This window comes from Xiphophorus couchianus, chromosome 5, assembly GCF_001444195.1.
Source record: "Xiphophorus couchianus chromosome 5, X_couchianus-1.0, whole genome shotgun sequence".
NCBI lineage: Eukaryota > Metazoa > Chordata > Actinopteri > Cyprinodontiformes > Poeciliidae > Xiphophorus > Xiphophorus couchianus.
This window is the reverse complement of record NC_040232.1, coordinates 29,917,664-30,020,177: the sequence shown is the minus strand read 5'-3', so window position 1 is coordinate 30,020,177 and position 102,514 is coordinate 29,917,664. Positions and strand designations below refer to the sequence as shown.

At 39.8% G+C, this 102,514-nt stretch overlaps 12 protein-coding genes across 24 annotated transcripts; 2 read left to right on the top strand and 10 right to left on the bottom strand.

Moving 5' to 3' along the window:
- Positions 1-1,374: 1,374 nt before the first annotated feature.
- On the bottom strand, positions 1,375-9,187 carry dcaf15 (DDB1 and CUL4 associated factor 15). Of its 2 annotated transcripts, none has more exons than XM_028017648.1 (13): positions 9,046-9,187; positions 7,936-8,033; positions 6,397-6,535; positions 6,205-6,311; positions 5,981-6,126; positions 5,740-5,901; positions 4,370-4,969; positions 4,210-4,301; positions 3,835-3,957; positions 2,649-2,731; positions 2,457-2,561; positions 2,244-2,359; positions 1,375-1,872 (listed from the first exon to the last, which is right to left on the bottom strand). In XM_028017648.1, exons 1-13 carry the CDS (start codon positions 9,139-9,141, stop codon positions 1,817-1,819), a joined length of 1,923 nt encoding a protein of 640 aa, XP_027873449.1. In that variant the 5' UTR covers positions 9,142-9,187; the 3' UTR covers positions 1,375-1,816. The 2 variants fall into 2 exon arrangements, with proteins under 2 accessions (XP_027873449.1, XP_027873450.1); XM_028017649.1 differs by having other exon boundaries at positions 9,058-9,175.
- A 201-nt stretch (positions 9,188-9,388) lies between these two features.
- On the bottom strand, positions 9,389-20,111 carry khsrp (KH-type splicing regulatory protein). Its single transcript, XM_028017646.1, has 18 exons — positions 19,862-20,111; positions 16,497-16,599; positions 16,364-16,417; positions 16,236-16,272; positions 16,084-16,142; positions 15,906-15,977; positions 15,764-15,821; positions 14,841-14,988; positions 14,622-14,720; positions 14,422-14,523; positions 14,221-14,323; positions 12,930-13,054; positions 12,536-12,826; positions 12,359-12,468; positions 12,190-12,275; positions 11,894-12,094; positions 10,360-10,556; positions 9,389-10,203 (listed from the first exon to the last, which is right to left on the bottom strand). Exons 1-18 carry the CDS (start codon positions 19,949-19,951, stop codon positions 10,195-10,197), a joined length of 1,944 nt encoding a protein of 647 aa, XP_027873447.1. The 5' UTR covers positions 19,952-20,111; the 3' UTR covers positions 9,389-10,194.
- Positions 20,112-22,306: 2,195 nt separating this feature from the next.
- Positions 22,307-36,515, bottom strand: LOC114144627 (calcium-binding mitochondrial carrier protein SCaMC-3-like). Of its 6 annotated transcripts, XM_028017675.1 has the most exons (12): positions 31,862-33,034; positions 29,923-30,143; positions 28,427-28,550; positions 28,217-28,304; positions 26,899-27,010; positions 26,549-26,707; positions 26,321-26,473; positions 25,758-25,871; positions 25,491-25,658; positions 25,266-25,413; positions 24,151-24,333; positions 22,307-22,862 (listed from the first exon to the last, which is right to left on the bottom strand). In XM_028017675.1, the coding sequence occupies exons 2-12, from the start codon at positions 30,118-30,120 to the stop codon at positions 22,852-22,854; spliced, it is 1,458 nt and encodes a 485-aa protein (XP_027873476.1). In that variant the 5' UTR covers positions 30,121-30,143; positions 31,862-33,034; the 3' UTR covers positions 22,307-22,851. The 6 variants fall into 6 exon arrangements, with proteins under 6 accessions (XP_027873476.1, XP_027873472.1, XP_027873477.1 ...); XM_028017674.1 differs by lacking the exons at positions 22,307-22,862; positions 31,862-33,034 and adding an exon at positions 36,388-36,515 and having other exon boundaries at positions 24,122-24,333; XM_028017673.1 differs by lacking the exons at positions 22,307-22,862; positions 31,862-33,034 and adding an exon at positions 34,763-34,944 and having other exon boundaries at positions 24,122-24,333.
- On the top strand, positions 34,906-37,882 carry LOC114144678 (regulator of G-protein signaling 5). Its single transcript, XM_028017756.1, has 5 exons — positions 34,906-35,018; positions 35,098-35,154; positions 35,236-35,288; positions 37,132-37,295; positions 37,373-37,882. Exons 1-5 carry the CDS (start codon positions 34,975-34,977, stop codon positions 37,538-37,540), a joined length of 486 nt encoding a protein of 161 aa, XP_027873557.1. The 5' UTR covers positions 34,906-34,974; the 3' UTR covers positions 37,541-37,882.
- Positions 37,883-38,311: 429 nt separating this feature from the next.
- Positions 38,312-39,317, bottom strand: c5h19orf53 (chromosome 5 C19orf53 homolog). The gene is made up of 3 exons (XM_028017762.1): positions 39,156-39,317; positions 38,831-38,886; positions 38,312-38,749 (listed from the first exon to the last, which is right to left on the bottom strand). The coding sequence occupies exons 1-3, from the start codon at positions 39,244-39,246 to the stop codon at positions 38,603-38,605; spliced, it is 294 nt and encodes a 97-aa protein (XP_027873563.1). The 5' UTR covers positions 39,247-39,317; the 3' UTR covers positions 38,312-38,602.
- Positions 39,318-40,203: 886 nt separating this feature from the next.
- Positions 40,204-51,256, bottom strand: mri1 (methylthioribose-1-phosphate isomerase 1). The gene is made up of 6 exons (XM_028017708.1): positions 50,650-51,256; positions 49,376-49,599; positions 47,907-48,076; positions 47,654-47,830; positions 47,346-47,570; positions 40,204-45,200 (listed from the first exon to the last, which is right to left on the bottom strand). The coding sequence occupies exons 1-6, from the start codon at positions 50,779-50,781 to the stop codon at positions 45,067-45,069; spliced, it is 1,062 nt and encodes a 353-aa protein (XP_027873509.1). The 5' UTR covers positions 50,782-51,256; the 3' UTR covers positions 40,204-45,066.
- A 1,431-nt stretch (positions 51,257-52,687) lies between these two features.
- cc2d1a (coiled-coil and C2 domain containing 1A) lies at positions 52,688-73,333 on the bottom strand. 3 transcript variants are annotated; one of them, XR_003595515.1, is made up of 29 exons: positions 73,166-73,333; positions 72,933-73,002; positions 71,627-71,765; positions 71,214-71,317; positions 70,808-71,041; positions 70,386-70,695; positions 69,052-69,161; positions 68,899-68,971; positions 68,258-68,359; positions 67,582-67,709; positions 66,359-66,431; positions 66,123-66,262; positions 65,672-65,759; positions 64,437-64,513; positions 64,211-64,306; positions 63,099-63,212; positions 62,830-62,888; positions 62,510-62,626; positions 61,939-62,012; positions 61,795-61,853; positions 61,558-61,709; positions 60,671-60,761; positions 60,437-60,592; positions 59,808-59,939; positions 59,605-59,731; positions 58,447-58,523; positions 58,307-58,354; positions 55,409-58,226; positions 52,688-55,237 (listed from the first exon to the last, which is right to left on the bottom strand). XR_003595515.1 is itself a non-coding variant. In XM_028017625.1 (28 exons), exons 2-28 carry the CDS (start codon positions 72,987-72,989, stop codon positions 58,194-58,196), a joined length of 2,970 nt encoding a protein of 989 aa, XP_027873426.1. In that variant the 5' UTR covers positions 72,990-73,002; positions 73,102-73,333; the 3' UTR covers positions 52,688-58,193. The 3 variants fall into 3 exon arrangements, 2 of the variants coding, with proteins under 2 accessions (XP_027873426.1, XP_027873425.1); XM_028017625.1 differs by having other exon boundaries at positions 52,688-58,226; positions 73,102-73,333; XM_028017624.1 differs by having other exon boundaries at positions 52,688-58,226.
- On the top strand, positions 73,307-78,831 carry LOC114144621 (uncharacterized). Of its 2 annotated transcripts, none has more exons than XM_028017661.1 (7): positions 73,307-73,414; positions 74,025-74,113; positions 74,212-74,930; positions 75,366-75,861; positions 76,578-76,720; positions 77,290-77,382; positions 78,255-78,831. In XM_028017661.1, exons 2-7 carry the CDS (start codon positions 74,030-74,032, stop codon positions 78,325-78,327), a joined length of 1,608 nt encoding a protein of 535 aa, XP_027873462.1. In that variant the 5' UTR covers positions 73,307-73,414; positions 74,025-74,029; the 3' UTR covers positions 78,328-78,831. The 2 variants fall into 2 exon arrangements, with proteins under 2 accessions (XP_027873462.1, XP_027873463.1); XM_028017662.1 differs by lacking the exon at positions 73,307-73,414 and adding an exon at positions 73,737-73,796.
- A 3,580-nt stretch (positions 78,832-82,411) lies between these two features.
- Positions 82,412-84,009, bottom strand: nanos3 (nanos homolog 3). Its single transcript, XM_028017745.1, has one exon. The coding sequence runs from the start codon at positions 83,778-83,780 to the stop codon at positions 83,049-83,051; it is 732 nt and encodes a 243-aa protein (XP_027873546.1). The 5' UTR covers positions 83,781-84,009; the 3' UTR covers positions 82,412-83,048.
- A 953-nt stretch (positions 84,010-84,962) lies between these two features.
- LOC114144635 (afadin- and alpha-actinin-binding protein) lies at positions 84,963-89,055 on the bottom strand. Of its 3 annotated transcripts, none has more exons than XM_028017687.1 (13): positions 88,939-89,055; positions 88,801-88,852; positions 88,607-88,686; positions 87,810-87,878; positions 87,619-87,736; positions 87,463-87,541; positions 87,218-87,371; positions 86,833-86,965; positions 86,644-86,747; positions 86,403-86,564; positions 85,781-85,889; positions 85,476-85,595; positions 84,963-85,143 (listed from the first exon to the last, which is right to left on the bottom strand). In XM_028017687.1, the coding sequence occupies exons 2-13, from the start codon at positions 88,850-88,852 to the stop codon at positions 85,061-85,063; spliced, it is 1,263 nt and encodes a 420-aa protein (XP_027873488.1). In that variant the 5' UTR covers positions 88,939-89,055; the 3' UTR covers positions 84,963-85,060. The 3 variants fall into 3 exon arrangements, with proteins under 3 accessions (XP_027873488.1, XP_027873487.1, XP_027873486.1); XM_028017686.1 differs by having other exon boundaries at positions 85,476-85,644; positions 87,251-87,371; positions 88,939-89,052; XM_028017685.1 differs by having other exon boundaries at positions 85,476-85,644; positions 88,939-89,051.
- A 363-nt stretch (positions 89,056-89,418) lies between these two features.
- On the bottom strand, positions 89,419-93,915 carry LOC114144684 (guanine nucleotide-binding protein G(I)/G(S)/G(O) subunit gamma-10). 2 transcript variants are annotated; one of them, XM_028017764.1, is made up of 3 exons: positions 93,661-93,915; positions 93,083-93,209; positions 89,419-90,709 (listed from the first exon to the last, which is right to left on the bottom strand). In XM_028017764.1, exons 1-2 carry the CDS (start codon positions 93,748-93,750, stop codon positions 93,084-93,086), a joined length of 216 nt encoding a protein of 71 aa, XP_027873565.1. In that variant the 5' UTR covers positions 93,751-93,915; the 3' UTR covers positions 89,419-90,709; position 93,083. The 2 variants fall into 2 exon arrangements, with proteins under 2 accessions (XP_027873565.1, XP_027873564.1); XM_028017763.1 differs by having other exon boundaries at positions 89,419-90,712; positions 93,661-93,913.
- Positions 93,916-97,410: 3,495 nt separating this feature from the next.
- LOC114144624 (uromodulin-like) lies at positions 97,411-102,017 on the bottom strand. Its single transcript, XM_028017664.1, has 8 exons — positions 101,712-102,017; positions 100,850-101,491; positions 100,455-100,648; positions 99,127-99,278; positions 98,576-98,818; positions 98,327-98,486; positions 97,964-98,039; positions 97,411-97,879 (listed from the first exon to the last, which is right to left on the bottom strand). The coding sequence occupies exons 1-8, from the start codon at positions 101,773-101,775 to the stop codon at positions 97,869-97,871; spliced, it is 1,542 nt and encodes a 513-aa protein (XP_027873465.1). The 5' UTR covers positions 101,776-102,017; the 3' UTR covers positions 97,411-97,868.
- Between the last annotated feature and the right edge of the window lie 497 nt (positions 102,018-102,514).

The following is a 102,514-nucleotide window of genomic DNA, read 5'->3' as shown; positions in this document are numbered from 1 at the left end:
ACCCTTCCATCTATCAGATACTTTGGCAAACGTAATTTAATCTCCAGCTAAACCAAGCCGCTTCCAGATGCTTAAAGATGCCACAGCAAGAATTATAAAGGTCCTACACAAATGTAGCAGCTACACTATAGTATCTACACTTTGATGAGACGATATGCAGGGGCTCTGTCTGCAATGATAAAGATTCTGTCACTTTAGCATGTTGAATACTTAGGCTAACCTTCGAAGCAAAAGTTTAAACTATTTTTAAAGAAGCGCAGCACGAAAGTCTACAAGCCACACTAGACTTATGTATCATTTCTGATTTACAACGCCCTCTAGGGGCAGTCACGCGAAAACAGAAAATGAAAGTCCAAAGTATTTGTCATAATAGTAACTATTAGACACAGCGAAGAAAAAAACCCAAACATTTAATGTGTATATTAAATGTGAAAACAAACTGACTCAGAAATAGACAACATCTAAGCATGTTGTCTACTTGCACAACATACTGTGGCCACGTAGGCCACAGACTTTTCAGATCAACTTAGCTGATAACTATTTGACCACTTATTCAGCAAGTGTGTAAAGAGCATTAAACTTTCAGCCACAGTTGATCATTAAGTGTACAACTGGGCCCATTAAAAACAGCAAAAAATAACAAACAGGAAAAAAAACACTAATATTACAAAAAGAAAGTAGTCAGACTGAATTTTGCATCCTCCATTCTGTAGCTTCTCTACAAACTGTGGCGTCAACTAACGAAGGCAAATGTGGATGTAAAAAAACGGCAGAAACATTAACTTTATTTTAGGTAAATCAGATCAACTATAATTGGTGGCTGGTATGAATTTAAGACAGAGTGTTGAAACCAAAGCTGATCAGTGGGTAAACAAAGTATTAAGGGTGAGCTATGTTGTGCCACCTTTTATCTTTACCTCCACAAACAAATGTATGGAATTAATGTCAATATCTGTGGAAGAAGTTTTAATGGGGTTGCATTATGTAAAATCAACTCTTTGAACTTCATATCATGTTATTTTCTCATCAAAAACATGAATGGTTGCCATGATTCTTTCATGCATATCTGTCAATATGTCGTCATGGTAACCATTCTGTTGTGATGATGTATTGAGGGCGGACCGTCAGAAAGAACAGGTGTTTCTTAAAGAGACAGAGGCCAATTTCAAGGAGCTAAATTGCAAAGTCAAATTTTTTTCTTGATATTTATGGCATTTTTATAATAAATCAACATAACAAGTTACTTAATTGTGCTAGAAAATGACAGCATGTGCCTGGAAAATACATAACACTGCTCTTTTAAAATACAATCTTGTAACATGAAGCCACTGTTGAAATCTGTCAGGTTGTGAACACAAAAGACTCAAAATAACATTTAAATTCAGATATTTTAATTTAACAAAAATATTTCCAGTGAGTCAGTCATTTCTAATCCAGTTGGGAGATGATAATGACAGGAATATGAAAACAGTACAGAGCTGGTTCTGGTTTAAAACAGCATACCTTCCTGTGTAAAAAAAAAAAAAAAAAAAAAACCCAAACAAAGTACAAAAGACATCTTTGTTCTGTTCAGCTCCTGGTTTCTGTGGCTGCAATATTACAGTAAAGATTTACAAAACAACTACAAATCTATAAACAAAACAAATCTGCAGCAGACAAGCCTTTGTTTGGTTAGTTTTAATTAGACTTTTAAACTTAAAACCTCTACAGTGGAGAGTGCTGCTGTGACGTGAGCTCTTCGCTGAAGAGAGAACCCGTCTTCATGGGTGAATGTGTGATTTGGTTTCTGTAACTCTTGTTTCTTCCAAATTTCCCTTCATAATACAATCCAGGTGCATCGGTCACTGTCTGCCAACACTTGCAGAGATGAGCCTGAGCGAAACAAGTTGATCAAGACGTTAGAACATTTTGTAGGAACAATATATATATATATTTTTTTTTCCACAGCTGCTATTTAAAATTAGGGCGGGGATTCGCACACAAAATTTAATAGATTTTTACTCAAATTTAAAACACGGTTGTCAAGCAAGATGGCGGCTCAGACATCACTCAGAACTATGGAAACCCCAAAGACAGGATTGGTGAAAAAAAAAAATCCACATCTTCCAAAAGGCAAAATTTAGATTAATCGATAAAATCGCCCAACATTATTTTTGTGTTCATCCCAGTTCATTTGATAAGACTGATGACATGACACAGATGTGTGCGTGTGTGTGTGTGTGTGTGTGTGTCACTACGTTCACCTTTGTGCAGAGCTTCGTTGGTCATGCGGTTGATGTAGCGGGAGCTGTTCTCAGGAACCAACCACTTCATCACGGTGTTCACACACGACTTTCTGTAGGAACTCCACACACTCCCACTACCAGGGACAGAGAGGAATGACCCTTACACTCAGCTTTTCAAGAAACAGCCAGATCTGTGTGTGTGTGTGTGTGTGTGTGTGTGTGTGCGCTCACCTAGTCTGCCCCCTAACCTCCGTTAAGTCACCCACACCCACAGTGCGACACACACCTGTGTTAAGGTCCCAACTGACCTGTAGGTTGGAATGGTATGTGTTTGGCCTGAAAAACACAAAATAAGAAGAGAGAGAAACGCTGAGCTAAAAAGCTAAAGAGTAGAATTAGGAGGAAGAGGAAGAGAAGGAGTACCTGCAGTGCTCCTCGTCTGAGACAGGGAAGGCCAACAGCAGCAGACCAATGTTGATCATCACAATGTTGGTCTCTGGGCAAACCTGGGGAGCATCAAGCCCTCTTTATGTATTTATCTGACATTTTTCATTTATCATCACGTTAAATAAATTAGACTCTAGAGGATTCCTGCTGTACAGCCTACCAACAAGAGGTACTTTAGAATAGAATAGAAACAGACTTCATTGTCCAGCAAAGGACCGATTTGGGTATAACAGCAGCATCAAGGTATAGAGGTTCACACAAAAACAAAGTTTTCTAAAAGTGTTAGAAACAATATATAAAATCCAGATTAACTATAGTAGCATCTATCCTTTCTTTTATCTGTGCCAAAACTTTATAATGACTGGAAGAGTAAAGAAAACCGAAATAGGGCTAATCGTTCATGTTTTACGTTTTGAGGAAATCATCTAACTTCACAATTTGTCCAAATTTAAGTATCCAGATTTCATATTCAAAATATCAGTTTTGAAAAATTGGTACAGATACGCAATGCCTCTCAAAAGTTGAAATAGTTGTGCTGAAATGACAGATCCAACAGCTTTCGGTTTCAGCACTCCGTAATCGTCCCACGTCTTGTAATATTTTTGGCTTCATGTTGACAAAAGCAGCCCTGTGGGAAATTCCTGCCACTTCTTTGGTGTTGCTGCTTGGCTCTTGTTGCCTCCCTGACTGGTTTCTTTACTGTCTTTTTAATATATATATTTTTTAATAATGTGCAGTTTTTGTACTGTTCCTGCTATTAACATCTTTCTTGTCCTATGTTGCATAAACCAGGATCGTAGAATAGAAAGCATACAATTTGCAAAAATGGTGATTCTGCATAAACAGTATGCTTTGTGATAAGTGAACAAATATATTTCTCTGCAATTGGTTTGTAGCAAAAACAGATTCTATTTCCGTATCTACAGTTTAGTTGGAAAAAAATGCTGATATTTTAACAGCGGTCTGAAGATTTCTGGGAGCCACTGAATGAAAAGTTTTTGCTTTTTTTCCCCTTCCTCTATGGAAGCTTCGACCTACTATTTTCTTGATAATAAAAAAACAAACTCTTGTTTTACCTGCATATTTCCAAATTCTGTAGATATTCCTTACAGGTTTTAACTTTGTGACTCGTGAGTGGGTGGGTGAGTGGGTGTGTATTTACCTCTAGTATCACGACATCATAATCGCTGAAGGAGCAGAACAGAGGAGCCCAGGCAGCGTCGTTCCTGATCACCTCATTGATGAGATACTCGAAATCCAGAGTCAGCTGTTCTACACAAACACTCTGCCACAGAAACACAAAGGCAGCTCGAAACTGGCTAAATGGGAAATTGAATGGTTTGTTCCGTTACTACGACCATATATTCAATTAATGGAGGACAACACACAATGAAAACCCCACAACATTATGACTAACATAGAAGCAGGTCAGTATGAGATTGTTGAGATTGCAAAAGTCATGTCAAGCAATTATTTTACCACCAGTTAAGGTCGGGTCTGACGGACGTATTCTCTAACATAACAATGTTACACACACCTGTCCATTATGCGGCCCAGTGACCAGCTGCAGGTTTCTTCCTTTTAGATCGGTAACAGTGAAGGGCAGCTGGACTTTATCGTCCTCATAGCCTGGAAAAACAAACTATTAGTTTACTAAGGAAAGTGTGGACGGAACTCTGAGACACTGAAACTCTCACCCCCAGCTTCTCCTGAACTCTGCTCTGCTGCCCCCTGCTGTTGGAGGCGGTAATGGAGACGAGAGTAGTTGACGTATCCGGGTTCGTTGGGGCTCGGCTCCTGGCTTGAGGACGGCGCTGAGGTTGATGGAAGTGACGATGGAGGAGAGGCGGAAGACGCGGCGAGACGAGGGCTTCCGCATGACGTAGATGCTTGCTGTGAGCTAGTCCGTCTGTCCTCTGCTCTCCTGTCTTTATAATCCTCCTCCGCTCTTGAGGGGTCTGCGTTAATCCCTTTATCCGCCGCTTTTTGCGGTGCCTCCTTGTCGTCACCGTCAGCTGTTCTCCTCTCCCCGGGGCGCTCAGTCTCTCTGGCTGCTCCAAACCCTCCCTGGGCTCGCCGGAAAAGGTCGGCTGCAAACTCCCGGGCTCTCATGGCTGCTTGTGATTGGCTGGGCGACGAGGGAACCGGAGGGGTCCTGCAGGGAAAAACTCGGCTTTCTGGAGATCCCTGGGGTAACGATGAAGAATCGGGTGATGTTGAGGAAAGAGAGGATGAGGTTTGAGTTGACTGGGCAGCTCCCTTCGTGTAAAGGATCTGGGATGATTGGTCTTGTTTTTCTGAAAAGAAAGTGAACACAGATTAGGGAAAAAAAAACCTGACCTGTGATGTATGTGGACTGAAACACTTAGACTAAAAACCCACCTGTTTGGAGCTGCTTTCGAAACATAATCGATTAAGAATTTAATGATGGCACTGGACTAAATGTAATGTTTCAATTGTTGATTCTACGCTGCATGATTTTGTGTTTTTATTATGTAAAGCACTTTGAAATGCCTTGTTGCTGAAATGTGCTACACAAATAAAATTTTATTGATCGACTTCAGGAAAACAACATGTAAGGCAAATGATGACAATATCTAATCATGATAAAGATTAGGGCTGAAACTAATGATTATTTTAGTAACTGATGATTCTGACGATTAACTGGATTACAAAATGGTCACATTCTGCAGATCTTTCATTTTACCACTTCAGTGTCTCTTACACAATACTGAATACACATCAAAATATGCAAGAAAACAAATAATTCATTTTGCCAATAAGAAAACATTTTATACAAAAATGCAATAACATATCAAATAATAAATCTGCAGCTAAAAACATTTCTAACAACATGTGAGAAGTTCAGCCCTTTCTGCTTAACCTAATAAAGATAGAGCACCTCAGTGGTTTTTAGGGGAAATTATATACCTGTACAACGCAAACATAGTTTTAAAGTGGATGTGAAGTTAAACACTGCTTTAATTCTTTTTTGCATTGCAATCTGAAAGTGTCGCATGCATCCGTGCTAACTTTTTAGATCGTTGTCGTTGTGTTTTGGCCTCACCAGGGCAGAGCGAGATGCCGCAGGCCACCAGAGAGTAGCTAGTGTTCAACAAGACGACCTGGTCCTTCTTCAGCTGGAAAGCTGGCTGAAACGTGGGAAACGGGTACACCACCTGGTACCTGCTGTTCAGCACATACCCGTGTTCAAGGCACTCACCACTTCCTGCGGGAGACAAACGGATTAATGCGGCTGGGAGAAGGAGGCAAGAGCAGGAGCAAGCTGTGTGTGCGTGGAGGTTCACCTGTTCGTATGGTTGTGGCTGAAGGAAGCGGACAGCACTTTGAGCACGGCTGGGACGGAGGCATGGAGGCAATGGTGATGTAGATATCCCGGTTATTCTCATCACTCATCATCAGGTTCATCAACACAGAACTTGAGCTGCGTGTACTGAGCAGGAAAAACCTCTTAGCTAAACATCGGCACTGACAGAATTTTAGATCAAGTGTGCCAGCAGTATTTTCCTACTTGAAACCAAAGATGACAATTTTGGTGTGGTCGTTTGGCCATTCACACACGGTGAGGTACAGGTCGCTGTAGATTTCCTCCCCTGCAAACAGTCGCACATGATGGACCTAAGGAGAACAACAGGGAAGATGCTCGTACAGAGGCCTGCCAATCAAAACACCTGCAAGGACGATTTGGTTTCCTTCCACTTACCTGTTTGAGTCGACTGTGCAGGTTGAACTCCCACCAGTAGAGGTGGTAGGAGTAAAAAGAGAAATCGTCGTCCTCTCCGCAGTCGCTGGTGTAAGACAGAACGTAGCGGCCGCATCTGGTGAAGCCAAGGAAGATGTGCCTGGAACCAAATGGTAATACTTAACGCCGTTTGAACTGCAACACTTTAGCGACAACGGCTAACAGAAAATTATTTACATCATTCTCAATAATCAATGGAAACATCTTCATTGGCATTTTTGCATGCATCTACTGATTTTTTTGTGTGGCAACTTCTTTCTTATAACGACGCTATAATGCACATTTTTAGAGAACATTTATGGTTTTTCTACAATTATTAGTGTTTATTTGTATACAGGACAGCATGTAGAAATCCAATTTCACGCTTTAGAAAAAGAAAACATTGGTATTAAGGCTAAAAATCCTGCAAGCGCAGTGTTACATTTAATATTGTGATAATCATATCAGTTGTACTAAATCTACTTGTTCAGCACTACTCTCTTTCACAGCTTTCGCTACAATTGTTCCCACACAGTGTGACCTTTAGCCTGGTGAGCGTAGTGATGTGAGTGAGGTACGGCTGTCTGCTGCAGAGAGACTCAGTTCAAAACATTTGGAATACATGTGCAGTATAGAAGCTGCACACTGACACAGTGATGATGAACTATTTTTAAAACGTAGTGCAGTTTCTGTCATTCCAATTGGTTTTGAAACTCGTTTTATCTGACGGTGTGAAAATATGAAGCATTAGTTACATTTTCATCCAATTATTTGCCAATTAAGGTTGAATGAAAAGAAGATTGTACTGATTAAAAATCTAAAGATTCAAACTATTTTACTTGTCCTTAGTTATATTATATTGTGTCTCTAAGGCCTGAATGTCCCCCAATAAAAGCAGGTTATTATAATCTGAAATAGGCATTTTTCCAAATGAGATTCTAACAGTATGATAACCTTCTGGAAATATATCGCAGCAACACTATACTTACAATAAAAATATATGAAAATGTATAAGAATGTCAAACTGCTTTTATTTAAAACAGAAAAACAAACAAATATTAAATAAAGCAGCAATAACAGAAGTTATATCAGTAACATTTGTTCATTATGTTGATTTGAAACTTAAACTTGATTAGGATTCGTTTGAAACAGTTTAGTGATCAGAATAATATCCTTTTCTGTTTTTTTTAGTTTTTGTAGAGTTTAACATGACAAGATGATATTATTCTGGCTGCTCAGTCAGAGTGATGGATAGCACATCCTCAGTTTCAACACAATGGCTGGCAATGTTTTTCAAACTGGAAACATTTCCCAACCAATTTTTCTACCTTCTACTGGAAAAAATGTTTTTTCTGCTCCCTGCAGCTGGAGAAATCTCCAATGACTCCTGCATTTATTCTGTTACAGAAATATCTCAACACTTGTTATCTGTTGTTTAGCTGGGAGTCCACTGGGTAATGTGGCTAAGTGATTATTTGCGAGTAGAGGAGATTTTTTTTTTAAATATGAAGCAACACAGACCCCGCTCTGAGAAACTCCTCGCTGACAATGTTCTTCAATGGGACACAAACTCTAGGCGGCAGCTTCCTAAACAGGCGCTGAGAAAACTGTCCTGACAGCTGTGGAACAAAAAAAAAAATGGTAGCAACAAAACAGTGACAGGCCGGTTTTCTACAGTTGAATCCTAATAAATTTAATTATTCATTTCAACAATTATTTCAAAAAGTTAAATATAAATATTATAACCTCCGTTTGCACAATTATAAGGCAACTTAGGAATTTTCCCACTCAATTTTAAGAGTATTTTCTAACTTCAAGCTGCATAAACTTGAATACTTGTTGAATTTGAGCGTATTAGGAGTAGGTTTGCAGAGTTCAGAGAAAGCGAGGCTTCAGGAGATCAACATTATCAAGTTGTGATTATTAGTCAGCCTATATCTCAGTGGTAAAAAGGGCCAGAAAAGAATTAACAGATAAAAAGTACAAAAGAAAAATGTCTTTATGCAGAACTCTTGAAATTAGCCAGATTTTGGGGTGTGATCAGAGAACCCATTTAATTAGGAAGGTGAAGCTACTCATTCTCCTTCAATGTTTTTCATATTTTATGAAAGTCATGGACGAACTCTTAAATATTCAGGTCTGAAGTTTATTAGCATTTTGGATTGACGGAGTACTGTAGTTACACAACAATAAAATAAATCGTTAAAAACAACTGGCCTGATAATTGAGTTCAATTTATTTAAAAGGTTTAATGAGATGACATAAGTAGACAAGTAGTATCAGACATTGACGAATTATAGCAAGAAAAAGATAATAATTCGTTTATCTTGTTACTGACCTATTGTCATCGGTCAACTTCATTCTAAAAAAAAGTCTGCGCTCATTAGGAAGTGCAACCGAACACAAAATGTTGGGAAAACGTTAAAATACCAGAAAACGGCAACGGTTTACTGTTTGTAGCATTAGCTTAATTAGCCACCTGACACTAGCCAGTTGTTTCTTGGTTAGCTGCTGAGCTAGTTAGCAACTGGCTAATAGCCTCGTCGGTTGCAAAAACGGGGAGGTCTCAACTAGTTTGTCTACGTCTCTTGACAAGATTACTATTTTTAGGTCAGTATTATATATACTCGCCTTGCCACGTACTAGAAGCTTTACGACATGGTCTTTATGTTTTCTTTGTGGTTTCTGTTTGCTATCGTCCTTTTCAGATTTCGAGCTGGGCGCCATATCCTACTGAGCCGTTGTTGCCAGTTGAAGCAGGGCGTATCCTGATTGGTTCTTACAATACAATACTGAACTCCTATTGGTTGGTGGACATTTCAATCAAAGCCTCAAAGGGTTAAGCGAAACCAGGTTACGCCCCTGCAGTGGTCTACACACTGGGATATTTAAATGTGCCTTGGTTAATATTTCTCCATGAGAAATAATATGAAATCACCAAGTGGATAAGAATTGAGCCACACCAACACAGCGGTATCATATTAATGTTTTATTGAAGTCTTTAAAAACAAACCGTAAAAAAAAAGAAGTAAAAATAGGACAGAACCTAATGGAAGAAATGTTTCAAAAGTAAAGCTGACAATGAAAAGGAGGGCAGTCAAGCACACAAATATACATGCACACACAACCAGCCTACAGTTAATAGGACAATTAGTGACCAATTGCTGCCAAACCGCATTCAGTTTCTGTAGCATTCAGTAGCATTACAGGTATTACAAACACTCAATACCCTCTTGGAAAAAAGAAAGAATACAATTAAAAAATCATCACAGCAGGAAGATTAACACCTGCAAATTACACACTAGGAATGTTGGGGGAAAAAGTACCTAGGTCAAAACAACTTTGCAATTATCTTTCATACAAAGATAATTAGTGAATATATTCAAAATACTGCTAGACAGCTTTTTGTACCCTCTGAAAACTGAAGGGAAATACTAAATGTGAATCAGTATTGAGATGCTGTTGTGATAGCTTGCAAGCAAAATTGCTCATTCACATTTTCATAAAAAAAAAAAAGAAAAAAAAAAAAGAAACCTTTACTTGAATAATGAGGTGAGGCAGTCATGTAAAGGGGAAAACCGAACAGGAAAGGTATTTAGTGCTTTGTTCAATTTATGGGCGCAATGTGTTCCCCTTTATAAATCCATAAAAAAAACTATGTCACATGGATAACATTATGAGGGATAAGCAGACCTTGGCCTTGTCTTATTAAAGCCAAATAAAGGAAAAGTAAACGCATCCTGAGATCCAATACAGCCGTCCAACAGATCAACCATGGGTTTACTGGGGCTGAATAGAGAAAACAGACACAAGATGATTATTTTTGTGTGCTAAGGTCCTCTCATAGAGTAAATAAATTGGCAGCCTCAACAGAGAGTACGAGATGTTAGGTTGTGAACATGTTCCAAAAAAAAATGTCTCATCAGAAGCAACAAGGTGCATTACCTGCTGTCCCGGCTCTGGACCACCTGCCTGTCCGGGAGCTTGTCCTGCCTGTCCATAGTAGGCAGCCTGCTGTCTGTAGTACTCAGCCCAGGCTGCACTGTAGTCCTGCTGTCCACCAGCGTCAGCGCCACCTGGTGCTGCAGCTGCAGCGGCTGGTGCTGAGCCTGGAGTGGCTGCTGCTCCTCCACCTGGTTGAGCTGGAAAAATATATATAATCCATCAGTAAGTCATAAAATCAATTAGAGATGCACCAGTTATTTTATTAAAAGCAACCAGATTGAAGACTGTCATTCTATAGACAGTTTACTGTGTGATGCTAATCAGATGAGGCTGTTTTGTTTAATATTTGAGTTTTTGAACTTAAATAACATTTAGATTGCGTAACAAGTTTTTGCGACGTCCATGCAGCACATGCTGTTGTCGTGCCTTCAACCTTTTGTCTGCCCGTTTAGACCTTTTGATTCTAGCCGTTCTAACTAGATCGTCATTTTCTGTGCTTTGTCTGCAATTGTATGTTTTAATGAAAGTTAGAAAGCGTTAAAAAAAAAAGTAATTTGTTATAGGACTTGAGTGTCTAGACTAGACACTAGACAAAAGTGTCCAGAGTAGACAAAACTAGAGATGCACGGTCTTCCTGGTTAATATTGATCTCGTTTTCTTTGAGGTCTCGTCAGCATATTCTGACAAGGCAATAATGGATAAGAAAAAAATATGCACTGCAAGTAGTTTGATAGAGATAAAGAGATAATTCCCTACTAAGGATGTAAGTTATTGATTAATTAGTTAATTTTAAGTAGATTGATCTAATGGATCGACTAAGCGGCCATTTTTTAAAAATCCTCAGTTTTCTCTGGTATCAAGAGTTATGACCGTCTTTCCATAACATCAAGGAATATTTTTTTTGTGATATGCTGAATTTAAAAAAAGTTTTAGTAAAACTTTGCATTATTTTGAGTCAGCGCAACTGTATCCAATACTGACTAATTAATTGCCGTTTTTTCACATTATTAAACGTATATATATAAAACATAGCAAAATAAGAACCTCTTAAGTTGGTCTTTAGAAAAATAAAACACTGTTGTAAAACAGTGGTTGTGGTTTTGGATTTTGTATCCAAATCCAGACTCTGTATGGCCCTGCCACCTTTATTCCTAATCAATTGACTCTGCTTATGGAGGTCCGGCGGTGCCCTCTGCTGGATGGCGACAAAACTACAACACTGAAATAAAGTCTAAGTGGACTATTATTAGATTGTTACTACTTTAAATCTAAAAAAACATTAGTTGACAATTAATCATCAGTTGATTATTTGTTTCTATTCCTAATCACCATTGTGATTTTTTTATTAACACACCAATCCCCTGAAAAAAAATTATCAACATAAATTCAGTATTTGCTCCCGCTGCTCACCAATACGAACCATTCAGGAGAAATTTAGGGGATTAAAATCTCTAGCAGATCGACTGGTGCAGCCTGAGTTACTAAACTGCATTTCAGAGTTTAGTCAGATTTTGTTTCATCACATCCAACTTACTCATGCCCATCTTCTTATAATATTCCTCCCAGGCTTTCGTATAGTCAGGCTGGCCCCCACAAGCCTGAGCTCCTTGGCCCTGGTCCCCTGCTCCTGCAGGGGCACCTGGTGCCTGGGGGGCCATGGCGGCCCCTGGCTGCTGCCCATAATATTGAGCATAGTATGCTGCCCATGCTGCGTTTGGATCTGCAGCTGCTTTGTCTAAAGAGAATAAAATAAAATAAAAAAACACCAATAAAATAAATCATGCTTCAAAACCACAGAAAAAGAGAATTTGGCCAATTGGAGACACTTACTGGGGTCATGTGAATTTGGAGCTTGCCACTGTTGGTAAGGATTTCCCCAACCTTGAGAACAATACTGGGGACCCCCAGGAGCTCCACTACAAAGTTATACACAACACCTTAAACACTTCAATACAGTCTAAATGTAAATAAACCAACAACTGCAGCGTGTTGCACTTACTGCGGCGCTCCACCAGGAGGCCCTGCATTATAGGGATTTGGGTTATAGGGGCCCATTGGCCCACCTGGACCTCCAGAACCGGGACCACCCCCTACTGGACACAAAGGACCCTGGAAAAACCATTCAAGGATTGGTCAAGAAGTTACACGACCAATAAGTAGCCAACCTAAAATTTACCTCAATCTTTTCTTCTATGAGCTGCTTGGCGTGGTCAATCTCCTGAGGGGAGCCTCTGATGATAAACAGTTTGTAGTTTGGGTCGCCATTTGGCGGCATTTGACGGGAAATCTCCACAAACGCCCCGGTTTGCTGGTTGATGGACTTGATGTTCTCTCCTCCTCTGCCAATGACGAGCCCACATTTGTGCGCGGGAATAGAGAAGGTCACCTCTCCTCCTGAAGGACCCCAGTTGCCCTGACCTCCACCACGACTTCGGCCTCCTGACGACATAGCGGGACCTGGAGGGCCCTATCGCAGAAACACCATACTCCAGTCAGCAACATGCCATTTGTTCCCTCCCTCAGAAGCGTGGGAACAAACATCTGAAATCCAGAGCTTTCCTCTCACTCACCCCCTGCCCGCCTTCATCTCGGGCACGGATGCTCTGCAGCAGCTCAGTGATAATGGAAGCAGCGTGCTGACACTGGTCCGGAGGGCCCATGATGTGTGCAATCTTATCAGGGCCTGTACCGTCATCTGTAATTTATACGGTATTAATAAACAACTCTAAAGACCAGAGTTGGAGCAGGGATAACGTCAGTGTTTCAGTCCAAATGCTGGATCTATACAATAATAGTAGTATCTTCGTCATCGCATGCAAGATTTGACCCTGGATGTAAAGACCTGGTTGTCATGACAACCTGCTGCTCAACCTATACAGTTTTGTAGAATTTAAACCATCATGTTTTATCTCACTCAAAGCACCACAATACTTTAGGCCCTTTATGAAAGCACTTGGTTTTATTAATGTGTTCTAGTATTTCAGACAGAGACCAATGTAGAGATGACTGGAGATTATGGCTTATTTTTGTAAGTTCATAAAATTATACAACAATTAAACTACTTAAAAACAGCCAAAGTTGTTGTTTAGAGAGTTTTTTAGTAAGACTGTGCTGACATTTGATAGTAAATAAAGGAACAAACATTTTAAGTTTCTTTGGATTTGTTTTAATATGGACAATTAAGTGTACAAGTTGTACTTGTAAGAAGCCGTGCCTGGGAGGGAAAGCCCTCCTGATAATGGTATCCTTAAGATCAACAATGTAAGGCAATTCACTTTTAAAAACAACAACAAAAACCCTCATTGTTGTACAGTCATACCGAGCTGTAACCTTAGATGGTCAAAATGAGAATCTAATGACTTATTTCAGTATTTTTTCCCCCAAATAAACCAGGATAAAATAAAAAGGTATGCAACACTCTACATGTTAAAATAATTTTTTTATGTTAAAATATCGTAAATCGACAGAAGCTATTTTTGCCAATTTTTCATGTTTGGAATAACCATCAGTGATGATGTAATCCATTATATCTAGTTAAACTTGACATTACCATTAAAAAATATGCTAAAGAATATTGTCTTATTTTACGACCAAATGTTTCCTTCAGAGTAAATTATGTTTAAGTTGTAACTAGAGGTTTACCCGCTGCTATTAAACCTAACTAAATCAAGCATTTTAAGAACCTTTCCAATCCTAATTTTGTGAATTATAGTTTACAAAATAGACCAAAACTAGGAAAAACCAAACTAGGATCAAGTCCTAAGAAAGCAAAATAAATCTATGATTCAGTTTTGTGTACTGAAAAAAAATCAGTTCTCATCACCAAAAACACTAACAGCATCTGGCCTGTGTGTGGTTTACCTGGTTTAAACTGGATCTTCACACCAGCATCGCTCTGGATTTTTTTTATCATCTCCCCACTGCGACCGATCACAACTCCTACAGACTGTCGCGGTACAGCTATCTGTAGGATTACAAGACATCAGATCACAACTCTGAAATTCTGAAAAATACTCATCTACAAGTGACTGTGTGGTAATAATTTTACTAGGAATCACTTACATCAATGCCGCCCCCTCCCATCCTTGAGCCGTATTCATTCCTTTCTCCAAACCCAGCGTGATCCCGTTCTCGTAGAATCTCATTCACCATCTCCTTTGCTTGCTGCAGCAGGAACACGTAGAGAAAGAGAGAAGAGGCGGTAAGAAACGAAAGCAGACATGTCTTAAAACAAACCCGTGTTGTCTGCGTCCAGTCGGTACCTGCACTTTGTAAGGGTCTCCGATGATGCGCAAGGGTTTGTCTATGTTTGGTGGCTGTGATCCGTCCTGAACAAGAATCATTTTAACTCCAGCTCGCTCCTAGAAATTCATGACAGGAACATGATGCACCGATTATTTAAAAAAAAAAAAAAAAAACCCGGCACTTTGGAGCATTTGATTCTATAAATATTTCTCCAAAGCAGAGCACCGACGTCTCACCTGGAGCTGTTTGATCGTCTCTCCTCCTTTACCAATAATTAGGCCGGCCTTTCCTGCAGGAATGATGATCTCTTGCATGGAGCCGGACTGACCGTTACTTGAATCATGACCTCTGGACACAATGTCCTCTAGAAAAGCCCTGGCCCTCCTGGGAGAAAATGTAAATTGTGGAAAAACACATTTTTGGGGGTTGCAAAAGCCCGAGCGATAAAATCTTAAAATCAAATTTCATCCTATGGTCGTATTTTTGCATTTTGTATTTTTGATCCGAGACTAAAATTGAAAATGTGGAAAAACAAGATCTTTTTCTTTTTTGGATCCAATTCAAAAACAATTAAAAATACAATAACTTAGACATTGCTCAGTTGACTTCAGAGGTCACACAGCATTATGCTGTTCATTAGAAGTTGAGTTTATCATCGGAAAGTGTTGAATACATACAGCTTCTGTAAAATCACCAACTACAATTTTCCAAAAACGCTGCATACATTTGGGATCTTATTGATCTACATGGGAGTGTATATGAATAAGATCCCAACGTCTCCTACAGTGCCATGCCTGAAATATCTATCTTGTGTTTATATCCGTCGCCTCCATGATTGTTAATGGCTTACCCTGTGAACAGACTTATTCACAAGTAATTTGAATTGCATTTCTTATTTAACTGAAATACCGCAATTTCCGAAATGGTGTTTTTTCAACATTACCAGAATATCGACAAAAGTTTTGCATACATTCGTAATGGAAATGCAGCTACAGTCATCAAAGCTGTCAGAAAGTAAACAAGTTTCTAATGGTAACAGGAAGGCTATTTTGTAGTGGGTTTACCAACCCTAAAATGAATAAGTTTAAATTTTTTTTAAAAAGCTAACCGAATTCTTTAAAAAACAAAACAAAAAAAACAATTAGGTTACCCAACTTACTGTACTGCCTCTGGTGATCCAGTCAGGGAAATGCTTCTTTCTGGAAGACCGACGCTGTCTGCAAATAAACAAGACAAAATGCCTGTTACATTTAAAACGTATCATATCGGTGGTGCAAAATAAAGAGATTCACACAACTCACCATGCGCAATCTGGACCTTGCAGCCAGAGTCGTGCTGTATTTTGTTGATCTGTTCCCCTCCCCGTCCAATGACTGATGGGAACGAAAGAAAAAAAAGCGTTTTGAATTTAATTTGAACAAATGCAACATGAAGCCCTATTCCGCGTTGTTGAAGTGAAATATATGGGCTTGTACTCACTGAGGCCAACCATGCTGTCAGGCACCTTGTACTCTTCTGTAATAGTGGAGGACCTGACACTGGAGATACAGGAGAGGGAAACAATCAGTTTAACACAACCACTAAGGCTGAAGTGTTCATGTAAAAAACAAAGGCAGAGGGAAAAAACCCACCTTTGTTGGGACAGAGCAGCTAACTGAGCTCCAATAGCTGTGAGGGAGGGAAAAGTGAAGAACGCAATTAATTGGAGAATAAGTAAAGCAAAAGCTTTTCAGAAATCCACAGAGTGTTTTTAACATACACATTGCTGAATCTCTTTCACTCTGTGATGCTAACTTCTTAGCATCGGGCTCATCTGAAATAAATAAATAAATAGTTGGGCATTTCTACTAAGCGAATGTTGATCAAGTGCCTATTTGATTTTGATTTCCCACCTCCTTCTTCAAGGGATCGTTTCTGTGCAGAGAACGGATAACTTTCAGCTCCTCCGTTGTTTGTCACTTGGGGCACAGTCTCTCCACCGATTTTAGCTGCGATCTACAGAGCAGAGGGTGAAGAAAAGGACAAACTGATTGCTAAGTCAGAAAGACCAGTTAATATTTAGGACTGGTAGTGGGTCAGTTACTGGTACTATCACTAGACGCAAGATTAGTCAAATTTTCCATCATCCTGTACCTCCTGCTTAAAGTACTTTCACCGAAATGCCAGAGATGAGTTTTCTGCGGCTCTATAAGGGCTATATATACCCTATATACTTATAGTAGGGATTTATCAATTATTGAAATAACCCTCAACTAATTTAGTATTCAATTAATTAACTGGAGTATTCAGATTCAAAAGGCCTTTTTACTGAGAAAATACATATGTTCAGAACAGTAACAGAGCCAAAACTGTACAAAAAAATAAATACATTTTGTACTTAAGATAAAAACAGAAATGTTTGTAGATATGGTTTAGTCAAGGCCTTTATAGTTTTATCTTCACCTGGTTCTATAAGAAGAACCAGGTTAACCACCATAGCATTTCCTAAAGGAATGCTATAGTGTTGTATTTTAGGCAATAAAATGTTTTCTTAATTTAAAAAGGAATTGAATTAATTGTACCTTATAATACATTTCTAATATTCCATAAAATTGCTTAAATTGTTGAATGAAAAATCTGTAGAATGTGCCATTTTCTTTATCTGACTGGTTGTCAGAATAGTCTATAGAATAACTGATTGCCAAAAGAGTCATTAGTTGCAGCCCTGATAGAGAGAAAATCTAATCCTCTCACAAATGCTGCTGAGCACAGCCACTCAGCTGGCTGAAAAGTCTTCAGCTGCCACCATCATGTTTTTGTTCCAAACACAGTTTTTACAACTAAGGTCCTGTTTAGTTTTAACCAAAATCGTAATTTCTAAAAGGTTCCATGAAATTTTAGTGAGGCTGAGACGTTTTCACTGGACTTATTCTGTTCAGCAACCTAACTTCTCAGTAGGGTGGAAGCATACAGAACACAAACGGTATGTAAAAAAGACAACAGCTGCAGCTCATTTAATATTTTTTGTTTCTTTGCAGTCTCCATCTCTCTGCGCTTGAGAGAAAATTATTTGCATGTTGCAGACTTCAATATTAACTTATTAAACTGCTTGTGTTCTTTAAAGACCCGGTCCGACCAAAAGTAGACGAAATTTTCAGAAACCATGGAAACATGCCTCTGGTTGATCATCAAAGAACATACAAACAAGCAATGTGCAATATTAAATAAATCATCAGAAACACAAAACTAAAGCTGTACAATATAATGCGAATACATCGTCAGCGTAGTAGTGTGTGAAATATTCATATTTCATTTAAGCTGTTTCTTGGTATTGGTGCCAAGCGTCAAACTTTAAAACATGTTTAGAAATTTTAGCTGTGGATTTTTTGTAAGTGTCCTCTGACTAAAACCTCAAACTATTGCTTTCACTAAAGGGAGAAGATGAGCAAATACAAGAAAAAAAATATCTAACTAGAATAGCTATCCTTTATTTCATTCCCCCCAGATTCACTGCCACTAATTACATGTGTGACATTAAAACTGAAAAGATTTATTTCTTAAGATATTTATTGTTATTGTCCCTTCAATTATATACTAAATAACAGAGATTCAGGAGTTTTTTGAGGAGGAGGAAAAGGATGTCCCAGGGCTCTCAGATGGTTGAATTCCGTGAAAGAGGAGTACGGAGCCCCGTGCAGGAAGAAAAACGGCGAGTGACTGAGGGTCATTGCGCGTAACGGAAAGCCTGTAAATTCTAGACACTAACAGGTACCATAGAATTGCACAAAAATCCGTGAGGGACGGCGGAGTCCCAGCTCGAAATTTCGTGAAAGAGGTGTTTGGAGCCGTGTGCCAGAAGCCCATTAAAATGCTGTCTACATCGTTTTAAACTGTGTGATTGTGAGCATGAGTGGGAATAAAAATACCAATAGGTATTTTGTTTCATATAACACAGTAGGAGTGCAACAAGTAAATCTTTTATGGATGCAAACTTGACTAAAAACCCACCTGTTTAGGATTGTATTTGAAACGTAATCAATTACAAATTTATTGATGGAACCTGACATAATGTCCTATTTTGATTGTTGATTCTATGTTGCATTGTGTTTGATATGATGTAAAGCACTTTGAAACGCCTTGCTGCTGAAATGTGCTATACAAATAAAATTTGATTGATTGAATTTGATTGCCGTGACTTCACTAATGAATGAACCAAGTCGACTATACCTTTCACTGAGATCTGAGGCAAACAAAACAAAAACGGGTGCAGATTTTTTTTTAATACGTAAAGCTCCATTTTATAAAATGCTTTAAGAAAATGCAAATTTTATTAACTGTTTTATAAATGTTAAACAGTTCAGTCATTTTGTGCTCTGCACTTGCTTGACGTACTGTTTGGTTGACCGTTTGCCTTCCTGTTGGTCATCAACGTGAATCAGTGATTCCGTTTTACATAAACTTGATTATACACTGCTGGGGTTTCTGAATGCTCATTTATTACGGCCAGAACCTCAGGTGTGGAAAGCGGGTGACTTCACCGCGGACGTGTCCGTTTCTGAGGACCGCTGGAAAATCGGGGACCTTTATTCAAGCCACACGCTTCTTTTGTTTGCATTCAAATAATTTTTCTGTTTGTAAAATATGTAAAAAAGAAAAAATACACTACAGATGTTCAGCAGCGTCTTTAAAGTATAAATACAAAATGAGTGAAAGATCGGATAAATTATATTTTTTCTAACCCAAGTTAAGAAATACCTTGGGTTAGATGGGTGCTTACTTATAATAATTAACAGACAAATCAACCGTGAAATAACGTTTTCCAGGTCTGTTTCAGGTTCTTGTACTCAGACACGTTTTCCACATGTGTCTCCTCATCGATTGACAAATAAAATGTAAACAAGACGTTTTCGGTCATTACACGGATTATTTCAAATGATCTGTAGCAAAACTGCGAGATAGAGCTTAAATATAACAGCCGATAGTTAAGTAACATTTTAGATTAGGTTTCATGTGGGATGCTAACAGACCTCTATGATCAGCTTAAACATCAACTAGGTAACCGAGCTAACTTAGCTTGTTTTTACTTTAATTCATCAGTAAAAACAGATACTAAAATATTCGTATGTGTCAATTAAATGTTTACATTTTCATTCTATAGTCACATTTTTTTTAAAACGACGAATTAAATAGAATTAAAGACAGAAAAGCAATGAATGGCAGTGAGACGCTAACGTCAGCTATGCTAGCAGCTAGCTAGCTTCCTCCGTTTCAGACTGACCTGTCTGGCTCGTTGAACGGCGTCTGCAAAGGCGTCTTTTTTCACCCCAGCGCCAACACCGTTAGAGGAGACTCCGCCGTAATCCGACATGCTGCCCTGAAGGAGCAAACAGCTGCAGAACAGGCGAGGCTTTGTCCCGGGTCGAAGCTGCTGAGGAGCGGGAAGGCTACCAGGAGCGGACTCGGGGGCAGAAACGCGAGCCGCGCAGCACGCCGGTAGAAACTTCTCAAGATTACCAATCACAGTGCTTCCTGCTGCACAGGGTTTTCTTCCGAAGTCTTTCAACTGGTTTACCAATTCAGCTACAACTATCGCCACCTTCTGGCTGGACAATTAACCCTTTTTAGGCATTAATTACTGTATGGCATCCTCTCTGAGAACGAAGCCCCGCCGCGCAGACCTTCATCATAACCTACCAGGTCGGCCTTTTCTTTTTTGTTCCGTCTCCCAAAGACGGAAAAATGTTGCCTGATTCTATAAATCATTTGCAACATCCTACATGCAGATGGTAGAGTAAGTATTGTGATGTATAATGAGAGCATGAATCCATCCTGGCTTGTATCAGTGTTTCAGACCTGAACATTCAGAGACGCATAAAGACAGTTACAAAGTCGGTCTTCTATCACCTGAAGAACGTTTGTAGGATTAAAGGACTAATGTCCCAAAAGGATCTGGAGAAACTCATCCATGCATTTATCTTTCATGGCATTGATTACGGCAACACTGCCAAATGTTTGGCCATGATTAACAATATATGGGATATTTCATTTGCCTTCAAAGTACTTAATGAATAAACTGAATATAACTTGTTAATATTCAGGCATGTTTCTTTATTAAACAAATATAAATAACCCAAGACACTCGGGTGAAGAGAGGTGCGGAGCTGTCCACAGCTGGTGGTGAGTTGGCTCCGGTGGTGGGGGAGGATGCCGGTCAGACCTGGCAGGCCCAAATGTGTTGTGAGGGTCTGCTGGGAACTTATGGCAGAATCCCCTGAGACGGAGCTTTAACTCCCATTTCCGGCAGAACTTTGAACATGTTCCGGTGGAGGAGGGGGACATTGAGTCTGAGTGGACCATGTTCCATGCCTCCATTGTCGAGGCGGCTTATCGGAGCTGTGGCTTGGTCCTCCCTTGTTCAAGGTTGTCGGTGCCTGTCGCAGCGGCAACCCTCGTACCCGTTGGTGGACACCTTTGGTGAGGGATGCTGTCAGGCTGAAGAAGGAGTCCTATCAGGCCTTTTTGGTCTGTGGGACTCCAAAAGCAGCTGATGGGTACAGGCGAAGCAGCATGCGGCTCGGGTGGTTGCTGAGGCAAAAACTCGGGCGTCTTAGGACGCCGGATGGTGGGGATGGTGTGCTGCTGACCTCGACTCGGGACGTTGTGGGCCGGTGGGCAGAGTACTATCCCTGTATGACCGGTGTCAGAGTCTGGTCCGCATTTCCGGCAGTAAGTCGGGCTTGTTTCCGGTGAGAGTTGGACTATGCCAGGGCTGTCCTTTGTCACAGATTCTGTTCATTTCTTTCATGGACAGAATTTCTAGACGCAGCCAAGGTGTTGAGGGGATCCGTTTTGGTGGCCTTTTTTTGCGGATAATGTGGTCCTTTTGACCTCATCAGGTCATGATCTGCAGCTCTCGCTGGAGCGGTTCGCAGCCAAGTGTGAAGCGGGCGGCCGGGATGAGGATCAGTGCCTCCAAATCCGAGGCCATGGTCTTGAGCCGGAAAAGGGTAGAGTGCCTTCTCTGGGTCGGGGGGGGGGATGTCCTGCCCCAAGTGGAGGAGTTCAAGTATCTCGGGATCTTGTTCACAAATGAGGGAAGAAGGAACGAGAGGTCAACAGGCGAATTGGCTCAGCGTCTGCCGTCAAGCGGGCGCTGTACCGGTCCGTCGTGGTGAAGAAAGAGCTGAGTAAAAAAGCGAAGCTCTCGATTTACCGGTCGATCTGCGTTCCCACCCTCATCTATGGTCATGAGCTATGGGTCATGACCGAAAGAACGACATCGCGGATACAAGCGGCCGAAATGGGTTTTCTCCGTAGGGTGGCTGGGCTCTCCCTTAGAGATAGGGTGAGAAGCTCAGTCATCCGGGAGGGACTCAGAGTAGAGCCGCTGCTCCTTCAAGTAGAGAGGAGCCAGTTGAGGTGGCTCGGGCATCTAGTCAGGACGCCTCCCTGGTGAGGTTTTCCGGGCACGTCCCACCGGGAGGAGGCCCTGGGGAAAACCCAGGACACGCTGGAGGGACTATGTTTCTCGGCTGGCCTGGGAACGCCTTGGGATTCCCCCAGAGGAGCTGGAACAAGTGGCCGAGGAGAGGGAAGTCTGGGCCTCCCTTCTTAAGCTGCTACCCCCGCAACCCGCCCCCGGATAAAGCGGAAGAAAATGGATGGATAGATAAATACTGTAACCCAAATTTCCACACACAATAATACAACAGACCTGAGCCTGTAGAGGAACAGATCCAATATTAATTCTGTCTTTTTATTCAGTTGACATTTTGTCAAAAATGTACAAAGGTTTAATATAATTCTTTTAATTTTACATTAAAACAATTTGTGGAATTTGTCCACAAAAGCAGCGCAGTGCATGCAGTTTGTTTGCATGCATGTTTTTTTAAAACATTAAATATAACTTCTTGTTTTACAAACAGATACAATGAACCTTTTAGGAAACACGCTGTGCCAGTGGACCATGTCAAGTCTTTGAAAGGTATCACCCAATCCACACTTTTCTGCATAGACTGTTGTAATGTTATGACAGGTGAGGTCACTTTAACCCTTTGTGCGTCTTTGTCCAGTTTCAGTCCATAAAGGCAGTTCTGTGTGCGTCTTTTCTTCTTCTCACCACTGTCCTTTCACTCAAAGATGTGATAACGATACCGACCGCCTGCTTTCCGTCAGGCTGTCATTGTGCTTTGGTATAGGTAATACTAGTTTAAGACTCATCAGTAACTGTCCTGAGTCTGTGCAGGTTCCTCCCACAGCCAATCTTCTCTATTCCCCACCTGGTAGAGAAAACAATGCTGAAGGAATGTACCGTGAGCTGCCTTCCAGAGGTCACTGTGTGTCTGGCAAGTTCATGCAAGCCTGCACCCATGCAGATTCCTGTAGCAGCAGCAACAGATGCAGCGAGATGCTTGTTGGTTAACTTCCCACACAGCTGTTAGCTTTCAAACGCAACACATCACTCCAGAAATTAACAGCAGCCTGTGCAGATGGAGGCTGATTATTCATTACATTATACAGCATTTAGATGTTTCCCCATCTTTCCACCCTGATTTTGAAAACAAACTGCTTGCGTTTCCCAAACTAATGTGGTTTGGTTATTGTCATCAAGGGTTCATTTCTATCAGCATCCACCAGTGGTTTAGAAGCCCAGTGGTGAGTTTCAGGCCTTTTGTTTATTTGACCACAGTGAAGCCATAATTCTGCATAGGCTATATTATGCCAGTCAGCTCTGTCTTCCAGGTCTATTTTTACCTGTTAAACCTTTTCACAGTTTTGTCACGTTACGACTACAAACCTCATTGTATTGTATTTGGACTTATGGCATAGAGCAACACAAAATAGTGCAGAATTGTAAACTAAGTTCCTCCTATAGGCATGTAGTTGCATTGAATTTTATTTAGGGGCATCAGAGGAAAAGAAGGTTGAATGCAAACGTGCTCTCATCTCCCCCATCATTTTACTTCCACTTCTCAATGATTTTTGTTTTGATCTGTTACCTTAACTCCCAATAAAATATTCTTTTTGTATTATTTTATAGTTTGTCCAGCTGGTTTCTGTTTGTGACCTGGCATGTGTCATAATTTTGTTCAGCAGTGCATGTTACGCTGAATGACAAGAACATCTGAATCTGTCAGTAATAGTTTTAGCTGACAAAATGTGAAAACATTAAAGAGGTCTGAATATGTTTGCAAGACATCATGCTTGGGTGAAGTTTTGTTTAAAACTATAATGATGGTTATATCCCTATGACATATATAACCCTGACCATCATTATAGTACTTTTTTCCTCCAGTTGATGATCGGTAATTACCATCAAATTATTGTCAAACCAAAATAAATTAAATAAAAGTACAACGTCCAACTGCCTGGTAATTTTTTGTCCGGAATTGCAGTAGTCTTTTTTTCTTCAAGGCGTCATAAAAGCAAGTCAAGTTGTCTCAAAGTTATTCACGAGTAAAGCCCTTTTTTCATGCACTGACGACATTTCTGCACATGCTTGCAGATAAAAACTCACAGCAAACCTCGTCTCCTTTATCTACCCATGCCCCTTCCCTTCCCTCCTACCCTCGAAGTCCATTCCTAGCATTATTCTCATGTACTCATAGACGACGTAGGACACGCTCACGGCCGGGACGATCTTTAGCAGGTTGGGGGAGATTCCTCGGTAAAGTCCGGCGATGCCCTCTTGCGTAACAATGTTGCGGAGCAAGGACAGCATTGAAAGTTTAGGGGATCCTTTCACTGAAGCTGATTGGAGAGAAATATAGGAAAGATCAAGTTAGGAAAAATAAGAAAAACATTTTTTATATATTTTTATAGAATATTAGAGATACACGTAAAGGAACTTTGGGTCTCCTTCTAAAAAGAAGAAAGTAGTTTGGGGATTGCAGCCCAAGATGTTGAGTCTTTGGATTTCAAATATCAGCAGACAAACTGGCACAACTAATAGATCTAAAGTAGTCGTCTTTTAATAATTTATTAGTAGATTAAAGTTAGTCGGTTTTGATTGCTTTCAACCTTTATTAAATTAAATCATTATTTGAAAACTGCTTTTTGTATTTCTTTCAATTTAATTAAATTCAGTTAATCTCATTTATCTAGAACTGGCCATTGCCTCCCTGTGCAGTTTTCCCTGAAAACAATCTCGCTTGCAGCACAATCTGGGCTTTCTGTCCTTCACTTGGATTGCCCCTGGTAGATTTTTACCGGGGCCGATCAGCGAACAGAAAGAAAAATTGTGAACAATTACGTCGATTTTCTGCACTGTTTTAGAATTGTAGTCTGTTTGTACTTTTAGCCACAGCAGCGGAGGAAGTGAACGAAGCTGTTCAGTCTGTCGGCCACACTTCCAAATACTGAATTAAGATTAATATCTGCCTCTTTCAGAATAGCACTTCTCCCATTGCAGTGGAAGACGGTTGTTTGCAGCGCAGAGAATTTCCGGTATGCTTCATAGCACTGAACCGGTAACAAACGTTAGCGACCGGGTAAAATTTAAAACCTTAACACAGTCCACCCCTCCAGCAATCGTAGGAAAAGGACAATTTACAACAAAATGTCAATTCAATCAAATCATACATCCACTCTAATTAGATTTGTAATGCAATTTGGCTGATATGAAACTATATTTCATTCTCTGAAACGTTTGGTGGAATCCAGATGCCCGCAGCTGTCCTAACCTTGTGCTTGCATGCGTGTGCGGATCAGCGCCAGCGGGTAACTCGCAAGCATCCCGCATGTACTGGAGACTGCGCCGCATCCCAACAACACCATCACGCCCGGGTCAGACAAGCCCGTGTTCCGGTTCAGCCATGCAAGTTTGAGCGTCTGTGGAAGACAAGAGTGAGTGGGAAGTGAAGAGCCAGGGGAAATGCGCCACACTGAGAGCTGCGCTTCCCTCTGACCTCATACACGGCCAGGTCAATACCAGCATAAGGGACGATGCTCAGCATGTTGGGGACGTAGCCCTTGTAGAAGGCCGCAGCGCCTTCCCGCTGCAGGATCTGTTTGGCGCAGTCTGCTATTCCTTTGAACTGACCCGTTTTTCTGAGACTGAGCCGCGTCTTCAGCACCTGATGCACAGACAGAGGGACTGAGATGATTCATTTATAAGCAACCTTAGCATTTCCTCTTAGTGCCGTCGAATGATTTGTACATGTTTGGCCCATTACCTCCATCGGGTAAATGACTGTTTGAGCTGTTGCTCCAGCCAAAGAGCCGGCGACAAACCTCTCATGAACCCTCAGAGTTCTTGTTTCATCATGACCGCGCATCACACTCTTGATCTATGCAGAATACAAGGAAAGCAAAGGTTCGGGATAAGCATCACTATCAAACATTTATGCTCTATGATCTTAAATAAACTAAAAACTAAAGGGAAATGTAGCTACAAGACTTAGATTTTATATTAATTACATCTTAGCTTCGTGCCATTCATTAGTTTGTGAGAGAAGAGCAATACTACTGCCTTTTTAATACAAGTTAAATTTCAAGTAGTTAATTTCAGAATGCAGCCTGTAATTATGACTGTCTGCATGCATCATTGTTGTTGTGATGGTTGTTTTTTTTCCTTTTAATAACACACAGTCTATAATCCATCTGCTTTTGACTTACAAGCTAAGTGTTGCCATATGGGAAAACAAATCATATTTAATGATAATTTAACATATACGCCAAACGACACGATAGATCCAACTCAAATCTCAAATCCAACAGGTGTCGTAGAAGTGTTCACCTGTTCATAAGTGGAGAATTTGATGGCAGTCTCAGGGGCAATTTTCAGGACATTGACTCCGTTGCCTCTCCACAGAGACCATGGTCCTCCCTCGTTCAGCATGTACTTAAACCCGCTCAGAGCGCTGCCTCTAAATTCAGAGGAGCCATGTACCTGTACAGAACGGGAATAGTTAGGCATAAAAGATTAATTTTCTCATACATTTTACTCTACTGCTGTTAGACTGACTTGTCTGAAGACTTTGAGGCGGTCCAGTGGAGCGGTTCCGGTTCGGGACACAGATCCAGCCATGACTCCCGCCATCAGCTGCCGCCACATATAGCCAGACTTCTTCTGCGCTTCTGAAAACTCCTCTGGGACTGTCAGCTGCTCGCCTGTGTCCAATATCTACTGAGACCACAAATCGGGAGCAAAGAACAAACTGCACATTTCAAAATAGGGAGTTAGAATTAAATCTCAGACATGATATTTTGTAGTCTAGAGACCAACTGTAGGAACTACTTCCGTGACGTTCCAACTAACTGCACCGTCTCTGTTATTTAGAGATGTTCTTGTTCAAGTTCTGCAAGCTCGTTTACCATTGAACGCTTCCAGAACCGAGCCACATCCTCCATGTCGTTCAGGTGTTTGAACAGGAAGTAGTCGCGCCACTCACTCCAGTTAATCGTCATGGTGCCATCCTTGTCCATACTGAAGAAAAACCAAATGTATTAACAGACACACTGATACAGACACTGCAGCCATAACGTATGATAGCAAAGTTCATTTCTAATAGGATAATTAGGATTAATTGTAATGAATTCGATTATTGAAATAATCGTCAATTAATTTAGTAATCAATTAATCAATAACTTGAGTATATAGTAAAACAACAGTTCAATGTATATAACTGTGTCAGCAAGAAATGTGGATGGGCGATCTGGATTTAAAAGTTTATTATGATCTTGTAGGGTATATGTTGGAATAATGATAAAAATGGTGAAATAAAGCATTTAAAATCTACTGTAGTGTTTTTTAAGACCTTATGGCTAAGATTGCACATCACTGCAGTCAAAGCACTACAAACTTAAACACTGCACTTCAAAAAACTGCCACAAAAAACAACTAATTATTAAACTAGCTACTTTAGGAATCCATCCATCCATTTACTGTTCACCCTTGTCCCTAATGGGGTCGGGAGGGTTGCTGGTGCCCATCTCCAGCTACGTTCCGGGCGAGAGGCGGGGTACACCCTGGACAGGTCGCCAGTCTGTCGCAGGGCAACACAGAGACATACAGGACAAACAACCATTCACACACACACTCACACCTAGGGAGAATTTAGAGAAACCAATTGACCTGACAGTCATGTTTTGGGACTGTGGGAGGAAGCCGGAGAACCCGGAGAGAACCCACGCATGCACAGGGAGAACATGCAAACTCCATGCAGAAAGACCCCGGCCGGGAATCGAACCCAGGACCTTCTTGCTGCAAGGCAACAGTGCTACCAACTGCGCCACTGTGCAGCCCCACTTTAGGAATCCAATTACTTTAAATAAATAAACAAAGAATAACTGTATTTAATGATACTTTAAAATACATTGATATTTATTACGCCTATCAAATAACTAACAGCTGTCACGATCAATACATAGGACCAATACATAATTTTTTTAATTAAAATTTTCACCTTTAATGAGAGAATGAGCTTGGATTCATTTATTCATTCACAAAGTCCTTATCCTGGCATTTAGCAAACATAAATTATTTTTTCAAACCTAACTAAGATAAAACAGGAAAGATTTAGCCGGACTTACTGTTGGATTGTGTGAAAAAGCCAGATTCTGTCTGTTTTCGAACGGTTTATAAATCTGGCTACAACTGTGTAGTGATATGAAGAGAGCCTGGATGACAAACCTTAGCAGAATCCTGGTGGCATCTTCAGGGCTAACATTCACACCGATGGTGTGAAGACAGTCCTGAATCTCTTCCACATCAATCCAACCTGCAGATATGAAGAGACAGCAGAACACAAGAAGGAAGTTAGATGGTTTGGGATAAAACAACATGTAAAAAAATAACAGTGAGGTTCATTGTTCTTTCGTCTTTCTCCTTTCGGCCACAGACCGTCTTTGTTTCTGTCCACATGGTGAAACATGACTTGAAGTTGCTTCTCGTGGTTGTGAAGATACTCGACGAACTCCTCAAAGTCCAGGACTCCGTCTTGGTTGGTGTCCCCGGTCTCTACAATCTGACAATGAAAATGAAGAATTTAAATATATTATCTATCTGTCTGTATATTTATATATATATGAAATAAATATATTATTTAATATATTTGGCCATGTTTAATGAATGTATGCCCACAATTCTGCTTGTGAGGAAAAGTCGCTGAATGTTTGTTGCCCTATTTACTGTTGCATCAAAGTAGAAGCAAAAAGTGTGGTCGATAAGAGAAAAATACTTCAACACCATTTGGCCTTTTTGACTGATGGGCCAAATGGGTCACACTTTGGACTGTCACCCTGCTTTACTGGAATGCCCCCCCCAAAAAGCCTACATACAAATGAATCTAAAATACTAAAATATAACAAATTATTAGACAGTAAAAAAACCAAAAACATGGTACCTATACGAACGGAACAAAACCTCTTGGAAATATAACCAGGAAAACCTGATAACTCATGAAAAAATACAAGGAGTACAACAGGGATAAAGGTCACCATTCTCAGCTTACAAGAGCAGCCTCCTTAGACAGAAATAACCGCCACGCTGCCCTTCACGTGCCCACACGCAGAAACCTTCACAGACACATGGCCACATGTACAGAGCAACTGAGGATTTAATTGAGGAGAGTTAAATTGTCTGCCCGTGCTCACAAAACAGCCACGCTGCTGATGTTCTGGTACAAACAGTACCCAAACAAACTGGAGGTTACATGGTTCAAGAGCGTTTACGGAAGGGAAACGGTGGAAAGGCTGCACACTTTTAACTAGACCCAACAGAAACCATGTGCTATTATTACACTATTACAAAAATCAACTCAAGCCACTTAACATGGCGCAGTTTGAATAAAGATGGGCCGTTATTTTTTTTTTACTTAATGTAATATTTTTGACTTTGTTTTCCTTCTATTATTACAAGGGATACAATTAACCTTGTTATGTTCTGTAATGCAACAAAGTAAAAGCTTAGATTAGCATATAGATCTTTCCAAAAATTATTATGAAATTTAGAAAAATATGTTAAAGATGTAATTATGGTATAAATCTTCATAACGTGCAAACAAAAAAAAAAATGTTGGAGAAAATATTTAGATGCTTTTGGGTGGGAACTATTTTTTTATTTTTATCATTTCATAAATGATTTGAGGCGGCCTTTATTTAAGAGTGGTTAGATGGGACAGTGGGTAATGAAGACACGTGGCAAAGGTCATCAGGTCGGGACTCGAACCTGCATCGAGGACTAAGGCCTCCATACGTGAGTTGTGCTTTACCCCTGCACCTCCACACCACCCCAGGTGGGAGACAGTTCATCAGACTTTTTAACATAGTTTCATTTAGTCTGTGATAAAATACAAACCTGCTTTTCTTATCCGTGCTTCAGGCCTCGTAGTTACTTACCTTCTGCAGGCAGCCGTTGGAGAGCCCTTTGTGTGCCAGCCCCGCCTGCAGCTCCAGCATGTCAATGCGTCCATCTTTGTTGAGGTCCAGCTGTTCAAACAGCTCAGCCCAGTGCTTCCTTCTCTCCTCATCTGGAACAAAGTGTTGATCTTCCTGACACTGCACCTTCAGGATCCAAGTCGACCGCTGGGTTGTCATGACCGGACGTCACTCGGAGTCAGCTGAAATGCAAGAGCATCAGTTCAATAACCTTCGTAACGAACAATGAACATCCTTCATACCTGTACACCGAGGCAGCGATGGACTTTTAGACTTGGCTACTTCACCTACGGCCCAAAAAGAGAGCCAATGCAGTTGTGCTGAAGGTCTTTTCAATTAAAGATTCATGCAGATATAACTAAATGTCTTATTACTGCACATATCAGGCAAGATATTGAAAAATCTCACTGAGAGTACTTGAATGTTTTGATGATTCCTTAGATAAAGTTACAAACCTCTGTATGTAACAAGATCTGGAGATACAAAATCAATTAAGCTCAAAAATAACAACGGACAGAATATGGAGAAACACGTTGGTTTGAGCCTTTGACGTTTTTGTTGTGTTCCTTTCACACCTGAATTCAACTTGTTCAATTTGTCAAACAATGTCATAAGGAGGCTCTTTATATGGAGATCGATGCATTCATGTGGAGATTTATGGGTAATAGTGTTACGCTTTTATTTCTGTAATGGGATCTACAATACGAACAGCTCTAACAATTTCATTAAAAAAGCTGGGCTTCATCTTTCAGTTTATTTCAATTTATTTTATTTATATAGCGTCAAAAAAAAAGAAGAAAAAAAAAAACAATTTGCAAAACAGCTGATCTACCTCGGTAATCCAGTCACAAAGCCATATTCCTCCTGGACCATAACTACTTTCTGTGTTAAGAAAGTACTCATGTACATTTCTGTTAAATATTTTGTCTAGGATAGAAAACACAGAATCAATCAATGAACCTGATGTGCTTTTTATGGAAAGAAAAACTAGGAAAACAATGATAAGAGCTAAATAGCTCTATCAATGACTCCATCCATGAAAGAATCACAACTATACATAGATGTGCAGAGCTAGGAGAACTTTCTCTAGAAAGAATTTTAAAAATTAGAGAACACATTATAAATGACGTCAGTAGCTCCATCAGTGGCTTTTACCAGTAGAAACACAACTAAACTCAAGATCACAGGGCCAGGAGTAATTTCTTTGGAAAACAAAAAAGAAGAGAGTATAGGTAAATTTTTGTGAGGGTGTAAACATTTCTAGAAACTATACCATGTTTATAGGGAATCTTTCAGAAAGAAGTGGTAAAAAGTGAGTTGACGCAAACTTCAGAAGTTAACGTTGCGATATTGAGTCTGCTGTTGTATGTTCATTCCCCCTCCCTGCCCAGTTCCTGACTTGTTACTACCAATAAACTCCTCTAACACTACTGAATCTGCCCGCAGCTTAAAGGTGATGTTTAGCCAACTCTTTGTACTTTGAGGTAAATAAAAATGTGTGTGAGCCTAGGGCACCAAAACTGACTCCAGTCCAGAGGCCCAGATTTCCCTAAATCCGGCCCTGGTAGGGATAGTTTACAAGAATGAAAAACATTTTCCCCGTTGACTGTTTTTTTTTCAATCCATGAGTATATTTAGGTCCTTATAGTTCAGCTAAAGTCATATTAGTGGTTTGTACTTCTGCTAAAGCACAAATCATCTCTTATTCTGAAATTATGTACAAATTACATGACGATAATAAAGACACATTAGCAATAAAAGTGTATATTTTCAGCTCACAGCTCCACGCATTGACGCAGGCTGCAATGATAATCGCGTATAATCTAATCCTCAAGCAGTTATGGAGGCTGTTGGAGTCTAATTATAAAACCCAGCAGACCTCCGCCTCAGCCTGACTCACTGTTTATCTGCACGCCGAGGCGCCGCCGTCCAAAGCCGGATGCAGAGGAGGGTCGTGACTGGCGGGAGAAAGCAGCGGCTGCGGAGCTCCGTGTACTGGAGCCAGTTGACGCGGATCCACTGCGTCCCAGTGGATCCCGCGGGTTCCGGGTGCAGCCCAGCTGTTTGCTCCGTGTTGGGTGGATTTCCTTCACGCGGTTCTGTTCACGAAGCAGGAAGAGGCGAGAGAAGCAGTCCGCTGGCGGCCACAGTGTCCGCTGAGTGAATGTGGAGGATGTAGTCCTGGTTATAGCTGCGTGTTCCACATATCTCCTCTTTAATGTTCAGCTCACTTATTTTCCTCAAGCTCTTATTCACAAGACGCATTCAGATTACTTGTACTTCTTTTTTTTTTTCTTTACCACCATAACAGTTCCTCTTTTCTTTAATGCATGCAAACATTTTGTTCGCCTTTATCTTTCATTTGTGCATCTGCAACTATTTAGATGCCAAAAAGATGTAAATATACAGACAATTCTCTGCTTTCGTTAAGCTCTTATCTGAACTAACTAAGCACAACATGCACGGATAACATTTCAAAGCTGTAACTGTCAGTACTTTATATCTGCAGTGGATTAGCACCGCAGGCTTCAAGTTTCCTCACATGATGGTTGGCATTTCACTCCCGTCGCCCACTTCTCGTCAACAGTGAGGACATCAGCTCCTTTCCTCAGAGGACTGTCAAAACAGCTTCCCAGTGTCCAACTGGTGCTTCAATGGCACAAATATGAGAACATGGGCTGCCCAGCATTGAGCTTTGTGACAGCGCAGGATAGAACCGGGCAATACGGGTGCACAGTTTCATATCAGTTGATATTGAAAATTATTAATTTTATTGTTTTAATATGAAATACTGCCAAACTGGTGATATGACCTTTCTTGTTTTATCCTCAATTTCTTCTTTAGCTGTTTTTCTCGACTTCTCCTTTTACACCACACCGTTGATTTTTATTTATAAGCAGTTATGAAGAGGCATAACTGCTTAACAGTAGCAGTTATGCTGCGCAAGTTACTCAACAGGTTGTTGCTAGGTAACCAAAGAGCCAGTGAGTTAGTTGATGCTTTTCTTTCTGACATTTTCTATTGATAATGATCAAATGACTGTCACCATATGTTGATTTATTGCTACATGGTTAAAATAAATAAATAAATAAATAAATAAATAAAATAAATAAATAAATAAATAAATAATAAAATAAATAAAGGAAGATCCTAGAGTCCTGGGGACGTTAGGACCCTGAAAAGACAACAAATCATCTTTTCTATATGAATCTTTGTTAGTCTCTGTTAATCTTTCACTAGAGTGAAAGACTAAAAACAAATGGAAAACTATTAACATGGCCACTCATGATGAAAAAAAGAGCATTACGACGTGAAAAACATCCCCAAATAGAGCCAACCCCAAAGAAAATACAACATAAAAAGTCCAAGGGAAATCTAAAAATAATAATAGGCAAAATCAGAAATTAATGCAAGCCAACTAAAAGATGTGAAATTAATGGGTTGAATCATCTTAAATACACTAAAAACTTTTTTTAAATTTTGTTTTGGAAGAATGACAATTTTTTTTTGAAAAACAGAGTGATGAGGAATTTACAAACTGCAAAGAGAGCATGCATGGCAGATAAATAAAAGCTAAAGAAAAACATCCTGGCAGCATGACGCCGTCACCACCGTGCTTCACTGTGGGGACGATGTGTTCAGCGTTATGTTCAACATTACATTTCATTCCCAAATGGGATTTTTATTTAACTTTCTTCTGTAATTTTGCTGTGGAGCTCCTCAGATGTTAACCAGCTGTGCTAACAAACTCTGATCCCTTCACAGAACAGCTGGATTTACACTGAGATTAAATTACACACAGGATTATTCTACATAATTAATAGGTGAATTCTGAAGGCATTTGCATTGGATTTTATCTAGGGGTAGTCATGCCAGTGTTTTCAAATTTTTATTTATAACATTTTTTTATTTTCTTTCCATTTTAGAACTATGGACTACTTTGAGCTGGACTATCAGATAAAATACAATAAAATGTGTAGTTTTAACATAAGTGATAGAATTAAAATAATAACCTATATAAATACTAATCAGTATGTTTCTGAGTGAAGGAGGCCCTGCTGAAGGACGCAGAGACAGCCGGCGCCAGTTCTAATCAGACGGCTGCTCAACAGAAGGACATGCTATTCTTCATGTTTATAAAATGATAGTGTATAGCGTAATTATGCTGATGCAGTTACACTGTTTGTAGTAAATATTCTAGTTTATCTCATGAAATGTGAATCACGTTGCAGCTGCATATGTTTTGATTAGAGCTGAAACGTGCATTGTAACTAGGGGATGATTTTCAATAAAAAGAGAGGTGCGGCAGAATGTGCTTTCAGAATAGGTGGAGATTGTAACTGAAGCACATCTCTGTCTGTTCTCCTCGCGAGCAAAAAGAATCTACAGTAACTCTCTTGTCTTTTCCTATTTCTTGCATTTTTTTCAATGTTCTAGGTGATTCGAACCTGACAATAAGAAACTGTGGAAAAGTTCATCCATTTGCAAGGTGTTGCTTAGTGACAATTTCCCACGGTTTCAAGGCCCAGTATACACCTATGCTGTCAGCTGTGTGTGAACAATAGCAATATAATTGATACTGCAGAGCTAAACTACTTGTCCGTTATAAAACTCATACAGAGTTCTCAGACTGCTCCTCCACCTGTTCCTCCATCATCACTTCATTATCTTTCTGCAGAACTCCACAGAACAGAACGTCCATGTTTGGACCAGCACAGACCTTTATGAGGCTGCCAGTGTACCCTGACCAAACACACACACACAGCGCTGCTTCTTTGATTTTCCTTTCATATACACTGACCTGCTTTGTGTCTCCTGCTGACAGGTCTACCTGATCTGTTCCCCATCACATCCCCGTTCAGCTCCCAGCTCCACACCTGCTGGTCTGAGAGCAGCAGATCCACGGATCAGATAATCCACATGTCCACCGCTGTATATAAGAGCGGCGCATTCAAGTCCCGGAGACAGACTGACAAGTTATCTAAAGTAATAATATTGAGTTCATTTTGAAATATGTGTAAGGGACTCTCCTACCTGCCTTCCTCCTGCTTGGAGAAGTAAGTGTTTTTCTAGGACTCCAGGTGATATACTTTGCTGGGATTTGAAATGCTTAAAATTTAATTTCATGCGTTTCAGGGCAAAAGGGATGCGAGTGAAGCTGAGCCACCTGGCTGAGATCCACCACAAGCAAAGGTAACTTAGTGAAGTTTGTTTTAGGTTAAATATGTGGTAATAACAATGCATTTTTAAATGAATTTTTTGCCTAATTTTCAGGGTACACGATGGAAAAATCCTTCAGGATCTGGAAACTCTGCTGGGCAGCAAAAGTAGGTCACTTCATTTCTGTTTAAAATTCTGTTCATAAAAATCTTTTAAAATGACTTTTGGTTGAAAGATACTGAGAAAATTTCTCAGAGTGTCTTTAATTTTATTCCTATACAAACTTAATTTTATTCCTATACAAACTTAATAACTATATGGCAGACATGCCAACAGAAATATGCTGATAAGATGATATTTAATTAGAACGTTATTGCAAAAAAAAAAAAAAATCATTTTTTAAAAGAAGCATATAAATTATTCTTGTAGATTTATGTTAAAACTTAGAAATTATGCTCATTGAACTCAACATGGCTCATATATGAAAAATTTGAATAAAGCATATTTAAATGTTATGATTAAATGTTGTGAATGTGTGTGAGGTGGTAGTAGTGAGTTAGATATTACTCATACAGCCTGCTCAAGAAATTAAAACAACTAGTGACATTTAAGCAGCATTTTTATTACTTAGATGATTAAAAAATTGTTTTCATTTCTTTAACATTGTTACTGCATCCAGTTAGCTGCATACACTCTGGAAGTTTTTATGTAACAAAATATTTTTCAGATTAAAGTTTCAGTATGATTGTGCGTGTTGCATTTACCAGTTTCTTAGTTTTTTAAACTCTAATTTTAGGTTTGAACACAAATTTATATACTCAGGCAATTAATTAGGTGTGTATGTTTAATTAGAGTCTCAAAAATCAGACCATCTACCATCCTTGCAGCTCTGATAGAGCTTAAACTAAATTAGGTATTTTAATTAGGTTATAATTTGAGAAATTAATTTAACAATTAACTGTTTTACAACTAAATTTACAATTAGCTGCAGTTAATTATTTAAAAGATATAACTGAAGCATCTTTTTTTAACCTGTACCTTATGTTTTAGATTTATAGGTTTACAAGAGCTGCTGCGTGTATTTTTTATAAAGGTGTAATTAAGTCAGGCCATATCGCGAATGAAGGATGACACTATGATTTTTGACTCAACTTAAAATAACGTTTACAACGTAAATTAACTTTAGTTTTGGAATATAATTAGACAATTGCACAGTTTAAGTCAGACAATATTGAAAACATTTGATATTTTACATCATAAACATACCTTCTGCCTCTGTCAGGTGGGCTGCTAATGACAAGATACATTTTTAAGCTCCGTTACTTGTCTTTTGATTGTTGCCGTTAAGCTGCGTTAACACTAACAGTTAAACCGGAAATCGTCCCTTCAAAATAAAAGCTCAACAGGACGTTTACCATCATTAAAGCTAATTAAGGGTATTAGTCATGAGTATATTTCATTTGTATATTGTAGTCAATCTTTTATCCACTTACTTTCCATATGCTGCAATTTTTTTTTATATTTAAACTTGACTTGTTTACTCTGTATGAATATCAGAGTCAATAACTGGTTACATTTATTCAGCTACATTTACTTAAATAAATTTTTGGAAAAAATTTACTTTTAGGAGCATTTTTTTTATTACGCTGTGGTCTTTAATTTTACTTGAGTTATTTTATTATAAAGTAAAACTTGAGCAAAATTTCTGGACTCTACCCACTTCACTGAATGGAGAACAAAATTATTTTAATTTTAAATTGACCAGACACACGCATGCAGTTTTATACTAAAAGAAATTTATGTGGAAAAAAAAAAAAGAATTGGCTGGATTTTGCTATTTAAAATGCCAGAATGTAACTTTATACTGTGGTTTGTCTGATGGAATAATTATTAAACATTAAATGAAATTATAAAATGACTCTTACCTTCGACAACAGTCTGTGGAAGCTTTCCCTCCAGGTCGATGTCTTCTTGATGCTGCTCTACATAACTGCGTCACTGTCCTTCCAGTCGGTCTTCAGGCGTTTCGAGGGTTCCTGCGTTCAGAGTTCAGCGAGGAGAACCTGGAGTTCTGGCTGGCCTGTGAGGACTACAGGGTTTCCCCTTCAAACATGCAGAAGACCAAAGCCAGCAGCATCTACAACCAGTTCATCAACCCCGACGCTCCACTAGAGGTCAGTGGAGGAGCGCAGTGCCAAACATTTATGAATCTTCGAGCTTGTTTTGACCTCCAGTTTTTCATCCCTGTCAGGTGAACCTGGATGCTGAGACCCGTGAGGCTCTGCTGAGCATGATGGACTCCCCGTGTGCCGACACCTTCAACCTAGCACAGCAGAGGATCTACAGCCTGATGGCCAAGGACTCCTTCCCTCGGTTTCTCCGCTCTCACCACTGTGCAGAGGCCATCAAGGCTTATTAAACTTCCTAGCTGAAAACGGCTTCAGAAACTAATCTTTTCTGCTGGACTTGACTGTAATGTGCAATTTATTTTAGCAACACGTTTAGTCATGCAACAGTCTATTACATGCTGTTAGGAACAGTAGCATTAAAATGCTTAAATGTAGATGAAAAAAAAAAAACTTAAATAAAGAGTGGGTTATATAAATCTCTGAATGTTCCGATTTATTCAACATTACTGAATAGATTCACTTGTCAAATTAAGTTTTAATTTGATAGAGTTGCAAATATAACATTCCAGATATATAAAGTTTTAACACAGGTTAGGACTGGGCAATAAATCAATAACATATATACACACACATAAATATATATATATATATACTGTATATATCTTGTCAGATTTTTCAATAATTTCACAGAACTCGGAGCCAGAACCAGATGGCATTCTGGGGTATGAAAGCTGAGGAAAGGCTTTAGCTGCTCAACCTTTCATGGCTAAGCTAAGCAAGATTGGTGGCATCAACCAACTCTCTCGCTCTTTGGTTACCTAGCAACAACCTGTCGAGTAACTTGCACAGCAGCAGTTTCATGTTTCGCCACTGTGCCTCGTAACTGCTTAAATAAAAAGGCAGAGTGAAAACTTTGGATAAAACAGTAAAGGTCATGTCCTCGGTTTTAGCTTTTTGTTTTAAACGTATGAAATACTGCTAATCAATAATTATCAACATGACCTGATATGAATCCCATATATGGTGATACAGTTTTTCAGCCATATCACTGGTTTACCATCAGAGGTCATTCTTCTTTATTCTGGTTGGTTTTATTTTAGTTTCAGGTATATGTGCATGTTCGTTTCTGTAAACATTAAAATATCCAGGCTGAAAACAGCCTGGATATGCTTCTGTTACGGAAAACAGAAGCACAAAGCATTTATCTCACCTTTTTTTTAATTGTACAAAAACAGTAAAGTGACTGAAGGGGGACAGAACCTCGCTGAACATAAAACAGCAAACTCTGTTTGAATAAATTCTCTCGAGCCCCAGCAGAGGATCCATTAAAGTGAGACCCGAGGTGGTAGTTCCTATTTGGAGCTGGTTCCAGGGCGGGCAGCGGCGGGCTTTGCTTTCCCCTCAGCACCTTTAACCACAGCCAGGGGCTTGTGGAGGGAGGAGCTGGCCTTCTGGGTCACTTCCTGCTCAATCTTGTTCCTGATGGCAACCTCCAGGCCCTTCAGGAAACGGCAACGTTGAAATGAATGTTTAAGAAACCTCAGTGAGATCAAAATGTTCACACTGAACAATGTTCTCACCTTCTTTAGCTTCTGTTGTTGAACTACTTGAGCCTTCTTAGGTGCAATAATCCTCCCTTTAGAAGAAATAGAAGGATGCAGGTGAACATCGTTATGTTGAATTACTGTTTGCTTTTCAATATAAGAGGGTAACATCCTACAAATCTTTACCACTAAGCTAATAAAGAGTAACATCAACTGTGGAAACGGTTTAAAACAAATACATGTCACAGAGACTGTTACATTCACTACAAGACAACGTGTTTGGTCACGTGTTCAGTTCATATCCGGCTCTTTTTCACTTCACAGACATAAAATACTAGAATTATTGACACAACAGTCATACCTCCTTTCTTCGGTCCTTTTTGTTTGTTTTGTTGGTGTTTCTTGGACCCTCCAGGACGCTGAGCCTTAAATTTCTTTGAGCCTTGAGCCATTTTCTACCGAGTAAGAACACAAACTCCTTCTTCGTGTCACAGCTCGGCGCTTTACGTCCGTCTTTGTTCGGTTACTGCCCCCTGCTGGCGTCACACAGGAGATGTTCAAATCCCAGGGTTTACAGTTTTCTGCGCTTTTCTCGAAAAAAGTAACTGTGGGATGATGTATTAAATTTTTTTTATTTAAATTATAATTTTTTTAAATTATATGTATACAGAAATGTTAAAGCCCAACCAATCGTCGGGATGAATGCTGTCTGATGAACAGTGAACTGAACGGGTGAGAAACCTACTGAAAGGTACAGTAGTTGGCACGTCATTGGCTTATTTCTTCCATTTTTGCTTTTTGTCACCCTTAAATGTTTCAGATTAAACACATTGTAATATCAGATAAATACAACCAGAGTAAGAGCTCTCTGATCTCAGAAATTATGATTCAACAACAGAGAAAATCTGCATCAATAGTTTGAAGGTAAACACCACTATGAGAACAAAGACACACTTACCAACATCTGTTTGTTTCATTTAGTACCTTAGCATGAATATTGTAAATCCGCACTACACAACTTGACTTTTTAAACTGAAAACCAGTCACTAAAGGATTTGTAAAGAAACCAAAGGTAAAACTACACATATTAGCAGTTACTTTTTCCACTTAAATGTTAATATTTCAGTTGAATGGTTGGAGCAACGTCTTTTAAACTGTAACATAGAGTATCTTGCAGAAGTATTCATAACTCTAGACATTTCCTTTACATTACAACCACAAAGTTCAATGTATTTTATTGTGATTTATTTAAAATGCTGACAAAGTGGTGCATAACTTTAATGTAGAAGGAAACTGACAAATTGTTTTCAACTTTTTTTGAGTTTGGCATGCACATACATGTATGCAGTCCTTCTGGTACCCGTTTGTGAATCTAGTTTTGACTGTCTGACAAAAAGACAAGGAAAATATGCCATTTCACTGTGGTTTTATTCTTTTTCTGTATTGATGTGAAAGAGAAATTTCTTCATTCATGACAGCCTTATATTCATATACGTATATATATTTATATATAAAAAAGAAGAATCCAATTTGGAACCATTTCCACGTTACAAACGTAAACAGAGATCAAGTGATTATCAATAACAATGAAAAACTAGCACTTAAAGAGGCCATCTGAACAACACTCCATGTATTTTAATTCCTTTTTTCATAACACAAGAGCAGCTACTTTAAATCAGTGAAGTCAACGTGGAAACTCTGGATTTTTGGCACCAGAACATCTTAGTGTATCTATCAAACACTGCAGTGTACTGACGCAGCTTCAGGACATGTTTAAAAAAAGAAAAAAAAGCTAGCCTACAGTGCAGTTGAATCAGAATCTAGCCACAAAATTAACACTTCACTTTGGGATAAAGATCCGATAAAACTTCCAGTCCAGGTTTGTTTTCTTCGAATCAGCTCGCTCTGCTGCAGCCTGGTGCTTGAGAGGTAGTGCGTTTGACTGAGGAAGCCTCCCCAGCATGGCGCTCTGATGGCCTACTCACAAAGAGTCACAATGAGAACCAGGAAATGAAAACGGAACACAGTGAGACGGGTATAATTATCGTGGACAGACGGAGAGACCGTGTACCGCTTAAAAAGAAAAAGACAGGGCTTTGTTTGTGACGGATCTAATGGCCTCGTAGCTGCTACATACGTGTGGAGCATTGTCATAGAAACGCCCCAGAAAACGTGTCTTGAACAGAAAACAAGCATTTGCTTTAAAGTTTCCTACGCTCACATGTAACCCATCTCTATGTGTGAGGTTTAATGGGAGAGAAAAACGCTGTGCGGCAACTTTACAGTTTTCTAATAACATATACTCAATCAGGTGATACATACAGTGATTAACAATGGATTTTTTTTCTTCATCATCTTTTTTTTTTTTGGATAAAAACGGTGAATTAAAGTTGCAAGTTAATATGAGAACAGCAAAAATGTACAAGATTAGGGTTATGGTCTAGAGGTCCCCCTCCATTTAATTTTTAAAAAAATGATGTAATGTTCACATGTAGTCAAAACGTTTTCCAGTTGTGTGTAGTGAAACAGCAACAGGCTGATTGTCTAAAGTATGTTGTGTTAATCATTAATGAAGCCATTGATACTGGTCTTCCTGTAGCGTTACAGTGGGCTGGTTTTCAATAAAAAAAAGTCTAGCAAAACAACTTCTAGCAAACTTAGAGGAAGAGTTATTTGTTCTTTTTTTAGTTGAAAGGAAAAGCCTACTTAGATACCTGAAATTATGTTGGGCATAAAAAGTAAAAGCTTCTGCTTGTTGAAAGCAACTTTCTCACAGCCTCTTTCAGATATGTTGAGATCTTAAGGGAAAATATATCTAATAATTGCTCTGACATGATTTGCAATGTTCAAATCATTTGCAAAAGTAAAAGCAAGAAACAAGTGAACCCATGCTTTTCCTTTCAGCAATCGATTAGACAAAAGTAGCACAAGCTGTTAAAATAAAAGCTACACTTTGCAGTGTTTGATCTCTCATATATATATATATATATATACATATAGCATTTCCCCCTCTTCTATAAACTACATCACATTGGCACACATGGAGACAAATGCTCAGAAAATTAACCAAATGGTTTATATGTAACCTTTCTGAAGAAACAAAATGGCTGACAGGCATTAAGTGATAGATTTTATTTATCCTCATTTCATCCTCCCTGATTTTGATGCATTAAAACTGATTATATGCACACAAAAAAAACCCAATTACAAATACAGCCTACCAGAAAAACGTTTCATTCCTGCAGTGTTTTATATGCGTGGAGACGATACTGAATTTGAAATTGAAGCCGACCCCGAATTTCCTAATTTTCCCAAGACTTTCCCCACTTTGTTGGATTTTTATGACCTTTGAGCACAAGTCATCTGAAACTCTTGACCTCTTTGTCGACACCAAGCAGCTTTATGGGGGAGGTAGGAACTGCAGCACTAGCTGAACGCGTCGAAGGATTTCTCAGCACCCGAATCACTCTTGAAGTGGGGAAAACTTGCAACTACTTCTGAATAACCGTTAAAAATATTTACGTATGCACATCAGGTAAGTTGTTGGGTTCAGAGATCTTTAGGTGTCATGATAAGGTAAACACAGTAAATTAGCTCAAAATTGACTAATGTCAGCAAATATTATGCACTCACTGTATTGCCAAATACAAAATTAGAAAATTTGGAAATATATCTTTACCACATCTCTCTAACTTTTCTATATGATATCAGTGCTACCTGATCTTAAGTTGTCGAAAATATGCCAAGTCTAAACATATCGTACAATAACTATGGAGAAGATCATCTTCTTAATGCTTCGCACCATCAGGTTCAGAACTATACATGACTTCAAAATAAAACATCAGTTAAATTTAAGCGGAGGGTTGAATCCAAACAGCTGAAGCACATTCTGAAGTGAACAAGAAAGGCAAGAAGTGACAGAGTCTGAAGCCCGCCTACTGAAACGTGTCTGGCGGAAAGAGAGAGAGGCTTTACATTCAGACTGCAGATGGTGTTTCTGTGTTGGTTGAAATGTTTTTTTTTTTTTTTTTTTTTTTTTACAAATACTGCAAAAGAAAAACAAAACAAAAATAAGGAAAAGTTTTAAGGAAAGTTCAGATCCACATAAAGACAGAGGCGTCTACCACTCACACCTGTTTTATGTTCTCCATCGGCTCTACAGTCTGTTTGGCCAAATTAGTGAAAATATATTAAAGCAGAGATCAGACTCCTGTATTAAAGGAACAGAAGGTAACATGTATTTTCCATTAAACTGCATTCAAATTTAATCTCGATTGATCATGTTTGTTAGTAATTTGTAAATGCAACATTAGCTTATTGACGCACTAATTAATTTGCCACAATCGGACTATTTTTCTCTGCTCGACGGCTCAAACACCCGGAAAAAAAACAAAAAACAAAGTTGTTTCAACACTTCATTAAATCGAACAAAGTATATATTTTTTGTATTTACTTAACCCATCAGCTGTAGAGGAAATTGCTACATGTTAGCTCCAGAGTGTGTTTTTATTTCAAATGATCCATTACAACTTGTTTGGTGACTCAAAATGTTATTTTCAGTCGACTTGGATTCAGACAGTTGTGGGTTTGATTCCAGTCAATGCGTGTATGGACTGGGCACCTAAACCCCAGATTTCCTGTGGATCTGCCCATTAGACATCCGTTTATTAGAATCTCTCACCATTTTCGGTTTATAGATGCAAACAAAAAGAACATCCATTCACAGAAGTTCTTTTTTTAGACTAAAATCAGATAAAAGGTTAGGGAATATCAGCTTTGGCGAATAAATAGGCGAGTAATTGCTTCAATTTTAATTGGATTAAAATCTACGCTATCTGAAAATGCAAACTTTTCATAGGTTTTTCTATTTTTATAGTCTTTAGAAAATAATTAAAAAAAAGAACCAGTAAGAACTGGAATTGGCAGGTCAGACCTTAATGAACTGAAGAAAATGACTAATCTGTCCATCTTTACTAATACTAGAACCTTGCATTAAAAAAAGTCTTTAATGATAAAGAGTAACAGAGAAATGGTATTAAAGTACAAAACTATGCTGAAAGACAGAAACCAGTGAACAAAATTAAAATTAAAGCCACAGGTGGCTGTTTTCTCTCTTTTTGCTACCAAGTAAAAAAAAAACTGACTGCACATAATTCACGAGTAATAAACGAATAATATTTGACGAGAAGTCGCAGGTGAGGTGGTGGTGAACCAAAACCTCCATTTTAGAGTGAACTATTCCTTTAAAAAGTTAGGATTATATAAAAAAAAGCCCAAGTCTCAGAGTGTTTTTCTCTAGAGTAGAGCCGTCCGTCAGGACAGGTGTGTGTGTGTTTATAGGTATTATGCAAGTATACATGTGTGATATCATACAGTGCAGTCGGTGAGATGAAGACATGAAATGAGGTATAAATACATGCCATGTCCTGAAAAAAGCTTCAGCCAATTGGTTCAAATATTTAAACGCACTGGTTAAAAAAAAAAGAAAGAAAGAAAGAAAGAAATTATTTTACCAAGAAAGGCTGTGTATAAACATCTACGATCTTTAATTTCAATTAGTTATAGTGAAAAAATTCTACACTGAATAACTGAAATTCAATGTTAATATAACATTTTAAGTGGCAAATTTGATTTTAAGTAACCATATTTTTGGTTAAAATAGCAGTACCTTTTTTTTCCTACTAGCAGAGGTTAGTTTTCTACATATTTACACTACCGGCAGGGAATAGATATTTACAAGTAGGTAGCAGCATTCTGGAAATCACGACTGATATGTTATGGAAAAAGTCATGTCCTCCTTGTTTTATTTTACTTCTTTCATTTGCCTCAGGTACTCCAGAAGCTTATTTTGCCAAATTGAATTAGTCCAGCTGAGCTCTGTTGGCTGCAGAAGCAGAAGTTTCAAAAATCTTAAAAAGGAAGAAAAGAAAAAAAAAAACAAAACAGAAAATGAATTGTGGAATAAATGAGACGTGAAGATGACAGAAAAAGGATTCGAAAGTAAGAAGACTGCACATGTCTTCTCAACTCCCTGTAGTGAAAAAAATCCCGCCTTTTTTTTTTTGTTTCCGTTTTTGTTTGCGGTTGGCAAAGAGACTAAATATTTTCAGACAGTGCACCACTGACACGTTATAGTGACTGTGCATCGATTAAAACCAAAGTAAAACCACAAATTGTGCACCCTCGGTGAAGACAAGAGTGTTTTTTAGAAGAGCGGTGACGTGAATGTGCAGTGGTGCACCGGAGCCAGCAGGGGGCGCTGGGAGGTCGCTTTAGAGAGCGGTGAGGCGGCCAGTGAGCGCTGCCTGGAGCTCCGATGGGAGGAAGACCCCCAGCTCAGTGATGATGCCTCCTGTGATGAGCTGGTGAGGCGTCACGTCAAACGCCGGGTTCCACACCTCGATACCTGCAGTCAGGAAATGATGGTTGTTATTTTGATGTTTTTAAATGGAGCATACAATTAAAACCCCTTTAGGTTAACTTAGATGTCTGCTCTTAGGCATTGCCAGTCTTTCCTGCACTCAGTAAGTGTTCGAGTTCCTTCGTTTGAGATCGTTTACACAGAACGTTGTTCTGAGATTTAGGGACTGGCTAACTTCCGCCTGTAGTCCTTTAAGACAGGTGAAACAAAAAACGTAAATCGGAGAAACCCCTCAAATGTCGAGCGGTTTCAACTTGTGTTCTCATCCGAAGCCACGCGGCTTTGCAGTTTTCTGGTCGATCACCAATTATCGATCTTTTAAAAGTCTGACCAGTCATTACAATTTTGACCAATACCATTCTTTTTGGAGTATGAAAAGTTGCTAAGTTGGCAACAGTGGGATTGTAGTAGCTACACAACTGCTGATTATTCTTAAGAAAAAATAAATAAACAGAGAACGCTCTTAGGTAAAGGTTCCAAAAATGTGGCAAGAAAACCTGAACGTTTTCAAAGTATAAAAAATGAATCAAAACTGGTCTATTGTTTTTTAAGCAGATAAATAAAATAAAAATAAGCTTGACGGGCTCCTCTAAAACTGAAACAGCATTGATATTTATGGATTACAATATACTTCATAGGAACAGATTTAAACCGAAGTGTATTTATTTTCCACCCATTAGATGATTCCCAATGTCTGCAGGTTGACAGTGCATGCACCACTAATACTACAAATCCCAGAATGCTCTGCTGGTGTGTCGACCACAAGGCCCCCCCCCCCTCTGTTGACATAAAACAGCGGTACACAACATAGCTGTATTAACGTTAGAAGTTTTTCAGCTATAATTCTTCTATTCTATGTAAAAACAACTAGATCACATTATGTCTTTCTAAATATTTGTGTAAAAACAGAAGCAACATGATATTGTTTAATGCAATCAGATACTGACCAATGGCTGACAAGAACTGCATTCACGTCAAAGCGCCAAATGATTATAATGAAATAATTTTAAAACTGTAATTGTAACACGACTGTCAGAAAAGCTAAAGAGTTCAGAAATGAAGAAGCACCAGTCTGTCACTCACAGTCTGTTGTCCTTATTGGTGCATTACTGTGATGTCAGTGAAGCATAATGAGAAAGTAATAAATTGAATCGTTTGTCCTCAGTTCACCTAAAGAAAAAAAACAAAAACAAACACATTCCCCTCACACAGACTTTGCCTCTAAGGACCTCATTAATGCTCAACCTAATCAAAGCGTTTGCTTTGTCTGCAACTCGGCACAAAATTGCCCCAGTCTCGACTCAAATGTGGAGACGTTTCAAAGTCTGAGACATCAGCATGAAAAGACTGAGCTCAAGCTTATCCCAGACTAAATGCAGTTTGTGAATTTTGGTTCTTTTAGCTTTTAAGGCCAAACTTCCTGAGAACAGCATTTCAGGTGCTTCGTTTGATGTTTTCGATTCAGTTCAAGAGCCACAGGTCCGGATGAGCCTGAAATTAAAGTTTTTCATACAGACAAAGGAGAGATAAAACTGTCCTGTTTTACATTTTTGATTGAGTGTGCACTCAGTCAGCAAGTCAATATCCTGCAGTTTGATGGCTAAAGTGCTTTTTTGCTAAAAAAGTTGAACAAATCAAAGAAAGAATGTCCAACTGATGAATCAATGTGGAAACTGCTGCCTTCATTAAGAATCAGATTTTATCCTTTAAGAAGCAACTTTTCTTTTTCAGTATTGTTTCCCTTCATGGTTTTCCATACATACCGACATAAAAGCAAATTCCTTCGTTTTGTCAGGACTGTGGAGAAACTTTATATTTAACCAGGGTTTCTTCAGGTTTCACCAACTCAAATGTCAGACTTTTTAAGACATTTTAAATGCCATTACGAATGGAATTTCAGACCTGCATCGCCACAGAAATGTACCAACTTCGTCCAGCCAACTGGCGATACATTTGCACTTAAACATGATAGAAGCGAAAGACGCTAGCTAGCTAGCTTTCAATAGCTTCAACCGTCTTGAGTAACAAATGCAGTGAAGATGTCTGAGTTTTCTGACAGAAAAAGTCCTGCGACATCCTGTTAACTGACTTTCCCTTTCCCGTATAAGTTGAGACGTTCATGTTTCCTACCAGGTGCCGCGATGGGGACTCCGTTTATACTGGTGAGCTCCTCAGGGGGCCGCACTTCGATGATGATGTCCCGCCCGCTCTCGAGGCTCAGGTCGCACGACGTGCTGGGTGCAGCCACGTAGAAAGGGATCCCATGGTGCTTTGCGGCGATGGCCAGTTGGTACGTGCCCACCTTGTTGGCTGTGTCGCCGTTAGCGACGACTCGGTCAGCACCCACCACCACAGCTGAGGGGGAAGGGGGGGAAGAGGAGGACAAAAAGGTTGATGGGACGTCATGGGATGAAAGACGGCGTCCTCAAGAGTCCTACCTGTGATGTCCATTTCCCTCATGGTGAGGGCCGCCATGCTGTCCGTGATGAGCGTGGCAGGGATGCCCTCTGCGACCGCCTCGTATGCTGTCAGCCTGGAGCCCTGGTTGTACGGCCTCGTCTCTGTGCAGTACACGCGCTTCAGCCGGCCCAGACCGTGGAGGCTCCTCACCACGCCTGCACACAGAACCGCCGTTAGAGACGGAAACATCCACAGTCTTCCTTCCTGTCGGATCCGAAGCTCCTCTCTCACCGAGCGCCGTCCCGTATCCGGCCGTGGCCAGCGACCCGGTGTTGCAGTGCGTGAGGACGGTGACAGAGTCCCTCGGGACGCCCGACAGGATGTGCTGGGCTCCATAGTTACCGATCTTCCTGTTGTCGTTGACGTCACGCTCCAACATGTCTTCGATCCATGAAATGACACTGCAGGGTGAAAGTATGACCGACGTCGTTTTCTTGCAATGGAAAATATTTAGTACAAAGTAGCCTATTCGTCTTTTTACAGCCAAACTTTTATAATAATTTATCCAGTCTTTTGTTGAAAAGTCGACTTTGCTCCGTCCAATAAAAGTGTTTTGAAAGAAAGTTAGCCAAATCCTGTTTTAATAAGAGAATAAATTTGTCCAACCGAGTCTAAAAGGAATTGAAAACTAGAGTCTGCTCTTTTAATACAGCAAATGTGCAACATTTTTTTCAAGTTTTGGATCTATGATAAATAACATCCCTTTCCTACAAAAACAAAACAAACACTTAACTAGACTTTCCTGCCCCCACAAAAACCTTAAAACTGCTTCAGTGTGGCTCTCAACGACACAATTACAAGGGATTCGTCAGACAAAAATGCATCTGTAAAATAATTGGAATGGATTTACCAGCAAATGAACGGAGAAAGAGTGATTTTTATTTTTCTAACAAAAGCATATTTGATGTGCTGATGTCTACAAATAATCTGCAGCTGACATTTCCTGTGGCAATTACAAATTTGTTTTTGTGGCAAGTGGAATGCTCACAGCTACCAATTTGAGATCTAAGAAAAAAGAAAATTAATCTGATAACATTAACAGGTTCCTTTTTTTTCAGACCCACACCTGGAGCTGGTGCTGAATGAGTGAGTGTGTCAAAGCAGCAGCTACTCCAGGAGAATCCAGGAAGGTGAAAGCTGGTGTTGAATAATTTCACACTAAAGTTCAATTCTGCTGGTTTCACACAAAAGTGTGCGATGTGATTTCAGGTTTTATTTTTGCAGATTTTCAGTTTCCTGAAGGGTTTTTCTGTTCAAGTGTTAAGTAGAGCTGGGTGATAAACCGATTTCAGTTCAATTCAAAAATACTTTATCATACCAAAGGGAAATTAAATATTATTACTAAACCAATTCATCAAATTTTTATTTCTTTAAGATCAAATTTTTGGAAAATCTGGATTTTTTCTTCACTAATGCCCTACTTGTGTTTCCACAGTCCAGAATGACGTCGGCTCGCCAAGGCTGCCATCTTGTTGGACAAGCTTCCATTTATTTGGATTTTGAGTGAAGCTCAACTCTGCAGCAGAGTATGAGGGTAGATATCGGGTTATTTGCAGACCACCTAATTTTAGAACAGGTCCTAATATATCGCCACAGAAAACAATCAGCAGTAGAACAGGGAATCGACGTAAAGCACCAGGTTCCTGCGTGAGAAAGTGCGCGACAACGGACTCGTACAGGACGTCTACCAGCCTGCCCACCTTTCCCTGAGCTGCTCCGAGTTCTTCTCCATGCTCTCGTTCTCGGCGAACTCCATCAGCTCGCGGGCGGCTCGGCCCATGTTGACGGCGGTGGGCCTGGCTGAAGTGAGGTGACACAGAGACTCCCTGATGAAGGTTACGGGGTCGTCGCCCCCGGCGCCCGCCCGCAGCTCCACGGCCAGGCTGAGGCAGCCCACGATGGCGATGGCTGGAGCTCCGCGCACCTGGACAGGGGGGGAGAGATCGGTTGTCACGCCGAGCCTGAGAGATTTATCTACGTGTTGGTCAGAGCGGTGGCGGGGTGATCAGAAAATCTGTCATTACCGTTTTGAAGCTACAGTTAGCATGTCTGTAGAGCAGCAGAATGCAGGCTAGCCAAGCAGCAGAGAGGTCGACTGATAAAAGCTAAAATCGGCTCCCAGTTTTACTCCATTAATGTAAAAAAAAAAAAAACAAGGTTGACATCCTGCACAATAAGCATTTAAAACTTTGTTTAGTGGGTTTTTAATCCTCAAGTTGTTTTTTTTTTTTTTGTTGTTGCTTAAGTCACAGCAGCAAAAACAACAAATTTAATCAATAACACTGTTATACATTTTAAATGACCAGAACAAGCAATGCAAATAACATACGAGCAATCAGATCATTTTATACAGTTTTGTTTTTAGTCATGTTAAGACTGTGATAATGTGGCATTTTTAGTTCAGGTTACCAACCCAGTGAAACAGAATTAAATTTGGGGTCTTTCCAATTACTATTCATGTGGGCAGTTCATCTAACACCCCTTTATATCAGCATATTCAAAGGTTAAGCCATCATTTATTTAACATTACGTAGACAAATGATGAACATAGTAGATCATTTTGACAGCGCTTTAATTCAGAAAATCTCCAGGAACTTCTATGTTACGCATTTATGGTCACATTTTTATACATGCCGGGAATGCAAAAACGCAGAAATGGACTAGCTGGAGGTGTCATTGAATGCAGCACAGGAAAAAAAAAATCCCTGGCAAAGGTCATTAATAATTCATCAATAATCTCTCCCAAAGAAAGGGAGAAGGGTGGCTTCAAAGCACTTGACAAACGCAAATAATAATAATAACAAAACTATGAACGGGGGACAGGTTTCGGTAGCCGGGGACGCTGCGGCTTCAGCTGAACGCACAACAACAACAATAAAATATGGTAGAGGCCGTCAGAGACACATGTGTGCGGCGGCGGCGGGAGCACAAAAGAGCCGACACCAGCCACATGCAGGCACCGAGGCGAGCCTACCTTCATGGACTTGATGGCCTCGTAGGCGCCCTGCACGGAGCGGATGTCTTCAAAGACGGTCTGGTGTGGCAGCAGCAGCTGGTTGAGGATCTGCAGAGACCCGGACCGGTAGCGGATCGCTTCCAGCGTCATGACCGAACAAATGAAGGAGGATGATAGTGGAGGAGGAGGTGGTGAAGGAGGGGCTAGGGGGGTATACACGCTCTTATCACGTTCAGGTTCTTCCACACACACACATGCACACACACAGTCTCTCCGTGTCGGAACGAATCCACGCTGAAGTGACCGCGGCCTGGCGGAGGAAGAGTCCCGGGAGGCGCCGCAAGGAGAGGAGGAAGAGGAGTGCAGGGGGTGGGGGAGGCAAGTGTAGCAAGACGGGGAGGAAGAGGATGAGACGGTGTTGCTACGAAAAAAAAAAAAAAGCTGCAGAAGGTCTCCTCTAGCTGTTAAGAAGCAATTTAAAAAAAAGAGTTGACGGCAGGACTGGAACCCTCCACACACCGACAGGAACTGAAGGCGGACACGGAACCACGTGTTCAGCCGAGCAGGAAGACCTCAGCTCCGGATCCACGCCCACCAGAGTCCCGCTGGTTGTCCAATTTTATCAAGCTGCTCTTCTCCCGACTGCACCATCCCCCCCTTTTGTCTGGGGAAATTTCACACTCACTCATGTTATTTGCATAACACCAAAGAACCAGCAGCCCCCCCCCCCCCATACAACAGCGAGCACCGCCTGATAAAATGAGTCTATTATTGGTTCAGATTTTATTGTTTTGGCCCACGGATTCTGTGCAAGATCATAAGAATATTACTTCCAATAATAAGGAATATCAGACCAACAAACCAGCATACGGTATGTTTTTTCCCTTGGATTTTAGGAAATTTAATCAAAACTAGCTGGTTTGGGCCAGTTATAAATAAAACTAAGTGTGCACAAGATCTGAATAGACATAAACTCCAGGCCCAAATTTATTTTTTTAATGCTTTAAAGTAAAAACACTCTTCTTGTCTGGCATTTTTGTCAGTGTATTCAAGACACAACTAGATATGAAAATAAATATAACAGGGCCCTGCAACTTCCCCCCCCATTTTGTCACTTTATAACCACCAAATTCATGTGGTTTTATGTAAAGTACACCAGGATTTAAAGGTGGAGGGAAAATGATACGTTTTTCAGTTTATGTAAAGTTTGAAACATTTGATACAATCTCCTGTATATATAAAAAAGGATAAATCAAGCACTGATTGATTAAATGGGCAGTGAAGATCAGTTTTCAAGTCTTGTGTGAAAAAGATACAAATACAAAAGATCATCCTATTGCAGAAAAGCCTGACTCTATGGAAGGAAACAATTTAATTTTTAAGCTATTTTTCTACTTACTCTTTACTTTCTACTTCACTGGTTTACATTAACTTTTGCATCTTTTGGACTAACGGTCACATTTTATAGTAAATACACTGCAAATTAACAGCAACAAGGTTTTTTTTCATCTCCATCTGGAAATTGACTATCCCTATAAGTTTATGAAGTTCGGTCTGAAAGTTTTACTGGAGCTCTTCAGATGCATCATATATTACCTAATCCAGTAAAATGGGACCGACAATGTCCAAGTTTGAAACAAATTTAGTGATGTATAAGGGATAAAATACAATTAGCGACTGCAAAATCGGCAGCAAATATGGAGATCGGCTTAAAATAATAAAATAATAATAAACGTTTTTAAAGATGGGATTTAAAAGAACCAGCAATTTGTGCAGCTCTAGTTTACAAAGGAACCTGGAAACCTTTAGAAGCTAATCTGACTGAAGGTGCAAGAGCTCAGGGAAGTAAATGTACCCTGAAAAAAAACTGAAGAAATTTTTAAACCGCATCCTGAAATGGGTGGAGAAAAACATAAACAATGGTGGAACAATGATCAATGATTTCCACAGAACCATGCATGTAAAAAAATAAAAAATAAAACCAAAAACCAAGTGTACTGATCAATAAAGTTAGATTTCCCTTTAGCTAAAAGAAATTAAAAATCAGGACAAAGAATCCTTTTTTCACCGTTTTATTTGTTTTAAAACCAACCTCATACATGAGATTATAAAGCCTGAAGAATCAGGAACATTTCTACTTTTGAGCTGCACTGATAACCAAAACCTGGAATATATAAATAGAGCAACTTAGTTAGTGGAAAAAAATATGACATTTGTACTGATTGCCCATTCATGACAAAAAAAACAAAAAAAAACAATCAGGGTTTTACCAACAGAGGAATATGTTTCATACAGTTATTTTAACAAAAGAAAAAAGCATAATGAGAAACAAGCTTTTAGGACATAGAGGGGATAAAAACAGGAGTGAAGGACCAAACAATTAGAGTAAGGATGAGTGTGCGTGTGTGTGTGTGCGTGTGTGTGTGTGTGTAGCCTGGTATAAATGCAGGAGAGGAGCGTGAGTCACCAGCAGGACACATTTTTACAGATGTCTTTCTTTTTGCTGTCCCATCACCATGAATGCTGATGAGCTTGTTGCCATGAAAACAGGATAGCTACAGAGGCCAGGAGGTCACATGAGGAGTGCAGTGATTGTTAGGGATAATATGGGGTTAAAGGTACACAGATATACATATCTACCTATCTACCTATATAAATAAATAAAACAAAACAAGTGCTGAGCTACATGACGCTGCAACGAAGCTATAAATGAGCCATAATGAGGCAACAAAAGCAGTTTTAGCCCAGAAAAAAAACGTTTAGTGTTCAGGACTTTCCCAAAGCGCTACATGAGCACTGATTGAATTCAAGCAAAATTAGAAAACACTGTTTTAGCTACAGCTCATCATGGTTGGTTGATGGTTGATGCGTTTTGGTTAAGGATATTTCTAGGTTTAGGACAATGAACGATGAACCATTTAAAAAGTATGCTGCTCCATTTTTTTTTAGATTTGTTTTCTGCCATTACTTGATGAAGATAAAGTTTATATATTGATGAATTTTGAAGATGATATTCCTGTGTGCGTTTCCTCCTACTATTCCGTTTTCAGGTTGCAGTATTAGGACACACCGACTTTTAAGACAACAAAAATCAGATTATCATCTCCACCATCCAACATGGAAGCTTCTAAAATAAATCCCACATCCAAACAAATGGGCATCAGTGCAGACACACAAAGTATGGAGACTCATTCTTGCTAAATGTGAAGCATCAAGTCTATCAGTAACCCTACAAATGCACAGTCACGGTCAAAATAATGCTCAATATAAACATGAAGGTTTTGCTTTTAATGATGCATCTGAAGAGTTCTTTCAACGTGGTGAAACCATCACACAACTTCAAAACAACTATTTTTGTCAAATCCACACAAGAGCAACATTTTACACGCAGACACACACCACCACTAGTATCCGGTTGAATGTCCTGCACACTTTCTGGCATCATTCTGGCTGCATAAAGGTCACTTGTGCCAGGAACAGCTCAGTTACATTGGTTGATTTCTTGACACGGACTCTGCTTTTGAGGACAGTTCATCAGTTTTGAATAGGATGGGGCCAGGACTTTTGTTAGGCTGTCCTACGATTCTACTTAAATAGTTTTAAAACAGTCAAGCACGGTGGTGGCAGAATCATGGTGAGAGTATGTTTCACTACCAGTTGTATTGGTGTAACGCACAAATCAGATGGAGTGATTTGTGCGTTAACCTCACATCGTCAGCTAGAGGGTTGAAGCTTGGACATCATCGGGTGTTCAAACAGGAAACTGATCCCCAACCTACATCGGAGTTGGTTTAAGAACAGTTAATACTGCAGTCGGTAACTTTTATAAACAAAATGTTGTTTTACATATTTGTTAAAACTGTTACTTTGTCGTGTCAGCATAATGAGACAGGCAATCAGTGGGAAAAAAAAGCTCCTTCTATTGCCGTCTGAAGAAAAGAACCACTCCTGGACAAAAATGACCAATCAGAGCCAGGAGGAAGGTTTTAGTGTTGTCAATGAACTTTGTGTACACACTTCTAAATGCGCTACTGGCAGAGAAACAACTTTCCGCTCCAGAAAAACCGTTTATTCGCCATGATTGGCGGTCATGCCAAGTAGCCTGAACATTCATGGCAGGGTTTGCTGATTTGAAGAAGCCGTAGCGTACCAGAGAGAAACATGGAGGTTGTGAACAGCGCATACACAAGTATGATTGACAGCGCTAAGATTCTCCTCCTGGCTCTGATTGATTGTTCCTGACAGAGCAGTGTATTTCTGCAAATGGCAGCATGATCGCAGGGAAAAGGAGTGTGATTTTCCACACTTGTTATACTGTCACAACATAGTGAGAGCTTTAAAAAACATGTAAGAAACCATCAATTTATAAAAGTGACATATTGCAGCTTTAACATAAGGCTTTCTCACAAGCTGGTCTATCCCAGGAAAGTGTCCCATTTATAAGTTTCCTAAAAGTACAGATAAGAAAATTGCTCAAATATCGGATCAGAATTTTGCTGGAAGCTGGTTGATTGGTAAGAAAAGCATGTTGTTTTTTTGCAGCTCGCCACACAACATTTATGAAGGTGTATGTACAAATTTGTTCCTGTCTGCTTAATGTGTGACCCTTATGGATTAGAGAAAATCCACAAGAAATTCCAACTTGTGCTAAAAATTATTCCACCCTGGCAAAAATACTTAATAAAAAAAAGAAAAAGAAAAAACAACCTACAATCAACACATATGAGTATTATCAGAGCAGGCACACTTCTGACTGACAATGTAAATGAAAACCAACCTCTAAACTGACTTTTGGTTAGATCTGGTGATCCTTCATTTATTTCTGCGATACAAAAACTTTAAAGAAAACCTTGGAGCACAGCTGATCCATAGAGTCTGCATTAATGCTAGTCAAAGTCACAGCATCTAAATCTCTCCTAATGCAGAGCTTTTCAGATTAATCAGCATATAAACTGCGCTACTGCATGCATGCGTCAGAGAGCGAAGCATTAACGCCGTCGCATTTGGCTCAAAACAAGCGTTTAAATGTCTGTAAAGTTAGTTGCGACACCCTGGAGTGAATGGAAATCAGCAGCTTTGTGAACAGACTGCCTTTTGTCATTTAATGGCCATCTCAAACTATGCAACTAAAAACGTTTATCTAAGTTTAGGGAGATTTCCGAGCTCCGACTTTTAACAAGGATTATTTGAGCAATTACCTCACCACACCGACACAAAGCCTTCTCGCGGTCAGACCTCTCTGTTCGCTGTGCTGCTGCCAGCGATCTCAGCTGGACGCGGTCTGGTTTTCGCAAAACGCCACCACAGAAACCAGCGGCAAAAGATGCAGCAGCTGCTCGTTATTTTCTAATAGACAGCTGAAAGAATGAATTGTTGTCCGACAGCGTGAATACATTCAAGCTGGGATAAGCCTCTGAAAACCGTTCCAGCAGTTAATTAGGGGGCTTTCATTTGAGTTTTTGATTCTACGCCTCGTCTTATTGGGGACATTCGTCTACCAGGGTTGAAGTATGACAACATGCAGCTTCAACGTTTAAAACAAGCCGAGTTTTAGCACTTCCTGTAGCCATCAACAAGCGTCCAGCATAATGTTGGCTTGATAAGTGACGGCCCTTCCTGGGGGAAATGCCAAGAGGAGCTTTTGAGCAAAGTCCACCAACATTCAATGGCTTCAAAACTGGGGCTTTGGAAATGTCGCCCAGGAAGATTGATGTCAGCGTTTCAAACCCAGTTTTGATGTGATTGTGGCATTACTGTCTTGTTGGAATACAACTTTATCTAAATTTTAACCATCTGACCCAAACCGACATTTTAGGAGGTAGAGGAACAACCCAAGAACCTCCATCATAAGAGAGACCAGTGTCACTTTCCACACTACTGGCCACTGCTTCAAAACCCACACCTTGAAACTGGCCCAAGTGGACAAGTTATCATCTCAAGTTATCAGCCAGGTATCCAACCAACAGGACAAAGATCCCAAACAAATCAAAACTGACTTTAGACTGGATGAAGCAGGATCTAGCATGGTCCAAACCGTCAATCCTACAGAACATTAGCGGCTACGCCCTAAAGCAAGTCTGAGCCAGGAAACCACCAAATGTAACTGAGTTCAACCAATTCTGACAAGCAGAGCGGTCAAATATCCAGATAAAAAATAAAATATAGGCTTTCCGCAATGAAACTGGGGAGTTTGTATTTTCATATTTGAGACGTTCTGATCATTTCTAGATTTAAAAAAAATCACAACAAATTCCAACTTCTGGTTTTTAAAAACCAGAACAGAAAGGAATGACTAAAATAAATCAGTAAAATGCCAAACTGAATGACATCCAGGCTGAAGATGAGTATATGCAAGGCTAGGCTCAAAATTATACATACCCCTGGCAGATTTAGATCTAAACAAGATTTTAATTTTACCAACATGCTTCTTCTGACTGGTAGTAATATTCACATTCTGCAGCCAGAGTACAGACACAGAAAAAGAGGTAGATAAAAATTTAAAAAATGAGGGTGATGGCATGGAGGACTTCAAACTGCACAGATTTAAAGCTCACCACAATAATAATCCCAATAATAATCAATGGAAATTACAGTACGACAAGAGTTTCACTGCTGCAAAGCCCATAAAGATTTTTCTTAAAGATTATTTAGAGAGGAGTAAATAATTTTTGATATGACATGTTTAATAAAATGTAAATTAAATACAAAAAAATATTATAGTCGAAATCGATACTCCCCTTGTTGTATTTTAAAACTCCTTGGTTGAAGGAAAATAATTTTGGATCTAAATCTCTGGGAGGTATGAATAATTTTGGGGTTCATACTGGAACCACAGGAGGAAAAGACCTGAAAACACATCAGACGATGGAGGAGGAACCCAAACTCCTCTTCCTGCCTCCCTCTAACACCGTCTCAACGTCTTGTTCTAGTCATCTTCTTGGTGACACACAAACTAATCCCTCATTATGGGATGTAAGCACAGACACCCCGGAGCCCTGTTTTCTTTTTCTTTTTCCTTCAAGTTTTCTTTCCTCCCCATATCGGAAAACTCCAAACAGAACAGATTACTGTAATCTGGGAACACTGGTGCAGACAGATTAGATTAAGCTCATTACACAGGGAAAATGCCGCAAGAAAGGGTTACTTCCACCCCAATCCACTGGTTCAATACACCTCAGGTCACACACACACACACAAATATATATTTTTGGTCATTTGAGAACACCAAAAAAAGCTGGTATCATATGTAAAACATAAAATCCCTACATAGATTTTCTCCCACATCATTCAAAAATGATTGCAAATTTCTGTAGTGTTTCTTTTAATAAGTGCAAATAATTCAGCACGTTCGTCTCCCCCATCATGCCTCTAAATGCTTCCTTTAAAATCAGCCTCCCTTGGTAGTTACAGCCCAGATGCTGAACAGGTCATACAGACAGACAGAGGAAGGAGAGGTTTGGTTCATCCAGCTGTCTTGGACACAACATCGTCACGCTCAAGGTATGAGAGTGTGAATGAGAGAGATAACAGTACTGCAGCCAAGTCTCCACCTCACTGTTCTTTCATCCTGTGCGTTTTCGTTTTAGGGATTCCAGCTGAACGACAGAAACAAAGTATAACTACGTACATTTGACTCACAGGCAACAAAGTGGAACAGGTTTTATTCCACTATTACCTCACTCTCTACCATCTTCATCCTTCCCAGGGCATCCTTTGCGGCTTCCTATTAAAAAATAAATAAAAAAGGAGAATGAAAATGTTTTCCAAAGGGGAAAAAAAAAAAAAATCTGACTACCCTGACCCGCCCACACTCACCCTGTTGCCTTGGCTGGAGTATTTTTTCACAGACTCAGAAAGTCCTTGGACGAAGCGCAGCAGCACGTGTTCATACTCTGCACATATTGTGAAAACACGGGTAACATAATTAAAAATAACGGCATGATTAAACGTTACAGTCACAACATGCAAACACACTCATCAAGGACATGGATATGATGGCAAAACTAGATGTTTGAGCAAGTTTAATAAAAATTAAATAAACAATACAGTGTCTCTCAAATGCATTTGAGCCTTTAAACATTTACAGACTTGTCACACAGAAGCAAATTTTGAGGATTTTTATCATGGTTTCTCCAGGTTTCATCAACTCAAATTTAAGACTTTTAAAGACTAGTATAAATGCTCCATTCATACTAGCCATCACCCTCATTTTTTTAAGACCTACATCTCCACAGAAACGTATGAACTTTGTCCAGCCAACTGGCGATAAATTATCACTTACTCACGATAGATGCAAAAAAGCTAGCTAGCTAATACACCCAGGCTAGGTATGTTAGCAGTCAGTTAGCACTAGCTTCAATTGTCTGGAGTCACAGAATCCAATGAAGAAGTCTGCGTGCGACTCAAACGTTTACCTGACAGAAAAGTCCCGCAAGAAACAAAAACATATAATATGGAAAATTAAGACAAAATTAAAGACCTGTAATTAACATATTGATGCTAAACTTACTTTTTAAAAATGAATGGAAGACATTTTAAGGCCTTCATTTTAGATTTTATGTGACATACAGTACGTATCCTATGATACTGAGGCTACTGCTTTCATATTCATGCAGCTAAATAAAAGAGATCTGCAAGCTCAAAAAAAAAATCAAGAAAACTATTACAAATGACCCAGAATAAACATATCACTTGAAATCTTTCACTGCGCCTGCCATGCAGTAGTCGGGAGTAATAATTCGGACACAGCTCAATCGTTTCTGCTGATCTGAGACCTGGCGTGGGGCGAGTGCAACCTTCGCTCACGTCCCAAATTAGAAATCCTGAAATGAGCGTGAAAGTGACCGAGCACAAGCTTCGCAAAGGAGATACGTACACAGAATTAAATTATATAACACCTAAAGCCATAGGATGAGTCTGATGCACATGGAGATGAGTGTGTGGATAAACCTTTGAGCTATGAATCTGCACTACCTGTCAGCAGAGCAGGAGAGGCTCGCTCCAGCTGAGCTTTCTGCCAGCGCAGCCTGTGCGTGACCTCTTTGTGTTGATGAATGAGGTCAGATGGGGGATCGCGATGGTTTTTCCGGTAATCTGCAATCTGAAAGACTTCAGTAATGAGCAAGTGAGACCTTGGCTAAACAGATGTCTTGCGCACAGGCTTGGATTACACAAACCTTCCTCTCCAGCCGCTCCTTGTCGTAGTTGAGGAGGCTGAAGCTGTGGAGTTTGTACTGAGGAGGAGAGCCGTCGGGGCGACTGCTTCTGCCGCTCGACTCGTGTTTGGGTTTCGACTGAGGAGCTGGAGCCTTACAGGAACAGAGGAAAAACAAACCCAGCTCATCAACATGGATTATCCTCACACGATACTTGTAAGTTATTTCCGTTTAGAGGTGATCAGTAATAGTTAACTAAGCAGAAGTATGGTTGATACAGTCCCGCACATGCAAATAAAGTCAGTTTGTCTGACTTTATTTGAAAAGTATTAAAAAAACATTTTTCATATTCTGGACGCTGAACGTTACTGTAAGACTCAGTAACGTTGCTAGACTCAGGTGAGACGTAGACGATTTCTGCAGGAGGGCTTATTGCAGAAATACACCAACTGCCCTGTTTTGATAAGATATTAGTCATCTAATTCTCTTCTATATTCTCACACATCTTCTCTCTGACATCATGGCACTTGGTCTCTTCTCCAAGATATTCGTTCTAGTGCCAAACTAAAAAATGTTGGAGCGTGAAGCAAAAGCCTTTGTGTTTTATTGATTCTTATATTATCCAGTCGGGCAAACTGTTGGCTACTCACTCGCTCCTTTTGCTTCTCTGGAGGAGAAAGTGGCGACACCGGCTCCAGAACGAACCACTTCTCCGTCGTCGGGTGCAGGTCCACTCCTGAGAGAGGCTCTCTTATCTTCACCCTCACCTCCAGCTTCCCACCGGTAGCTTTACGGCCATCCATCACCTGTCCAGACACACGTGCTCTCAGAGAGAATCGATGCAAATGCTTGTGTGAGCCGTACATTTGATCATTAACGCTTACTTCTATGATCTCTCTGATTTCACAGTGGTTCTCTAGAGCCTCTAGTTTCAGCTGAGCAGTGCCTACTGCTCTATCCGTCTTGAACAGACCTCTGCAGAAACACGGGGTCGAGAAAGTAAATGGCAAAAGATACAACATGCATTGATTGGTGATGAATAGGAATGCAGCTGCTGACCTTTCTAGAAACTTCCTGTTGAGGCTGAAGAAGGACTTTTAAGAGCTTCTAAATCATCTACTAAATGTTGAATCAGTTTCCTCTATTTTAGTTCCTTTACATTTAATTACTGCATTGACAGTAAGTCTTTGCATGCCTTAGCAAGACTTGATTATGTTGTTCATCCTAAAAGGTGGGGTTTTTCCACGGATGCCATTTCTGTGCATCAAATTTAGTGATAGAAATCAGTTTTTTATGTGACTTAGATATAAAAAAGCGCATTACAAATGGGAATGTTCTTCAAGAGCAGGATTTGTTGGGCTATAAATCGTTTTGTCATGCAGTCACAACCATACAGATACCTAAAAAAGAAGTTATAAATGGTTCATATTGTCACTTTTATTGTTATCACAACAGTACTGCAAAACTTTAAGTCCATATCGCCCACCTCTAATCCAACCAGATGCTGTTAGTGCAGCTGAGGTCTGAATTAATGCATAGATTAGATGTGGCTTCAGCAGCTGAAACAAGCCGCTAATCAATATTTGTACTTATTTTGAATATTTATGGTCTTCTGAGTCCCATCAGCCCTTGTATGTCCTGGGGTCTCTTTGTTTTAACTTGTTTCTAGTCAGTTTTATTAAAGTCATTGCGTTTTTTTATTCAGTTGCATGTATTTTATTGAGTAGTGTATTTTTTCCTGACATTTCGACGACACTGTAAGTAGTTTTACCCCTTGTGGACGACTTCAAACTTGATGCCTTTGGATTGAACAACCCGTTTGAATCCTCTGTGGGTTCGGTTAATGTTGAGTCTGAACTGCTCTTTGAACTCTGGACTGCTGCTGTTCTTCACCGTGCCGGTTTTGTCCCTCTGGGCGTCCTCCTACACACAAACGCACCGTTCAGCACAGACGCGTGCAGCCAACACCGACTAAAAACAACTAGCCGAGAAAAAGACGGAGCCTCACCGAGCTGGGAAAGGGAAATTCGAATTTTACGCTGGCATCCAGATCATTAGGAGAGACGCCTGTGGAGTCAGAGCTCGGTGTGAATGGCCTCAGATTTACCAGGTTACGAAGCGCTTACCTCGAAGACGCATACGTCCTCCGTACCTGATGGAGCCGGCAAGTTGATGCCTCGGATGATGTACAGTACCAGGTCACTGGGAGACAGGTTGGAGTTGATCCTGTGTGATGGACAAACAACCAATCAAGATAAAAGCCAAATAATTTAGCTTGTTTTATGAGTCACGCAGCTTTTAGCTTGATATCATGCTGGAACAGAGATGCACTGAGTCACAATGAGTCACTCTGACTCAGCTCCCACAGCACAGAGGTAAAGCAGTCCATTTCCAGGACCAAAACATACTTCACTAAATTAAAACCCTGCTTCATTGGAAGAGAAATAAATGATAAGCAAAATGAAATGGAATGTTTTTATTTGTTTCCGGCATATTTATCTAACTTAATCCATCCGTTTCTAACTGTATGACCATCTCACTCTATAAAACATGACTTCTCTTTTACATTTCTATAACTAAGGACAACAGTTTTGCTATCCAAACTATGAGTAGTCTCTTTGGGAAACTAATCCTAGATGGATTCAACCTCAAGAATCCCAGTGATCAATCCTTAAATATAAAAAAGACAAGAGTAAAATCTGATGGGGATGAAACCGATTTACTTTGCGGAGTTGAAGGTTCTCTCCTGGGTGAGGCACTTGGGGACCGGGTGGCCCTTCGCGTGGGCATTCTTCAGCAGCTCTATGTACTTCATAGTCTCCTCAACCAGCTTCTCAGACCTGAGGGGAGACACAAGAGAGACTTTTGCACAAATACTGACGGCAAGACATCTGAAGTCAGCAGAGACAGCTGTCAAGGCGCAGTGTGACAGACCGTGCTAATTGTTACACCCAACAAATGTTGAGTGTTTGAAAATCAACGCATGATGCTTTTCAGAGTGTAAATATGTGGGAAAAAGGAGAAGTGAAAATATGTTCCTTACTTCAAAGCCTCGCCTACATTGCCCATGAGCGTGAATTGCTGAGAGAGGTCCAAACATTTCTGTTTGACATCGAGACACAAGAAGAAGATGATTGTGGGTAAGAAAGCATGTGCTAGCAAAGGGACGGAAAATGTGGAGAAAATGGAAAATAACTTACAGATTTATAAAAAGATTCACAGCCCAATAACATTAAGAGGCTGGGCAAGCATTTTAAAAGGTGATGTGAAGGAATATTTATACAACAGACTTTTAAATGAAAAGGTTTTAACCTCGTGTTGCTTTCGTAGGAGATCCATGAGTGCTTGGTATTTTTCACTGGAGCGAGGAGAGGCCCGGGAACGGCTCAGGGAATAATCCTCCTCACTCACCGGAGCGCTTGGAATCTGATCCAAAGCAGTGAGAAAATGTGATGAAAGTCTTTAAAAACAGAAACAGGAATCTCCTAAAACAGTCGAGTAACGAACATGACAAAAACAAAACAGCACTAAATCTATAGTGTAAATTGCTTTTACCACATGGGCCAAAACTGTTGAAAATACCCGAGGGCTGCATACATTTAAATGTGTTTTACTTCTTTCTAGTTTCTTGAAGTAGAACATGTTTGTTTATTCTCAGCAGCAAGAACAAGATATAAGTCACAATTTTCTGCATTAAGCCCAGTTTAATAAATGGGGGCAATAAAGTCTGCTTTTGTAAAAAAAATTCTGGATGTCTATGATCATATTTCCTATGAAAACCACACAAAATGGGTTATTGAAAGACAAATCCTTTGTGTCGTGTCTAAACCTGTCAATTTGGAAAATTTTGTTTGTCTGCCTCTTGTCTGAAAGGCCTCTCACATCAGTAAAAAAACCCAACATATATCAGAGATATCCCTCTGCGTACATTGGCTGTTATGTCAGACCAAATACTGGCAATCAAGTAGTTTAACACATAAGCCACTGTACTATCCAAGCTAAAACGTTTTTATTTGCAACATGTCATGGCATCTTTGAAATCTATTCAAATATTGTTTTTTTTCCTGTTGGTTTGAAGTGAGCATCCGGTTTGACACCTGTGTGATGTCCCGCTGATAATGAGACAAACAGAAACACAACATTCTGGGTAAATCCATGGAGGGGCTGAGTCAGACAAATCAATAGGTTATATGAAGCATAGCTGAATAAAACAGTCGGATATGATTTAAAGAAAAAAAAAATCATTTGGGATGAAAGGTATTAGTGTGGAATAATAATGTATGACAGATGACAACAGAGCTTCCTATCTGGAAGCAGAGACAGAAAACGTAAGTCTAAAAAGGTCTCACTTTCCACCATCTTGTTTCTATTTTGCACTGAGTGCAGCTGTAAGAATTATTAGCCAAAGCAAAAATCTTTATAACCTTTGTGATGTCAACGGGAAGGCCAGACTTTGCAGCCGTAACCATGGGTTCCAGTCCTTTGGCATGTCTGAGGTGCTGTGCTGCTCCAGTCATGTCCTGAAAACGACCAACTATGTGAATACATCCACTGCTGCACAGCAGACTGTCAAGAACAGGCAACAAAATGTCCACAAACAGCAGAGAAACACCAAACAGGTGGGGAAAAAATAAACAGCCTGTAGCTCACCTTCATCTGTTTGGAGCGAAGAGCTGCACGCAAAAAGGCCTGTCGTCTTAGCAACAGGAAGTCTACCTGTTGCTGGGCTGAAAATGTAGTGGGAACATTAATCTGGTTTTTAGATTTATGACACATTTCACACATGAGCAGCACCCCGCAAAAGTATTCACACCCCAGGAACCTTTCCACATTTGGCATTTGGCATTTCCTGTGCTTGAGCAACCAGGAAGTAACATTCCTGCCCCTTATTCTGACACCCCTAAAGAAAATCTATTGCAAGCAACTGCCTTCAGAAGTTATCCAATTGACAGAGTGTAATTTAATCTCGGTGTAAATCCAGCTATTCTAAATAGGTTTGGTACAAATTAAACCATTCTGTTTCCGATTCACGATGCTTTTTGTGGTAACTCACATGAAATAAATTGATGCTAACAGGTATTAGGGCTGACGATTAGTAATTAATTGTGATGTATCTATTACAGAAATAAAGTCGTCAATGAATTTAGCAATCGATTAATTATCACATGGAGTATACAAACTAAAAAAAAGGTCATTTTCAGAAAAGATTACCATAATTACAGAGCAGTAATTATGCCAAAACTGCACATTTTTAAGTTCAAACTTAATTCAAATTCAAAAACAGTTTATTGAGCCCAAAGGGAAATGTGAAGTTGTTGTAGCTCATTTAATAAAGAGGTTGTGGGCAGGAAAGATCTTCTGTAGCAGTCTGTATCACAACAAATTTGTAGATGTCTCTGACTAAAGAAACTGTTTTTCTATAACAGTCTCATGAAGAGGATGCTCAGGGTTGTCCATAATTTTTTTTTTGACTTTTTCTTTGCACCGTCATCTCCAGCGTTTCCATTTTAGATTTACAAAAAAATCATTGCAAATGTCTTAACCAAAACTCCTCAAATGGCATAGTTTTAGCTTCACCCGCTTCAAATTCATTACAGTAATGCCATGTTTCTTCATTTTTGACAATAAAATGTTAATTTTTGTATTTAAAAAATTTATTTTGTTTGCTTATTTGCAATAGTTAGAAATGCTTACATGCATTTCTAACATTGTATAAAACAGCTTTAAGTAGTTAATGAAAAATCTATAGAATATGTCATTTTAAAATCTGATTGATTGAATAAATGATTACTAAGATAATTGTTACAATGTCACAACATGGTAAAATTTCAAGTGTTTCTTTTATTAAGGCACTGCAGGTAGAACATGCAGAGTTTTGAACCAACCTTTCGGTCCCAGTTTTGGAACCGAGGATCCTGCAGGGATTGGGGGAGCCGGAGACTTTGCTTTCTGCACAGGTGGACGCACTGCAGGCTACAGAAAGGAAAATCATCAGACAAACAAAATACCTCCACAAACAGGATGGTTTAAACTATGGCCATAGCTTGGAATAAAGACAAATCTACCATATTGTACATTAACATGAAAAGCTGGTTCTGTAGTTACTGCTTTGTCATAACAGATCATAAAACAACCAAGCAATCCTGCAGTGCTTGGTTGGAGGTGCAGAGCAGGAAACAATACTGATAAAAAGCAAAAAAAAAAACTTTCTTTGAAGCTGCAGGAGCTGAAATGGCACCAAATGAAGCTTTTCTTTCTTTAATCCACAGACAGATTTCCTGGCTGCACTGGGATATTTGGGCCATTTGTGCAGCTCTCCATCTTTTTCATCCCCACCTTGGCAGCCTCTTTCTGTCCATCCTCATCATCGTCATCATCATCTGCGTCGGCATCCTGATTCGCTATTTTCATAGCCGTTTCCAGGACACCTATCAGGTTCTGCTGACTCCCTTCTGAGCCCTGGAGAGGAGGACAGCCTGGAGAAAACACACACACAAACACTCAAATAAGCTTAACAAGTCAAAGCTTAACAACTGGAGTCAAAACCTGACACAAAATATCCAGGAAGTTACCAGGAGGCACTGGCAGATCATTCAGGTTGACAGGTCGGCCTGCGCTGTGAGCTTTGATGGAGTCCTGGTATTGCTGTTTGGGGAAAAAAGGAAAAAAAAAAATCATGGATGGTTTTGACTTAAAACAAAACTCTGGGAGGCTGAAAGAAAAAGGGAGGCAAACAAAACCAAAGTGACTGACGCAAGCAAATAACTCAGAATTGGAAAAATTGGCGGGTAAAAAAACCAAAAAACTCATCAATACAGCCAAACTTCAGTAGAAATCATGGAAACCCACTCTGTAGGTGGAGACTATTTCCAAGAACACATTAAAAAATAATTTGTACAAAAGCCATGCATTGATTTTACAAACATCTTCACATCTGCAATAGTCATAAAGCAGACACAGATCCAGCCAGGTAAATCACTTCCTGCTGATACGAGATAGATCTGCACCTCGGTTCTAGTCAGGAACTCTGCTGAAGTTGCTTTAGTCACAAACACAGCAGATGCAGACAAATATTTTCTTGCAGTGAGCCACAAGTCGAGACTTCACAACGCAATCCTCAAAGCTTTACAGCATCTGTCGGTTTCAGGCAGGAATCACACTAAGATCGTTCCAAATCAATAGGTTATCTAAATATTTTTAATGCAACGCCGCAGAGGCAAAAGAAAATCTAACAGTCATTCAAAAATAAAAAGCATTGACTGAACTGAAAAATTATGTATTGGCAGAAAAATTAATTCTTCAATCTTCTGTGAAATTCCTGACCCAATGCACCGTCCCCGCTCTTCATTTTATCCCATGTCAAAATGTCGGCTTTCAGCCGGTGGTATTTTTTCACACAAACTCCTTAGGTTTTACAGGATATGAGGCTGCTCACCATAACTACAACATACATAACTAAAAAGCAAATAGCACAAAATCATGCCCGAAATATGTGACATTTCATCTAAAACCAGGTAAACTATGTTAACACAGAGAGGACCATTTGTCCAATTGATACAGCCCAAGAGCAGATCTTCCTCTGCATGTAATTTCAGATATGTAATAACAGACATTCAGAAAGGAGTTTGGGAACTCTTTAAGACACCCAGTTAGCTTTGTAAATTTGCCCCAATGTGTCAAAAAAGTTATATTGATAAAATAGCTAATTTTGTGAGATGTTTAAAGCAAGTGAATTTTTCAAATGTGATTAATGTGTGCAGCAAAAGCGATTCCCTTTAAAAAGGATTGAGGATACCTTAATAATCCGCTGGTGCATGCGAGCTTTCCGATCGTCTCCTTTGCTCTTGGCTCCCTCTGCTGCCTGCTTGTAAAAGTCCATCCTCTGCTTCAGGGCCTCTGCCACGCTGCTGGGAGCAGGAAGGTCTGTAAAAAGACCAACACAAATGCTTATGGATACTAAATTTAACATGATTATGTTGTTTTCACAGCTCAAAGACAAAATTTGAGCTACCACTCAAACATTTAACACAGAACCCATGCATGTTTGTTAATATACCTTAAAAATATTATCAACCCTGGTCCCTTTATGAAAGGTTTTGTGTTTGGATTCTTGTTTTGACTAAAGTAAACAAAATGTTCTCATCTTGCCACCTGGTGGCTAAATTCTGCAATTGATCAGAACTGATTAGATTCCTGTTCAGTTGCCATTAATGTTTGTCTGGCTAAGAGAAAATAGATTATTTTTTCAAATCTTATATACTGAGAAAAAAATAGAACAAAATCCTTTATCCTCTGATCAACTTTAATAAACAATAAACAAAAAAAAATACTTTTTAAATACACTCAAATCTCAGTGTGAGTTTATACGAGTGCAATTTTAGGTACATCTATTTAAAGATTATAGATTTTTTCATAAGAAAATAGTGAACACGAAGTATTTAAAAGGCACCACTGAGAAAGGAGGATCTTACTGTTGGTGGCTATCTGGGTGGGTGCAGGAGCAGCAGGAGCAGCAGCAGGTTTGGCAGAAGTCTGAGGAGGAACAGGTGCACTCTGCTGCTCCACTGCATCTCCTGCAGATAATCAGAACAATGCAAAAGTAAGTACTGGTTACCTTAGTAACAAAAACTTAAAGGTGGGATATTACTCTGACCGCAACATTCTAAGTAAATATGAGCTAAATCAGTTAATTTATTATTTATTTAATAAGCACTGATAAAATCTAAATCAGGAGCACTGTAGGCAGGTAGGCCGTTTAATTTTATTGACTTAATTTCAGCTCAATTATACCTGCAACTCATAAAATAATGCTAAATATCTTCAGTAAAAAAGACAGTATTGACTCTCAAAGACAAATAAATCATAAAGCTTGACTGCAGCATTTAAACTTGGTGGTAAAATCAACATTTATAACCAGTAGCTCTGTCTAAAAGAAGCAATTACTTTAATTCTTATGTGTCCTATAATAACCATAAAAGATAAAGTGTCCTGCACTGGCTCCAGTCTTTAATCCTGGATTCATAACAGAAAAGATATCTACCCCTGTTGCCTGAACCTCAACTGAGATATTTGTCAAGTTTTTCTCATTTTAACTGCAGTGCTACAGACTCACCTGGAGGGGGGGGTAGCGAGCTCAGTTCCACTGGTTCCCCTCGGTCCAAAGCCTCCACCAGCGAGTCGAGCTTCTGCAACGATGGAGGGCAGAACATCTCGTTGACTCTCTTTAATTTTGAAGCAAACAGATCTGCCAGAGCGGCTGTGTTACCTTGGCAGTGAGGTAGTGCTGTTTGGCCAGGTTGATGTCACCGCTCTGCTTGGCCTGAATGGCAGCCATCTTATACTCCCTCTGTCTGGACAGCACTGCCTGTTTCAGCTCTACACAGAGCGAAATTATAAATACAAGTTAGTTTCCTGTCAGACGGAGAGCTGTAACGGAGACTAGGTGATTCTACACAGCAATAACATGAAATCTTACCAAGTATTTATAGTCTAGTTTCTAGTGTAAATATATTAATACGCTTGAAATAAAATAAAACTAACTTTTCAGCAAGATATAGGAGCTTGTTTGAAGTCCAAAATTCCTTGTTTTAATATCTTGTTTTAAGTGAAAACATGTCAGTGGAACAAGTTATTTATCAATATTAAGAAAGTATCGACTTAAAACAAGCTCCTATAGCTTGCTAAAAAGTTACATGTAGGGACACACCTAATGATTATTTTAGTTATCAATAGAGCTGATTATTTTGATGATTAATCAGATCAATGGCACATTCTACAGATTTTTTATTTAAGTTTTTTTTAATACAATATCAGGAACATTTAAAATGCAAATAAACAATTCAATTCCTTTTTTTTTTTTTTTTCCTCCGAAGAGCTTTTTGCTGCGCTAGTGGCTCGTATTTTTTTGGTACAGTAGGCAGACAGGAAGGAGGGTGAGGAGAGGGGGGAAGACATGCGGTAAAGGTCGTCGGGACCGGGAGTCGAACCCGCGACGTCCGCGTCGAGGACTAAGGCCTCCAAACGTGGGGCGTGCTAACCCCCTGCGCCACCACAGCACGCCCCGATTCCTTTTTAAATGAAAAAAAAAACCCATTTTATAGCCCAAGATGCAACAACACAGGATCCTTCAGTTGAACACTTGATCATTTGTAGCAAAAAACATACTTATGACATCAACATGTGAAAAGCTCAGTCCTTTCTGCTTGACTTATCAATATAGTGAAGGGCTGATCTGTTGACTATTTTTTCAATTAATTGATTAATAACTGGATATTAATACAACATATTTTTCACTGAATTTGTACCAGGTGAAGCTCATCTTAAATGCAAAATGTAAATATTTTTTGTACAGTTTTTGCTTAATTACCACTCTGACTATGTTGTTCTTTCAGAAAATGACTTTTTTTTTTTTTACCTGGATGCTCCAGTTAACAGTTAATCGATTACTAAACTAGTTGACAATTATTTCAACAATCAAATAGTTACTATTAATCTGATACTTTTGAGTTGGTTTGTCTTATCTCAATCATAATAATACATTTGGACTAGAAACTACACTAAATACACTCAGTAAGACTTGTGAAAGGTGTTCCCAGTTACCCGAGTGCTGGGCGTCAGGTTGACCGGGCGTCAGGGGGGAGATCGCAGGCGTTTCTGGGGTGATGGCAGCAGCTGGTTTTTGGGGAGGGGTCAGATGTCTAGGTTTAGTGTTCAGAGTTTCTGGCGCCGGCTCCCTCAATGGTTTCTGATTAGAAGGAGGGGAGGGAATCAGCGCAGGCGGTTCTCGTTCCTTAACAGGTTCAGGCTCGGCTGGACCGTTCGATTTTGCGCCAATGGCAACCGGAGGAGGAATCTCCTCTTCATTGATTGGCTTCCCTTTTTTCACAGACGTCAACATGGATTGCAACGTCTACAATTAGAGAGGACAATCATAAACACACAGAGTCGATCTGTATATAAACAGAGAATCATAATGTTGCACATTATGATTGAAATTTTTTCATTTTGTTTTATCAGTTTACCTTCAACCCTCTGTCATATCTTCGAACTTTACTAGTCTCGCCTGCAGCCTTGGCATTGGCTGTAGCCTTCTGATACATATCAAGGCGCTCCAACAGGCGAGACTCCAACCCTGACGCTCCGCCGGGAGCGCTGGGAGAAGAGACGCTCGCTTTAGGAACAGTGGGAGTGACGGCGGGACGCGTTGGAGCAGGAGTGGCCGCCTCGTCATCCTCCAACACTTCATTTAATTCTGCCTGTGAACAGAGCAAGAAAAAGAAATACACAAAGCAACTGAGATAAGAGCTGCATCATTATGGCAACAAAAAGGTAAATGTGGGACACTGTGAGTAATTCAAAAAGTGCCCAGAAATATGACTTAAGACCTTATTTTTAATGTCTAAAATTGATGCAAAGTGTGTGTTTTACCAACAGGTCTTCATCATCCAAATCTTCGTCTCCCATGTCCTCATCATCCAGATCTTTCATACACAGAGCCGCCATTCGCTCAATTTCAGACATTGGAACAGGAGCTGAAAAGAAATAATCAAAAACAAACCAAGAAGGCTTTATTGTTGAGTCATTTAAGATGAATCAATGATCTTTAAAGTGAGGTCACAGTCGTTGTCCTTCTCTTTGATTTTCACTGATGTTCTGTGGTTTTTCCCTCTGAATTGGACATTCTTCTCTCCATATCGATTGAACAAAGAGTTTCTTACCTTTTCATTCTTTAAGAGAAATAAACTGAGTCTTGGTTTCCAAAGTTTTCTCTAATCCCTCGGGTTTGTTCATATTTTCCCTGCTATCTCTCGGTCGGTAAAATGCAAGAGAAGTACACTCACATCTTCCGTCCCCTTTCTTCCCTTGTGGTCTCCCTCCTTTCCCTCCTCCCACCAAACTGAGGAGCTCTGCCTCCAGGTCCTCGTCGTTTCCATCATCGTCCATCCCTGCATCCGGGGTAAGGTCGAGAAGAAGCCCCATCTGAGAGGCAGACAGCAGGAGAGCCACTGAATTGCATGTAAAGCTAATATTCTCTACTTCAACAAAACATCATTTTAAATGCACATTAGACCACTTTAAGCTTTGGTCACAGCACAGATTTGATTTCAGTCAGGAACTATTTTCACACTCATCCCAAAAATCTCTGATGAGTTATAATATTTTTCCATGGTCCTACAATCAAATGTTTAGCACTAATGGAAAAGCAAAAAAAATTTTAAATAAATAAACTACAACCTTATTGTGCCTTCGATAAGTAGCCACACCCTTTAACTTTTCCACATTTTGCCAGAATATAACAACAAATTTCAATAAATGTTATTAGGATTTTATGTGAGAGATACACATAAAGTATGCTCTTTTTTAACAATTAAAAATAAATAAATAGTTGCATGTATTTGTTTTTAAGCCTCTTTTACTCTCTTACGCCAAGATAAAATTCCTGACAACCAGCTGATTTCAGACATTGTCCAATTAGTAATTAGAGTCGGCTTTTGAGTAATTCAATTAAATTTTTAGTTTAGTTCAATTCAGAATATTTATACTGCACCAATTCACAACACAGGATTTCAAGTTACTTTACAAAAAAGTTATTTCAATTCAATCACACATACAGTCCAAATGATCCCAGTTATCAAACAGTGCATTTAGTTCAGTTCGTCATTCAATTTGTAAAAGTTTTCTATCCAACATAAAAGGTTCAAGGCACGGAAGTAGCTTTCTGTAGGATCCACAGCTGTTAGTTCTGGCATCTTGTATTTTACTGATGTTTTTTTTTTTTTACATTGTTGTTAAGTGTAAACCCATTTTTTTAAATCTACATTTCACACATTTCTGTGGTGTTTGGTGAGCTCTGCCTCAGCTATCCTTCCACGTTTTGATTTTATTTAATTCCAGTATTCTTTGCCGTCTCTTTAGCCGTTTCATCTCCTTTCAATACTGACCGATCATTTAAACCTTATGAGTCAGACACATCTTCTCCATGACTAAAAATACCTCCAATCTCTTGTCAGATGAAACATCAACGCAGTACTTTTCCACTAGACAGTTTTTCATTTAGTTAACTCCAGGAGATAATTTTATTGGCTAGCAGTGAATTAACATCAGGCACAATTTACAGAGTTGGCTATGGGATATGACAGGTATTACCTGTTTGGCTCTGGCTGCCCCTTGACCCCGGGGAGGAGGGTTCCTGCTGCGACTCATGGGCTGTAAACACCTGTGAAAAAACCGAGTTAAAATAATTAAAACCCTTTGTTTGAAATAATGCGGCAAAGAAAATTATCCAAACTGTCACATATCGTATTAGCGTCCCTACTTCTGTTAGCTTCCAGCTAAAAGAAACCTCACAGCTTTTGCATTTTCTGACTGGCTGTTTTTACCTTCACAGCTCAAGTCAATGCTGCTTTGCTCAGCTCGGTCACTCAGATTTAAAACTCCTTCCGTACAACTTTAACCAGATAACAAAGACGGGCACTCCTATGTGTAAACGCTTAGTTTGAAGTGTCAAAACAAGAGCAGTACGCCGTGTAAATGACTTCCTGTATGGCGCTTTACGGCTGGTCGGAAACACGCCCATAGTTGACGTAAAGCAGTGACGTTTGGTCCTGTTAAAGGCACACGCAGCTCAGGTGAGCAGTTTCAGGTTGGTGAAAAAAAAAGTTTTAAAAAAAAATAGGCCTTAACATTAAAAGACTTAGTAGAAAAAAAAGACAAAATTTCGCTCGAGCTCAACTGATAACTTAATTTAAGATGCCGGTTATGTTCACGACAGTTTTCCTCTGAGCTAGCTAGGAGTAATTGGTTTGCTGCATGCTCAAATATTTTGGGGAATATTTTCTTTCGGTGTAAATTGCTTTGTTTGCCCTAAAAATCATTATTTGATGGTTAGTAAAGTAAAATTTAAAAATCTTGTTTGCATTGTGTTGTATTCTGTCATATCTTTAAATAAACCTTTTTCTTTCCTTTAGTTGGCAAAAATTACCTAAGGGAAAACAAAGTTTAACAGCAACGGTAGAAAAAGAGAAAAGGTTTGAAATTCAGTGCAGTTGTTTGACTTTTGTTTAGAGGTATTGGAGTATCTTTAATCTCGTATTTTCAGTCCCTACCCATCAAATATGTTTTTGAACTCCAGTTAACAATTAATCTGTTACTATACTTGTTGACTGTTATTTCATAATCAATTAATTGTTTCAGCTCTACTGTCTTTAATTGATTAGGAGTGTTTTTGTATGTTTTAAGAGGACATGGCTCCACCCCAGACTCGGTCCCTGATGTCAAAGAAAAGGACCTGTCCAACTGATGAATCCTCCCAGACACGGGAGGTCCAGGTTGTTCCCCTTCCAAAGGCATTTAGGACTTGAAGAGAGCTTCTAATGGTATTACATTTGAACAAACTGACAAGTCAGACATTTTCTTTAATTATTAGGATGCAGAAGGAGATATTAAAGAAGCCGATAAGATGCTGCAGCAGACTGATCTCCAAGAAAGTGCAGCAGTCCCAAATATACAGCACGAGGGAGAGGAGCGGTCCAGTCTCTCAAAAGCAGATGAAAACAACTCAGAAGAGGTAGATGCCACAGACGTCTCAAATAATGGGAAAGAAGAGACCACTGTCTGTGATCCCAGCCATTGTTTTGAGCTGGAGACCTGCTGCGAACAAACTAATGATTGTACCAACGGAAATAAAACAGGTTCAGGAGAATGTAGTAGATCGCCAGGCCAACCCCAGATGTTTGTGTCCACCGCTGAAGACGACAGAAAAACCGACTGCGATGTTTTGGAGAAGCAAGTGGTCGGAGAGGAACGCTCCAACTTGAAGAGAAGTCAAGACACCAACGACAATAGGCCCAGCTGCGGCACGGCGGACGTCAAGGAGTCGGCGGCGGGTTTACCGGTCAAGAAGAAGCGAAGGATGGGCATGTGTGGTCTGACAGAGACGGAACGGAGTCACATTCTACAGGCACAGCAGCGGGAGAGTGTGGAGGAGGGAGCAGAGAGCGCAGGAAAATCCGTATGTGATGAAACCGCTGAGCCTTTAGCTTCAGAGGACGATGTCCCCCCAAACCATTTACACTCCACACCTCCTCATGCCTCAGCAGACGTCAGAAAGGAAAGGGAGGAAGAGCATCAGCCTGATGATCACCAGTCAGTGTTTTTTACTTTTTCAATTTCCGTGATATTATGCAGTGAAGAAATTAGCTTACATTACATATATCTTGAAATTATATTTTTTGAAAATGGTCCCAAAGCAATAATTGTATCATTATCGCAATAACTTCAGGGACAATTTATTGTTGAGCAAAATTTGTTATTTTGACAGGCCTACCTCAAAAGGTGCTTTATTGCAGTATACTTCATTTAGGAGTATCAGTACATAGAAGGAGATGAATTTAAATAAATGCCTCATTTTTATTAGTAAAAGAAATGAGACAATAATGTATATTTCTATTCCGAGTAACATATACTGAACTTTGTGATTGTAAAGTAACAAAATGCAACAAAAGTACAAATGTAGATACCTTTGCAAGCCCTTTAAATATGCTTCTTTCATTTTTACCTTAACCTTTACCTTCAATGCAGAGCTGAAACCGAAGTCCACGGTTCTGTGACCGACACGGACGGAACCGGTACCACAAGTAATCCAGGATGTTCAGAGGAAAGAGATTCTGAGGCTAAAGACGGATCTCTGACTGATCCAGAACTAAATGGCAACACAGAACCAATTCAACTCGCACAGGAAGGGGAAGAGAAACATCTGGAGAACCTGCAGCCACCAAAAGTCAAGGACGTCGCTCTAGAGCCTGAAATCCAAACCAAAACAGAGGAAGATTTGTCACCAAGAGAACAAATGAATTCTCTCCACGCTTTCATTGCAAAGCAGCAGGAGGAAAGTGACGCTGACGCGGCTCATCCACACAGGTGCAGTGTGAACGGGACAGCAGATGAAAGCAAACTGGAGGTGACTGATGGGAATGGTGGTGGTGGTGAAGAAGGAGCTTCCTCTGCAGCGACTCAATCTGTAGAATTGAACTGTGAGGCTTCACTGGCTCCCACTGCCCAAGAGATGAGTAACAGCGTAAGTAGAAGACCTGATGTTGACCCTGAAAATGATTGTTTTGGCTGATTTTAATGGGTTTTCTGTCATTTAAATGCACAGTAAGAAGGAATGGATAGTGGAGGATTTGGGAGTTTAGAACAAAAGTATTAAAGCGTTTAGCTCAGGAGCTGATGTAATATTTACAGATAAAACTCAACTCTGAATCATTTGTGTTAAGAACACTAGAGGTACTAGGTTTTCGATTTCTCCCCAGACTTACTGAAACAGTGCCAAAAGAACCAACGACTCTTGATGGCTCTGATGGCTCAAATTAGCATCCATTCTTCAATTGTAAATGTGGTCGTTGACTGTCAGGCCTGAAGGTAGGAGTGTGAATAGTCCATGTTGGGGGTGGGTATCTATGATACCAACAGATCAGATCTCCTGTAGGTAATGCTCTTCAGTCTAGTTTTGAAGCATACATGAAGTATTTTTGGAGAGATGTGACCTTTTGCAGCTGATGTTGTGCTGCATTATCCAGTCTAAGTCGAAGTCTAAGTCTAAGGAACAATTGTGCAACTGTGAGATGCGTTGAGGCCATTACCAGGGTACTTAAGGGTACTTACAATCCTTCAGGTCATTTGGACTATCTCTAGACTGCATAGGAGTGTTGTCTACGTGGACTAACTCCAGCACTTCTAGTGAAAGAGCTAGACTTTGTATTTATTTAAAGCTCCCTGTGTGTGTTTGCACAGTGTGATCCGAATGATGATGATGATGCTGCTGGTCCCTCTGTCGTCCACTCTGAGCGCGCTCCAACCAGGAACCCGGAGGACTCGTCGGGCTCTGGAGTCTTAGATTACGTGTCGGACTCACAGCTCAACACCATTGTTCTCATGTAAGAAAAAAATCGAAGACGATACAGGTGCATTGAACAATTTGAACATAGTCAAAAAGTAATTTTTTTCTGCAGTTTAATTATAAAAGAGAAACCCAAGCATTGATTGATTACACAAAAAAGAGATAAACTTAAAGCATTTGCTTTTTAGTTATTAATGATCCTGGCTTGCAGCAAATGGAAACCCAAAATTTACTTTCTCACAAAATAAAAATATAGAACCTATTAAAATCAAATTTAATACAGAAATGCTATGTAGTGCTGTTGTCAGTACAAATAAGACTCCTGACTTGACAGTTGGCTAGTAGGCCAGGACAGTCATCCATGGTGGGTCATTGCTAAAGAAACTTAATGTTTATGGAGCGCTGTATCCAAGCATGTTAATGGAAAGTTTAGTGAAAGGAAAAAGTGTGTTTTTGTCAGAAGCAAGCAAATTCCTTCATAAGACTTCACAGAAGTGGACAAAAGACTGGAATTTGAATATTTAAATGCTTAATAAGCTTGTAAGTTATAAAATAATGGCTTTAATCACCTATTTATGATCTAACCAACATTTTGCTCTCATCTAGTGAGGAAATGAAGGAAGGACCTGATCCATCGGGTCATCTTGAAGATGCCACAGAGCTGATCTGTGGACTGATCAGAGAACTCTCCTCTCTGAAGTGAGTGGAAACCATTTCTGTCAACTATTTGATCTACTTTTATGTTTCATTTTACTACTTTTGTCATGTTTTCTGTCCTCTTAACTCATCTCAGACTCCTCACTCCTTAGGGAGTGACGTGTTTTATTGCCCTTCAGTACTTTGATCTTTGTCGCCTGTGTTTCTGTCTTCTGATTGGCTGCAGTAGCTCTGCCAGCTGTAAATCTTGTCTTGTTAAAACTTCAACTAAAGCTTTGACGTGACTGCTAAGAGAAATTGTTGAGTTTAGGGAATCTGAGAGGCTGTTAGCATCAAGAGCATAACAGGTGGCGCTCTTTTGTGTTGTCAGATGATTTATTAAAGAGATGTACAGGGTTAATATAAACTTCACTATCTCCATGAACTTTACTGTCCTCTAGAAATTAAAACCTGTGAATCATGTTGAAACTTCAGTGTTGTACTGGTTGCTAGCAAAACGACCAACACTGGAGAGGAGATCATGATCAGCAACCAGGTTTTTTTGGACGTAGATGACCGACAGTCTATCCTCGTCTCTTCTTCACGTGACACAGATAAAGTGCAAAGTGTTTATATTTCTTAAGCTTTTTTGCATTACAACCACAAACCTCCAACGTATTTCATTTTATGTTATAGACTAAAAACATATGCATTTTTACTTGTACATAACTTTGGTTCTGATGGTAAAAGTCTACCTCAAAACTTTCAGAAATGGGTAATAACTATTTGCTTTCATTACCTTGCTTCACATAATGTTGCTGTACATCTTAACCCTTGATGTATAGCTTTAAAGATTCTAACAGTGGATCTTTATTTACACATGATGAAGCTTAAAAGCGAGAGCTTAGCCCCGTTTTTTTCCCTTTTTGTTCTAGCCGAAAGGTTATGGTCGCCCATCGAGAACTGGAGAACCTGCGGCGTAAACCTTCAAGAAGCTCTGTACGTTAAAGACTGTTTTCCAGACGATTTTGTTCTCATGTTTTTCTCTCGTTTAGAGTTCCTTGGTAAAGTACAAAAGACGACACAAAGTATTTCCCTAGTTTTCCACATTTTTCTGAATGTTTGCTTTGGCTATATTGATGATCTAGTTCATCCTCAATAAATCTATGGGATTCATACGACCAGAATCTATTCTTAACCTAGGAGGACCGATGAGCTGCTTTTAGGTATTTTAATGTTACAACAATTTAATCAGTCTCAATGGCTAAATTTACCAGTCTGCTATTAATTAAAATGTCTGGTTGAAGGATGACGTTTTTGAGTGTTTCGCAAATGCATTAAAAATGGAAAACCAAGAAATTACATTTTTGTAATTAATCAAAGCCTTTTGTCAGTGATGCTCAAAACAACCGTTTCCACTGATCATCCTTGAGATGTTGATAAATGGACTCCACCTGTGGTAAGTTCAGTTGATAGGACTGGATTTGGAAAGGTCCCACAGTTGACAGTGCAGGTCAGAGGTCACAGTTAGCTTCTAGACAATAGATAGAATTGTCTAGAGGATACGGAAATATTTTAATGAGCTCAGTGGCCTTCACCATTGGTCAGTGGAAGATATTTGGAACCAGCAGGACTCTAACCAGAGCAAGCTGGGCATCTAAGGTGAGCAATCAGGGGAGAAGGGTCTTAATCAGGGAGGTAACCAAGAACCCTATGGTCACTGTCGGAGCTCAAGCTTTCTTCTTCGGATAGAGGAGAATCTTACGGAAAGGACAGCCGTCTTTGCTGGTCAGGATATAGGGAAAGATGAATGTTCAGCAATGTTCAGAGACATCCTGGATGAAAAACTGCTTTGGAGCATCTTACCTTCAGACTGGAGCGACAGTTCATTTTTCAGGACAATAACCCAAATCACACGCCAGTATCTCAAAGTCTTCAGAGCCACTCTGTTAATGTTCTAGAGTTGCCAAGCCAGAATCCAAACTTAAATCTGATTGAGCATCTATGGCAGGGGTCTCAAACTCCAGTCCTCGAGGGCCGCTGTCCTGCAGTTTCTAGATGTGCCACAGATACAAAACACTGGAATGAAATGGCTTAATTACCTCCTTGTGTAGATCAGTTCTCCAGAGCCTTAATGACCTAATTAATCTATTCAGGTGTGGTGCAGCAGAGGCACATCTAAAAGTTGCAGGACACCGGCCCTTGAGGACTGGAGTTTGAGACCCCTGATCTATGGAGATGTGCTCTATGGAGCACATCATCAGCTATTTACATTATATTAAAGTTTGAATACATAGAATGATGATGTAAGACTTTTATCATTAAAACAGAAACAAACATAAGAAGCTATTTACATTACTGTAAAGGAGCGGAATAGATCCAACCTTTGTATTTTTGTTTAGTTGTTGTGTTTTGTTTGTTTGTTTCTTACCGTAGTGCTAACAGCATTTTTTTTTTAAAATGTAAAGAGAATAAAAATTTAGAACCTGCAATACTTAAAAGAAAGGGAAACGCATCAACAGAAATTTATATTACATTCAAATCAAACACTTTCCTCCTTTATATTGCTTTTTTAAGCAATTTGTTTTATAATAAAAGAGACATACAAAAATGCAACTTATCTGCAACATTTAAAACAAAGACAAACATATCAACAGCTATTTACATTACATTAAAGTTTGAATACATAGAATGATGATGTAAGGCTTTCAACTTAAGACAGAAACAAACACAGGAACCTATTTACATTGCTGTAAATAGGTGGAATAGACCCAACCTTTCCATTTTTGTTTAGTTGTTTTTCTGCTGTTTGTTTCTTAGCATTTGTTTGTACCAAATGGAGGACATAATAAAAATGCAACATTGACACAGAACCTGCAACATTTAAAAGAAAAGACAAACACAATCAGCAGCTATTTACATTACATTAGAGTCTGAATACATACAATGATGATGTAAGACGTTCAACATTTAAAACAGAAACAAGCACAAGAAGCTATTTATATTACAGCTAAGAGGCTGAATCCCAAGTCAAATAAAAAAACTGTCCTTTACTTTTATGTTGTTTTTAAGCAATTTTTAATAAAAGAGTACAATAAAAATGAAACATTGACTTAGAACTTGCAACATTTAAAACAAAATGACATTGTATGGCGTGTTTCAGGCCACTTCATGTATCTGAAGGGAGTGAATGTGTCTATAGCCCTTTTTGCACTGCACAGCCAGACCCGGGCTGACCCGGTCTGGCTTAAAAGCAGGGCTGATCATTTTTGCATTAGCACTTCCAGCCCGGTACCACCCGGCTCCCTGGAACCACGAGAGCCTTATGTGGGTTACACCGGCATCAGCTGTTGCTCCTCCTCCAGGTAGGTAGGTGTGTGGCACCCCTGGGGAGTCGAATCTGTGGTTCAGTACTGGTTCAGGGGTAAGTAGGTGGCTAGATATTACTGCAGAGGGCATCTGCCTCATTGGGGTAACTGCATAGTCATTCATTATTTTCAAGGATCTCTTTTTTTTAATTATTTTTTTATGTAGACTGCCAAAATGTATGTTTGTATGTGTACGTCCCCTTTTTAAGTGTTTAATTGTGAATAAATAAATACATAAATAAATAATTGTGTGGCACAGTTATTTTAAATCACTCCCAAAATTCCAGTTAAACTTATATAAATTATCAGAATAGAATCACAATGTAATAAATATTTCAAACAAAATGTAATTATTTACTCTTTTTTTCCCCCCTTCTCGCTATGAATCAAAGATAAATAAATAATTAAATTATCTTAACGCACTCCCAAAATTCTAATTAGACAAAAAAAAAAAACAGGATATCATCACAACAGAATAAATATTTAAAACAAAATGTAGTACAAAAACAAAATTATTATTTTTTGACTACCTTAAACAGTGCAATAAAAGTGACACTAAAATAATAGGTTGCAGCTTTAGCTTCACAGGCTAACTCAAGATTGTCAGACACTTAACAAACAACCAGAACGAAACCGTTGGGTAACCGGGCTGCTGGCGTTAGCATCTATTTTTTAAAAAAGAAGAAAAAGACAAAACGATACAAAACTAACTACTTGGACATTAAAAGTAACGTGTGGCTACATTGAGGAGCTGGCGGTCAGCGTTGCTCACCGTCACAGCAGATACTGACCGTTGTTCTGCCAGCGCACCGTAACTGACGCCAAGTACGGTGTTCCTCAACGGACACACTTCACCAACTTCCACAACTCAAAGAACAAATCTAACATTCTGGTGGCATCCGCTGACATATTTAAGCCACTGCCCTACAAGAGTTTAAAATTTAAGTGACAGTTTTTGGAACGGATGAAGAAAATCACAAACTCGTAGTCAGCACTGGCTAACCGTGCTACCATAAATAATGCAGTAAAACTGTTAAAGTTAGAGGTCTGCGTTTACTCTTATGCAGCAACGCGCACGGACACCACAAACGGAGTTTGCATGTTCTCCCTGTGCATGCGTGGGTTCTCTCCTGGTACTCCGGCTGTACCGGCTTCCTCCCACAGTCCAAAAACATGACTATTAGGTAAATTGGTCTCTCTAAATTCTCCCTAGGTGTGAGTGTGCATGGTTGTTTGTCCTGTCTGTCTCTGTGTTGCCCTGCGACAGACTGGCGACCTGTACAGAATGAACCTCGCCTCTCGCCCTGAACGTTAGCTGGAGATAGACACCAGCACCTCTCGACCCCACTAGGGACAAAGGTGTTAGAAAATGGGTTGGAAAAAGACTAAATGTGGAAGTAGTGAAGCAAAAAAAAACAAAAAAAAAACTCTCCCCAGTTGAGAGAAGCCTCTTGCATTCAACTTCCATATGCAATCTTTTTGATATAAAATGTCTGCCTTACCTTTCACACATTCACCACCATCTTACATTGCTCATCGTAAACTTAAGACACTTCTACATGTATGCCAGGCATTCGGACAAACAATCTGACATCATAACATAACAGATCATAAAAAAGCAGAGGCTTTTTTATGATCTGCATTTTTAAAGCAAGGACAGCATCGTGTGTGGAAGATTTCAGGTGTTGGTCACTATACTAGCAATGACAAGAAAAAAAATGCAATTTCAAGTTTAGCCACTTGTTTATAACTGGAACCACAGAAATATTTACAAACTTTACATGAGCTACAGTGGCAGAAATATTTACAAACTTTACATGAGCTACAGTGGCATAAATAGGAAATATTCCAAATCAAACATGCTCCCAGAATCCAGTACACAGAAGAGAAGGTGCCCCATTAAAAGCTTAAAATGCTGACATGGTCACATTATGTAAGCATACTGTAGAAAAAGGTAATATTGGTGAAGCTGGAAGTTCTTCCAGTGTGCTGGTTTCGTCATAGTTCTTCAATGCATTTTGGTAAAGTGTATATGGACCTGGACATGTGCTGACCATGTTCTAAAAGTATTCAACCAAACAAAAATTTCCTTTTTTTTGTCCTCTCTCCTCCCAACTGTAATATCTGACAGTCTTTTTTTGTTGTTGAGTCATTGTACAAAATTCAAAACTGCAAACAGACAGCGTTTAAATTAAATAACTCCAAACAGAAAACATGCACAAAAAAAACAAAAACAAAGCATGCAAATAAGAATACAAAGCAAGCAACACACAAAAGTAAAAGCCACACTTATACTGAATTAAAATGCACACAAAGGAGGAAAAAAAGGGGGGAAGCTTCTTTTTGTTTTGTTTGTTTAAATCAGCGCCTGGTCTTGGTGTACACCGAGCTGTAGGAGCTGTCCACTTTGGGACAGAATCGCTTGGTGTGGGCTCTGGCCCCCGTGGCGCCGCATAGTGGACACACGTACTGGCGCAGGTAGGGACACACAACCTCTCCAGCCTGGTTCTTCAGCCAGTGGGATCCGTAGACCAGCTCGGACTCACCGTTATGTTTACAAAAACTGCAGAACTTGGAAGAGGGGCGCGCAGGCGGCTCTGGAGCCGGAGCCTTGAAGCGACTCGCGGTACTCCTGCGGTCCTTGGGGCGACAACTCGAACCAGTTGTAGGTGTCTGCAGCGGATCGGCACTGGCTGACTGCGGTGCGAACCGAAACATATCCTCTGGGTTCAGCACAGACGCGGAGCCAGACAGCAGGGATTCGCAGGATTCTGCGTTCATGCGCATCGACCCTAAAGTTCCGCTGAAATGGTCGGGTTGGGAGTGATGCGCTTTGAGATGTGGCAGGACGGATTCCTCGGTGCTGTTCCGACTCAAGATCTCTCTGACCGTCTCCGACAGTCCCATATAATCCCTCCAGGGCTGAAAACTTTCGCTGTTTGACTCCATGAAGCGCGATAGGTGGTGGAAGAGCCCCGACACCGTGCCATTCATTCCGTCTCCTTCCCTGGGTTTGTTTTCTCGTCTGCTTGGCGAGCGAGTTGTTTTTACCAGAAAGACGTGAAACGACGACAGAATAATGCACAGACACATGCGATTGCTAATTAAGCAGAGGAGTCTCCGGGAGCCAACAGCCAATCAGGAAAGCTCAAGCATACGCGTGCGCCTCTCACTATCCTCTAAGCATATCCCACATGATTCCAGCTCTTTCCTGCCACTCGTGGACTTTTAGAAACTTATACCGTCTACCGGCTTTTCAGTTTCAGAATCTGATTGTTATTGGAAACTTTGCAGTTTTAACTGAACCATGTCAGAGTGGCAAAACTGTTCTTTCTCAAACTCTACTGTGTTGTTGGATCATTTCAGATCTTTCTATGGTTTACTGAAGCGCCATAATTATAGTTTAGTAAGTTTTAATGGCGTCTATGCAGAATTACACCAAGTTAGTGTAACGCAGAAACATTTCCAGTGTCAATCTCTTTATTTTAAAAACGAAATACTCCTTGACATACACAAAGTGATACACAAATAGGATACAAAAATAAACACTGAGAATTAAATATACAAGATAAAACTTTTATGAACAAGGAGAAAACCCATCTTTGCTTTTTATTACTTCCACAGCTAATTCCAATTTCCTGCTGTGATCTTTCCTGCAAAAAGTGCTTATTTCCTCGTTCTCCATTAAGTATCCATGAAGTCACTCTACAAAATTCCATTAAAACACTTTTTTGGGCAAGAAAATTGATTCGCAGATGCAGTCGTATCTGTATCGTTATGTGGAAGTACAGGACGCTGTGCTCCCAGAATGACACAGGATTTATGATTTTCTCCCTGAACCCCAACCTAGATGGGCCTACTTCCAGATGTCCCATACAAGCTGAAGAGGCTTCATTGGGACAAGTTTCTTAATTATATGGGATTATCAAAGGTTCTAGCATCAAGAAAATATTGCCACTGTATTTGCCCTTTAAACATTTGTTCATTGCCTTTTATTAATATTCCCTCCGTGTGTTGATCCACTGCTACTTGGGTATTGTCAGAAGATAGCATTTATGCTTACCTTACACACTATGATATGGAAAAAACAAATAGCACTTCTTGTCCTTCCAGATTAAGACTGGATAATTGTTTCTTTTGCTTTCGAATTCAAGTTAGAAAACAAACGTCAGAAACAGTCATGAGCCTGGCGGTCAGGAGACGATTTTACTTGTAGTAAGATTCAGTGAATGTGTCAAAACATCAGTCAGCGGTGCATAAAGATCGACAACCAGGTTTTAAAAACAAAATAAGTGCTTTTATTAAATTTGTTAAAAAGACAAATACTGAAGGTGGAATGTGCTTTAACTGCAGCAGTTTGTATCACGACCAGCTCAAAAATGAAGGCCAGGTTGTGTGTGGTCTCCTGTCAACGCCGCCCTCCCACGTCTCCAAGCGGTGATCAGCTTCTCTGGACCTGCGGAAGAAGAACATTATTCAACTTGATGAAGATCTGAGCTTAGCCAGATAATTATATGAAGCAAAACTCTTTCAATCCTTAAATTGAGAAACTCTTCATTGAACCATCTGCACAGCCTGGTTGGTCAGGAGACGGTTGGGGCAAGATGGAGGCCCTGCATCACAGGAACTCAAAACAGCGTCTTGCAGTAGAATTTGTACTTTTTCACATTCTAACTAAAGATCTTGACGTAGTTGTGAGGTCATAAAAAACCAAAACATCAAATGCTATATAAACACCTCTGTAAAGCACTGCATATTAAATTTGACCAACTTTGTGGGAACACTAACTGGTTATTGTATGATAGATTGAGAGCGGAGTACAGCTGAGGTGTGCTGGGCGTTTGAACTCTGACCCTTCCCTCATGTAATCCATGAGCAGCAACGTTCCCAGAGTTGCTGGGTGATGGACTGATGGGAAGACAGCCGGATAAGTTAGCTCCTCCCACACCAGAGAAATCTGCACCACAGACATTTGAAAGGTGAAACTAATGTGCTGAACATAAAACATACAAGTACACAGAGTCACACGTCTCAGTCTGGACCTTCATCCAATCCCTTGCTTATGATTCCCAACACGGTCAACCCTTACTCACTGAAAGCACTGCTGTCCCTCCGGTTTGTTGCTTCTCTTTGAAACAATGGCGAATCACACAGATACTGCTGCTTCAAGAACAGGCCCCGTTGTTGTTCAAAGTCACGCCGCTGTGGGGACAAAATACACATTTTTGTAGAATGATTTCAATAAGTGCTTGATTTGACAGGCAAGGTCTCCCACGACAACAAACCACTTAATTTAACCTATGGTTTTAATCTATGGCTGAAACAACAAATTATTTAAATAACCGAGTTTAGGCCATTTGCTGAAACATATTCAGAGCAGTAACTTGGCCAAAACTGCACAAAAAAAAGAAAAAAAACCCCCCACATTTTGCATTCAACACCTTTAACTGAACGTATGTTTAGCCTAAACCATATTTACAGTGGACTAGTTTACATTTTAAGCAAACTAGTCCACTATAGTGGACTAGTTTATTAAATAACTAAATATTTTCTTAGTTAACAAAAAAATGCATCGTTTAATATGTTTCCAATATTGTATAAAAAGGCATAAATGATAAAAGAAAAAAATCTGTAGAATGTACCTTGCTTTTATCTGATTAATCACCAGAATAATTGATTACTGATAATCCTAATTCACCCTCAACCCCATTTTACCTCGTGGCTCAGTCGAATGGCAGCGTCGGTAAACACTTGGCGCTCCCTTTCAAAAGTCCTCCTCTGATGAGTCAGCTCTGCCCAGGACATCTGAAGACGTTCCCACTCCTCCAAAAAGTAGGAATCCGAGAGTTCGGATGGGACCGTGGAGGCCAGGCTGTCCTATGAGAAGCAGCCAGAGCAGGTCTCCCTCAGACCGTTCATGGCTCACTGAACGTTTTAACAAAAAGGCGGCAGATACCTGCAGAAGCTGCTGCTGCAATCTAACCACCTCCTGACTTTCTTTCAGTTCGATCTCCAGCTGAGCTATGAGCTTATCATGGTCGGTACCAGCAGCTGTTTGACCTGCAGACAGAATCATTTCCTTGCAGCTTTTGACGACTGGTTTGGTTACAAAAACACCTCACGAGATTTATTGTCAGCCATTCACCTTCGGACAAGATGCTTTGCAGCTTCTTCTGCACCAGCCTCCAGCTCTGAACCACTCCTCCAGTCAGGTGCTCGCCAAGCGCTGCTTCAGTTTCCTCCAACTTTTTTTCTCCATCTTGGGTAACATCCAAAAACTGTGGCAGCCACAAAAAAGATCAGTAACTTTCACTCCAGGTTATGTACTTTTTAGCATACCTCATGTTTCTTCAATTGTAGTTAAAAAGGCTTGTCCTGACTGTTTGTATTAATGTAACTGATGTCTAAAAGTTGACTTTACTCAGGACTTGACTGGGACAAAAGAACCGACCCGTTTTGAGCAGAGAGTAGTGCTATGTGTACCTACTAATGCTACTAGTGTTTAATAGTATTTCCTTTTCTGGACTGACCCATGGATGCTGGCCACTCGTCCCTTCTCTGACCTGCTCCATGTCGACTCGCAGTGCGTGCAGCAGAGTGGTGAGGCTGTGGCGCAGCTTCATGGCCTCCCTCAGCTCGGCCTCTCTGCGCTCCAGCATCAGGCGCAGCGCAGCCTCTTCTTGCCTGTCAGGAGGAGAGAGCTGCAGTCTGAAGGAGAGGTCCAACTCAAAAGGCCAAAACCTCAGCGACCTTTAACAAGCAACCGTCCACATACCTGGCAGTAAACCTGACCGATTTGCTGAGTTGCTCCCTTTTGCCTCTGCTTCCAGGAGGGAAGTTTATTACTTCTATAGCTGCATCAGGAACAAAGAAAACAATGCGATAAATCTTATTTTAAATAAGTTTGTTTGAAATGATTCTGAAGTCTCACATGGCCCTTTGTGTCTGTCAGTCAGCTGTGAGAGCCTCTCCTTCAGTCTACTGCAGAGCATCTCTCTGCGCTTCAGCTCCGCCTCCTGTTGGCTGCACTGCAGCTGCAGACGGGAACTCTGATAGGAGGGAAAGCGCCACTTAAGGTAAACTCGATCAGGAAATTATCGCTCTCAAAAGTACTGGTCTTACTTTTAAACGCTCAGATCTCAGATCTCCCTGAAGCCTGGCCACATGCTCATCCGTCACTCTGAGCTGCTCCTGTAAGATGACACAGTTCCATGAAAAAGTCCTCACACCCTTTGACCTTTCACGTTTTTTTGGTTTGGGTCAAGGGGGTGTTGTGTGAGATATACCAACGGAGAGTATGACATTTGTTTTCAGTCAGTTTTACTCTCATTCCTGTAAATAAAACCCATCTGTATTTTTTTTAAATGTTTTTTTTGTCTGGCATCAGAACTGATGTCCAAATGTCAAGGTGAGGCACAGCAGATTTTACTTTCACAAGTGGAGGGTTCCAGCTTTCGCCATGATGCTCCTCCTCATGCAAGTGTGAAACCTTAAATTGCTTTGATTTTAATCATTTCAGGCAGAGATGAGTAGAACTCAATAAGATACTGAAGAGCCAAATTTGACCCTCCTAATTTAAATCAAAGCACATTCATATGTTAAAATGGCTCAGTCAAAGTCCAGATCTGAACCCATTTAAAAATCTGTGGCAATATATAAAAATGTATGTTGACAAATGTCACCTGTTCATTCTATGCGAGTTGTGCCATTCTGCAAACATGCACCACAAATTTGAGAAACTAAGCATAATTTTTCTTCCGTTTCACAAATGTGTATTATTGTGTGGCGCTACCACATAAAATACATTAAGAGTTTATGTTCATGACTTTACCAGAAAATGGAGAAAAAGATTAAAGGCTATGAAGTAAGCTCGATAGGACAAGTGATTTGCTTGGTAGTTGAGCCTCTCTTTTACCCACCCTGAGGGAATCTCCTTGCTCTTTGCAGGCCTGTCCGTCAGCCCACCAGGAAGTCTTTGGGTCCCTCTGGAGATACGAATCTGCAGCGTAATATAAACCAAAACAGAAAAAAAAAAGGGGAACATTAAAGAATATTCAGTGCTAATGTGGATAAAAGTATCAATGTGCACATAAACAGTAAGTTCAAATGAAACCTGAAAGTTCCTGTTTTCCACCAACTTTGCTCTGGTCAAATCTGTACGCCATCTAAATTCACATAAAATCACATTCATGAATTGAACACGTAGAAACTATGAGCACAGCAACGTGATCAACAAACCATACATGCGTACATTTCAGGTTAACACGCCTGTGTGTATACTTCCAGCCGTCAGCAGTCAGACCTGCTCACAGCTGCTGCTGCTTTTATTTCCAGGTGACAGCACTTCTGCTAATTACCAACAATACACACGAGGTAGAGCATGCTTTGAGCAAGAGGTTTCCTGTAAAGCTTCGTATTAGTAGCTACTTCTTACTCAGGGTTCCTCCTGAACGCGTTACAGGCCAAGCCGTGGAAAAACGCACAAGAGGTCATGACAGCGACCCTCATTATGAGACACGCTCGGCTGGCTCTCTGAAAGTCAGTGTGTTCAACACATCCGGAAGAGCAGAAACAGCTTTAGGTCAGAAGATTCACATGAAGTCAGCGTGTGTCATTAATTATTTTAACAGGATTAGACGACTACACACGGAAAAATGTCATGTTTTCTCAGAACATTTTGAGTTGTGCTTACCTTATTTTACAAAACGGTAAAAAGAGCAAAACACACATGTTGCAAGTATATATATTTTTTATTTATTTCCTTTCATACAAACACATTGCATTCATCACAAATCATTGGGGTGACAGGTAACAGTAATTCTTGTGGCTTTGTGAAGATTTCTAGTATTTGACGACAAAGCAAATCCGGTCCAGCAGCTACCCGTCACAGCAAAAGGCCAATCCAATCGACAATAAAATGATCCTTTTTAAATCCAATTTAGTCCAACTTCACTCAAATCATTTGAATGGAAAAGCGTCAAAATATACGCGACTACTTTTCACGAATGCCTTAAGCCCTGCCTGTCAAAAAGCAGTCACGAATTAGAAAAGTGATACTTTCAAAAATTACCTTCTGATTTTGTCGTGGAAAAAGTTACAGGCAGCATTTCTGTCGTTTCCTAATCACTCAAACGTTGCACAGAAAACGAAGGCGAGCGCCAACAGACAGCAGGAAAGATTTTTGGTTGATTCCAGCGTGAAAAACGACGACCGACTCATTAAATACAAACAAAACCGAAGGATTTCAATACAGACGCAAGCGTTCGTGCAATGTGAAATAAATTAAAGTTGCTACCACTATCCAAATAGCGTAAGGCCTTTACGTGTTTTTATTTTAAATAAAGAGATTCAACAAAAGGACTGAAACGTAGATAACAGGTGAGTGAAAGAAACAAAGAAGGAAAAGAATAACAAACCAACACTTATCCTAACGTTAAAGTATGTCATGTTGTAGTACCTCAGGTTCACTGTGACACTTTTCGCTTAAATACTTGAATCTTTAAAAAAGGCACAGGTACAGTGAGTTGGCCAGAAATGTAGTTGGACATTATTTCTTTTTTTAAATGTTTTACAGAGATAAACAACACAAAACAGTGCAGATGGGACAGAACCTGCATCAAATTTACGTTTAATATCCCTCCACCTGCCCCTCAGAAGGGCACCGACTGAAAAAGCAAACAGCGGTAACAGTCTGTAAATAGATGCCGGACATGTTGAGCACTTAGGCAAAGCCAGATTAATCATTAGTCAAGTTAGTGTCAGGAACATCTTCTGCTTGTTTGTTGAACAAGTACAAGTTTGGCCGTGCATTCGTGTAACAGATGGGAGATATGATACCATTAGTTTTGGCAGAAAAAAAAAAAAAAAAAAAAAGCAGATCGACATCAACCCCCGAAAAACCTTCAGCACCGAGTGCGTTTTCCCTCCCTCCCCCGTGAGGAGCTGCAGAACAAGTCTACGATGACGCAGACGAGAGGTGAGGTGAAGCTTTGACGGGCGAGGAATCCTTCATGTTCCTTCTGCTGCTGGAAGAGAGCAGAGAAAATCAGACGTTTAATATGATTCAATCAGACTTTGGGGTTCCAGTCTTGTTTCATCATGAACACTAATACTTCTGGTGCCATAACAGGGCAAATCCCTTCAAAGTGAAAATATCTTGTTGTTTTATTTGGCACCTATGGCGTTTCTCAGCTCACATAGTTCTGCAGACAGCAGAGAAATTTCCAGCACCATTACTGCAACACGGTAATTACTAAACTTTAGCCAAACACGTCTTAAGCCTTTCCACATCATGCCTTTCACATATAGGTTGTTCACCCAGCCTGAAGGAAGAAAAGTGGTTTATGAGATTTCCTGTTTTGTAATAGAATTCAAAATAGCAGAAATACCACAATGTGGAACTGCTGCATATTTCCAACATGAGGAAGTTTCTGATGAAAATGATAGCAAATGAAAACAAGAAGTCTTTAGCGCTTTTTCCTCATTCGGGGTTATCGATAGATTGGTCGGGATCAGAAATGCAGCATTTACAATTTTGGATCTGATTTCTATAAAACTTTGACCTTCCAATATCGACTTTAGCCAGTTCCAATTTCTCTTTTTTAAGAACAGTAACCAAAAACAAAAACGAAGAAACAAGCCTCCTTTTTCTGAGCAGTCTCTATTTACATTAGAAGCAGAGGCGATGCCACTCTGTGAGGGAGAACTGCCACTGACATACAATGTTTATAGTTGCCCTCAAATGATGTCCAAATAAATCATACCTTAATGTGAGTTTTTCATGTTTTTTATTTAGTTTTTAATTGGATTGGCATGGTTAGCTGAAGTGTCTGTGTATATTCTTTGAGGAAAGTAGATCCGGGTCCGTTCAGCGTTTCGTAAAGCATCCTATTTGATTTCAGTTTTTCCAGGACTGGAAAAATAAAATTGAGCTTTAAAAAAAATTGTTGCTTGTTTTGACTTTTTTTTTTTCATCTATAGTTTTAAGGACAGAAACACTATTTAACAAATGGATTGTTGTTTCTTTCTTTTTTAACAATTCAAGCTTTATTTTTGATTTGCCAAAACACACCTTGTTTAAAAAAGGGTAACTTTATAGCACTACGGAAATGCGGATCTTCCTCCTAATCGTCAAGGTAACACTTGCAAGAACTCACAGAACACAAAATAAATAAATATGTATTTATTTATATTTAGTCATTTTGAACTATCTCATCACTCTTAGGTATGTATATGTATTTTATAAACTTTGTATGGTTATATTTGTATTATTGATATTTAATACCTCAGAGTAGCTTGTCAGTGAATAAGCAATTTCTCCTTGGGGATCAATAAAGTATATTCTATTCTATTCTAATACTGAAATATTATGTTCTGCCAAGCACAATCAGAGGGTAAACCAGTGAGCTGACAGTTATCTGACCGACAGTCACTGACACCACGGAGAAGGACAGACATTTACAGAAGAAAATGGCTAAAGAAGCTGGCTCTTCAGACTGCTTATTAATGTAAATTTGGGTGGAAGGAAGAAGTTTACAAATAACAGCAAATCCCAAAATTGAAAGAATTGCGAAGCAAACCTCATTCAAGAGATTGGGGAAAATTCACAAGTTGTGAGCTGAGGATGGAGTCATATTCTACTTTACAAGAGGATGGCAGATACCTTAGCATTCACACTGAACCAGGTCTAACAGATCAGCATTCAGTGACTCCTTTGACTGTTTAACACTAAGATAATCAGAGAGTTGGTGGGTAAATACACAAATCTGGCAACCTGTCTTGAATCTGGGACCTTGAGACTAGCGCTGAATAGCAATATGCATCACAATAGGCATGTGATCATTATCAATAGAAAATATGTCCAATAGAATATCCAATAATTTATTTTTCTTTTATGTATATATATATATATATATATATTCCACAGAACTCCGAGCCAGTACCGCACAGCATCCTGGGAGATGTAGGCAGAGGAAAGGCTTTGGCCGCTCAACCTCTTACCAAGCTTGGTGACGCCAACTAACGGCCGTTTCAGATTTAGCATATCTGATAACTGCTTAAAAAAACAAAACAAACAAAAAACAAAAAAACCCACAACAACAACAGCGTGGAGTGAAAGAAGATGAGAAAAACGGCTCAAGAATAAATAGTGGATAAAACAGTAAAAGGTCAAGTCACCAGATACTATTACCGTGTTTCAGATACTTAAAACAAAAAACCAAATAAATAATTATCGATATTCACTTTTATGAAACCCTTGCCATGATATTTCATCCAGCCACATCGCCCAGCCCCATGTCGAAACAGCAGAATAATGAATAAACAGAATGTAAAGGTACTACTTGGCTCATCCCAGTGGTATTAAGCGCCTCTTAATTTCTTAAAAGTCGTTTTACCTCAGAACAGTGAGCAGGACTTGGGGGGTCTGAAGGGATTATCGCTGGAGGGGACCCCCATGAGGAGCGGGTCCTTGTTGGCGTTCTGGATGCAGAAGTTTTTCAGCTCGGTGGCAGCCTGGGACACCTGTGGAGCCCAACATATGGTGTGGGTGTGAAAACATGACCAGCATAAACATGAACCGTGTTCGTCTGGCCCCCCTGCGCTCGGGATTTGCCAGTTTTCTTATTTTTCCAACACTAACTATTACCGCCTCTGCTTTTTTTTATTTTATTTTGCATAATATTTGCAAGCAACGGAGCCGCGGATCAGCTGTGGTTGTACCTAAAATGTTTCATTTTCATATACAGCCCCAGTCATTTCCAGATAGCTTGATTTGTATACGCCTTTAACTTCAAAACTTCGAAGTAGCAGCGAGTTACTAATATTTCAGCTACGTTTTTTTTTTTTTTGGTAGCTTGGCAGCAATTCAGTAAATCGACATTTGACAGAATCCACTTTTTCGTGATTTCTAAACTTAGCTTCTACGGTCAAGAGAAAAGTCTTCCGTGTTTGTGTGTCAGCGGAGGGTTCGTACCTTGATCCTCCGGGTACTGGCCTCTAACCGGAGCTGCTTCACGGTTCGCTGGGCGACCACCAAGTTGCTGCTGGCGTTGTTGTTGGACATAGCGGCGGTCGTTGGTGTTTAAGAAAAATCCAACTTTTTTTTTCTTTTTTTTTTTTTTTTTTTTTATGACGGCTGTCTACAACCTCAACGGAAGAGAGACCTAAAACTGTACTACACCCACAACTAAACTGGGAAACAGCGCAGGAAGGTTGCCATGCCCACACTGCGCTTTCCGAGCCCTCCTATTGGCCAGCAAGTCCGTCAACCACGTAATCTTCCCACCGTTCCCAAGGAAACGCCCATAAAAATATGGGCCATTATTTTAAGTTTCTTAGACAGCAAACAGGGTAAAACGTGACCTTCAGTGGTTGTTTGCCACCTCATTTAGCTTCACACCAGACTGGGGACGCTTTCAAAGAACTGCTGCTTTATCAATTGTGTAACATGCTCAGGTGAATCTTCAAACTAATTCAGAAACAAAAATGAACAATAATCACTCATAGCATTTTTTTTTCATCAAAGCAGATGCAACTCAGAATCAGCTGGCTTCTTATTTCATACCTATGCGCAACCATTTCATGCCTTCCTTCTTCTATGTTGAACTTCAAAAACATTTCAACAAGCATGTGGCAAAGGTGAACAGTCTGTTGCATCAAATGATTCAGCAATCCCTCCTTCCTTGTGCCACAATTAATTGCATCAAGTTTTTTATAAGTGTTTCAACACTTAATTGTTTAATTAACATTATATTAATGTACTTAAAGTTAAAAAAAAAGGAATCATTATTGGGTATTTTTAAACCACTAGTCTCCAGCAGCTTTATACTCTTTGCCATTGCACCTCTCCGGTGTTTAGACCCAATGTCAGCGCATTGCTGTGTTATATGTAAATTTCTACTTGTAAAAAGTGGCTGGCATGGTGCTTTGTTAATCCAAATCTATTGTAATTAATTAATTAGGTACTTAATTAACTTAAGAACTGGTGGATTCCAAATATATATATTTTTTTTATGAGAAAAAAAAAGCTGAAGGCTAACAGAGAGAATAATGCCAGTAGAGATCTGCAAGTTAAGAAGTTAAGGTTGTGTGGCAGACAGTTGGTCGCAAGTCATCGACTTTGCAACAGCTCTTCATCCTGAGTAAGCATGTGGTGACTGTGGAAATTACTTCTTTTTAACAGGAAACTTGCAGCAGAACCAAACCATCTGCCTCGACTGACATCAGGCCATTGTAGAGGATGAGTGACAGTCTCTCATCAAAGCTTTGAAAATTACATGTCAAAGGAAAGAGTGCCAACTCATTGTCAGTTAGTTAGGAGCTTCTGGTTTTTCAAATTTCAGCCCATTGTCTACCATCTACAGCCCAGAATACTATTCACGTATTTAGAAAAGTAATTTTTACTTAGTCTAACTATGCAGATAAACCACTTGAACTTTATGCAATTCTATTTTTGTCTACACACAGCAAACTCCTGCTTTATAAGTTTGATTAAATCTGGGAAAGAAAAACTACCAGCCTTTATCTAGCTGCAGGGTTGCCACGATGCAAATGATCAAAACCCAAACACCTCCCATGGTTTCCGTCTCAAACAAAGATCAACCAGCATCAGGGTTTCTGTAGGTGTAGCTCATTATCTCTAATTATTTATTTCTCTTGAGAAGTCCGTCTATTCCCCTGATTTATTCTTACAATAAGCAACTGTCTTTTATACATTTTTTTTATTCAGTTTGACTTTTAATATCATATAACACACAGCTTAATACACATATGTAGGTAATTTGCCTACCAGCCCCACTTAGGAGTGGACGATGCCGTCATCTTCCTGCTGCAACGAGCACTGTCACACCTGGATGGTGGAGGAGACACTGTGAGAATCACATTCTTTGATTTCTCCAGTGCCTTCAACACCCTTCAGCCTCTGCTACTGGGTGAGAAGCTGCGGAGGATGGGTGTCAACGACTCAGTGATCTCCTGGGTGACTGACTACTTGACAGGCAGGTCACAGTTTGTCAGTCTGGGCAGTGTCCTGTCTGATGTGGGTGTCAGTGACGTAGGAGCTCCACAGGGAACTGTGCTTTCTCCCTTTCTCTTCACCTTGTACACCACTGATTTCCAGTACAACTCTGAGTCATGTCACCTACAGAAGTTTTCTGATGACTCAGCGGTTGTCGGGTGTACAGCGGAGCACCTTCTCACATAACCTGCTCCAGCTCCGCTGTCGTAGGGACAGATACAGGAAATCCTTCCTGCCACATGCCATCTCACTGTACAATAAAAGCTAAATCATTGTTCTGCACTAATCAGTCCAATTTTGCACAACTACACTGTGGCACACTTGCTGTACATATATTTACATATACTGTACATATCTGCATTTTTTTTAAATCTTTGCAAGGACTGCTCTTAAGTTGCTTTTTATATTAACAGCATTTCATATTTTACAATTTATAGCATTTTATATTTTATTTTTAATTTTTATTTTATCTACAACTACTACTCAGTGGTAGTTGTTATTGTGTCTTGTCTCTTTGCTGTAACTGCGAAGTAATTTCCCTGCTGGGATGAATAAAGTACTTCTATTCTATTCTATTCTATGTGCTCAGCCTTTTCTTTTGAACTTTCTTTTACTACTTTTTCATTTATACAGGCTTTACATCAGCATTATTTGCAATAATTATTTTGTTTGAAGTAGTTAATGTAACACAGCCCGCTGTACAGACCAGTGATACGGTGACTACTATGTTTTTCAGTTATTAATGTGTTTTTTTAATTCAATAATCCAAAACATAGAATATTTGTGACCACTAGGTGGTGTTAAAGAACAATAATAAACAGGATTTACGTTTGACTTCAGTTGAGCTGAAATCCTTTGCTGCTAAAAACAGGAAGGTAATGCCTGGATAAACCATGACTAATCTTTAAAGCCTACAGACAATGTAGTGTCTGTGTGTATGATTATTATTGTTATTCATAATTTATTATTATTAGTAGAGCAAGCAGCAATTAGCAAACACCTGGTGGAGCTGCGCATCTGCTGAGCTCATTATAAGAGATACTTCTCAGTCCAACTCTGGTAAAATTATTGTTAAAGGGTCAAGAGAGGAGCCACGTTGTGATGGCTGCTTGAATGTGGAGTTTCAGAAAGAACAGGAGTTTTTAAAGAGACAGAGGCCCAAATTACTAAGTCGAATTTATTACACATATATGTATACATATGGCATTTTTATAACAACTGAAAGGAATATTTACCGGTACTTGAATGTGCTATAAAATACCATGTGACTGGAAAACACATAATGCTGCCCCTTTAAAACTCTACCAAAGTGAAAAGGACTGTCCAGATTGTTATCAGCACAAAGTTCAAAAGCCAGCATATGTGATGGTATGGGGGTGTGTTAGAGCACATGGCATGGGCAACTTGAGTATATGTGAAAACACCATCAATGCTGAAGGGTACAAACAATTTATGGAAGAACATATGCTGCCATCTAAGCAGAGTCGTTTTTGCCACATTCTGCACGTTTTACAACAGTGTGTCTTAGTAGTAAAAGAGGGCAGGTAGTAGACTGTCCATGGGAATCTGGAGTAGACTGATGATCCATGGTCAGAGCCCAGATGTGACTTGATGAACATCAGCCACTCTTGACTTCTGGGACCTTGTGGAAGATATAGCAAACCTCCAAACTGGTTTAACCACAACATTTGGTCTAAAAGATCATTATTTTAATTAAATTCATTTCAAAGTTTATTTACTTAGCACTTACTTATGAAATGCAGGTTTACATGCTAGACATTACTACCTGACTCCTCTCCACCGGTGTCTTCATGCTAGCGCGCTCTCCTGACCACTTCTAATAAACAGCTCATCATCTATGAACCACCAATCACTAATGTTTCACTCTGAAACTCCAGTACCCCGAGATTTACAACAACTTCACACGACCAAAGTACTTAACAATGATTACAGCATCACATATCGGTAAAAGATAGAAATACAATTAAATTTGACAATAATATACAAGTAGCATATAATTCATTTCAGTTTAATTTCAGTAACATCAATTTCCCCAAAAACTCAGCAATCATTGAGATCAATTAAATGCCACATTTTTCTTATTTCAACTGGTCTGATTACTTTACATGAGTGTCACGTTTCAAGGAAAAAAGCTTGTTATTTCTTCATTTGAGCCCTGCAAATAAGTAGAAAAAAGAAGAAAAATGATAATTGATCCCTTGTTGTTAATTATAATAAAATACTTAGTAGGTAAACTTACAGACTATTGGTCCAGTAGTGATGGGCTTCAGTGCAGGAAAGCTTGAAACAGAACGCAACTTTCTGCTATGACAAACCTGGGAAAAGTAAATAATTAAAGCAATTTATTTATTCATTCATCATGAATCATAAACTACTGATGAAATAAAGTATGTTCAGTTAAATAATCCCCAAATAATTCACACCCTGTCAGGTTGAGATTAGGAAATATTTTCAGTCAACCAAGAAGTTTGTTTCAGATAGAAAATGAGAAATAATGAAATAATGTAAAAGATTACAGTTTCTGCAATTTGTTTTTTTTAATGTCTTTATCTACATTTTGATAAAGCTGGCCTGTTGTGTTTAATTTGAAGTCTCTGCTCACCGGGACACAGTTGGAGCGTCTCTGGTCACACAGGCTCAGGCTACAGTGAAGATAAATTTCTCGATAATCTTCCCCCAGCAGGAACAACAGAGCAGTGAAACGAGCCTGGAGGGAGGAGCCGCTCTGAACCACGGACACCTGACGGCGATCCGTGGAGCATCTATAAGGGGTAATGGAGGAAAACATGAAAGTTTTAACCCGTCACTTTACACCAAACAGTATTTACTGAAGCTGAAGAGGAGCACATACTTGTTCTCAATGAGGGGGTATCGTATGGGGTCTTCAGGGTTTGACGTGTGAGTGGCAAAGCAGTTCTCCAGAACAACCGCCAAGTTTGAGTCCATTTCCTCCACAGAAACGCCGACGTACAACGGCGAGCCCACTGGCAGGGTGACCTGGCCTGCTGGGTAAGTGTAATTGTAGCTGGAGTCCAGGAACAGAGACATGGAGGCTCTGGCTTTGGGACCTGTACCTGAAATACCTCGTTCCCACCTGCCAAGGCAACAACCATCTTTATCAAGCAGTCCAGGAATTTATTTGCCAACACTTGTTTTAATCCTGTTTTTGTGTTATTTTAAATTGTTTGAAAATCTTCTTGTGATTAGAGCGCAATCTATCAAGCTCATTGATATATTGCAACAATGATGGAATATATTATTTCCACAATCTTGGAGGAATTGGGTGAACTAACACTAATTTCTGGTCAAAGGCTAGTGCAAATGCATTTTGTTAATTCAAGAGATAAACACTCCCCACAGAATCTACCAGCTCAGTTATATTGATCAGAGAGGACGACTTACTCTAAAGTTGGTCTTACAGCCACATTCAGACTGGTGTCAGTTTCCAAAGGATAGGAACAGGAGAACGGAAATCTCCTGGGAAGGAGGAAGGATTCATTGTTTGCTGAGTAGAGAAATAAATTGTTCCCAAAGATGACATGCGTACTGTTGATCTGAAAGACAAGAAAATGACAGGTGTCAGACAAGAAAGTGTGGTGGGAGAGAGGGGAAAGATATGCAGCAAAGGTCATCGGGCTGTGTCTTGAACCTATGGCCTTCATGGGTCACTGAGGCCTCCGTGTATGGCGGTCCACCACAACACCCAAACAACTTCTTTTGCAATCTCTATGCATGAAAACTTCAACATTCTTTCTATCTGCTTAGCTAAACTTGTTATTTACTGTCAAGTTCCACTACATACCACAGCCAGTACATGTTATCAGAAGGGTAACATGTCAGGCCTTCTGGTAACATGTAATTTACCAGAAGGGCAATTCCAGAAATTACACTTAGGGCAATTTCTTGAATGGCTCTAAGTGCTTTCTGGAGCTATTATTAGAAATTCCTCCAAATATCCTGTATTACCAGAAAGTTTTGGAACTTGGAATGTGCTTTGCAGAAAAAGTAACCCTGGTAGGTTGCAGGGGATATCTGGCAAGTTCATGGAAGTACCTGGTATGCACGGTAATTCCAGGAAAGTACCTGCTAAGTCTCAATAAAGTAATTGAAAGCATCTGGTGATTCTGCATGCTTCAGTTCTCTCCCTGGTGGTAGTAACAAACTCCTCTGCATGTCAATGTTCTTCTTAGGCCTTCTAACGAGCCATCATTTGTTGGCTCATTAGAGATGGCTATAACCAGGAACAGAACTAGAACATGCAGCCCTCAAGGACCAACTTTAGACACCACTGAAGTAGAGCTTACCTTTTGACAATCTAAATACATTTTCTGCCTTATTATCTTTTGCCATTTCTGAACAACTTAATATTTCTTTTATCCATTTGTTTGTAGTTTTACTTTTAAGTTCCTGTAATCTTTAACAATGAGCAATCAGCAAGGTCTTTATGACACAGGCGTTTCTTTATAAATTTCTCTACAAAAATTATATATATTAATTTTTAATGTGGTGTAAATAAACATCATATTGGATCTAACATGCATTAGTGAAGAATGACTGGTTTATTGGCCCAGTTCATTTAAGTTGCATGAGTAATCTGCTATCTTGTTCTCGACTAGTGACCCAACAAGATAACATAAATAATGGTCTCTGAGTATAATACTTTGACTGGAAAGTGTGATGGTGACGAGATAAGAATCCAACACACACAGCAAAAAAGGAAAGATTTTCACCGTCACTATATTTCCGCAGGCACCGGCTCGAGCCTCCACCTCGTACCACACAACATCCCCTTGAACTTTGAACCTTGAGCAGTTGCGAGCAGCAAAGTGGCCAGAGAATGGATCCAAATCAGAAGACTGCGTGCTATTGAGATCCAGTCCTACTTGGAGTTTATCTTGGCCACAAGTAAGCTGTACAAGGGGCACTTTGAAAAAACAGAATGATACCATTTTCCATAACATTGACTAATATAAAAATTTACTTACTTTGTTGAATTTGTGACAAACATGATAAGTAAGGGATTCTTTTGATAAAACAATGTGAATTGTTGTGATTATGCAGAAAGGTATTGGAAATACACAACATAAGAATTAATACATGCAAAAATTGTGTAACATGGTTTTACCTTCGCAGACAACACCAGCGTCCTCACCGTGATTACAGTTATGATTGCCAAACCCTTGATGTTGACATTCTGAAAGCTGCGATTCATTTCCTGCGCACCTCACGTTATCCAGCCATATGGGCCCAGTTCCCTGTCCAAAATGTGCACTTGATGTTGCTGAAATGACTCTTCCGCAGCCCACCTGTCGACAGACCACCTGAGCATTAATGTTGTCCCAGATGTCATGACACACTGTCCCCCACTGTCCATCGTGAAAGATTTCCACTCTGCCGGAGCAGTGGCTTCCTCCATTGGCCAGTCGGAGTGCTCCCTCAATGAGACCTGATCTGCTGTTGGAGGAAGGCTGCAGGCATTCATAGGACCCTGGTCTGTTGGAGCAAATCTGATGCTCTGAGCACGGGGAGCTCTGTTGAGAGCACTCATCAACGTCCACACAGCCGAGGTCTGGAGACCATCGATAACCGCTCTCACAACAGGAAGAGCTGTTGCAGAGATTTATATCGTAGCAGGTCAGACCATCACCAACAAAACCATCTCTACAAGCACAAGAGAAGGTACTCTTGGCGAAAGAGTCGCCTCTTTCTCTAGACTCCCAGCAGGAGGCTTCGCCATGGCAAGAATCACAGCTGGTGGCCAGTGTTGCTGCAAAAAAACAAAGTGGAAGGTTATTTAGATGTATGTAGATGTCATTAGGTGAAACACTCCACCAGCTAGACATATCACATAATTTTTTTATCGAATACAAGAGAATTAATTTTCCATAGATTTTTTTTTTTTTTACATATCTTTATTTTTGACTTGATCTGCAACCCATTTGTGTTTTAAATCCAAGATGGAGGGGGAAAAAAATTCACAATTTTACCTGAAGTGGTTCTCGTCAAAATTTGTAAAAGTAGAATTAGAAATATTGTCCAGGGCACTTCCATCTTTGAAAAATGCACAGCACAGACCTCCTGAGAAGAAAACACAGTATGCAGTATTGCTTTCCTTAAAGAAGAAACTAAAGGTCTCTGGACAGGGTGAGAATTTATAGGTCCATCGAAGTGATTACTTATTAATCAAAGAAGAAGAGAAACTTAAGCTGAAGTTGTAAAACTATACAACTTCATTTGAAATAGAAAGGAAAATGTTCTAATTGATGGTCTGATAAAGAGGTTAGGGTTATCAGCTCACTTCTTTGGAAATGGCTGTTTCATTGGCAGTGGGAATTACTCATGGTGCCACTCCCTGAACATTTTGTACTCTTTGTAAGACTGACAATGTTGGTAATGTTCTTTTATGCAAAGTATCAAGACTAAATAGAAATGCAAAGAGACACGTTTGAATTTACACTGTTAGTTAATGTTGTTGGACTGGGAGATATGGATAGATATGGATGGAAGGCATATGTGACCATAATTCAATATTTTTTTACTCATAAGTGACCCATATGGGCAAAAAAAGAGGTAGGTTGTGTATAGGTTTCTTAACCTATGCACAAAATTCATTTCTTTTGTACTTTTATTTAAAGACAGTAATATCAAAAGTTCAAAATTCCTGTCATATACACAGACACCCACCTTTAATTTCTGCGACTATAAACAAGAAAAACATAAAAATGTATATCAGAGAAACCTAATTCTCCATAACAATGTAGGTCAGTATAAATCAGTCTTCACGTATTTG

Coding starts and splice junctions, on each gene's coding strand:
- nanos3 (XM_028017745.1), bottom strand. CDS start 83,780: ATGTGTCTGTGCATTATTCTGTCGTCGTTTCACGTCTTTCTGGTAAAA.
- cc2d1a (XM_028017625.1), bottom strand. CDS start 72,989: ATGAGTCGCAGCAGGAACCCTCCTCCCCGGGGTCAAGGGGCAGCCAGA. Junction 71,042..71,213: donor TGGATGATGAAGACCTGTTG/GTAAAACACACA, acceptor CTCTGTTCACAG/GCAGAATTAAATGAAGTGTT. Junction 58,355..58,446: donor ACTCCAGCCAAGGCAACAGG/GTGAGTGTGGGC, acceptor ATTTTTTAATAG/GAAGCCGCAAAGGATGCCCT.
- LOC114144678 (XM_028017756.1), top strand. CDS start 34,975: ATGTGTAAGGGACTCTCCTACCTGCCTTCCTCCTGCTTGGAGAA. Junction 35,019..35,097: donor CCTTCCTCCTGCTTGGAGAA/GTAAGTGTTTTT, acceptor CATGCGTTTCAG/GGCAAAAGGGATGCGAGTGA. Junction 35,289..37,131: donor AACTCTGCTGGGCAGCAAAA/GTAGGTCACTTC, acceptor CTGTCCTTCCAG/TCGGTCTTCAGGCGTTTCGA.
- dcaf15 (XM_028017648.1), bottom strand. CDS start 9,141: ATGGCGCCCAGCTCGAAATCTGAAAAGGACGATAGCAAACAGAAACCA. Junction 2,360..2,456: donor GAGGTTAGGGGGCAGACTAG/GTGAGCGCACAC, acceptor TGTCCCTGGTAG/TGGGAGTGTGTGGAGTTCCT. Junction 1,873..2,243: donor CAACGAAGCTCTGCACAAAG/GTGAACGTAGTG, acceptor TGTTTCGCTCAG/GCTCATCTCTGCAAGTGTTG.
- mri1 (XM_028017708.1), bottom strand. CDS start 50,781: ATGACGCTGGAAGCGATCCGCTACCGGTCCGGGTCTCTGCAGATCCTC. Junction 47,831..47,906: donor CGGATACGGGACGGCGCTCG/GTGAGAGAGGAG, acceptor TTCTGTGTGCAG/GCGTGGTGAGGAGCCTCCAC. Junction 45,201..47,345: donor AGTCCCCATCGCGGCACCTG/GTAGGAAACATG, acceptor TCCTGACTGCAG/GTATCGAGGTGTGGAACCCG.
- LOC114144621 (XM_028017661.1), top strand. CDS start 74,030: ATGGCTCCACCCCAGACTCGGTCCCTGATGTCAAAGAAAAGGACCTGT. Junction 74,931..75,365: donor CATCAGCCTGATGATCACCA/GTCAGTGTTTTT, acceptor CCTTCAATGCAG/AGCTGAAACCGAAGTCCACG. Junction 77,383..78,254: donor AGAGAACTCTCCTCTCTGAA/GTGAGTGGAAAC, acceptor TTTTTGTTCTAG/CCGAAAGGTTATGGTCGCCC.
- LOC114144684 (XM_028017764.1), bottom strand. CDS start 93,750: ATGTCCAACAACAACGCCAGCAGCAACTTGGTGGTCGCCCAGCGAACC. Junction 93,210..93,660: donor CCAGTACCCGGAGGATCAAG/GTACGAACCCTC, acceptor TGGGCTCCACAG/GTGTCCCAGGCTGCCACCGA.
- LOC114144627 (XM_028017674.1), bottom strand. CDS start 30,120: ATGACAACCCAGCGGTCGACTTGGATCCTGAAGGTGCAGTGTCAGGAA. Junction 27,011..28,216: donor GCCACCAGGATTCTGCTAAG/GTTTGTCATCCA, acceptor GTTTTTCTTCAG/TATGGACAAGGATGGCACCA. Junction 25,659..25,757: donor CAGTCATTTACCCGATGGAG/GTAATGGGCCAA, acceptor TCTGTGCATCAG/GTGCTGAAGACGCGGCTCAG.
- LOC114144635 (XM_028017685.1), bottom strand. CDS start 88,852: ATGGCGTACAGATTTGACCAGAGCAAAGTTGGTGGAAAACAGGAACTT. Junction 85,890..86,402: donor CCATTCGACTGAGCCACGAG/GTAAAATGGGGT, acceptor TTGTCCCCACAG/CGGCGTGACTTTGAACAACA. Junction 85,645..85,780: donor GAGGGACAGCAGTGCTTTCA/GTGAGTAAGGGT, acceptor TCTGTGGTGCAG/ATTTCTCTGGTGTGGGAGGA.
- khsrp (XM_028017646.1), bottom strand. CDS start 19,951: ATGTCGGATTACGGCGGAGTCTCCTCTAACGGTGTTGGCGCTGGGGTG. Junction 14,989..15,763: donor GGATCACCAGAGGCAGTACA/GTAAGTTGGGTA, acceptor ATTTTCTCCCAG/GAGGGCCAGGGCTTTTCTAG. Junction 13,055..14,220: donor GAAGATCCAGTTTAAACCAG/GTAAACCACACA, acceptor TATAAATTACAG/ATGACGGTACAGGCCCTGAT.
- c5h19orf53 (XM_028017762.1), bottom strand. CDS start 39,246: ATGGCTCAAGGCTCAAAGAAATTTAAGGCTCAGCGTCCTGGAGGGTCC. Junction 38,887..39,155: donor AAAAGGACCGAAGAAAGGAG/GTATGACTGTTG, acceptor TTTCTTCTAAAG/GGAGGATTATTGCACCTAAG. Junction 38,750..38,830: donor AACAACAGAAGCTAAAGAAG/GTGAGAACATTG, acceptor CGTTTCCTGAAG/GGCCTGGAGGTTGCCATCAG.
- LOC114144624 (XM_028017664.1), bottom strand. CDS start 101,775: ATGGAAGTGCCCTGGACAATATTTCTAATTCTACTTTTACAAATTTTG. Junction 98,819..99,126: donor GCTGTAAGACCAACTTTAGA/GTAAGTCGTCCT, acceptor TTGCCTTGGCAG/GTGGGAACGAGGTATTTCAG. Junction 98,487..98,575: donor TACCCCCTCATTGAGAACAA/GTATGTGCTCCT, acceptor TACCCCTTATAG/ATGCTCCACGGATCGCCGTC.